Source organism: Microcaecilia unicolor, chromosome 3, assembly GCF_901765095.1.
Source record: "Microcaecilia unicolor chromosome 3, aMicUni1.1, whole genome shotgun sequence".
Taxonomy (NCBI): Eukaryota; Metazoa; Chordata; class Amphibia; order Gymnophiona; family Siphonopidae; genus Microcaecilia; species Microcaecilia unicolor.
In genome coordinates this window covers 182,971,491-183,115,669 of record NC_044033.1, presented here as the reverse complement: position 1 = coordinate 183,115,669, position 144,179 = coordinate 182,971,491, and the positions used below count along the sequence as shown (strand labels likewise).

The following is a 144,179-nucleotide window of genomic DNA, read 5'->3' as shown; positions in this document are numbered from 1 at the left end:
ACGCATATTATTTGTGGCTAATTTAGTTATCTTTGAAGTGTATTGTTGCCAACTTGCGTCTTCAATAAAAATATTCAACTATAAAGATAACACAATGATTAAAAATGTAATTATTGAACTTTAAACACAATCCTAATGCTCGTTTGTTAAATGATAAAATAATATAGCCTTAAAAAAACTGATGGTGTGCCTTGTCATTGTGCCATGAGATGAAAGGTTGAAAATCATTGCTCTAATCAGTAATTCCATGATTATATGGTGATCAAATAGAAGTTTAAGGCATGGCAATTGATTTTGTCTATGTGGGTAATATTCAGTAAATGTTAGAGACCATAGTGGCAATAAGGCAGAGAAGTTATAAGTAATTATCATTGCATAGCTGTGTTTTTTAACTTCATTCTGATTGGCTAATATTATTTCCTGTAATGATTGCTCCTCAGGTTGAACTCACTCCGTAGCCTCAACCTCTTTCAATTCACTCTCTCCCTGCCTCATCCCCCAGGAATGACATCCCCCCAGTGGTGGCTGTCTCTCCCTCTATCTCTTTGTCACTCTTCTATCCTGCTTCACCAGCCTTTAACTCTCCAACAACAGGATCCTGCCAGCAATGTCTTGCTCATCAGGTCCACAGAGCCGCTGTTCCTGCTGGTCCACATGGATCGACACTGCTGCCTCTCTTTTCTTTTTCTGGGTTGCTTAGTTGTTACCGCCCCCTGTACCACCAATTAAAAATTATTATTTTATTTATCAATATTTTCATTTACATTCATGAATAAATGCAAATATGGAAATACAGAAAATCATCTCAATTTACAAATTAAGTAAAAGAAAAAATTTAGAAGAAATTTCAATAATAATCTTAGTCCACAAAATAATGTGTGATCCAAGTACTAGGTAAAAAGCAAGGTAAATTTCAATTTATAAATCATAAGGGTAGAAGGAATTCTAGAAAACACAGCCGAGTAGCATAGTTGCAATTCAGGTTAAGATCAACTTATTCTTTAGCAATAATAAATTCCAATAATTTCCCAGGTTCAAAGAAAGCATAGTTTGTGGAATTTAAAGAGACAATACATCTACAAGGAAATTTAAGGAGGAAAACTCCTCCTAACTTAAGAATTCTTGGTTTTAATGTCAAGAATTCTTTTCTTCTTTTTTGAGTGTCCCTTGATAAGTCCGGAAAAATCTGTACTTTAGATCCTAGGAAAATCAATTAAAAATTATTTGTAGGATAGGAATTTTGTACTAATTCTGGATTGTGCAGTTGTGCAGAATCTCCCCAGGAGTAATATTATATGAACTACAGAAAGGGACAGTGATAATTAAAACACTGCATGTGCAAAATACTCCGTTTTCTTGTCACACTGGTTTTCTTAAGTTGAATCTGATGCAAGCTGTAGCCCATAAAACGTTTGAGGCACAACGCTTATCCTTCTCCTTGTATCCTCTTTGCCCCTTGCACCTTTTCCTTTCTTGCACTTTGATCATCTCCTACTACTAATCATTTCTATAGCGCTACTAGATGTGCGCAGCGCTGTACACATTATATGCAGGTACTTTGTCTGTCCCTCGTGGGCTCACAATCTAAGTTTTGCCTGCATTAAGAATTAGACTACTCCTCCACTCCGTCCTGGGTCTTATCTAAAAGATGTGGCAACCAGGCAGATTGCGGACTGTGTTCATCTGATTGAGGCTTGGATCAAGTCACATTAGTTAAATACAGAAAAAAAAACAGATTTTTGTTGATAGTTTAAGCATCAGACATTTGGAATTATAACATTTTAAAACTGAGCAATCCAAATTTTACTTTCAAGACTAGTTTAAAAGTTTTTGGAGTTATTTTCTCTAGTATTATTATTTGTTACATTTGTATCCTGCATTTTCCCACTTATTTGTAGGCTCAATGTGGCTTACATAGTACCGGAGAGGCTTTTTTTACATACTTTGGTGTGAACAAATACAATGTGATGTTGTGGTAAGATAAAGTTCATGTGGCACAGCCACATTAGAAATCGTAAAGCGGAAGAGTTGTGTTATGTCCATTATGTAGTTACGTAGGTACGGACGGGGAGAGGGATCTTGGGGTGATAGTATCTGAGGATTTGAAGGCGACGAAAACAGTGTGACAAGGCGGTGGCCGTAGCTAGAAGGTTGTTAGGCTGTATAGAGAGAGGTGTGACCAGCAGAAGAAAGGGAGTGTTGATGCCCCTGTATAAATGGTTGGTGAGGCCCCACTTAGAGTATTGTGTTTAGTTTTGGAGGCCGTATCTTGCTAAGAATGTAAAAAGAATTGAAGTGGTGCAAAGAAAAGCTACGAGAATGGTAAGGGATTTGCGTTACAAGACGTATGAGGAGAGACTTGCTGACCTGAACATGTATACCCTGGAGGAAAGGAGAAACAGGGGTGATATGATACAGACGGTCAAATATTTGAAAGGTATTAATCCACAAACGAACCTTTTCTGGAGATGCGAAGGTGGTAGAACAAGAGGACATGAAATGAGATTGAAGGGGGACAGACTCAAGAAAAATGTCAGGAAGTATTTTTTCACAGAGAGAGTAGTGGATGCTTGGAACGCCCTCCCACGGGAGGTGGTGGAAATTAAAACGGTAACGGAATTCAAACATACGTGGGATAAACATAAAGGAATCCTGTTCAGAAGGAATGGATCCTAAGGAGCTTAGCCGAGATTGGGTGGCAGAGCTGGTGGCGGGAGGCGGGGATGGTGCTGGGCAGATTTATACGGTCTGTGCCAGAGCTGGTGGTGGGAGGCGGGACTGGTGGTAGGGAGGCGGGGATAGTGCTGGGCAGACTTATACGGTCTGTGCCAGAACCGGTGGTGGGAGGTGGGGCTGGTGGTTGGGAGGCGGGGATAGTGCTGAGCAGACTTATACGGTCTGTGCCCTGAAAAGGACAGGTACAAATCAAGGTAAGGTATACACAAAAAGTAGCACATATGAGTTTATCTTGTTGGCCAGACTGGATGGACCATGTAGGTCTTTTTCTGCCGTCATCTACTATGTTACTATGTGCTTTAGTTTAGTTGTGTTGCTGAGATCAGGCATTTAAGTTGAATCGATAGGGTATGCCTTTTTAAACAGGTTGGTTTTTAGTGATTTCCGGAAGTTTAGGTGGTCGTATGTCGTTTTCAAGGCTTTTGGTAATGCATTCCACAGTTGAGTGCTTATGTAGAAAAAAACTGGATGCCTAGGTAGATTTGTATTTAAGTCCTTTACAGCTTTGGTAGTGTAGATTTAGATATGTTCGTGTTAATTCGGATGTGTTTCTGGTTGGTAAGTCAATTAAGTCTGTCATGTATCCAGGGGCTTTGCCGTAGATAATTTTGTGAACCAGGTTGCAGAATTTGAAGGCAATGCGTTCTTTGATTGGGAGCCAGTGTAATTTTTCGCAGAGGGGTTTTGCACTTTCAAATGCGTTTTTCCAAATATAAGCCTAGCTGCTGTGTTTTGAGCGGTCTGAAGTTTCTTTAAGGTTTGTTCTTTGCATCCTGCATTGATTCCATTGCAGTAATCTATGTGGCTTATTACCATTGATTGTATCAGGTTATGAAATGTTTCCCTCGGGAAGTATTGTTTCATGCGTTTGAGTTTCCACATTGAGTGGAACATTTTCTTTGTTGTGGATTTCACTTGGCTCTCCAGTGTTAAGTTGCGGTCCATTATAACACCAAGGATTTTCAGGCTGTCTGAGATGGGGAGGGTGTAATCTGAGGTGAAGATACTTGTGGGGTTGTCCGCGCTGTGTTGGGATGAGAGGATGAGACAATGTGTTTTTTCTTTATTGAGTTTTAGTTGAAATGTATTTGCCCATGAGTCCATGATGTTCAAGCTGAGCTTGATTTCATTGGTGATTTCTGTCAGTTTAGTTTTGTAAGGAATGGATATTATGACATCATCTGCATAGATGAAAGGGTTAAGGCCTTGGTTGGATAAGGACTTGGCTAGTGGGGTCATCATTAGGTTGAAGAGAGTTGGTGATAGTGATCCTTGTGATACTCCGCAGTCTGCTTTCCACGGTGATATGTTTGAGTTTGATTTTACTTGATATGTTCTTGTGGTTAGGAAACCCTTGATCCAGCTGAGTATGTTTCCACCAATCCCGAACTTATCTAGCAGTCTTATTAATATATTGTGGTTTACCATGTCGAATGCACTCGACATATCGAATTGGAGGAGGAGGATGTTTTTGCCTATTGCTATTTCTTGCTTGAATTTGGCTAGGAGAGTGAGTAGTACTGTTTCAGTGCTATGGAGGGGGCGAAATCCTGACTGTGATTCGTGTAATATTGAGAATTTGCTTATATAATCTGTAATTTGTTTGGTTACCATTCTTTCCATCAGTTTGACTACCAACGGGATAGACGCTACTGGACGGTAGTTAGTGATTTCATTTGTTTTTTTTCTTGGTATCTTTAGGTATCGGGGTGAGTAGGATATTGCCATTTTCCTGAGGGAAGAGACCTTGTTGGAGCATGTAATTTAGGTGGGATGTGAGGTCTGCAATGATACGGTCAGCGGCAGATTTCATTAGGTAACTGGAACAGGTATCTAGTTTACAGTGAGTGGTGGAGAACCTGCTGATCGCCTGGGTAACTGTTTCGACGGTCAGGAGGGCAAAGTTTGACCAGGTTCGGTCAGCTCCAGAGGTTGGCTCCAACTCATTGAGGAAGTTTTCAATGTCAATGTTGTCCTGAGGTAGCGAGTTGCGTAGGTTTATGATTTTTTTAAGTTGTCTCCAGAAATACAGATTCATTTATTTATTTATAACATTTGTATCCCACATTTTCCCACCTATTTGCAGGCTCAATGTGGCTTACATAGTTCCGTAAATGTTAGATGTTAGAAAGAAGGCTTTTCTATTGTTAAGGAAGTTAAGAAAGATTCGAAGTTTTTTGGAACCATCAGCTTTTAAATTAGTGGTTCAAAGTTTAATTTTAGGACAGTTGGACTACTGTAATTTATCTGGCTTGAGCGAAATTTCTGTTGCACAAGTTGCAGATTATACAGAACACAGCTGCTTGAATGATATTTTCTGCACATAAAGGGGAGAGGGTTACACCTCTACTGGTAAACCTGCATTAGTTACCAGTGGAGGCAGGAATTCAGTTTAAGCTGTGTAATGATTCTTAATATTCTATATTGAAATGCGCCCCCTTATAGGTACACCTAATTTGTTTTCCAATTTTGCGCAGAGCTTTGTTACTGCAGCATCCGAGTCCAAAGGGTATTCATCTCAAATCCATATTTTCATCAAATTTTTCATTTTTAGCTGCAAAGACTTAGAACGTGTTACCAATAGAGGTTAGAATCACAACAAACTATTGTTTATATACGAAACTTCTGATAGCGGTACTGTTTTGAGAAATTTTTGGTGAGCTAAGGTAACTACTGATTTTCTTGAATTATGGAGGTGGAGACAAGGACTGTCTGAATTTAAGAAAGAATGGGACAGGAACATGGGATCTCTCAGGGAAAGGAGATAGTGATTTGCTGGAGATGGGAATACTGGATGGGTCATTTGGCTCTTATCTGCCATCATGTTTCTAAGAATTGTTCTTATAATTCTTCTGGGAATTATCCGGAATCTTTATTTATTTTTTAAATCTTTTTATTAGCAAGTAGTACAAAATAGAGCTTAATCAGAAAGTCATCAATACAGAGAGAAAAATGAGCAAGGCAATAAAACACAAAAACTGTTATAAAAACTATTACAGCAAATCTCTGTTTACCGACCCACCTGTTTTTTAAATCTTACTAAAGAAACAGAAGACTCCCAGCAACCGGCTCCCTCCCTACCCCCCCCCCCCCCCATCTATTTCCCCTGTCCAGGAGATATGAAACAGAGACATGAGGCACAGCAGGTAGCCGCTTCTGGCAATGCTTCCACAAGCCACCATGCTCCTGAGAAGCCCTAACGGCCAGAGCAGAGACTCTCCAGCCCTCGCAATCAGCCATCTGCGGCATACTGGCATACCAGTGCTCTAAAGATGGGGCAAGTTGGCCAGCCCAATGCTGAAGGATTACTTTGTTGGCCAGTATCAGAGCTAGCAAGATGAACAAAAATGGTTGGAAAGACCCTGACTCTGTAAATCAGTGTCTGATCCCATTAGCAGAACCACTGATAAGAGTCAGCCAGAATGTCTTTCAGGACAGCAATGGCACTAGGCCAGAATTTCTGGAGCAATGAACATTCTAAAAAGTGGTGCACCTGATGATATTAAGGTTATATTTGAAAATAATGCCCCCCCACCATTCATAGAGAGGAATATTAGAGGTTAAATGACAGTATAGTAAATAAGATGGAAAATTACCAAATGCAGTCTTTACCGGATGCAGGAAATTTTTTTTTTTAAACATAATTTTTATTGATGACCATATCAACGTTAATTACAAACCACAAATCAGTGTTATCCAACAAATTATATACAAACATGTCATTATACCAGGATACGGTTTGTCATCATAGGTTTTCTATTTTCTCCCCCCTCCTCCCCCCTTACTGACACTCATTGTCACAATAAGCCTGATAAGTCGTCCAAGATAGAACAGTAACAGTGTACATACATAGTTCCACAACTTTTCCTTTTGACTTTCACCATTCCATCTACACACCATCCCGTCCAGTTCCCTCTTTCCTCCTCCTCTAAACCCTCCCCTACCCTCTACCCCCCCCTCCCTCCCTGTGGGCTTAAATGCAGGAAACATTTATTAGACATAAACAAGTTTGGAAGAGAACAGGGAAGTGAATGTGATGCATGCAGATGTCTGAGCAAACAGATGATGCATGGAATAATGTATGATAGTTCTGCATTACTATAAATCAGGGGTGTAGCTACTATGGGGCCACAGGGACCTGGGCCCCCATAGATTTGGCCCTGGACCCCCCTGCCGACGAGCCTCTCAACCCACCTCCCGCCGCCAACCGCTACCTTTGCTGGCGGGGGACCCCAACCCCTGCCAGCCAAAGTCTTCTTCCTTCGTTTTGTTTCTGAGTCTGACGTCCTGCACGTACAACGTGCAGGACGTCAGACTCACAGAAACAGAACAAAGCCCTGCAGATCGCAAGGCTTCGTTCTGTTTCTTTGAGTCTGACGTCCTGCTCTGGACCTCCCTCCCGCCGAAGTCTGGCTATGCCCCTGCTATAAATGTTAGATTTTTACTGGAAACACTAGAAGTTTTGGAAAGTACCATGAACCCCTAGTCAATGATTTTTCAAAGTTTGTGTCCCATGATTTGTGATGTACCCAGTTGATCTATAACTTAATGCATTCTTAATAAAAGAGCAGAGGACCTGAGGGATTTTGAGACAGTTCTGGGTGGCCTCACTGCCATTATGAGAGACCCTCTGTTTTCTCTCCAAAAGGCCTTTGATCTATATATTTTTTTATTGGTAGGATGTGTGTGGATTTCTTTCCTTTGGCCTCCTAGAGATTGAAGTAAAGAGCCCGGCCCAGTACACATTTATCACACACATCAGACTCCCAAAGTCCCATGGCTTTACCCTTGCTTCTGCATTATACAAAATTTTAAACTGTATCTCATGTAGGCCTACATTAGGGGTAACCCAGAAGGCCAAACTAAAGCATCGGGACAGCTCTGGAATAGAATCTTTCTGCTCCCAAGCGTGCACTCCACTCCGCTGCCAACTGTGTGAAAGAAGGGGAAGGTCTATGCTCTCTTCCCAATTTGTACCACATGGAGAGTTTGTTCTGGTTGCCAGCCTGTTTCCAACAGTGGTGCTGTGCCCTCATGGTATATGTACAACAGTGGCAATTTGTGTTTTGTTGTATACATTTGGTGGCAGCACTGTGAGCCTGGAGGTGTGCGCTCAGTGGCTATGGGATACATCTTGCTTCTCAGCAGCAATGTGTGACTGGGTGATATGTGACTGGGTCACAAGAAGCAGAGTGGAGGACCACCACCACAACCACAGGGCTTATATAAGGCATTATGTAGTAAGTATTATTATTGTAAACTGCTCAAATGTCCTGCTCTGGTGAGAAAGATGCAGGATGATACCTGTAAGATGAACTATGAAGAGTAGAAAATGTTGCCAGGAGTGTCCACAATGGCCAGCCCACAAGACATCCCAAACTGGCTGCTGGCTCAGAGGTTCTGGAAAATTACATTCTTCTTGCAAAATTCCTTCCTAACTCAAAATAACTTTCAGTTGCCTATTTTTTAAAAGTATGATCTATGAGGTTACTCCTTGATACATTTATTTATTTAAGTTTTGTACACACATTTTTCAGTAGTAGCTCAAGGTTAATTACTTTCAGGTATACTGGGCATTTCTGTGTTTCGGGGGGGGGGGGGGGGGGGCTTCACAATCTAATTTTGTACCCGAGCCAAGATCACAAGGAGAAGCAGTAGGATTTGAACCAGCCACCTCTGGAGGTTAAAACTGATGTGCTAACCACTAGGCCACTCCTCATCTCAAAACATAGTAATGTAGTAAATGATGGCAGACAGATACCGAAATGACCTAGATGGACCCCTCCAAGATGTTTAGGCACAGATATATTGTAGTTTGCCTGCTTACTTTGGTGAGGAAAAGGGTAAGGAAGTTAACACAGCAGCAGGGACAGAAGGATCAATTCGGCATTAACACCAGCAACATTTGGGGAAGCATAACCCCATGCTCACCCTCTGTGCATTTTTGGAAACACAGTATAATCATTTTACTGTTTTAGGATGAACCATTTTTCCATGCAAGTTGTCCCAGTGCTTTGTTACCATCCTCTTGCCATTAAGGGATCCTTTGTGTTTATCCCACGCCCTTTTGACTTGTGTTACCAATTTTGTCTCCACCACTTCCTTCGGGAGTTAATTTCATGCATCCGTTACACTTTCCATGAGAAAAAAAATATTTCCTGATGTTGTTTCTGTTTGCCTCCTCAAAGTTTCATATCATGACTTCATTTTGCTGCTTCCTTTCAATCGGAAAATGTGAATTTGGGCATGAATACATTTCAGGTATTTGAGGACAGAATAAAGAGCAAAAAAATAAATTAATAAAATCATATTTCCCCCTGTCTTTTTTCTGTTCTAGAGTACAGATGTTTAGGCCTGGATATGTTCTAGCTGTAGGCCTGCAACCAGCGAGTTTAAGTGTAATAGATATTGTATCCCACAAATCCAATGTCCTCAGCAATATTCCTTTTATGCAAATTGTTGGAAAAAGTGATTAGTACTCAACTTTTGGATTTCACAGAGTTTAGTAGAAGACTGAATGTTTATCAGTTTGTTTTTCAGCCTGGACATAGTACAGTGATGGTGCTGGTGACAGTGACGGGATGATATTCTTTGACCAAAGGATAGGGGAAACGTGTAATTTGCTAATGTTAGATCTGTCTAGTTCTTTTGATACAGTTGATCAGGCCATTTTATACAACAGATATCATTCATAGGGTGTGGCAGGGGCTGTCCTAATTCTTGAGTGACAGATCCCTGAGGGTGAGCTCACATTTACTTTGTAGGAGTTCCCTCCCATCACTAGTACTTTTAAGATCTATATGGGTCCATTGGGCGAGTTGATTCATTGTCTTGGAGTGGAGTAGGCCTAATGGCTTGAGCACCAGGCCAAGAACCAGGGGTGCCTGGTTCAACACCTGCTGCAGCTCCTTCTGATCTTGGCCAAGTCACTTAACCCTCCATTGGCTCAGTTACAAACTTAAAGGGCACTTCCATAAGGTGCGACTAAATAAAGGTGTCATTTACACGCCCCAGTTTATTGAATAGGCATACTTATGCATATGAATGGTGTCATTGATTGGTATTTACATGTGTGACTGCTAGGTGCTACTCTATAAAGTATGCACCGAAAGCACTTATAGGCAGATGATCAAAAGCAAACGCCGGCGCTAGAGGCTGTTAGCGCCATACTAGCGCCGACATTTGCTACTGCCCCATGATCAGAGCCCTCGAGCGTGTGAAACAACGCGCTCAAGGGCTCACAGCGCAAGTAGCATGCAAATGCATGCTAAACAGGACTCTTAGCGCAAGTAGCCTGCAAATGCATGCTAATCAGTGCTTAACGCATTCATCCCCAATGATCAGCGTCCAGCACGCCAAATATTGGGTTGCTGACCGCGACAAACCCTACGCCAGCTCCGAGCTGGCGTTAGGATTTGCAGATCATTGGGGAGGAATGGTGAGCCCTGGTAGGCCCCCATTCCCCCCTACAGCAAACCTGCCAGCGAGGGCAGTTGAGGATGTCCACAATTTGGATGTTTCTGTGACGGGGCAGTTGAGGACGTCCAAATTTTGGACATTTCGGCAATGGGCAGTTAAGGATGTCCAAAATTTGATGTTTCTATGAGAAAGACGTCTTTCTCATAGAAACATCCAATTTTGGATGTCCTTAACTGCCCATTGCAGAAACGTACAAATTTTGGACATCATCAACTGCCCCATCACTATACCTCCGACACCCCCTTGAAATTTGGCCGTCCCTGCAACAGGGCAGTTGAGGACGTCCATCTTCCAATTTAAAGATGGGCGTCCTTCTCGTTTCATCGGTCTCCAGACCAGACCTGTCACACAAGTGCGGGAGGATTGTGCTGAGCGCATGCTCAGGCACAATTCTCCCGCACTGCTACCCCATAATAGGAGATAATTGCGCTGCTTAAATTTGCATGCATTATCTCTGATCATAGGTCTAATAGTGCCCCGTGCTGTTTTTAGAGCGCTGTTTGGAACAGCGCGGGACTTTTGATCATCTGCCTGTTAGCGCAATGAGCGGGTCATGGGTGTGTCTCCAAGATACATGCATAACTTATAGAATACTATAAATTACACCAGAGACAGCCAGACCTTGATTGGGGAGGGGCCTGAGCCCAAAGTGTGTGTGTGTGGGGGTCCATTTTGTCCTGCCTCCTCACTGCTTTCCACCCCCACTGCAACCTCACATGTCTGGTCTGGTAGGGGTCTTGTCCTCTTGCCCTACCCTTTTGATGGCCCTGCCCAGAATTTCCAGTATATCTCTAGAGCAGTGATATTCAACCTTTTTCATCTCGCTGAACACTTACATAGCGTAAAAAATTGTCAAGGCACACCAGCGGAATTTAACCCATACCTGCCTATTCCCACTAAGATCCATTCTATCCCCACCCATCCCCGCCAGTAATCTCCTTTATCCCCCCCCCCATATCTTCAGAAGTAGTTATTTCATTTAATGATGCTACTGAACTACATTAGACTGTGGCAGAGACCCATTTACAAAGTATGTATTCTTCCCAATTGCTGCATCAGCCCAGGCAGAGAGCAAGTGCGCCTGCACTGAATTATAGGAGGAGGCGGTACTTGGCTATCTTGGAGGACTCTCAGGGTAAGTAGTTGGTCACAGAGGCTCATTCACTCCCATGGAAACCCCACAGACCTGCAGGGGATTCCCAGAAACCCCATTCCTATGCAGCAGCTCTATGTCATTGTGACACACCAATGTGCTGCAGCACACTGGTTGAAAAACGCTGCTCTAGAGACCTAGCAATTTGTAAAGAATCCCAGCTTCATGAGTTTTGGCCCAGTGTTCCAGGTATGGTAGTGAGACTCTGGAGTAACATAAGTCACTTATCTTCTGCAAAGTAGAGAAGAAGGACTAGGCTAAATAGAACACAAGCAAGACAACTCAAAATAGACTGTGTGCAGCTGAGTAACAATACTGCGGGTTGGCAAGCCCTAACGCTGGAGGACATAGATATTGTCACTATTACAGAGATATAGTTCAGCAAGTTCCATGAATGGGATACAGCCATACCAAACTATAATCTGCTTTGAAGTAATACAGATGGCTGAAAAAGAGGAGTAATGACTTATGTCAAGAATGATATCAATATGACTGAAATGAAGGGTGTGGGGAGAGAAAGAAGCACTGTGGACTGTATTGGATAGAGAAGATGGCATTTACATCCACATGTGTTTATTTATTTATTTTCATATATGTATCCCGCCTTAATCCAAAGCGGGAAACAAAACGTACATAAAATCTTATAAAAACAACTAGACAGATCACAAACACAGATTTCTTCATCACTGTTTTTTCCCCACCACCTTCACCAGCTGAATGTGGTGCAGGATTTAGTGTACTCAGATTTCAGCAAGACATAAGAGGAGGCTTCCAAACACAGGTCTGGGAGTGGGTCCCTGGGTAGCCAACTGGATTAAACATAGGTTGACTAATAGACGACAGAGAGTATATTTATGTTTATTATCATTTGTTTAATATCGCTTTTTTTTCAACAAAAATAAAAGCGATGTACAAATACAAAAAATATATAGCCAGAAGGGAATTCCATATAAAATATAGGAAAGCAAAAACAATCACACAAGAACTGTCCATAAAAAATAGAGACAGTCCATATTCAAATAACTAACTCTTGATCGTCTCCATATCATAAGGCACAGTCAGAATGGACAGATGTCCCCGACACCACAGGCCACAGGTCAATTAAAAGCTAAAGAAAACAAATAGGTTTTCAACCCTGTTTTAAAATTAGAAAATTAAGTTTCTGAATGGAGAGTAAGAGAAAGACTGTTCCAGAGGAAAGGGGCCATAAATTAGAAAGTACTCTTTCTTGCAGATTCCCAATAGCCCTGAGACGGGTTTGGAAGAACGAGACTATGACCATTTATTGAATGGAGAAAATGTAGTGGGTATAAGGAATTGTCAGTTTGGTGAGATAATCAGGAAGACAAGTATGTAAAAGTTTGTGAGTTAAAGAAAGAATTTTAAAAACTAGATTTTGTATTCTACTAGAAGCTAATGAAGATTCTGGAGGAGAGGGGTAATGGGGTCACTGCTTTTTTGCAGAACATAGGACTTGAGCTGCCATGTTCTAAAGAGTTTGGAATCTTTTAAATTCAATTTTAGAAATGCCTGCAAATGCTACATTACAATAATCCAGGTGACAGCTGATAAAAAGCATGGAATAAAGAAAGCAAAGTGGCAAAATCTAAATAACTTCAAACTGCCCTAATCCTTTGAAATGCCAAAAAAAAAAACCCTGCTCTCAGCTTGAGAGAAAAATTTCAATTTGGAATCAATAATAAATTTGCTTAATCCTCCAACTGAGGGAACACCATGCTGTTATCTACCAATAAATATCAATATTAATAAATGACATCTCAATTCCCCAGGGAAAAGTCACCAAGAACTTTTTAACAAACCCAGAATGGGGCAAAGCTATAAAACCGGAAACAAAAAGCAGCGGGAAAAATCTTTCTAAACACACCCTACAGGAGAAAAACTCCACTGATCAAACCCCCCCCCCCCCCCCTCCAAAAAGAAACCCCAAAACAAAACAAAACATGGTACCAATTTCACCAAACACACTAGCATGGTGTGCACTCAAATTGGCAATTTTTCATACTGGTAACTTTTCATATACATCTGTTCCAAATCGCTATGCATAGAAAAAAAAATCAAATGTTTCCTTCGACTATTCGGCCCGAACCCTCAAACAGGAAACTGAGCCAGCCCTTTTCTTCAAGATGGCTTTTTGACAATGGGGGAAGGGTCAGTGGTTTTGGGCCATGCAGCTTGAAGACTAGCTGCTGTGTGTAGCTCCTTATCTCATTGGCCTAACTAGGGGGCAGATACTCAATACTCTGGTGCTATTCAGTACAGCACTGGAAAAATACCACAACAGCGCTGCACCACAGCTCCCTAATGCAAATTTAGGTGCGATGTCAGTGCTGAGCATTAGGGAGCTGTTTCAAATTCTGCAGAAGTGGGCATGCGCTCAAGAGCTGTGCATTAGCTCTTCAGCACATGCCCAGGTACAATTCAGAGAAAAGCCCTGACCTATCAAACCTGGAGGACTGGTGGTCCCCAGACACCCCACGAAAACAAAACCATGGTAGTCCAGTGAGACCCTGGCCATGCCCCCCCATCCCGAAGACTAGCACTGGTAGCCTAGCGGTGTCCCCCCCAACCTCCTATCTTGACAGAGGAGGAATGGAGTCCTAGTCCCTCCTGCTGGGCACGCCATCAAAATGGCAGTGCCCTGCCCTGCCTGGTACATCCTGGGTGGGGCTTAACTACCAGCAGGAGGAGGGACTAGGACTCCATCCCTCCTCCTTCATCAAGTTAGGAGGGGGTGGGGGGCCACCGCTAGTCTACAGAATGGGTGGGGAGGTCCACTGTGGACCACCAGGGTTTAGTGTTTGGGTTGAGGGGGTCTGGGGTCTACCAGACCATAAGGGCTTAGGTTTGACAGGTCAGGGATCGCTAGTTCTCCCTGCTCAGCACAACCCTAAAGCCAGCTCTGAGCTGGCATAGGGTTTGCTGCAAGAGGAGCGCTCTTGTTTGTTGCGCTGCCCACTGAGCATTGGGGAGGAATAGGCGATGACCTATTTAGCATGTATTTGCATGCTCATTGCAATCCGAGCTAGCGAGCTCATTATTTCACATGCTCACCAGCTCTGAGCATTCAGTGGTAGCAAATGTGGACGCCGCTAGTCCAGCGCTAATGGCCTCTAGCACCCACATTTGCTTCTGAGTATCGGAGCCTATGTTTGCTTTCCTCTTTCTGACTGTGCTGTCCGTTTCTTATTAAACAATGGCATTCTCTCCTTTTAATTTGTTTTGTAAACTGCTTTGTTTGTAAGCCAAAAGGCAATATAGCAAGTATCAATGGAGCTGCAGTTCTTCTATTGTGACACACCTGACAGTGTTCATATATGTGACACACCGAACACTAAAATTCACAGCTGAGGAGGAGGAAGTGACGTCACCTTGGAAGATGGCAGCTTGATCTGTTAGCTCTGGGGCGACCTGCAGTAAAACACATGCAGCTGCTTTTTTCAGTACCCCTAAACTGACAATTTTATGTTTGCTGACTCAAATTGATTGGTGGCGACTTAATGTCTACTCGGACAGCCAGCTAAGACATTAACGGGAGCACTTCCGAAGCAGGGAGTGCAGCACGTAAGAAAAAAGGCAGCAGGTGAAGTTGCACAGCTCAGTCCCATGGCGCCTCAGGAGATCGAGCTCACTTTCTTTCTTGCCGAAATGTGTGCCTGGCTTCAAGAACTGAAGTTGGAACTTACCTCAGTGCGATCAGAGCTACAAGATACACTGGAGGAGCTTAAAAAGGATGTGGGCGATATCGGCACACATGTGGAGAAGAGGTCCAGCTTGAGGTGCAGGGTGAAGATTTACTGTAGAGCATCTGCGAGTACGAGTGCATCAGCTGGAGCAACAACAGGAAATGGCTGCACTTAAGATGGAAGATTTAGAGAACTGTTCCCGCCATTGTAATATCTGCTTCTGTGGAGTGCCTGAGATGGTGGTGGATGTGTGCATGTTAGAGGTGGTAGGCCTGATCCTAATCTGCATACAGAGGGGGACAACTTGACTTTGCCACCCCTGTCTAGAGGGGTGCACATTGGTAGCAGGCTTCTTGGGGGTAACTGATTGCTCAGCTCTCTCCACCTGAAGGTGTTGACTGAGTATCCAAAAGAAAAAAACACCCATGTGAAAGCATAGACTGAGTGTTCAAAACAAAAAACTCTCTATCATCATCTACCTGAAGGGCTGGACTGAGCAGCCAAAACAAAAAGCTGGCTCACAACTACTGATCCTCACCCTCAAGAACTGGAAAGTGGTGGTAATAATTCCAATCAAAGGTCCAACAACAATCAAATCTCCTGAGACTGCCACCCAGTAACCCACCAAACACAGCACTCCAATCAATGAAAAAAATAATATCCTTCTAACCTACCACTTGGCTGACAAGGTCCTGACTTGATCCCTCCCTTGAGGTTAGGGTGAATTCCCACAATTCCTCAGTATCTACCTATGTATATTATATGCAAATTCAGGTTATTTTAATCAGCTCCTGGGCACCTATCTCTCATACCTAAGTATCAGGGAATTATATCAATATCTCACAGAAGGGTTAGTCTCTCCTCCCCTCCCCCCATCACTTCCCACATAGCTTCCCTGCTGCTACTTCCTCATGCTCAGGGGTCTAAACGCCTCACCTCAAATGTATGGTGCTGTGAAACTAACTCAGGTACATGTAGTGACTCTATATAGCTTTGTTTAAGCCTAGTTCCTGGGCTGGAGGGTCTCTTTGCTTCATGACAGGACATACCCTCATCCTTTCTTCTTTAAAGGACCATTGGCTCTTCTTCATAGGCTATACGCATATATCCATACTCTTCTGCAAACCTGGTCTTTTCTCTTTCTTGTTGCTGTTTATTAAAGTTCTGGGTCTGGGAGAGTGATTATTCTCCATGTCTGCTAGGGCTTCCAGAGCCATCCACTCCCATCTTCCTGGTCCAGCCCTGATCTCCTGGGGCTGGTAAAGACATGACTCCTAATCCCACAAAGGAGCAGTCTACCTGAAGGCATTCTCTTTAGAAGTGCTTCTCTTCCCCACAAGCAAAACATAATTCCTGCTAAGGAGCAATTCATCTCAGTGCAGTCTCTCTGGAAGTGCCTCTCTTTCCCACAAGCAAAACATCTATAACCAGGCTGGGTTCCCTTGCGGGAATGGCGACCAATGCTCCCCTGCTTTACTCTTCCCAAACTCCCAGGTAAAGTACCCCCCTGATCCTTTTTGGAATCTCCCCCTTCATCCCTACATCTTTCCCTGCTAGGAGCATTGGGGTTCTCTTTAGGGCAGGCCCTTCCTTCCTCTCACTCAACCCCTCTTCCGCCTCCATGTACCTCTCTACCGGTATGGTCGCCTCCTGTATTGAACCCAGTTTTTGTCTGGTAACTCAGGATTTTATAGAAGAGGGTAAAATGGTGAGAAATTGCTCCAAAATTATGTCCTTAACCAGGTCTTAAGGGTTTTTTTCTAGTTCCAACCATCGGTAGGCCAAGCCTAATAATCATTTTACCACAGTCCGGGGTCGATCCCCTTTCTGAAAATGCTGGGCTCTAAATATCCTATGATATCCTGCCGCAGTGAGGCCCAACCTCTCCTCTATGGCTGCTTTGACTTCTTTATAGTCCAAGGCCTGGGTGTCATCTAAGGCCCTACAGGCAGCTTGTTAAATAGGGTGTCAAAATGACCGCCCATTGGTCCAAAGGCCACTTTGCAGCTGTGGCAACCCGCACAAAAGTAATCAAGATTGTTCCGTGTCATCCCCTGGTCTCACTTTAGTAAGGGATAACTCCCTAGGCCAGTCCACCTGACAGAACCCACCCGTTGGTTCTCTTGGTTCTGTAGTCTAGATGCCAGGTTGTGCAGTTCCAAAGCTTGCATCTCTAGTAATTGCAACAATGGTCACTGCTGTTGAGCCAGCTGCTTGAGGGCCTTAGACAACCGGAGGTCCATTGCCTCTTGCTGGGCCTTTGCTCCACAACCCATTTCATGAAGGCTTCTGATGCCATCTTCCTGCAAAAAATTTTGAAAAGAAACAACTAAAGCTCCAGTAGTACCTCTCCTTAAGTGCTAGGCCTTCACCCGACCTCCACCCAAGCTCTCTGTAGAACCCTTACTTTATGTCCTCAACCTGCATCCTGAGATACTCTTACCAGCGGTAAAGGAGTCTGCGCATTGCAAGGGCCCTTGGGCTATCCAGCACTGCATGTGGTCGTATCGATCCTACTTCTAACACCACTTGTTCAGTTCTGTCCACCCAAAAGCGTGGACTAAGTATCCAAAAGAAAGCACCATCCACCTGAAGGAACAGACTGAGTAGCCCAAATGAACCCAGCCCTTAGAAACCAAAGTGTGGATTTTAACCAAGGTAATACCTATAACTATAACCAGAGCTCTATCCATAAGTAGCTCTCTAGAAGCTACCACTAAGTAATCCACCCACAAGCAACCCACCAACATATTCTTACACGCAGACTGATTTGTGGTTGTTGGAGCACGGGGGCTGTCCCTTGGTGGCTACAATTTCGATAGAACCTCGGGTCTGGTCTGATCATGCGGCAGTGGCCTTTAAATTAGTTCTCCTGGGAGTGAAAGGCCAGCGCTATTGGCGTCTACAGGAACAGTTGCTTTTGGAGCCTGCTCTTTTACAGGAATTAGCAGCCAAGTTCCGGGAATATTTCGTATTCAATGCTAATGGGAATGTGGGAGCTGTTCCTATTTGGGAAGGTTTTAAGTCTTTTGCACGGGGTGTTTGTATTTCCCTTGTAGCTCACCGACTTAAGGTGCAGCGAGCCAAACAGGTCAATGTACGCCAACGATTATGTAAGCTCGAGGCTGTCCATAGAGCTTGCTCATTGCAAGCTACATTGTCGCATGAGTTAGCAGAGTGCCGGCAGGAACTACAGGATTTAGAACTAGCAGATATTGCCTGCCTTCTTCAGCAGACTTGGCAAGAGTTTTTTGAAGGGGGTAATAAGGCGGGCCGCCTGCTGGCTCACCAATTGCAGAAACGACAATCTAAAAACTTGATTGTCCACCTCAGTGATTCCAGGGGACAGGTGGTACAGGGTGCAGAATCTTTGGGACAGGTTTTTCTCCAGTATTATAAACTATACTCAGTGGGATGTGAGGCAGAGACTGACATTGAGAGTTAGTTGGAATCTATTTCGTGTCCAAAGTTGTCTTTCAGCGTGGCAGATCATTTATCTGCTTCTATTTCGGAAGAGGTGGTGTGTGATGTTATTCTTCGACTCCCTGCTGATAAAGACCCAGGATTAGACGGCTTTACTAATTTGTTTTATAAAAAGTTTGTTCATATCCTGGTGGGCCCTATGACTAAGATGTTTAATGCATTGCTTGCTGAACCATATCTCCTCCTATGCGTAAAGCTGGGGTGACCCTGTTGCTTAAGACCGGGAAGAACCTGGAGGCTTGCACATTGTATCGGCCAATATCCTTGTTGGGTGTACATTACAAGATTTTAGCGATGTGACGCCAATGTTATCTCCCAGATCTGGTGCATCCCAATCAGACTGGGTTCATTGTAGGTCAATACTCAACCTATGCTGAAGACACCTTTCTATAACTGTTTGCTTATCTCTTCTATGTCATCCTTGATCTCATTGTATCACCAAATGTATCTTCTTCCCTGAAATGGCGATGCCATTACAGGTCTTTGTAAGCCACATTGAGCCTGCAAATAGGTGGGGAAATGTGGGATACAAGTGCAATAAAATAAATAAATAAATGTGTGGCGTTTGTTGGATCTTATATGGGTGGCTCAGTGGGGGGCCTCTCCACCTGTTGTGTTGGGGGTGGATGCAGAAAAAGCATTTGATAATGCCTCTTGACCATTCTTGATAGCCAAGCTTCTGTTTTGGCTTTACTGGGCAGTTTTTAGATTGGTTACATCTCATTTATGATACTACTATGGTTTGCCTTAGAGTGAATGGGAATTATATGGATTACTTTTCTATTCACAGAGGTACTAGACAGGGATGTCTTTGTCCCCGCTCATTTTTACATTGACTATGGAACCTCTGGCACAGAAGATCCGTGAGAGTCTGGACATTCGTGGCATTAGGGTTGTTGAGCAGGATCACAAAAGTTTATTATATGCAGATGATATCTTATTTACAATATGGGCAGCTGTCGGGATTCAAGCTTAATGTTGCAAAGTCAGGTATTTTGAATATTAATATGGCCGCTTCCCCGGCTGCTGAATTGAAAGAACAATTCCTTTTTTTCGTGAGCAGCACAGAGTATCAGATATGGGGGTCCATATTCCTGCAGATCTGTCACCTCTATTTTCATTAAACTATCCCCCTCTACTTAGGCAGGTTGTGGCCAATCTAGATCATTGGGAAGGCATACTACCCCTCTCCTCAAGACCCTTCACTGGCTCCCTATCCGTTTTCGCATCCTGTTCAAACTTCTTCTACTAACCTATAAATGTACTCACTCTGCTGCTCCCCAGTATCTCTCCACACTCGTCCTCCCCTACACCCCTTCCCGTGCACTCCGCTCCATGGATAAATCCTTCTTATCTGTTCCCTTCTCCACTACTGCCAACTCCACACTTCGCGCCTTCTGTCTCGCTGCACCCTACGCCTGGAATAAACTTCCTGAGCCCCTACGTCTTGCCCCATCCTTGGCCACCTTTAAATCTAGACTGAAAGCCCACCTCTTTAACATTGCTTTTGACTCGTAACCACTTGTAACCACTCGCCTCCACCTACCCTCCTCTCTTCCTTCACGTCCACATTGATTTGATTTGCTTACTTTATTTATTTTTTGTCTATTAGATTGTAAGCTCTTTGAGCAGGGACTGTCTTTCTTCTATGTTTGTGCAGCACTGCGTATGCCTTGTAGCGCTATAGAAATGCTAAATAGTAGTAGTAGTAGGCATGTGCATTTCCTAGGTGGGCAAGGTAAAGGCAATTAAAATGTCTGTTACCATGCTTCCTTTATTTACCTATCTTCCTCTGCCTACTCCTAAAGCTTTCCTGGTGAAATTACATCGGAAAGCGTCTGCATATATCTAGAAGCGTAAACCCCCACGAGCTTGTACAACTCACGTTATGAGCACTTGAGTGGGTGGCCTTTCCATGTAAGCGCTGGGTACAATTACAGCAGAGCTTGCTAGGTGAGATAGCTTTAAGCTCACTGCCTCTGCCCCAGTTGCATTCTTGTGTAAAGGCTGCACCTTTCGGGGTATCGTGCACATTGGTGCTGTAGATTGATATTCGCTCTGCCCTTTCATTTTTTTTTACAATACTCCTATACACTGTGCCCTGGGGTTTGATCCATCTTCTACTACTATGGTGTACCGTAGATGGGCAAGTAAAGGCATGCGGGTGTTGGGTCAATTTTATATTCAGGGGTCTCTCATTTCCTTTGAAGCTCTGAAAGATGAGTATGAGCTAAGGGTTGTCAAATGCGAGACTTTATGTATAAATGAATTCTGCCAGATTGGGGTAGGGGGGACCAGGCCATTTCAAAAGTATTTCACATTGGGGGGGGGGGGTCAGCAACAGATGGATCTCTCGTCTGTATAAAGCTTTGCTATATAGCCTCACTCCTGATGACCGTTATAAACATAGGTGTAATGTTCTTCTTGGTACACCTGTGGACTTTGCCCAGTGGCAACTTATCTAAACTCTACTTTTAACAGTTTCAATTCCAGCCAACTATGTGGGACGCAGATACAAAATGCTGTTTCAAATGTATTACACTCCCTCATGTCTTAAGATTTTTGACTTGGATTCTGGACACTGCTGGCGTGGATGTTTAGAGGAAGGCCCCTTTGCTCATTTGGTGGTCTTGTCCACGAGAGTGTCTATTGAGCAATGGTCTCTTCTTTGCTTCAGGAGATCCTAGGAGTAGCCTGACCACCCTCAATACATGGATACTTACTTCACGGCAACTCCTGTTCGCTGTCTCCAGAGAAGCATCAGTTGATGGCTTCTATAGTATCTGCAACTTGGTTGTCTGTACCGCTTGGTTGTGTGTGGCTGCAGCTTGGAAACAAGAGTATCCCAGGGCAAGATCACCTGTTGTCTAAGCTGGATTATCTCTGTTTAATGTCCAAGCTGACCACCCTTAAGACAGATCAAATGGGCCACGTCATTGCAGTCTGGAGACCTTACCGCACCTGGCGGAGCTTATCTTAACTGTTTTTTAAATTTTCTGTTTGGCCTGGTCTCTCCAGGGGAGAGGGGGGGTTGGGGGCAACCATTATATTTCCTTATTGATGTCGGCATTCTGTGTTCTTGATATAAAATAAAAAATTTTAAAAACTTCACAGCTGAACAAAACAAATATATATTCAAATTCTGGTGTCATCTCAGTAACAGCCAGAACAGCAACACAAAATCCCTCCACTACCAGCTACTGTGAAGCAACACAAAAACCTGCAAATATGCTACTCAGAAACTAAACAGCAAAAAGAATCTATGAACAGCAGACCTGCAACATTTTTAGTTGGAGCATGAGGCAACAGTTATTATTGAGGGTAGTGGGGAAGCAGAAATAGGGACCAGTTAGAGGGAATTTCAAGACTCTCAAATGGTCTTCCCAGCTTGCAGGCACTGATAGTTGCAAAGCAAACACGGGCTTGCTGTCTACACCAAATTCTTTGTGGCACACCTCCTATCTCCTAAGGATACACTGGTTCAGAACCACTGGAATAGATATAAAGACTATGGATGGGCTGTTGTTTGCAACATGGGAAATATCAACATATCCCATGTTGCTGCATGTTGTTAACAAATGAAAGTAAGCAGAAAAGCTACACTTTTTTTTTTTTTTTGGGGGGGGGGGGGGGGGGGCGTTTTCATGTGTTTTTAATAGTGCACACTTTTTGCAGAGTGTATTCTTTTTCCAAGGTTGTGTATGCATGTACAAACCACTGTGAATGCATGAATAATGAATAGTGCATGCAGGCGTGCACTGCCAGGAAAGACCACTCGCTCTTTGCCGAGACTACATGCTTAATGACATTATTACCACAACATCAAAATAGCCAACCCCCCTCCTCCCAAATAAAACTCAAATTCCTGTATAGGAAACAACACAAATGAAATCACAAAAAGCATACTGCAGCAGGGAGCTGGACATGGGTAGAGACTGGATGGATCTGAACATCTCAAACTGAAACTATTAACTGCTGCATAACAAGACAACTTAGCACCACCTGATGGCTGTTTACTGAACACAGGCTGAAGCTGCATCGCTTAAAACCCCTTTCATGATCACAATGCTGAGGGGTTACTTCACTATGCTGATAACATAAAAATACACATCACCTGCAGTGGAGCACAAGGTGATGATCCTGAAAAGCCACAGAGGCATGTTTACATTGTATGAATGTCTTTATTTTACAATATTTTTTTTTTTTACTTAAAACACCTTGAAGAGTTATTTGAAAACATATTTATGGACAACACAGTATCTGTAAAAAAAAAGGAAATTAAATAAAATGATCATAGGTTTTCTAGTCAGTAAACCAATAATCAGGGTTTTGGTGCGAAACACAGCCCTACTTGCTGTGCAAAAAAAAAAAAAAAAGAAATGGAACAAGGAAAGGACAAGAGAAATGGGATGTTTTTCAGCACCGGAGCTACACTTTTTAACCACACTCAACATGATAGCAGAGGCCTGGGTTACCAACACAACAGCAAGGATGGGTTTCAATTTCTGACACCTCGAGGTACTGTCACCGCCTCTCCCAGTGGGGATTGTGGTTTGGAGTGGTGCATGCACTGAAAGTAGGCTTATACAGCAAAGAACATCTCCAACCCCATAAAAACAGCTAGAGCCTGTGAAACTCTTCTTAATTACCACAGCAGAGCACACACGAGGTTCATGTGACCTTCCAAATTCCGCTGCCTTGTGTACATGTCTACTAGACATGCCTTTCAAGAAACATTAGGACAGTGCAGTTCACTGCCACGCAGATGACCTGCATTGGGCTCCCAGACCAGCTGTTCTGCTCCCTGGCTAAGTCAGGGCTGGGGATTATGTGGAAGCAAGTATTCATATTTATTTACCACCTTTTTGAAGGAATTCACTCAAAGCAGTGTACAGACCCTAGGGTGGGGGGAAAGGGTCTCAATCAATGCTCAACAGCAACACCAAGGGCAATACTCAGGGTGCAAAAGAAGCTGAAATCTATGGCCTAGTGAAAGACCATCAATACAGTGGCTGGGCTACAGGTGAAGGGATTACATTTTTATTTTATTACATTTGTACCCCGCTCTTTCCCACTCATGGCAGGCTCAATGCAGCTTACATGGGGCAATGGAGGGTTAAGTGACTTGCCCAGAGTCACAAGGAGCTGCCTGGTCTGGGAATCAAACTCAGTTCCTCAGGACCAAAGTCCACCACCCTAACCACTAGGCCACTCCTCCACAAGTTGGAGGGGAGGGGGATAAGACACTGGTTAGTTAGAAATGGAAGGTCACGGTATCATAAACCAGTTGTGGATGAGAATGAAGCACAGAACAGGAAAGTAGTGGACCAAGAAAAATGTATGAATATTTGCATGTAGTGGGAACCAGGTACATGCAAATGTATTTAATGCCTAAGCACTGCTGGTATTCTAAACCAGGGACAACACATGGGGGATGCAGAGAGATGAGGGGCCATGTGAGGGAGGGACTCATTGTGGGCCCTTATTTGCATAAGGCAGTACAGGATGAAAAGCAGGCAGAAAAGAGGAGTACAAAAACCACAGTTGCTCAATGGTAGGGCTGGCCCTGAGAAAAAACCCAACTGGCTCTGGAGTCACCAACACAGATTTGGGAATCACTGGCTGATCCAGTCCTGGTTTTACGCTACAGTATGTATGGATGAGAGCTGCAGCTAGAGTAAAACTCAACCTGTGAGTTCTCTAGCTCAATTCTAAATCAAATAGACCTTTTGCCCTCGTCGATTTAATTTTCTTACACTTTCAGCTAAAAAAAAAAAAATTCCTGAGGGAGAAAAAAGAAATCAGGCAGGCAAAACCTTGTGCCAAAAGCACTGTGAGGTTTCTGCCCCATTCTCATGTACCACAGGTTGGAGTAAAAGTCACAAAAGAACTTTGGTACTAGTTGGAGGCCAGATGGACTAAGCCAGGGCTATTCAACTCTGGTCCTTGAGGTCCACTGGCAGGGCAGGTTTTCAGGATATGAACTGCCTCCTTGGTATATAAATTTCTCTCAGGCATATCCATTGTGGATATCCTGGACCTCGAGGACCAGATCTGAGTAGCCCTGGACTGTTTCTCTACCCCTACCTTCCAACACAAAGGGGGTCATTTTATAAAGATTTTTCTAGTTCAAAGCCTGTTTTATATGCAAAAAAGGCAGCTGTATACACATATCGAAGTACAGGTGCTGCATAGAGGCAGTCAAGGGGAGAGCTGCAATATACACATTCTGTAAAACACTCAGGTAAATAGTCTACACCTTTTTAGGGGCACTTGTGCACTACAGGGACTGATTCTGGATACCTATTTTTAGTATTTTATAAAGGTACATAGACGCTTATGTTGCCTTCAATAAACAGGCACCCTGATGTAGGGTTCCCCCCACACCCACATGGGAAAAGTCACTTTAGTACATTTGGTCATTTCCTGCATTAGTCCTGTAGATTCTTCTTCCTTTTAAAAGCTGCACAAACTAGGGACCAAAAGATGCCCTTTTCAGCATTAAGTAAGCAAACCAACTTTCAAGCTCTTGTGCTGAAAGTTTCAATCTGGCTCTGCTGTGGGAAGTACAGGGGCCAGCATAAATCTTAACACCCTTCCCCCCTGACAGAAGAGCTGACCCAAAAACGGAAGCAAAACAGCTCGAAGAGAACAGCAATGAAAATTCACATCCAGCACTTTGCCTTGCAGTGTATTTGAAGCTGTGAAGACAACACTGAAAGTTGCCCAATGTCATCTGTATGTAGAAAGTTTTCTGCAGCTCCAGTGAAAAACATCACAGCTTATGAACGTGGCTGGCTTTTATGACAAGTTTACTGTCTCACTTTCAAACGCCTTCAGGACAGAGCAAGATATTGGACAGAGCAGTAGGATTATAGAAGGACCCTCTTAAGTAGCTAAGCTGATAGTTCCAAACCCCACCCTGTGCATGGACAGTGTTTTTGTAATTATACTTGCGACAAAGGGATTATTACTAAAACAAAACAAAAAAAAGATGGACATATGGAAATTTAAAAAAATTAAATACAAAATATCAAAAAATGTTCATACCCTTTATCTTTCCCTATGTCATAGTTCTGGATTCAACAATAATCCCTTTTAAAGCACATAACTACTGAAACCTGTGTGTGTGGAGGCAGGATTGGAACATGGGGATCCTTGGCTATACACACTGACCAGAGAATGAATGGGACATTTTGAGTTACATGAATATTGCACTGGGGGAAAAAAAAAAAAAAGACACCGAAGAGGGTAACTACACTGAGCTGTTGGTACGTATCATAGTATGTATTATTGCATGAACACTAATTTTATTCACACACTGTTTCCTACTGCTTTTTTTCTATATAGTTCTCTGTGTAACTAGGTTGACCTCTCAAATGCACAATTATGTCACACACTGGAAGAGTACTAGGAATTCAGGGTACAGATGGAAGAGGATAAAAGTCTCCAAAATCACACCACCCCCGTCCCAAAATAAAAAGTGGAGGAGAGAACTGTGATAAGTTGGGTTTTCAAACACACTGATGACACTTTAAAAAAAATTAGGCAGCACCACTCCCCTCTCACAAAACTGAAAAGGAGGTACAAAGGAATACAGAAAAGTTTGTGTTCTCTGCTAAAAACAGACAGTTCCCAGATTGCCGCAAGAAAATACGGCCCTTAATTCCAAGTCCGTGCCAGGCTTCCCCAGATGCTCCCCATTCCTCATAAGTCAAGCTCCAGGTCCTCCAGCTCCTCTTCCAGGGCCTTCCTCCGTCCTAGCTTCTCCAGCTGTTCTTTCGATGGTGTGCTGATCTCCCCACAGTCAATTTTCTGCTGTAGTTCTTCCACTTGACGCAGCTTCTTCCGCAGGTTTTTAATCTTCCTGCTCTTCTCTGAAGTGGAGGAATCAGGCTCTGCCTTTGTTTGGGGGCATAGTGCATTCCCACTGGGCTCCCCACTGCAACTGCCACCTGTGACTGAACTTTTCTCCAGGGCTTTGGTGAGCTGTTCCACCTCATTTTTTTCCTGCTGCTGTTTTCTTTTTTCTTTGCGCTTCAGGTTTCTCTTAGCTGATTTGGACAGTGCAGCCTCACCATCTGCTCGTGAAGTGTCTTTCACTGGGGCAACATGTTCAGGGCTCAGGCCTGGGGGCAGGTCCGGTTTACTTTTGAAAAACTTCACATATTTGTTCTCGTACCTGCATGAATGAAAACCCATCAGCATTTTTGCAGAAATAGACTACCTAGCCTGACTGCCAAGAGGAAAGACTGTGCTTTGGCTTCATTGTTCACTGACCAGTAGCTCCATCCTCATTCTGTCTCAGTGGCACTAGAATAGGGGAGGGGAGGAGAGGAGACGAGACAGCCAGGAAGCCACAGCATCCTCACTTTTTACAAATGAATGAGTGTGGCATCAGCAACAGAAGGTGGTAGCTGGATTGGTGTCACAAATATGGGACATTTTGCCCTCCCTAACTCTCTAATCCTGGGGGGGTTCCTTTTTCCTCCATATCTTCCTTGACTTGGACCTGCAGTTCCAGCTGCAGGTAAGGGACATCCCTGATCTTCAGTGCATATGCTGCTTCCTAGAGTGCAGCTATGCCTTAAAGGCTGAATTCACACATTTACAGCTTGCAAAAGACCAGGGAAAGCAGAACCACCTGAAGCTGGGTTACAAAGGATTCTGTCATGCAGGTACAATCTCCCTTTGGCAGTCTGACTACAGGTTTGGCAAGACAGTGATTTTCTGTTAATTGGGGAGCTGCACCTTTTACAGTCACATCAAACTGTGAAGCCTGCTCCCAACATTGACCATCTCCCCCTTCAACTTCTAGGAAGTGTGTCATGCATTTCTCTCACACCCTAAATACTTGGAAAGCAAAGAGGAGTGGCAGAGAAAACAGGAGAAGAAACTCCCAGTAATCTCACAAACTCCTTGGTGCTGTGGTACATAGGCTGCTGCAAAGTTCACATTCAGCATAATTTATGTAACACACGGAGAAACTGAAAAGCTACTTGAATGGGATGCAAAAAAGCAGGTATCAGATGAACAGCTTTCATAAAATAGCACAGGATTTCGGTAACCAGAATAGTCCCTTTCTGCAAATTACTGTAATCCAAGAAGATCTGGGATTTAGAATAGTTCCCTGATAAAGGCCCTAATTCCATCACTCTCCAGAATAAAAGGGGATACATACACAGGAACTTCTTCCTGGGGAACATATCCCTCTTTCACCTTCCTCTGCTTCCGCCAGGTCCCATCAGGCCGCTGTGTTGCTGCGATGTACTTTCCTGCAATATTACAACCATTCCGCTTTGTAATGGATCTTTTTTTAAGAGAAGTAAAACACAATTTTAAGTCATTCCAGGGATCTTGCACAGCAGGACAGTGGGGACAGGGTGAACGGTGGGGAGGAGGGCATTAGTAGAAAAAAAAAGGGAAAGGAGGAAGGGCCAGCATAACCATTTGGTAGAACAAATAGTTGTCTAGGGTGGCAAAGAGCTGCTGCAATCAAAGCAAAACAGACAAACTCAGAGCCATCCGCACATATTTTTACCAGGAGCGAACATGCAGATTTCTCAAAACAGCCCGTCTATCTAAGTACATAATCCATTTATCTGAATAAATGCCTTTTGGAAACTGACCTCATCATGACTGTTGAATTATCAAAAATTTTAGCGCAGCGCTTAGGGGCCTGAGGGTTAATTGGAGGGGGAGGCTGAGGGCTTGCCAGGCCGAGTGTGTAACACCTTTCACCGGCCCTTGAGGGAGGATCTTGCAAGAAACAGAGTAGGACTGGGGAACTTACGGCCGGCTTCCCCCCTCCCCATGCGCTGAATCTGAGCTCCACTGCAGGAGAAGGCGGCGGCAGCGCCTCCCTCCTCCTCCAGCCCCCCGCACGAAGACCCACCCACAAAGCGCCCGTAGCCAGCTCTCTTTCTCTAACCCCGGCGGCCGCTCACCGGACTCGTCGGTCACATAGGGAGTGGACATCTTCCACGGCGGAGTACTTCCGGCGCGCGCGCGAGCTCCACGCCGGAAGACGGAGAGGAAAGGGCGGGGCCCTGGAGGTGAGGGGTGTGGAGGGCGGGGCTAGAATCTTGCGGTTAACTCTATAGGACGGAGCGAGGTGCTGCCGCCGCGCCCCGCTGGTCCACACAAAGCGGCAGCTTGAGCTGAACACGTGAATAATAAAGTAAGAAGTGTTCATTCACAGAGCCGATCTGTTTGTTTCCTCCAGGCATTCACAGTCCCCAGTTCCATGAGGGAGACAAGTTAGACTACATCCCAAAGCAGTGTGGTAGTTGTAGACCCTGAGTTAACCCACTGAAATCAGTGCAGCTACTATAATGAATCAGGGTGGGGGTTGTTAGAAATCTAGGGCTGACTTAAAAGCGCCTCCTGAAACTAGATGACTTGGAAGTTCTGACCCCACATTCTCTACCTCTGTACTGTTAAGACTCACCGGTTCGGATTTCTTTCCATGACCTCAAACTGAGTGTGGCTGTGTTTTACATGGCATTTAGATAAATTTTGAAGTTACCAGTTTGGTTTACTTAGGGAGTACATAAGTAATGCCATACTGGGAAAAGACCAAGGGTCCATCGAGCCCAGCATCCTGTCCACGACAGCGGCCAATCCAGGCCAAGGGCACCTGGCAAGCTTCCCAAACGTACAAACATTCTATACATGTTATTCCTGGAATTTTCCAAGTCCATTTAGTAGCGGTTTATGGACTTGTCCTTTAGGAAACCATCCAACCCCTTTTTAAACTCTGCTAAGCTAACCGCCTTCACCACTTTCTCCGGCAACGAATTCCAGAGTTTAATTACACGTTGGGTGAAGAAAAATTTTCTCCAATTTGTTTTAAATTTACTACACTGTAGTTTCATCGCATGCCCCCTAGTTCTAGTATTTTTGGAAAGCGTGAACAGAAGCTTCACATCCACCTGTGCCACTCCACTCATTATTTTATATACCTCTATCATGTCTCCCCTCAGCCGTCTCTTCTCCAAGCTGTATAGCCCTAGCCTCCTTAGTCTTTCTTCATAGGGAAGTCGTCCCATCCCCGCTATCATTTTAGTCGCCCTTCGCTGCACCTTTTCCAATTCTACTATATCTTTCTTGAGATGCGGTGACCAGAATTGAACACAATACTCAAGGTGCGGTCGCACCATGGAGCGATACAACGGCATTATAACATCCTCACACCTGTTTTCCATACCTAACCCAACATTCTATTCGCTTTCTTAGCCGCAGCAGCACACTGAGCAGAAGGTTTCAGTGCGTTATCGACGACGACACCCAGATCCCTTTCTTGGTCCGTAACTCCTAACGTGGAACCTTGCATGTCGTAGCTATAATTCGGGTTCTTTTTTCCCACATGCATCACCTTGCACTTGCTCACATTAAACATCATCTGCCATTTAGCCGCCCAGTCTCCCAGTCTCGTAAGGTCCTCTTGTAATTTTTCACAATCCTGCCGCGATTTAATGACTTTGAATAACTTTGTGTCATCAGCAAATTTAATTACCTCGCTAGTTACTCCCATCTCTAAATCATTTATAAATATATTAAAAAGCAGCGGTCCTAGCACGGACCCCTGAGGAACCCCACTAACTACCCTTCTCCATTGTGAATACTGCCCATTTAACCCCACTCTCTGTTTCCTAACCTTCAACCAGTTTTTAATCCACAATAGGACATTTCCTCCTATCCCATGACCCTCCAATTTCCTCTGTAGCCTTTCATGAGGTACCTTGTCAAACGCCTTTTGAAAATCCAGATACACAATATCAACCGACTCCCCTTTGTCCACATGTTTGTTCACTCCTTCATAGAATTGAAGTAAATTGGTCAGGCAAGATTTCCCCACACAAAAGCCATACTATAGGGGTAGGTTAATGCAGTCTCTAGTATTTACTTGAGTTTGATTCAGTCTAATGTAGTTTGGTGTCCCTCACTAGGCAATTAGCAAGGAGATAAGGGTTTTTTTTTTTTAATCACTCGATTTTCTCACTTATGGTGAGTTTTTGCGACTGATTGGTTTTTCTCTTTTTCTCCTTGCTGGAATCAATGATATTAATTGACTCCTAAATTGATAGGATAAATTGTCTTGCATAACTCTGCACAATGTAATCCATAACCAATTTGTAACAAATTGTATTTCCATCATTCATTTCATATTGTAAGCCACACTGAGCCCGCAAAAAGGTGGGAAAATGTGGGATACAAATGCAATAAAATAAATAAATAGAGGTTCTTGATATATCTGTACGTTTCCCCTATTGGGAGATTTGAGGTTCCTGTTTGGTTTAATTTGTTTATATTGGAGAGACACCTCAAACTATCAGTTTAAACTTTCTATGGAGTATAAGGAAAATAAAATCTCTCTCTGGTCTTTCTGTGTATTTACCTGGAAGCTTAACAAATCTGACTGCCACAAGATGTGCTTGTAATTACTGAAGCTTAATTTTGTCCAATCGCTTAATACCTTATATTTTTTTCTCTTATCTGGTATTCTTCATCTCTGACCTCTAAGGTCACCTTCACATAATTCTACTTCTTTGGCATTTTTCCCAATTATCCATCATTTGCCCTTTGCAACCCCAAATCTCCCTGAATATCTTAACACTCATAGTTCCTTCACTGAAAGAGTGTCTCTGTATTACATTCAGAGCCTGTTTGAATCAGAGGCTTTAAAGTTTATGGCCCATTATTTTAGGCCAAGCAAGCCTGTCTGTTAACTTGTCCCTGAAAAGGCCAAGAAAACACAGGCTAGCTGTAGATCATGGAATAAGTTATATATAGAAAGCTGGCTGATCTGCAAAACCAAACAGTTCTATACTATTACTATTAAACATTTCTATAGCGCTACTAGACTTACGCAGCGCTGTACAAATTAACATGTAAAGACAGTCCCTGCTCAACAGAGCTTACAATCTAAATTGGACAGATGAACAGACAGCTAGGGGTGGGGAAATTGCAGTGGTAGGGGTGATAAGTGAGGGTGTTGAGTAAGAGAGTCATGGTTAGGAGTCCATAAACAACACCTATGTGAGAGGTGTGACCTAGTGGTTAGAGCAGGTGACCGGTTCAAATCCCACTGCTGCTCCTTATGATCTTGGGCAAGTCACTTAACCCTCCATTGCCTCAGAAACAAATTGTGAGCCCTCCTGGGACAGAAATACACAGTGTACTTGAATGTAACTCACCTTGAGCTACTACTGAAAAAAGTGTGAGCAAAAATCCAAATAAAGAAGGTCCAAAGGGTGCCATTTTCAAACCTGTTTTATTACAGGCAACACACTCCCACAAGCAGCCCCAGTGACAAGCAGATGCCAACACACACATTTACACCTGCTCTGAATATGGTGCAGATCTGTGCATGTACTCCATACATGTACCTGTGTGATTTAAATAGCATATGTGTTTATCCCAACTCCATCACTTCTCCCAAACTATATCCCTGCACAGATCGCACAAGGTATGCTTGCTCTTTCCATTCAGCTACCTTTTAAGCACTATTTTACAAAAGCCATTTGATCTGTGTAAAACAGGATTCACATGTGTAAAAACCCTTATAAATTTACCCCCAACTTGCACTTCTGCCATTCATATCCCTTTGAAACAGAGCTGTTGGGGGTGTGGATGCAGAAGTGCATGGGGAGTGCATGTCATCTATGGAGCTAAAGAATACCTTTGGAATTTGCTGCATTCCCTGGAGCACACCTTTCCAGACTTGTTAGGACATGATCTGGATTTTTGTTACATTTGTACCCGGTGCTTTCCCACACATAGCAGGTTCAATGCGGCTTACAAATTATATACAGGTATTTATTCGTAACTGGGGCAATGGAGGGTTAAGTGACTTGTCCAGAGTCACAAGGAGCTGCCTGTGCCTACAGTGGGAATTGAACCCAGTTCCCTAGGAATAAAGTCCACCACGCTAACCACTAGGCCACTCCTCCACTCTTTTTTCCAGATCTGAGCTGCAGGTGAGTTACATTCAGGAACACAAGTTATTTCCCTGCCCACACTCTCTCACAATCTAGTTCTACCTGAGGCAGTAGAGGGTGAAGAGTCAGTTGGAGAAGCAGGATGTGATCCCTGGCTTTCATGGTTTGCACTCTGCTTCTCTAACCTCTACTGTAGGGGTGTCCAAACTCAGTCCTGGAGGGCTGCAGTTCAGTTGGATTTTCCCAGTGAATACACATGAGATCTATTTTCATGCACTGCCTCCACTGTATACAAATAGATCTCAGGCATATTCACTGGGGAAATCTTGAAAATCTGACCTGGCAAGGGCCAAGGTTTGGACACATGTGCTCTACTGTCATTGAGAAATACCTTCCATGTCCATCTTCAGCACTTCTGTGCCATGGGTTCTGCTTTGCTGAAATATCCAGCATTTGAAGTTTACTCTGTGATGTCACAGGGTACGGGGAAGGGGTTCTAATTTATTGAAGTCCAGTTAGTAAAACAGTACCTCACATCTCAACAATTAAAATGAACATAAAGCAAAAATCATAATAGTCTACAATCACAAATTTGTATATGCAAATTAGTTCAATTTTTTCCTAACAGTTTTAGTTTTGTTTGTTTCGGTTTTATATAGGAAAAAAACAGACAAGTTAATGAAAAAATAGTGTGACCATCTGAATCAGAGAGAGAGAGTTATGAGAAGAACATAGAGATGAAACAGAAAGAGGGTGTGCCAAGTTCTGGGTATCTATAGAAAGGGTCTCCAGACATCAGTACATGGGCTTGGTGTATTGTATTTTTTTTTGCTCTTGCATGTACCTCTCATACTCTAAATAATCAATCTGCTATGGTCAGTGTGTGACATTTCTTTTGGGGACAATGTCTCCAGCTGAGTTAGTTTTGCATGTGCAGTGGAGGTAATGAACCTCACTGAGAGGCCTGATTAACTTACGCTGGCTGTCCAGATAAGACAGGTAAACATATAATCCTGAAGGTGGTTTTCATTATCTAAAGAAGAAAAAAAAAAAAGGTACCAAGTTTGGGGTAGGGATTTCCACTTTTCACTGCTGCTGCAATGACGAAAAGGAACCAAGTTCCAAAAGGTTTTGGTGTGGCAATTTGCCCTGACCCGAGAGATGATTCTGTGGTACATTTTAGACAAAATAATTTTTCTAATGTACCGAAGGATGAATTTCCAGAAGGGGCTGAGTTTTGGGTAGCTCCATCATACTGTATGTGAGTCAGGGTTCGTGTGTTGTCATTTTGTTGGAAGTTCCTGGGAAATTATTATGTACATGTGATGAAATAAAACCCCATCAGTAAAATACCTGGGAGCTGTTTTCTCAAATGTTTGACAATATTGACACTTTAGCTAGATTCTGTTGTAAAACTTTCCCCTATCGCTCTGTAAAGCTAACTCGTAATTCTCGTTCTTCTATCTGTCTGGGGAAATTTTCACAGCTGAGTTCCCAGCCCAGTTCTACCAGCTGGATATTAAATTTCATGCATAAATCTTCCAACTAATTACGCAGAGCACAAAGTTTATCATTGTTTAAATAATTACCCTACTACTACTACTTATTTCTAAAGCGCCACTAGACATACGCAGCGCTGTGCATTTGAACATGAAGAGACAGTCTGTGCTCGACAGCTTACAATCAAATTAGGACAGACAAACAAGAGATAAGGGAATATTAAAGTGAGAATGATAAAATAAGGGTTATGAACAAGTGAATATTATTAGCATTTCTATAGCGCTACAGACACTCGCAGTGCTGAACACCTGACATAAAGAGACAGTCCCTGCTCAAAAGAGCTTACAATCTAAATAATACAGACAGACAAGACAGTTACGGGTGAGGGAAGTAATGGGTGAGAAGGAAGGAAGAGACAAGGGGAGCGCAATTGAGTATTGGCTAGGAGTTAAAAGCAGCATCAAAAAGGTGGGCTTTTAGCTTAGATTTGAAGACATCCAGAGATGGAGCTTGATGTACCGGCTCAGGAAGTCTATTCCAGGCATATGGTGCAGCAAGATAAAAGGAATGGAGTCAGCAGTGGAGGAGAAGGGTGCAGATAAGAGAGATTTTACCCAGTGAAAGGAGTTCCCGGGGAAGAATGTAGGGAGAGATGAGAGGTACTGAGGAGCTGCAGAGTGAATGCACTCAAGAAAGCAAATAATCCACTTGAGAGACTTACTATGTTTTTTTTTTTACATTCGGGCCCCGCGCTTTCCCACTCATGGCAGGCTCAATGCGGCTTACATGGGGCAATGGAGGGTTAAGTGACTTGCCCAGAGTCACAAGGAGCTGCCTGTGCCTGAAGTGGGAATCAAACTCAGTTCCTCAGGACCAAAGTCCACCACCCTAACCACTAGGCCACTCCTCCATAAGCTTAGGAAAGCAATTTGTTGAATTTCAATTTTTAAATTGGTTTGTTTTGTTTTCAAAATTCTAAACAGGATGGCCCCTGACAGTCTCCTTGCTTTGATCTCCTTTCCTCAAGGGAATAAATCTAGGTTAAACTACTACTACTACAAATCATTTCTACAGGAAAACATTCCTTAGTATTTGTGTCTTTTAAGTTGTTCACTTAAAGCAAATTTTAGATAGCAGTCTTTTTTGTATAAAGGAATTCAAGTTTGGAATGATTTACCTATTTCAATCAAAAAACTTTCATCGTTTCAAAAGTTTTTAACAAAGCATTGATTTCTTGTATTTGAATGTATTCCATTTTTTCTTGCTGTTGTAAACTGCGTTGGGCTCAAATGTGGCCTAAAAGTACCAGTATTAGATCAGATTTGAACTGTTCTAAAAAGTCTCAGTTTTCTTTACCTATGGTAAGTTTTAGAGTCAATTCCTGATAGAAATGTCAAACTGTTTTGAATAGGTGTTAGTAGGAGTGTAGAAATCTGTTTTCTAATATCATCTAATATTTTTAAGGAAAGCGAACAACACATGGTTGAACTCTGTCTTTTATAAAGTCTAATTTATCTTTGGTGTCCAGGGTGATATGTTCAGATTATGATACATTACTGAAGCCCATTCAGTCTTAATCCAGATTTTTTCATCTGCCAAAGTTGGCTATACAAGTAACAGCTTTCAGATGACTGACTTCAGAATATATAGTTAGGGACTCTTAACTCCCTTCTCATTTTTTTTTTACATTAATGTCCAGCATTTTGTTCTTAATGGGTGTGGGATTTTTCATAGGTATTTCAGTGGATAGATCTTGGAATAAATAAGGTAGTCTAGCTAAGCATTCATTTTTATGTTTGCTATCCTCCAAACCACAAGGTTTTCAGGTTGCCCGAATTGATGGTAACTTTTTTAAAAAGGGTACCAGGTTAGGGCCAGTGGGACAGAGGCTCCATCTTCCTCTCCAGCTGCAGTGGGGAGAAGGAAAACAGTTCAGAAAGGTCCCAGGTTGACAATCTGGCATGACCTGGCAGAAAACCACCACTGCCCTGAAGTATAAAGTCATGCTTACTATAGTGTAATTATTTAGATTAATTAGATTCAAAAGTGTTTTCTAAAATTAGTTATATCTGCACCCAGATATTTAGAGAATAAATTTGTTTACAGCATCTAGGTCAGAAAAGACATTTAGGTTCATGTGTACAAAACTGCAGCGGTGTTTGTATAAAAGTATCACTGAACACGGAGTCTTTTACAAAAAATATACAGGAATTTAGCATGATGCATATCAAAAAGAAGCTATTTTACAAAAAAAAAACAGATCATTGGAAAAGAGTGATATCACTTGGGGCTTAGCATGTTCTACTTACACATGTAAGAAGTGAGTTTTGAAAACCTGTATGTCTACAGGGAATTAATTCAGCAGCTGTCCACCAAAACTCCAACTTTTGTAAAGTCAAGGCTGTTTTGAACCTCAAAGAGGTAAGCACACTTCCCTCCTCTGTGTTCTCTTCCCAAACAAGAAGTTAGCTAACAGTTAAGTGTGACTCAAAGCAGGTCGAAATGCCAATGTGTACTGCTGTTCCAGAAAACAACAAGGCAAGCGATCTGCAAAATCCAACGTGGAAAACAAACAGATCAATATAATGTCCAAACACCTTTATTGAAGATACCGTATGTAAGACAAATGCCCGGCATTTGTCTTACATACGGTATCTTCAATAAAGGTGTTTGGACATTATATTGATCTGCTAGTTTGTTTCCCTGCTGTTTCAGAATACAGAATACACTTACCGAAGGTCCGCTCAGAATATCTACAAATATATATTCTAATGTTGCTGCTTATACACGTATGTTGATTTACACGTGTAATGGTTCTTGCATATTCTAAAGTCACCTCCTTAATGTGCCTATTAGTCCAATTAATGGGAATGTTGTCATGATCAGTGTTAATATTTGTGGGTCCAGATTGATACTAACAGCTCCTGTTTTTTTGATAAGTTCCCTCACCCCTATATGAGTCTATTCAGCAGAAGGTCAGGCAGCATGGTCTAAGGGGGAGATAAAATTACAAGGATATCATCCACAAAGAATGAAATGATATGGTCGTCCACCTCTTTCCACTTGCTGCCACCAATATTGGGTATAAATCAGCGCTGGTCAAACTTTCTGTACTGTGACCCCATTATTGAGGCCACAGAAAGCATGTGACCCCTGGAAGTGGGCTGATGATGTCTGTATACAGCCTGCCCAGGTTGCGACCCCAAAGGTGGGTATTTTAAACCTATTTGGGGTCACCATCCACAATTTGGGGATACTAGGATACTATGGAACTAAGTGTTTTGAAAATATGCCTCTTTGAGAATGGTTGCATCAGGGGCGGACTGACCATACAGGTAACCGGGCAGTGCCCGAGGGCTTGTGCCCCCCCCCCCCCCGCAAACTACAGCCCTCCCCCGGTCTCACCTTAAAGGACCCTGCTGGTCTAGTGGCCTCTTCAGGGGCAGGAAAGATCCCCATTCTTTCCTGCCTGCTGCCCTTACTCTGCCCGGCACCACTGTATTTTCAAAATGGCTGCTGAGACTTCCCTGCGGCAGTCTCACGCGACTGCCAAGACCCGCGAAGCTACCGCAGGAAATCTCACCAGCCATTTTGAAAACACAGTGGCAGGCAGAGCAGTGGCAGCGGACAGGAAAAAGTGGGGATCTTTCCTGCCCCCAAAGAGGCCACTAGACCACCAGGGTCCTTCAAGATACGACCAAGGAGGGCGCACCAGTGTGCAGGGGTGGGTGGCGGTGTGTGGATGGGGGGGCACAGATAGTGCCCAGGGGGTCCCAATGACCCTTACTGCCCTGGGGCCCAAAGCACTGTCAGTCCGCCCCGGGCTGCATTATTAAGATAAATAACAGAAGGGTGAATGGGCATTCAGATGTGTGCCCCCGCCCCCAACTCGAGCCAAAGCAAGGTAACCTACTATTGTTAATTCCAATCCAGGCCTTTGAAAGATTATTTGCATTTCTCCGAGGACAAGCAGGCTAGTTGATTCTCACATGTGGATGATGCTAAGCACGGTGCCTGGAGCGGAACGCTGCTAGCTTAATGTAGCTTAAACAGCTCGAAACAGCGCTCCTACTGAGCATGCGCGAGTGCCTTCCTGCTCACCTCGCAAGTGCGTGATCATCTATGCTACTTGGTCTGAATGAAGATGAGTGGGTAATTCTGCAGCTAGCAGTTTGGCCAGAATCCCCATATCTAACCAAACAGATATGGGACAGCAATACAAACGGGAAGCTTCTATTCCCCATCTTGCCAAGGGCTAGATTCTATATATGGTGCTAAAAAAAAAGTCAGTGCTGATAAAAGCGCTATTCTATAAGCTGCACATAAAGTTAGGCGCAGTTTATAGAATAGCGTTTATGCCTAACTTTAGGCGCAGCCATTTACACCAGAGGAAATGTGCAAATTGCAAACCTAAATTAGGCGCCTATCCCTGTTATTCTATAACAATGTGTGTTAATTTTAGGAACACCCTTGTTCTGCCCATGCCCCTCCCATTTCCACACCCCTTTTTTCAGATCACGTGTAAATTGTAGGCGAGGATCTTGCACCTAAATTTACACACATAAGTGCCAATTAAATCTAATTAGTGCCAATAATTGCTTTTTAAAAAGCCAATTATTGGTACTAATTAGCTCGTTCAATTATATTGTACACCCACATTGGGCATGTGTGATGTTTGGCAACTTTTATAAAATTCGTGAGTTAGTGCGGTCTACAATTAATTTTATCACTGTTTTACTTGGATCTCAACCTAATCCCCTGCCTCTATCACTGAACAAGGTGGATAGCTTTTTTTCTATGCCTATTCTAATTCATCTTCTGCAAGCATACTGTTGTGAGTACATTTCTGTAGAAGGTATGGATGAGCTGTCAAGGGAAAACACCAATACAGAAAGAGTGAACATGATGGTAGAAAAATAGCATATGGCCTATCCCATCTGTCCATCCACACCAACTGCTCAGTGCTTTGATCCCTTCTTGTCCTTCAGAGATCCAAATCTCACTCATCAGCAGTGTGTCACACTTATTTGGAAGCTCTTTTCATGCTCACTCTTGAAGTCCCTTCTCTCTCACTCATTAGGGGGCCTCAGTGCCAGTTAGGGTTACCAACGTTTTGACAGAAAAACCCAACACCATGCCCAGCCCATGCCTGTTTCTTGACCTGCCCCAGGCACCACTCCAGGTCCCTTGCCACACCTACTGTTGCACCCTTGCCCCCCCCCCCCCCCCCCCCACAACCAACTGTCTACGCTAGGGTTACCATCTCAGATGAAAACATTACCACATGTTCTATGATTATTTTACAAACTTTACATAACAGAAACAGGCTAGTTCTTTTTATGAATATGGAATTCAGATAAAAACGAAGCATGATATGGCAAGTATATTTTTCAAACTTTTTAGTAATTTACAAACATACCACAGACGAAACTCACTGTTATACCATGACAGGGGAAGTACAAGGTTACTGGTTCTATGAACCACATTTCACACCAGTTAATGCAGAATAAAGAACAGGATCCAGAGAAGATCCAGGGGACCCAGCGGAGATAGAAGATACAGAGAATGTGAACGTTCTGCATACCAAGTCCATATGCTCAATTTAAACAGGCTGCTCAGAAGGCACTGGTGAATGTTAGATATTATTCGGTTTAGAAAGAAGCGGACATGGCTGAAAACTAGACCTAGTAGACCTTACTACACCAAAACAGCACTAACTCCCAGGGCTCAAAAGTAACAACCTTATTTGTGAGACAGCAGCCCTGTAAATTTATTTTATTTATTTTTGTTACATTTGTACCCCGTGCTTTCCCACTCATGGCAGGCTTAATGTGGCTTACATGGGCCAATGGAGGGTTAAGTGACTTGCCCAGAGTCACAAGGAGCTGCCTGTGCCTGAAGTGGGAACTGAACTCAGTTCCCCAGGACCAAAGTCCACCACCCTAACCACTAGGCCACTCCTCCACTGTTGCTACTATTTGCAGATCACCAATGTGGCCGCGCAGGCTTCTGCTTCTGTGAGTCTGACGTCCTGCACGTACGTGCAGGACGTCAGACTCACAGAAACAGAAGCCTGCGCAGCCTTCTACATGGAATGTTGCTAGTGGAATAGCAACATTCCATGTAGATTCTCCAATAGTAGCAACATTCCATGTAGAATCTCCAATAGTATCTATTTTATTTTTGTTACGTTTGTACCCTGCGCTTTCCCACTCATGGCAGGCGCAATGCGGCTTACATGGGGCAATGGAGGGTTAAGTGACTCGCCCAGAGTCACAAGGAGCTGCCTGTGCCTGAAGTGGGAATCGAACTCAGTTCCCCAGGACCAAAGTCCACCACCCTAACCACTAGGCCACTCCTCCAAATAGTACACCAGACCCTAAAACATCAACACCCCAGCTAGTGAGAAAACTGAACAAACAAGGCTGCTGCAAAATCTCCAAACAAACTACATACTAGCAGAATATCACACCTTGGTCTCATAAAAAAAACAGAGACCCTCAACAAATGTGAAACAAAAGACCACAGATCAATAACAGTGATATGAAGGCAAAAAATTTAACAGGAAACCTCAAGAAGTCAGAATATACAGCACATAAATACTAGAGAAATAGAAACTGATACGAGATGCACATTTCCAAAAACTGACATATTCCAAATAAAATACTTTTTTCTACCTTTGTTGTTTGAACATTGCATTTTTCCATTTGTTTTGGTCCCAGTGTCTCTTTTGTGCTTTTCTATATATATATTTTTTTTTACTAAACTGCTTTCTAGGATCTGGTCCATTTGACATTTTTCTTTCTCAATGTCCACCATTTGTCTTCCTTCTGTGCCCCTATTTGTCCTGTCCAGAATCTTCCCGCCTGTGTCCCTATCCCTAGTCTCCTCCCATGTTCAGCATTTGGCCTCTGTGATCCTATCCTCCTGCCCCATGTTCAGCATGTGCCTCATCCTTCACCTGGGTCCAGCATTTTCCCCATGCACTAATGCCACCCCTTTTCCAGCATTGTCCTAAGTCCTACCTTAAAACCCACTTAATCCAAATAGCCTTCTTGCTACTAATTTCCTCCAGCTCTTAACAGGCCAGGACCTGAAACTGCCAGACCAGATGTTCTGTGCTCCCCCCACTTCTCTGACTCCCTCACACTCTCTAGTTTCTTTCCCCCACTTTGAATGAATGATATTGTTCTATCAAAATGTTGGTGTTCTTTTCTCTTCCTTTGACTTTGATTTTATATTTTGTAAACCTCTTTGACCAACTTTGTTGCATTAACAGTATATCAAGTCTCTACATAAACTATAAACTATCCCCATGTCCTATTTCCAGCATTGTCCCTCTGTATCCCTTTCCCTGCACTCTCTCCATGCCCACCATCTCTCCTCTGTTTCCCTGTCCCTCCCCTTTCTCCTGCACACTCCAACCTGGGGCCAGAATATCTCCCTCTCTCTCCCCTGCTCACCCCCTCACAGTCCAGCATCTCTCCTTCCCTCTGTGGATCCAGTATCTCTCCCCCTTTCTAAGCCCACCCAAACCAGTCTCTCTCTCCTCCTGTCTCTAATGCTTCCTGTGCCAGTCACGGAAGTGTACATCAGAGGAGGCAGGCTCGGCGCAGGAAGCAGTAGCAGCACCACAGAGAGCCGAGTCCCGCTCGTCTCCCATGGTAGATTATTAGCGCAAGCCCTGAAGTTCGGGCCCAATGAGCTGCAAGCCGCATCTGGCATCACTTGGCAAATCCTGTAGAGGGGCAGAAGCAGAGAGATGGAAAATATTTCTTTTTTTTCCAAATTTGTACTTTGTTACTAAGTACAAAAATACAGCTTAAATGTAACTCGTTACAAGTAAAACGTATTGCAAAAAAAAAAGTAACCTGTTACAAATAAAAGTACTGCCAATTGTACTTAAGTACTGTAACAAAGTACAAATACTATGTTACTATCCATCTCTGGATAGGAGGTCTCAAGTCTGAGTTCCCAAAGAAAAGGTGAGGGTCTGCGTCTGATGTCTAAGCGAAGAACTGAAGGTAGGAGAAGATGCAATAAAGCCTGCTGAGAGGAAAATAAAAAAATGGATGCAATGACAAATGGTATGTGCACATATCAAAAAACATGTGATGGACAAGAGCAAGTGAAGATCACTACTTTACTCACTGAACACCAATTGTGTCCAATAGCATTGGTTAAAAAAAAGTACACTAAAAAAAGGGGGAAGAAAACTCACATTACACTTGACTCAAACATATGAAAATTCATCCAATTAGCATTGTGGTGGAGTTGAAAAACTATTGAGACATTTCTCTATGTACTAGTTACAATTGGTATGTGCATCTTTTCTCTTTGGATGAATTTTCATATGTTTGAGTCAAGACCATACCAGTTATCATTGCTTCATTTTTGATTTTCACATGGTCTTGTTCAAAGCATGTTCTTTTAGGTGTGTGCTCATAAGTACATAAGTACATAAGTAGTGCCATACTGGGAAAGACCAAAGGTCCATCTAGCCCAGCATCCTGTCACCGACAGTGGCCAATCCAGGTCAAGGGCACCTGGCACGCTCCCCAAACGTAAAAACATTCCAGACAAGTTATACCTAAAAATGCGGAATTTTTCCAAGTCCATTTAATAGCGGTCTATGGACTTGTCCTTTAGGAATCTATCTAACCCCTTTTTAAACTCCGTCAAGCTAACCGCCCGTACCACGTTCTCCGGCAACGAATTCCAGAGTCTAATTACACGTTGGGTGAAGAAACATTTTCTCCGATTCGTTTTAAATTTACCACACTGTAGCTTCAACTCATGCCCTCTAGTCCTAGTATTTTTGGATAGCGTGAACAGTCGCTTCACATCCACCCGATCCATTCCACTCATTATTTTATACACTTCTATCATATCTCCCCTCAGCCGTCTCTTCTCCAAGCTGAAAAGCCCTAGCCTTCTCAGCCTCTCTTCATAGGAAAGTCGTCCCATCCCCACTATCATTTTCGTCGCCCTTTGCTGTACCTTTTCCAATTCTACTATATCTTTTTTGAGATACGGAGACCAGTACTGAACACAATACTCCAGGTGCGGTCGCACCATGGAGCGATACAACGGCATTATAACATCCGCACACCTGGACTCCATACCCTTCCTAATAACACCCAACATTCTATTCGCTTTCCTAGCCGCAGCAGCACACTGAGCAGAAGGTTTCAGCGTATCATCGACGACGACACCCAGATCCCTTTCTTGATCCGTAACTCCTAACGCGGAACCTTGCAAGACGTAGCTATAATATCACACTAATATCATTCTGTATTCATATTCATAACTGCTTAGATTGATGGCTTTTATATTTCATTTACAGTTGTCATGTATACATTATATAGTATGCATGTTTATATATTTTTCATTTACATCCAATGACATAAATGGGGAAATATCAGAAAATACAAACAGCTGAAAAAAAAAAAGAAAATGACTTATAGCCATTTCTGGCTTAAAATAGAAGATAAGCTTTTAAATTTTGTCCACTATTTGAATCAAGATACTAGGCAATAAAATAAAAGGAAAAGGAGAAAAATAACATAGCTATAAACTAAGTTATTGACAGTTGGGTTAATGCAGAGATTTTACAGCCAACATAACAGCGTTCTCAATTAGGGAGGCAAATCCTCGGGCTTAACAGCTTCCTTCATTACAATAAATTCTAACAATTTAGAGGGAGAGAAAAATATATACTTAACTGATTCAAAAGTTACATGGCATTTACAAGGAAACTTTAGCAGAAAAGTTGCACCTAAATTAATAACTCTAGATTTATACAATAGAAATTCCTTTCTCCTTTTCTGTGTGCTCCTTGCCATGTCGGGGAAAATTTGAATTTTCTGACCAAAGAAACAATCGTTTAAATGGTGAAAGTATAGCCTGAAAATATTATTTCTATCTAGTTCAAGAGCGAATGTGCATGTTAATGTTATGTTCACTTTTTTTCTATACAATAAGTACACATTATTATTACTCAGTGGGTTCCAAATCACTTTGCTTGTAGTGTCTGTGTTATAATTTTCATTCTTATATGTAAATGTTTTGAGTCTGATATGATTTTTTTGTAGTATATCCCTGAAGGATCCCTTGATTAGGGAAAAACATGGACCATGTCGGGAGATATTTTAATAAAGATTGTTGTTTTTAATTGGACCTGTTATTTTGTCATCTCTACTTTTTGGTGCGGATCCAAGGATCTTTTGCTGTATCATGTTGTTTGAACATTGTTACATTTGCAGGAAGGGGATGGGTCCCACAGCTCTGTCTGCTTGTAAATGGAGACCGACAGGCAGAATGTTGAGTGCTCTTTTACACATTATGAGTGGATTAATTCACTGAAGGGTCTAAAGCTTGTGGGACCCATGATGGACACACACTGAGACAGCTGGCTCAGAATAAGGGAATTAAGAAATCTACTCCCCACGAGTTTAGGAGAGGAGGAGATTGGTGGCATGGTTGGAATTCAGTGTGGGGTTTGGTTCTGTGTTCATCTTTGGTGAACGGTCTGATGGGGGATAGTTCTCTAGAGGGGAAACCCTGTTACTAGTGGTTGTAGTTGTAGAGCTGGTAATTGTGAACCCCAGTAGGTAGAGTACCCTTAGAAGCTCTCCTGATAAAAACAAGAACAGCAGCCCTTGGGAGCATTGCTCAAGGCACAGAGGCCTTTGGGAGCAGCTCAAGGCAGAAGAAGGAACAGCAGCATCGCTTGGGGCAAGGAGGTATTTGGGAGCAGAGCAGCTCAGGGCAAAAGAGAATGTCCTGAGGGGACGCTATCAGTGCTTAGGGCTGAGAAAAGCAGAGGTAACCCTCTAGTGAGGAAGCCCGGTACTGGTGGTTACAGAGCTCTGTTAAGGGCTGTTAAACCTGAACCCTAGCAAGGAGAAACTCCAGATGCTCCTCTTGAAGAGAGGAGTAGCAAGGGACAAGGCCTCCAGGACATAGTCAGTACAAGGAGCCAAGCAAAGGGAGATGTGGCCAGCACTAGGAGCCCATCAGGGGAGGACAGCTTTGGGGAGGACAGACGGTCCTCAGAGCCCAAAGAAAGCTTCCAGGAAGCTACAGCAGGGATGAACATAGCCAGCCTGGAAGTCTAGCATAGCAGCCACCATCCGAAGAAGTCTCCATTGGAGGATTAAGATGAGAAGGTGGACTTGCAGGATAGAAGAGGAGGACCTAGGCAGCACAGCCCACAAACTGAATTAGCTAAGAAGCTGGGAGGAGCTACAGCTACTTCCTTGGCAAGACTGAAAGGGTTTGAAAGGTGTGAAAGACTATAAATTACTCATTCTAAAGATCTGAGCTATAGACTAATATTATTGGTTTAAATGCAAAAGTACTGAGTTAAGTAGCAAGACTGTTGAAATTTGTTTATGGTAATTGATGTGCTATGAAATTCTCAATTCTTAAAGTTCAATAAAACCTGTTTAATTTATTAGCCAGCCCTGTTCACAGCAGTCTTTTTGCTTTTTCTAGGTGGAAGAAGAGGGTAATCCCACTCACTAACACCTTTCTTCCCCAAGTGGAGACACCAAGCACCAAGGACTGACAGAGACTGTCCTTGAGAGGCTCCAGCTAGATTGGGCACCGGATCCAGGAGTGCCCTTTAAGGGGGCATTACATAAAATTCTGGAGGCACCGCTGGGATTGAAAGATTTTGGGGACAATTTTAAAACTGTGACCAAGACTAGCATGCTGTGTGAGCAAATGGAGTCTAAAGAGGTGGCAATGCTGAGAAACTGGTGTAAGGGGGAGGGAGTGGATCCATGCCGGGCATTCTTACCAGAGTGCCTGCTGGCATGGATTCATCTACTATTGAGCAACGTCTGGAGAAATTTGAAATGGGTCATGAGATGTAACACGTCACTACACGTGGCAAGATTACTTCCTTCTGTTATCAAGTGTCATGGTCACCAGATGGAATTACCTCAGAAGTACCTTGTCACCTGTAGTTAGTGCTCAGTTTTAAAACCCTTACTTATTTTAATAAGGTAGTTTGTAACATGCAAACAACTTTACAAGAGAGCAGATCTTGGTCACAATAAAACAATTTGTTTATTGAGAAAAAATGGTAGCAATAAAATCTGGTTCAAGCATTAAACAACAATTCTGTAACTTTTCCATTATTTTCCATGTAATCCATTACTACTTAAACTTTCTCTTTCAAAATTTTCAACAATATTTCTAACCAATCAAGAGAAGATAAAATGTCACGGTCTGAAGTATCATTTCTACAAGGTTCAAGACTAAAGAAACCAGATAAGTATTAAATGGATTTAGGTAGGTTTAAATTGTTGTGGTCTTTTCTAAGTCTCTTGTTTACATTTAAATTTTAGTGTACATACTATCTCCCGGAATCTATATAGTGCAACTTAAGCTGTGTGTGCAGATACAGTTGTATTCTGTATTTGAGCATGCAACTTTATTAGTTAAGCCAGAGATGATAATTGCCAATTAACAAGCAATTATTGACACCAATTGGCAATTAGAATTTATGTACACTGCTAAGCGTATTCTATAATGTGATGCATGTAAATTCTAAGTCACATATTGAAAAGGGGGCATGGAATGGATGTGTCACAGGCATTTCTGAAATCTATGGGGTCCTTTTACAAAGGTGATTTAGTGTTTTTAGCACACACTAAAAATAAGCGTGCACTAAACGCTAGAGATGCCCATATATTCCTGTGGGCCTCTCTAGAATTTAGCGCATGCTACATGCTCTAAAAACACTAATGCGCCTTTGTAAAAGACCCCCTATGCATGTTGTTATACAATACGCCAGTCCGCATGTAATTTAGGCATCGACATGTACACCAAGTAAAATGTGACATAAATGGCCGTGACTAAATTTAGTCACATTGACTGGTGTTCAGTGTATTCTATAAACCACGCCTAAATTAAGGTGCACTTAATTTAGGCTTTTTTCATTTCTGCGCTGATTTTTTTTAAGCATGATATATAGAATCTAGTCCTATATTTTTATTTTGCTTGATCACTTAACTTGTTTTTCTTTCTTCCAGGCTTCTCTGTCTTGTGTTGGCTAGGTTCGGTGGCATAGCCACAGGTGGGCCGGGGCCCACCCATTTAGGGCTCAGGCCCACCCAACAGTAGCACACATTTAGCGGTAGCTGGTGGGGATCCCAAGCTTGGCCAGCTGAAGACTTACCCCCTGATGATAACAAAAGTGCTACTCTCCACGATACCGGCACCTGAGCATGCTCATTTTTCAGCACATGCCTGCTGCAGCCTGCCAAGGTGGAAAGAAGCGTTTTCCCGTCAGTTGAGATATTATTTTGGTGGTAGATGGGGGGGGGGGGGGGGGGGGGGAGAACACTTGGTGCCCACCCACTTCTTGCCTAGGCCCACCCAAAATATGCTGTCTGGCTACGCCCCTGGCTAGCTTAACTGAACACCGGACTGGATCTTCTCTTCAGATAAGTCTTCTCCTCGTCTTCTGGCTGCAAACTTACTCCTTAACTTAAACAACTCAAAGAAGTGAAACCTTGTCTAGCTATTCCTGCATCTCTGATAATCACAGTTTTGTTTTGATCTCTGTTTTAGTTGTTATATCAAACTTTCTTTCCTGCTCAATGACTATCCTTGTCTAGCATAAGGAAAAGAAATGATAATTGAGTTCCCTAATTAACCCTCCTAATTCAGTTTCATATTTAATCACTCACACTCTCCAAACTCGACTGTCTATTCTCCTCACACATCAGTTTCACCAATTAATAATCAGTTTTCTAAAACCTCTGCAGGTATACGGTAGTTCACATGTCCTTTAGATTGTAAGCTGTTTGAGCAAGGACTATCCTTCTATGTTAAATTGTACAGCGCTGCGTAACCCTAGTAGCGCTTTAGAAATGTTAAGTAGTAGTAGTAGTAAATAGAATAACTGTGCTGTGGTCCCTTTAGTACCTCAACACCAACAGTGTCAGAGTTCATAGTACCAAGTTTTCAAGCAGCAGCAGTGTACATAAGCCACCTCATCCCGCAGCTCATAAGCTGGGACCGCAGAATGGTCAGCAATCTTTCTGTAAGGATCCTTCACTGCTTAAACTTTTTTTTTTTTGCTAGTCTATTCCTTTAAAAATATTTCTTTACAAATACTCTGAGGTCAGGGTTCTCTCAGTTTATCACCTGTCCCTGTTCTTCCCCAGTAAGGACCTTCTGTGTGACAGAAATCCCCCAGAGGATTTTTAAGTAGATAACTTTTAAAACAACATTTTCTCTTGAATGTGGATCTTATCAGAACTTTGTTCTCTTACACACACTCGCTTGAGACTGAGAATCTGCTAAGTCACTGCGGGGCTGTCCACAGTCACACGCAGCTCTGGCTGATCTTCTCTGGCATTTCACACACATTCACACCAGTTCCTCATCAACCTCTGGTACAATTACAATTAAATTTTTTAATTAATTTTTTAAAGCTTGACGGGAGACCTCAAGGGGTACACATCCACTCAGGGACCCTTTTACAAACTGGTGGTAGGGTTACCGCATGTGTAGCAGGTGCCAAATTGACACTACCACCCGGGAGCGCACCCACCCTGCGGTAATGTTGAAATTGGCGCACGCCGTTTCCTGCAGTAGAAAATATTTTTCTATTTTCTACAGTGAGGGCATTCCCGGCGGTAATCGGCAGTGCAGCCACATTGGCGCGAGCTGTATGAGTACTGCGTGTGAGCCCTTACCATTAGGTCAATGGGTGGCAGTAAGGGCTCAGGCAATAAATAGCCACATGGTACCTTTAATTCTAGGTAAACCAAACAACTCAATATAATGCCCAACTGTCTCTCTGGTATAAAATAATACAGTAAAATACAAAACAAACCAGAGTACTATCTCACAGACAAATATGGGATTACTGACCTCAAATAGTATAAGCCAAATATAAGAAGAAATAAAATATTTGTAAGTGAAGGAGAAGTTCTCAGAGTGTTAACTCAGCCAAGCGAAACAGTAGACATAGATAAATACTACTTCTAAGGGTGGACAAGTTTCTCGATCATTGGATGTCTCCAAAAGTTTTTTTGAATATAATGTGAGCAAACAAAACCAGTGCTCGCAAATTTAACATGGCACAAGGCCGTTTCAGTGGGGAGCCCTTACTGCCACTTGTTGAGATGGCTGTAGGGGCTCCCGCTCTAACCCGTCGGTAACTGGGCAACGCCGATTACCACCGGTTAAGTTCTGGTGCTACAAAAATCTAAAATGTCCTCTGCAATGATCTTACTGCCCTTTACCTATGAAATACTGGGTATCCTGAAGGGGCTACTCAGAAGTCCGATATACTTACATTATAATGGGACACACTTCGAAGATTAGATAGGCACCTAACTTATTTTTGAACAGAAGTGGACTTCTGTCTGCTATTGCAAGGCAGTAGTAATCAGTATATATTCAATGCCCCATATTCAAAGAGAAGGAATGGTTATTTAAGGGAATTTTGAGTGAGATAAACATGCATGTGCCACTGCTGAAAATCCATATTTAACATTAAATGGACTTTTTATTTCTCTGTTTTAAGGCTGCAGAGTGTGAGAGCCAGGAAAGGGGTTTTTTTTTGGTCAAAATTAGTTGAAAAAAAAGACTGTGTTTGTGTGAGAAACATCTGAGCTTTGTTTGAGTGTTCGTCTGGGAGTGTGTAGAGGACTTTAGACAGTTTTTGGAAGTTCTTTTGAAAACAGACTTGAGTTTGAGAGGACAGCCTGAAAGGTAGGCGGTGGCTAAAGAGGGCTGTTGTAGCATAGTCTTACCTCTGAGCCTAATTTGAAGCTAATTTCAAGAGGTTTTGAGATCTTCTAGAAACTGTTTGGAAGTTGTGGGCTTGAGGAGCCTAGTTGTGTGGGGATTGTTCTCGAGGGAGGAGACCCAACTTTATTGAGCTAGTGCGAGCTGGGTGGATCCCTGAAGAAATCCTGAACATAGGAGCACAGGTGTTCATGGAAAGGGGGCAGTTATAGTGCGTGCAGCTAGGAAGCCTGGGTGTGAGCTTCAAACTGCAGTTCTTTAATAGAACCACAACAATGTTGGCAGGGATGGACTCACATTGATCTGGGCCCTCGGGCAATAAGGGTCATGGGCCCCTAACCACCAATCAAAAGTGATTAATGTAGACGGAAGCTAGGGGAGAATGGGACCCCTACTGCTGTGGGCCCTCAGGCAGTGCCCTATTGTTCCAGTGGTCAGTCCGCCCCTGAATATTGGTATATTTGTCTTGCAGGGGTTGAAAGTTCCAGCACTACCACACATGGGGGTGGGGGTGCTTGGGATTTTAGTTAGGGAATCTCTACTTATATTTTGTTTTGAGAATTAGTTAGCTTCATCTAGGTTCCAGAAAAGAAGAAATAGAACACTGAATTTGCACCACAGAGGAAGAGAGGGTTTTTCAAATTGATTTTTAGAAGTAGGAAGTAGGTGGCAACTTACCTGCAGGTGAAATCTTGGTCTGGTTCCTGCTGGTCCTTCCAGAGTCCTGATCCGGTAGGAGGCGGGTACCCATTGCAAGCAAGCGGTGAGCCAGCAAAGAAGAAAAAGGTTTTCTTTATTCAATTGTGGTTCCACCTACTATTTCTTTTTGGGACATTTGTTTTTCTTGCAGTACTGAATACTCACGCTGTAATTATGGGGCACTTACCTGTTTTCCTCTGGGGTAACAAGACTTTTCCCTTGGGTTGAGCTACAGGGTGGAGAGTGGATGGACAATTTCACACAAAGCAAAGGGTTTTGAAAGTTTTTAACTGTGACTTATCTGATTGGGTGAACATTGCAAAGCATTGTTGTCAGCATACTCCCAAAGTATTTCATGGCACTTCAGCAAAATCGACAACTGTGAAAGTTAACATATTATCCTTCTTGTTTATGGCATGGATAGGCAGCCTGGGTAGGTCATATGGAGGGGCATAATCAAAAGGGGTGCCCAAGTTTTCCTGAGGACGTCCTCGCAGGACATTCTGGCGAAGGGGTGGGGAAACCCGTATTATCAAAACAGGATGGGCGTCTTTAGTTTTAATATGGTTGGGGACGCCCAAATCGCGAAATTTAGGTCGACCTTAGAGATGGTCGTCCCTGATTTTCAGCGATAATGGAATTCTCCGAGGACAAGCAGGCTGATTGTTCTCACTGATGGGTGACGTCCACGGCAGCCCCTCCAATCGGAACACTTTCTAGCAAAGTCCTTTGCTAGTCCTCGCGCGCCGATGCGCACTGCGCATGCGCGGCCGTCTTCCCGCCCGAACCAGCTCGTCCCGGCCAGTCTTCTTTTGTCCGCGCTCGGTACGGTCGTATTTCGCCGTTCGCGCCCCGAAAGTTGACCTCGCGCGTCGTTTATCGACTTCGTTCTAGAAAAAAAAAAGGTGTCGGAAGGAGACCTTTATGGTTTTCTCCCTTCCCGTACTTCTAGTTTTGCCCCGGTAAGTTTTCTTTCGTTGTCGGGGTAGGCCCTATTTAGGCCTCGGTTCGAAGTTTTCTTCCCCCTATTTTTGTGGTGCCATTTTCGCCATTTCGAGTTTTGATCTCGCCGGCGCGATTTTTCCGCCCATGACATCGAAGTCTTCCAGCAGCTTCAAGAAGTGCACCCAGTGCGCCCGGGTAATCTCGCTCACTGACAGGCACGCGTCGTGTCTTCAGTGTTTGGGGGCTGGGCACCGCCCGCAGGCCTGTAGTCTGTGTTCTCTTTTGCAAAAGCGGACTCAGGTAGCGAGATTAGCCCAGTGGAACGTTTTGTTCTTGGGCTCTTCGTCGGCATCGGCACCGGGAGTATCGACTGCTTCGACGTCGTCGGCGCCAGGACCTTCATCCTCGCCCCCGATTGCATCGAGTGCATCGAGGCATCGGCCCTCTGCATCGGGGCGACATCGGAGGGCTGCGTCGGCGTCGGTGGCATCGAGACCTCCTCGTCTGCTGATGTCGTCGGACGGTGGTGCTTCGTCTGGAGTGCAGGTGAGGGCTGTCCATTCCCCTGCTGGTGGCGGTGAGCCTTCGGGTGGGTCTCCCCCTACCCTGAGGGCTCCTGCGGTACAGCCCCCCCCGAGACCGACCTCCTTCGGCCTCGGCCCCGAGGAAGAGACGGCTGGATTCTACGTCCTCCTCGTCGGTGCCGGGAAGCTCCGGTGACATGCTTCGTCCCAAAAAATCGAAGAAGCATCGTCACCGGTCCCCTTCCCGTGTCGGCACCGAGAGCTCTGGGTCGCCGAGGGAGTCGGCACCCAGTAGGCATCGGCACCGAGAGGACCGCTCGCCCTCTGTTCAAGATGTGTCGGTGCGCTCCCCTTTGGACAGCCCGGAACAGCCTCCACGCCCGGAACAGGTTCTGACATCGACTCCTGCATCGGCTTCCATGTCTTTTTCCACAGCCGCTCTGCATGAGAGCCTCCGGGCCGTTCTCCCAGAGATCCTGGGAGAGCTGTTGCGCCCTACCCCTCCGGTACCGGGGGTGCTTGCGCCACCGGTACCGTCAAGCGAGGCGCCGGCTGGCCCATTGTCCGGGGTGAGGTCTCCAACGTCGGTGCCGCTTGCGGTAGCCTCCCAGGAAGGCTCCCCGACTACGTCGGCGGAGGGAGCTTCGCCGGTGCGGGCGAGGGAGTTTACCTCTCGACGCTCCCACCGTGGCCGTGGTTCCACGGAGTCGAGCCGGGCACGGTTGCAGACACAGGTCCGTGAACTTGTGTCTGACACCGATGGTGAGGCCTCGTGGGAAGAGGAAGAGGACATCAGATATTTCTCTGACGAGAAGTCTGAGGGTCTTCCTTCTGATCCCACTCCCTCTCCTGAAAGGCAGCTTTCTCCTCCTGAGAGCCTGTCTTTCGCTTCTTTTGTCCGGGAGATGTCTACGGCCATCCCCTTCCCGGTGGTTGTGGAGGACGAGCCCAGGGCTGAAATGTTTGAGCTCCTGGACTATCCTTCTCCACCTAAGGAAGAGTCTACAGTACCCATGCATCATGTCCTCAAAAAGACATTGCTGGCGAACTGGACCAAGCCTCTAAGTAATCCCCACATTCCCAAGAAGATCGAGTCCCAGTACCGGATCCATGGGGACCCAGAGCTGATGCGCACTCAGTTGCCTCATGACTCTGGAGTTGTGGATTTGGCCCTAAAGAAGGCCAAGAGTTCTAGGGAGCATGCTTCGGTGCCCCCGGGCAAGGACTCTAGAACCTTGGACTCCTTTGGGAGGAAGGCCTACCATTCTTCTATGCTCGTGGCCAAGATTCAGTCCTACCAGCTCTACACGAGCATACACATGCGGAACAATGTGCGGCAGTTGGCGGGCTTGGTGGACAAGCTCCCCCCTGAGCAAGCCAAGCCATTTCAGGAGGTGGTCAGGCAGCTGAAGGCGTGCAGAAAATTCCTGGCCAGAGGGGTGTACGACACCTTTGATGTTGCATCCAGGGCCGCTGCTCAAGGTGTGGTGATGCGCAGACTCTCATGGCTGCGTGCCTCCGACCTGGAGAATAGAATCCAGCAGCGGATTGCGGACTCGCCTTGCCGTGCGGATAATATTTTTGGAGAGAAAGTCGAGCAGGTGGTAGAGCAGCTCCACCAGCGGGACACCGCTTTCGACAAGTTCTCCCGCCGGCAGCCTTCAGCCTCTACCTCTACAGGTAGAAGATTTTTTTGGGGAAGGAAGACTGTTCCCTACTCTTCTGGCAAGCGTAGGTACAATCCTCCTTCTCGACAGCCTGCGGCCCAGGCTAAGCCCCAGCGCGCTCGCTCTCGTCAGCAGCGTGCGACTCAGCAAGGCCCCTCGGCTCCTCAGCAAAAGCAAGGGACGAGCTTTTGACTGGCTCCAGCAGAGCATAGCCGACATCCAAGTGTCAGTGCCGGGCGACCTGCCAGTCGGAGGGAGGTTGAAAGCTTTTCACCAAAGGTGGCCTCTCATAACCTCCGATCAGTGGGTTCTCCAAATAGTCCGGCAAGGATACACCCTCAATTTGGCCTCAAAACCTCCAAATTGTCCACCGGGAGCTCAGTCTTACAGCTTCCAGCACAAGCAGGTACTTGCAGAGGAACTCTCCGCCCTTCTCAGCGCCAATGCGGTCGAGCCCGTGCCATCCGGGCAAGAAGGGCTGGGATTCTATTCCAGGTACTTCCTTGTGGAAAAGAAAACAGGGGGGATGCGTCCCATCCTAGACCTAAGGGACCTGAACAAATATCTGGTCAAAGAAAAGTTCAGGATGCTTTCCCTGGGCACCCTTCTCCCCATGATTCAGGAAAACGATTGGCTATGCTCTCTGGACTTGAAGGACGCCTACACACACATCCCGATACTGCCAGCTCACAGACAGTATCTGCGATTTCAGCTGGGCACACGTCACTTCCAGTACTGTGTGCTACCCTTTGGGCTCGCCTCTGCGCCCAGAGTGTTCACGAAGTGCTTGGCTGTAGTAGCAGCGGCACTTCGCAGACTGGGGGTACACGTGTTCCCATATCTCGACGATTGGCTGGTGAAGAACACATCCGAGGCAGGAGCCCTGCAGTCCATGCAGATGACTATTCGCCTCCTGGAGCTACTGGGGTTTGTGATAAATTATCCAAAGTCCCATCTTCTCCCAGTGCAGAAACTCGAATTCATAGGAGCTCTGCTGGATTCTCGGACGGCTCGCGCCTATCTCCCAGAGACGAGAGCCAACATCTTGTTGTCCCTCATCTCGCGGGTGCGAGCGTCCCAGCAGATCACAGCTCGGCAGATGTTGAGATTGCTGGGCCACATGGCCTCCACAGTTCATGTGACTCCCATGGCCCGCCTTCACATGAGATCTGCTCAATGGACCCTAGCTTCCCAGTGGTTTCAGGCTGCTGGGATCTAGAAGACGTGATCCACCTGTCCACGAGTTTTCTCAAATCCCTGTATTGGTGGACGATTTGGTCCAATTTGACTCTGGGACGTCCTTTCCAAATTCCTCAGCCACAAAAAGTGCTGACCACGGATGCGTCTCTCCTGGGGTGGGGAGCTCACGTCGATGGGCTTCACACCCAAGGAAGCTGGTCCCTCCAGGAACGCGATCTGCAGATCAATCTTCTGGAGTTACGAGCGATCTAGAACGCTCTGAAGGTTTTCAGAGATCGGCTGTCCCACCAAATTATCCAAATTCAGACAGACAACCAGGTTGCCATGTATTACATCAACAAGCAGGGGGGCACCGGATCTCGCCCCCTGTGTCAGGAAGCCGTCAGCATGTGGCTCTGGGCTCGCCGTCACGGCATGGTGCTCCAAGCCACATATCTGGCAGGCGTAAACAACAGTCTGGCCGACAGGTTGAGCAGGATTATGCAACCTCGCGAGTGGTCGCTCAATTCCCGTGTAGTGCGTCAGATCTTCCAGGTGTGGGGCACCCCCTTGGTAGATCTCTTCGCATCTCGAGCCAACCACAAAGTCCCTCAGTTCTGTTCCAGGCTTCAGGCCCACGGCAGACTGGCATCGGATGCCTTCCTCCTGGACTGGGGGGAGGGTCTGCTGTATGCTTATCCTCCCATACCTCTGGTGGGGAAGACTTTGTTGAAACTCAAGCAAGACCAAGGCACCATGATTCTGATTGCTCCTTTTTGGCCGCGTCAGATCTGGTTCCCTCTTCTTCTGGAGTTGTCCTCCGAAGAACCGTGGAGATTGGAGTGTTTTCTGACCCTCATCACACAGGACGAAGGGGCGCTTCTGCATCCCAACCTCCGGTCCCTGGCTCTCACGGCCTGGATGTTGAGAGTGTAGACTTTGCCTCTTTGGGTCTGTCAGAGGGTGTCTCCCGCATCTTGCTTGCTTCCAGGAAAGATTCCACTAAGAGGAGTTACTTCTTTCTATGGAGAAGGTTTGCCGTCTGGTATGACAGCAAGGCCCTAGATCCTCGCTCTTGTCCTACACAGACCCTGCTTGAATACCTTCTGCACTTGTCTGAGTCTGGTCTCAAGACCAACTCTGTAAGGGTTCACCTTAGTGCAATCAGTGCATACCATTACCGAGTGGAAGGTAAGCCGATCTCAGGACAGCCTTTAGTTGTTCGCTTCATGAGAGGTTTGCTTTTGTCAAAGCCCCCTGTCAAGCCTCCTACAGTGTCATGGGTTCTCAATGTCGTTCTCACCCAGCTGATGAAACCTCCTTTTGAGCCACTGAATTCCTGCCATCTAAAGTACTTGACCTGGAAGGTCATTTTCTTGGTGGCAGTTACTTCAGCTCATAGAGTCAGTGAGCTTCAGGCCCTGGTAGCCCAGGCCCCCTACACCAAATTTCATCATAACAGAGTAGTCCTCCGCACTCACCCTAAGTTCTTGCCAAAGGTTGTGTCGGAGTTCCATCTGAACCAGTCAATTGTCTTGCCAACATTCTTTCCCCGTCCTCATTCCTGCCCTGCTGAACGTCAGCTGCACACATTGGACTGCAAAAGAGCATTGGCCTTCTATCTGGAGCGGACACAGCCCAACAGACAGTCCGCCCAATTGTTTGTTTCTTTTGATCCCAACAGGAGGGGAGTGGCTGTGGGAAAACGCACCATATCCAATTGGCTAGCAGATTGCATTTCCTTCACTTACGCCCAGGCTGGGCTGGCTCTGGAGGGTCATGTCACGGCTCATAATGTTAGAGCCATGGCAGCGTCGGTAGCCCACTTGAAGTCAGCCACTATTGAATAGATTTCCAAAGCTGCGACATGGTCATCTGTCCACACATTCACATCTCATTACTGCCTGCAGCAGGATACCCGACGCGACAGTCGGTTCGGGCAGTCAGTGCTTCAGAATCTGTTCGGGGTTTAGAATCCAACTCCACCCCCCTAGGCCCATGTTTGTTCTGTTCCAGGCTGCATTCTCAGTTAGTTGGTAAATTTTTTAGGCCAATCTCAGTTATGTCCTCGCCGTTGCGAGGCCCAATTGACCATGGTTGTTGTTTTGAGTGAGCCTGGGGGCTAGGGATACCCCATCAGTGAGAACAAGCAGCCTGCTTGTCCTCGGAGAAAGCGAATGCTACATACCTGTAGAAGGTATTCTCCGAGGACAGCAGGCTGATTGTTCTCACAAACCCGCCCGCCTCCCCTTTGGAGTTGTGTCTTCCCTTCTCTTTGTCTTGCTACATATGAGACTGGCCGGCACGAGCCAGTTCGGGCGGGAAGACGGCCGCGCATGCGCGGTGCGCTTTGGCGCGCGAGGACTAGCAAAGGACTTTGCTAGAAAGTGTTCCGATTGGAGGGGCTGCCGTGGACGTCACCCATCAGTGAGAACAATCAGCCTGCTGTCCTCGGAGAATACCTTCTACAGGTATGTAGCATTCGCTACCGAGGACACCCATCTCAGAAATGACCAAATCCACACCATTTGGTGGTGGGAGGAGCCAACATTCGTAGTGCACTTGTCCCCCTGACATGCCAGGACACCAACCGGGCACCCTAGGGGGCACTGCAGTGGACTTCATAAATTGCTCCCAGGTGCGTAGCTCCACAAACCCCTCCAAAACCCACTACCCACAACTGTACAACACTACCATAGCCCTAAGGGGTGAAGGGGGGCACCTACATGTGGGTACAGTGGGTTTCTGGTGGGTTTTGAAGTGCTCACATTTACCACCACAAGTGTAACAGGTAGAGGGGGGATGGGTCTGCCTGCACCCACTAAAACTGCTCCAGGGACCTGCATACTGCTGTCAGGGAGCTGGGTATGACAGAGGCTGGCAAAAAATATTTTAAAAGTTTTTTTAGGGTGGGAGGGGGTTAGTGACCACTGGGAGAGTAAGGGGAGGTCATCCCTGATTCCCTCCGGTGGTCATCTGGTCAGTTCAGGCACCTTTTTGAGGCTTGGTCGTAAGAAAAAATGGACCAAGTAAAGTTCAGGCTTTCCAAAAATACTAGGACTAGGGGGCATGCGATGAAACTACAGTGTAGTAAATTTAAAACAAATCGGAGAAAATTTTTCTTCACCCAACGTGTAATTAAACTCTGGAATTCATTGCCGGAGAAAGTGGTGAAGGCGGTTAGCTTAGCAGAGTTTAAAAAGGGGTTGGACAGTTTCCTAAAGGACAAGTCCATAAACCGCTACTAAACGGACTTGGAAAACTCCAAAATTCCAGGAATAACATGTATAGAATGTTTGTACGTTTGGGAAGCTTGCCAGGTGCCCTTGGCCTGGATTGGCCGCTGTCGTGGACAGGATGCTGGGCTTGATGGACCCTTGGTCTTTTCCCAGTATGGCATTACTTATGTACTTATGCTTGTCAGGGATGCCCTTCTTTTTTCCATTATCGGTCGAGGACGCTCATGTGTTAGGCATGCCCCAGTTCCGCCTTCGCTATGCTTCTGACATGCCCCCGTGAACTTTGGTCATCCCCATGACGGAAAGCAGTTGAGGATGCCCAAAATTGGCTTTTGATTGTGCTGATTTGGGCGACCCTGGGAGGTACTTGTGACCTGGATTGGAAGCAGGATACTGGGCTAAATGGACCACTGGTCTGACCCAGTATGACTATTCTTATGTTCTTATGCGACAAAGAAGAGTGTCTGGTACCCAGCGTAAAGAGAGAAGTGTTACAAGAAAAGTTGAAGCCAAGTTAAGTAACATATGGATTAAAGACTGAGACACTAGAGACATAAAAGTGAAAGAAAACAAAGAATATTATGAGAGAGAAAGACAGGGACACAAAGTTAGAAAAAAAAAAACCTTAAAACTATACTTACTTGGTCCTTGATTCCTTGGTAGCTTCCAAAAAACCCTGAAAAAATTAGGCACAAAGCATCAAATTCAGGAGGAAGATTTATGTTAAGAAAGTATACTAAATAATTGATCTACTAGTAGCGCTTTAGAAATGTTAAATAGTAGTAGTAGTAGTAGTAAAATAATACTTATCTGATACTTTGTAACTGTATAAAAGCTGTGGCTGAAGTTGTTGGTGAAAAAGTTACATAGTAACCTAGTAGATGACGGCAGAAAAAGACCTGCACGGTCCATCCAGTCTGCCCAACAAGATAACTCATATTTGCTGCTTTTTGTGTATACCCTACTTTGATTTGTACCTGTGCTCTTCAGGGCACAGACCGTATAAGTCTGCCCAGCACTATCCCCGCCTCCCGCCACCGGCTCTGGCACAAACCATATAAGTCTGCCCAGCACTATCCTCACCTCCCAACCACCAGCCCTGCCTCCCAACCACTGGCTCTGGCACAGACCGTACAAGTCTGTCCAGCACTATCCCCGCCTCCCAACCACCAGTCCCGCTGCCCACCACCAGCTCTGGCACAGACCGTATAAGTCTGCCCAGCACTATCCCTGCCTCCCAACCACCAGCCCCGCCTCCCGATCTTGACTAAGCTCCTGAGGATCCATTCCTTCGGCACAGGATTCCTTTATGCTTATCCCACGCATGTTTGAATTCCGTTACCGTTTTCATTTCCACCACCTCCCGCGGGAGGGCATTCCAAGCATCCACTATTCTCTCCGTGAAAAAATACTTCCTGACATTTTTCTTGAGTCTGCCCCCCTTCAATCTCATTTCATGTCCTCTCGTTCTACCATCTTCCCATCTCCGGAAAAGGTTCGTTTGCGGATTAATACCTTTCAAATATTTGAACATCTGTATCATATCACCCCTGTTTCTCCTTTCCTCCAGAGTATACATGTTTAGTTCAGCAAGTCTCTCCTCATACGTCTTGTAACTCAAATCCCATACCATTCTCGTAGCTTTTCTTTGCACCGCTTCAATTCTTTTTACATCTTTAACAAGATACGGCCTCCAAAACTGAACACAATACTCCAGGTGGGGCCTCACCAACGACTTATACAGGGGCATCAACACCCCCTTTCTTCTGCTGGTCACACCTCTCTCTATACAGCCTAACAACCTTCTAGCTATGGCCACCGCCTTGTCACACTGTTTCGTCGCCTTCAAATCCTCAGATACTATCACCCCAAGATCCCTCTCTCCGCCCGTACATATCAGACTCTCCCCGCCTAACACATACGTCTCCCGTGGATTTCTAATCCCTAAGTGCATCACTTTGCATTTCTTGGCATTGAATTTTAATTTAATAAATATAACAGAAACCTTCAAAACAATTTTAAACAAAAATTATCACTCTCATTATTCATATATATATAATTATTTTTAAAATAAAATCCAATAAATTATAGAAAAAAATTTTTATGTTGTGCTCAGTTTTTGGTGTATTGCTGTGGACTGATAATCCAGGCTTAGCAGGAACACCACCCTTACATCATAGCACATCCCACCTCCATCCTAATAGTATTGTTCAATAGATGGGCAAAGTCCAAAAGAATATAATAAACTTGATGTTCAAAAAATATATAAATAGCAATTACTTAACTTAAGTAGAGATGTGCAGAAAAAAATCTTCTTCCTGCCAAGTTCTTGTCCACTGCAATGCTTTTTTCAAAAAAATCCCTCTGTGCAAGATGTAAGACCATAAAGGTCACAGTTCAGCAGTTTCAATTCCCTTACATGGGCCATGTTTCGCCAGACTAATGGCGTCTTCAGGGGAACTGATCTGAAATGCAGGTTAAAGATTTTATAAAACCTAGCATTTTACCATATCTAAAATAAGTGCAAAACAATCTCACAAAACTTAAAACTTAGAGTGTATTCCATTATAGTGAAAAATTCAAAATGTAACTCACTGTTCAGCAATACCAGGGAGGAGCCCCACTCTGTCCGGTTCACAAACCTACTCGAGAACGCCCACACATGCGCAGTATAAATGTTATATATATATGAATAATGAGAGTGATAATTTTTGTTTAAAATTGTTTTGAAGGTTTCTGATATATTTATTAATTTAAAAATTTGAAACCGTTTTTCTAAGAACACCCAGAATTACGTTTGGTATTGAATTTTAATTGCCAAACCTTAGACCATTCTTCTAGCTTCCTCAGATCCTTTTTCATGTTTTCCACTCCCTCCCGGGTGTCCACTCTGTTACAGATCTTAGTATCATCCGCAAATAGGCAAACTTTACCTTCTAACCCTTCGGCAATGTCACTCACAAATATATTGAACAGAATCGGCCCCAGCACCGATCCCTGAGGCACTCCACTACTCACCTTTCCTTCCTCCGAGCGAATTCCATTCACCACCACCCTCTGGCGTCTGTCCGTCAACCAGTTCCTAATCCAGTTCACCACTTCAGTTCCTATCTTCAGCCCCTTCAGTTTATTTAAGAGCCTCCTGTGGGGAACCATGTCAAAAGCTTTGCTGAAATCTAAGTAGATTACGTCCATAGCTAGTTCCTGATTCAATTCTCCTGTCACCCAATCAAAGAACTCAATGAGATTCGTTTGGCACGATTTCCCTTTGGTAAAACCATGTTGTCTCGGATCTTGCAACTTATTGGCTTCCAGGAAATTCACTATCCTTTCCTTCAGCATCCCTTCCATTACTTTTCCAATAACTGAAGTGAGGCTTACCGACCTGTAGTTTCCAGCTTCTTCCCTATCACCACTTTTGTGAAGAGGGACCACCTCCGCCGTTCTCCAATCCCTCGGAACCTTTCCCGTCTGCAAGGATATATTAAACAAATCTTTAAGAGGACCCGCCAAAACCTCTCTGAGCTCCCTCAATATCCTGGGGTGGATCCCGTCCGGTCCCATGGCTTTGTCCACCTTTAGCTTTTCAAGTTGTTGATACACACTTTCTTCTGTGAACGGTGCTCTATCCACTTCATTCTCAATTGTATTATTTCCAGTCCATCGCGGTCCTTCTCCAGGATTTTCCTCTGTGAAAACAGAACAAAAGTATCTCTTTAGCAAATTTGCCTTTTCTTCATCATTTTCCACATAGCAGTTCGCAGTATCTTTTAGTCTCACAATTCCCTTTTTAGTCATTCTCCTTTCACTAATATACCTGAAGAAATTTTTGTCACCCCTCCTTACATTTCTAGCCATTTGTTCTTCCGCTTGCGCTTTTGCCAGTCGTATCTCTCTCTTGGCTTCTTTCATTTTCATCCGGTATTCCTCCATGTGTTCCTTTTCTTGAGTTTTTCTGTATTTCTGGAATGCCAACTCTTTAGCCTTTATTTTCTCAACCACTTGCTTGGAGAACCATATCGGTTTCCTTTTTCTCTTGCTTTTATTTACTTTCCTTACATAAAGGTTCGTGGCCCTATTTATAGCTTCTTTCAGCCTGGACCACTGTCCTTCCACTTCTCGTATTTCCTCCCAGCCCATCATCTCCTTCCTCAGGTATTCCCCCATTTTACTAAAGTCAGCACGCTTGAAATCCAGGACTTTGAGTTTTGAGTGGCTGCTCTCCACTTTAGCTGTTATATCAAACCAAACTGTTTGATGGTCACTGCTGCCCAGGTGGGCACCCACTCGGATATTTGACACGCTATCCCCATTTGTGAGCACCAGATCCAGTGTCGCTCCCTCCCTCATGGGTTCCATCACCATCTGTCTGAGCAAAACACTTTGGAAAGCATCCACGATCCCTCTACTTCTTTCCGATTCCGCAGACGGAACCTTCCAATCTACATCCAGCAGATTGAAATCTCCCAGCAACAGCACCTCTCTCTTGCTTCCCAACTTTTGAATATCTGCGATCAGGTCTTTATCTAATTCCTCCAATTGTGTCGGAGGTCTGTAGACAACACCCATGTGGACAGAGGTTCTATCATCTCTTTTTAAGGTGATCCATATCGCTTCTTCCTTTCTCCAGGTCCCTGTCATTTCAGTCGCAGTTATATCATTCCTCACATACAGAGCTACTCCGCCACCTTTACGACCCTCTCTATCCTTCCTAAATAGATTATAGCCTGGTATGTTTGCATCCCATTCATGGGAACCATTTAGCCATGTCTCTGTGATTGCAACAACATCCAAGTCTGCCTCCAACATCAGGGCCTGAAGGTCATGACCTTTATTGCTTAGACTGCGAGCATTTGTGGTCATCGCTTTCCATCTACATTTCCTGGTATGCGTTTCAACATTAGTGATTTGGGGGTTTCTTTTCTCTTTGGGTACCTTCATATCTTTTTGTTCCACTTTTATTATTTTTTCTTTGGCTTCCGTTCTGTTTTCAAGAACATCACAGTGCTGTAATGGAAATAAAAGAATATGTGAGTTGTTCTCTTTCCTGAAAGTAGAATGATCAAAGGTTTTGACATTTAGTGGAATAAAAATTAGAAGTTCTTTACATCTTAATATTAGCGTAATAATAAATATTTTTTAATGTTAAATTCTCTGCTTTGTGTGAACTGATTGTGGAAACCACCATGACATATTGTTTTCCTTTAGTGTAATACCTCCCTCGACCACCAGGAGGATTACACTTACACTATAACAGGACCTACTTCCTAGATTACAGATAGGCGCTTAACTTATTTTTGAACATAAGTGGACTTCCTTTTGCTATTGGAAGGCAGTAGTAATTTTTTTTTTTTTTTTACATTTGTACCCCGCACTTTCCCACTCATGGCAGGCTCAATGCAGCTTACATGGGGCAATGGAGGGTTAAGTGACTTGCCCAGAGTCACAAGGAGAGTAATCAGTATTCCATGCCCCTTATTCAGAGAGCAGGAATGTTTAGAGTTAAGGAGATTTTCAGTGTGATAAATATGATTTTCAGCAGTGGCACATGCATATTTAACTTTAAATGGATTTTTTTTTCTGTTTTAAGCTGTACTTGGTATTCCTGTGTTCAGAGCTGAATCCTTAAATTATCTGGTCAGTGGCTAAATTTTGCCACTGAACTGATTGCTTGAACACCACCATCACCCCATCCCATCCCTCTCTTTTTTTTTTTAATATATAACTTTGACCAGTCAGCAACTTAATTAGCCATTTATGCATTCATCTGCCACAGACGAATATCCAAAGTTATGAAATCAGCAGCACCACCAGCCACATAACAGCTGTTAAATGACAACCTGTGGAGATCTGTCAAGAATAAAATGGATATAAAGAGGGTCAATTGATAAAGTTTATCTGTAAATAAACTGCAAATAGGTGGGAAAATGTGGGATACAAATGCTACAAATAAATAAATAAATATGTCTTATATACAGAAAAGGGCTCTTCTAAAACCCTGTACAGTATACATGTTTAAAAAAGTAGATGTATGGAAAAACTGCACCTACATTCATGTGGTCTGCAGATAGGTGAAACCGAGGTGGAGTGGCAATGTGCATGCATATTTTAGAGTATATTATTTATTTAGATTTTGCTCACACCTTTTTCAGTAGAGCTCAAGGTGCCTCTGCACCAATCAGGGCTGTTCCTCTGGGTGTTTTTCATGCCCTTAACATCTGAGGACTCTTCCTTGGCTCCATTGCTAACCAATCAAGGCACACTTTAACCTGGATATTTCTGTGTCCCAGGAGGGCTCATAATCTAAGTTTGTACCTAAGGCAATGGAGGGTTAAGTGACTTGCCCAAGATCACCAGGAGCAGCAGTGGGATTTGAACTGTCCACCTCTGGATTACAAGACTGGTGCTCTAACCACTAGGCCACTCCTCCACTCAACAGCATTCCATGTAGAATCTCAAATAGTAGCAACGTTCAATGTTCCACTGCACTAAGCACTAGGCTACTCCTCCACTAGCAACATTCCATGTAGAAGCCTGCTCTTGCAGATCAGCAATGTGGCCGCGCAGGCTTCTGTTTCTGTGAGTCTGATGTGCAGGACGTCTAATGAGTGAGAGAAGGGGTTCAATGAGTCTGACATACTACTAATAAGCAAGGTTTGGCACCTCTCTGGTTATTTTGCAAAATGGAATTATTGGTATTCAGTTACTTTGCAGCGCTGGTTGGGTGGTTTTGATTTGATAGGAATTATTGGTTTGATTTTCCAGCCTGTGCACTCTGTTTACACGTCCCTGGCCCTAATATATTTAAGGATAAGCCCACCTTCTTGCACATCTGGCTTTGGCCCAATTCACTCCACACATGGAGCCAGGGCCATAGCAAGCAATGTGCAGCTGGTGAGGCCACACAAGGGAGGTGGGGGCACCAAAATTGTGCCCTGTCCATTGGCTTCCTTTCCTTGGCCACAATACACTGGTACACAGTAGGTAGGGCAGGAGTATTTAGGGGTGTGCCACACAGGACATGTGTCCAGCTTGGGATGGTCCTGCATGGAGCCCGAGAGCTTACATTTATATACCTTATGGAAGGGGCTGGACTTGTTGGTAAAGTTTATATGCTTTTTTTTGTGGGGTGCACACCTGCCTGTTCCTGCAGTGGTGACCATTCTGCTGAATCATGCACTTCAGGCATATGGAGGCAGCATACCATCACCACCCTTGCCTCTGCTCTCTGTTTCCCTCTGCGAAACAACCATGACCACCACCACAGTCATGGGAACCCCTGGGAACTGTATCCAGGATCAAGCAAAAGGATATCAATGAAGGATTCCATAGCAAGCAGCGTTCACAAGCACTATAAGGCCTGAGTCCAACCATTAGTATTCCCAAGCCACCCACACCTAGGCCCCATGAATCTTTTTCCTATCCTTCTTAACCTTCATTCCCTTATGATGCCTTCCAGGAGCCTATAGATCTTAGGAACCTCAGGTGGGACATATTGTCATAGTGTGGAGGTGAGGTCATACCATGCCCTGGGACCGAGATGGGGAATGGTGAGAAATTGAAATCCTTTTGTCTGAACTCATTGGAACAGCCAGATCCCATTGACTTATCATCACTACCATTTTCCGTTTATCTACTACTACTACTACTTAACATTTCTAGAGCGCTACTAGGGTTATGCAGCGCTGTACAAATTAACAAATAAGGACAGTCCCTGCTCAGAAGAGCTTACAATCTAAAGGACGAAATGTCAAATTGGGGTAGTTTAGATTTCCTGAGAAAAGGTGTAGTGATTAGGTGCTGAAGGCGACATTGAAGAGGTGGGCTTTGAGCAATGATTTGAAGATGGGTAGGGAGGGGGCCCGGCGTATGGGCTCAGGGAGTTTGTTCCAAGCATGGGGTGAAGCGAGGCAGAAAGGGCGAAGTCTAGAGTTGGCGGTGGTGGAGAAGGGTACTGAAAGGAGGGATTTGTCAAGAGAGCGGAGGTTACAGGTGGGGACATAAGGGGAGATGAGAGTAGAGAGATGAGGGGCTGCAGATCGAGTGCATTTGTAGGTGAGTAGGAGAAGCTTGAACTGTATGCGGTATCTGATCGGAAGCCAGTGAAGTGACTTGAGGAGAGGGGTGATATGAGTATATCGGTTGAGGCGGAAGATAAGACGTGCGGCCGAGTTCTAGATGGACTGAAGGGGGGATAGATGGCTAAGTGGGAGGCTGGTGAGGAGTAGGTTGCAGTAGTCAAGGCGAGAGGTAATGAGAGAGTGGATGAGAGTTCGAGTGGTGTGCTCGGAGAAGAGGGGACGAATTTTGCTAATGTTATAGAGGAAGAAGCGACAGGTCTTGGCTATCTGCTGGATATGCGCAGAGAAGGAGAGGGAGGAGTCGAAGATGACACCAAGGTTGCGGGCAGATGAGACAGGGACGATGAGGGTGTTATCAATTGAGATAGAGAGTGAAGGGAGAGGAGAAGTGGGTTTGGGTGGGAACACAATAAGTTCCGTCTTGGCCACGTTTAGTTTCATGTGACGGTTGGACATCCAGGCAGCAATGTTGGATAGGCAGGCCAGTACTTTGGCCTGGGTTTCCGCAGTGATTTCTGGTGTGGAGAGATAAAGCTGGGTGTCGTCAGCATAAAGATGATAGTGGAAACCATGAGAAGAGATTAAGGAGCCTAAGGAAGACTCAGCTTGCATGTCTGCTGCCTTCCTTCCCACTCTCTGCCCTTTTCCACATTTTCTCTTTCATCCCTTCTGCCCACAAGCCTCCTCCACCTTCCAATCCCAGCCCTTGTGTCCAGCTCATCCTCCTTACCCTGGCAGGGTTGCTGCTCAATCTCCTGGTGCCTCCTGCCCATGTTGAGACAATGACCTGCCCACCTTTCCTTCCTTGCTCTGTTCCAGCCAGTGTTGAAGAGGGGGAATCCCCTAACCTGCTCTTGGGTATCTTGCAGCTCCCCAACAGCATGGGCTGGGAAATGAGGAGGTGAACAGGTCAAACCCCAGCTGCGGCTGACCTGTGCAACTACTACTACTACTTAACATTTCTAGAGCGCTACTAGGGTTACGCAGCGCTGTACAAATTAATAACTAAGGACGGTCCCTGCTCAGAAGAGCTTACAATCTAAAGGACGAAATGTCAAGTTGGGGTAGTCTCGATTTCCTGAGTAGAGGTGTTGTGATTAGGTGCCGAAAGCAACATTGCACATCTGCCTTCACCTCTGGGACGCACTAGGGCTGCTTGAGTTACACCATCAGGAAGGGCATGGCACATCTCCCTGAGCAATGATAGCAGGCGTGGGATGGGGCCCCCACTCTGCCCCCACACAGGACAGCCAGTGAGTTTGGCTCCCAGTTGGGGAGGGAGAGAACTACTGTACCCAGAATCAGAGCCCAGGGAAATTGTCCCCAGTTAGATGGCTGCACTGGCAACCATTCCCCCATGAAGGTGTCTGCAATAAGCCATGAGCATCAGCCACAGGACGAGTTGCACCTGGGCTGCCAGAAGCCATAATCCCTGCAAGGCTGGTGTGCTCTGTGCCCTGCTCCCATCATGAGAACCCCTGGGAGGCCGGTGAGAGATGCTCTACCATCAGCCACAGCTTTCTCTTAGAATGGCTAGTACTTTCCTCCATGGCCAAAGGTAGAGGTAACAGGAGTAATAATTGGTGCACAGCTCGGCACCTCAGAACTGCAATGTCCCATGGCCAGCCCCGTGCTGCATGCCCAATATTTGAGGACAGTGCCCCGGACTAGGATGTGGCAGACCGCATAAGAAGACTGCTGCAGGGAGATCAATTAAGACCCATGGGAGCATGGAGAGTGTGGTAAATGAGGCACCAGGATGGGCCTCTGAGGGAGACAGATAAGGAAGGAGGAGCCTGGGAAAGTAGACTGGGGCACCCGAGGCCTGGGGGAAGAAGCCATGTAGTGAGGCTTGGGCCTCTATGGTGGTCTTTTACCTGGAATGCCATGGGTCACAGGAGCAGGGATAAAAGAGGCCAGGCACCCTCCCTATCCAATGGTCTGCTTTCTTCCTTCTTTGATCCACCCCAAGCCCTTCCCCACTTCTCAGGTTATGCTGCCTCTCCATTCACTGGAGGGGGTAACGTTTTCCATTCCTCCCCCTCAGAGGGGCAGTGGTACTAGGTAGCCCTCTCCTTCTTAGGCACTCTGGCCCAGGGGCTCTCCTAAAACTGACATGCTGTTAATTCTGAGCCTGTTGCTGGGATATGTGCTGTAGGATCAGCCTTTTGGGGAGCTGGAGACTGGGAGAGGTGTCCTGCACCAGTCAGAGCTGGAATCAGGGACAAGATATTGCTAGGGATACTGGAGTCAAGGACAATCCCTGCAATCATGAATGTTTTACCTGAAAGCCTGTTCTGTTTCTGTTGTCACAGAAACAATGTTTGCATTGATTTAACATGCAAACATGAGGGAGAAATTTCTTAATGAAGGAGTTTGCAGAGTGACTTGCACAGGGGAAGGGGAAAATCTAGGGGAAAGATGGATCTGACATGAGATCTTTATCGCCTGTAAGTGAGAAATCAGACAAGGTTAATGTGGGACGCCATGGCCTTTCCTAAGCTCTCTCAGGATGTGACAAATCCATCTAATCATTTATCAAGAACAGCTTGAAGAGATGAAAAGGTTTTTGTACCACAGGAAAAATCGGCATAATACAGAGGAAGAAACTGAAAGATAAACACTCTTTCCCTTCGCTCTCGGAACATGCCAGACAGGCACTTCCCGGCTATAAAGAAACAAAACAAAACAAAACAACAGTTAAGTGATACTGCAGACCACATCCACCCCCAGACTGCATCTGCCCCATACAGACCTCCAGCCGTCATAAGTCTGTCTAGTATACGCAACACATGACACTTAAAACTGCCAACTCATCACACGCAAACACACATATAAACACAAGCGTGAGATGCAAATTCTGTGGTCATCAGATCCAAAGGAGACCTCAGATAAGAAAATACAATTCTAAGAAGAAAGGTTACACTAATTTATCCCATGGGTAAGGAGTTGAGGAAGAATTAGATGCTGAAAAACTCAAGAGCTTGTCCCACCACGGTGAAATCAGGGTGCTGCTGTGCTGCTCATCATCATACTGAACGCGGCAGAATGGCACTGCCCAGCTTCATCTAAACTTCCTGAAGTGAACACTTGGGGAAGAGAGAAAACCAAGGAGAAAGGACGGATAAATGGCACAGAAATGTGCAAGTGCAATGAAAACTAAGTACCTTTAAATAAACAAAAAAAGAGAATAAGACCAAATGCAGGAAGAACACCTCCAAAAAGAGGCAATTTGGTCTTTATTCATTCATTTAAGTATTTATATACTGCTTAGACCCAAGTGGTTTATAGGTTCATTTGCAGGTACTGGGTCTGTCCCTAGTAGACTCACAGTCTTAAGTGGTACATTGTACTGCTGTTGTACCTGGGGCAATGGAGGGTTAAGTGACTTGCCCAGGGTCACAGGGAGCTGTGGAGAGAATTGATCCTGGTTCCCCATGATCTCAACCCACTGCTGACCAACAGGCAGCAGTAGGAATTGAACCCGCCAGATCCACAACCCACTGCACTAGCCTCCTACAATTTGACATGTCAAGTGTCTTTGATATGGTTGACCACAGAATTCTATTACACATACTTGAATATTTTGGCATCGGAGGCAATGTCCTAAACTGGTTCAAGGGATTCCTAACCTTGCGCTCATATCAAGTCACATCAAATTCAACTACGTCTGCTGCATGGACACCTGAATGTGGAGTACCGCAGGGATCCCCCCTCTCACCAACTATTTTCAACCTAATGATGATTCCCTTGGCAAAACTTCTATCAAATCATAACCTTCACCCTTACATATACGCAGATGATGTAACGATATATATTCCTTTCAAACAAGACATTAACGAAATCTCCAACGAAATCAACCAGAGTCTACACATCATGAATACCTGGGCAGATGCATTCCGATTGAAACTGAATGCAGAAAAAATTCAATGCCTCATACTTACCTCCCAATACAACAAGAATAAATTTACTGCTATTAACACACCTAAACTACAACTGCCAATCTCCGAAACTTTAAAAATCCTAGGAGTCACAACCGACCGCCACCTAACACTTGAGACTCACGCAAACAACACAACCAAAAAGATGTTCTACTCAATGTGGAAACTGAAAAGAATAAGACCATTCTTTCCAAGATCCGTCTTCCGCAGCCTAGTGCAATCACTCGTACTCAGTCATCTGGACTACTGTAACTCATTATACGCAGGCTGCAAAGAACAAATACTGAGGAAACTTCAAACAGCCCAGAATACAGCAGCCAGACTCATCTTCGGAAAACCAAAATACGAAAGTGCAAAACCCTTATGTGAGAAGCTGCACTGGCTCCCACTCAAGGAATGTATCACCTTTAAAGTATGCACCTTAGTCCACAAACCTGCTTATAATCGAATGAGAAAAACGCCCAAGTTCCGACCTAAATCCGGAGATGGACGTTTATCTCACAAAAACGAATAACACGGTATAATCGAAAGCCGAACTTGGACGTTTTCAACTGCACTCCATCGCGGAAGCGTACAAAGTTGACGGGGGCGTGTTGGAGGCGTGGTGAAGGCGGGACTGGGGCATGGTTATCACCCGAACAGAGATGGGCGCCTTTCACTGATAATGGAAAAAAGTATGCGTTTGTAGCTAGAATTTAGGGCACTTTTCCTGGACACTGTTTTTTCTCGAATAAGGCCCCAAAAAGTGCCCTAAATGACCAGATTACCACCAGAGGGAATCGGGGATGACCTCCCCTGACTCCCCCAGTGGTCACTAACCCCCTCCCACCACAAAAAATGATGTTTCACAACTTTTTATTTTCACCCTCAAATGTCATATCCACCTCCCTGGCAGCAGTATGCAGGTCCCTGGAGCAGTTGTTAGGGGGTGCAGTGGACTTCAGGCAGGTGGACCCAGGCCCATCCCCCCCACCTGTTACAATTGTGCTGCTTAATGCTTAGTCGTCCAACCCCCCCAAACCCACTGTACCCACATGTAGGTGCCCCCCTTCACCCCTTAGGGCTATAGTAATGGTGTAGACTTGTGGGCAGTGGGTTTTGAGGGGGATTTGGGGGACTCAACACACAAGGGAAGGGTGCTATGCACCTGGGAGCTCTTTTACCTTTTTTTTTGTTTTTGTAAAAGTGCCCCCTAGGGTGCCCGGTTGGTGTCCTGGCATGTGAGGGGGACCAGTGCACTACGAATCCTGGCCCCTCCCACGAACAAATGCCTTGGATTTATTCATTTTTGAGCTGGGCGCTTTCATTTTCCATTATCGCTGAAAAGCAAAAACGCCCAGCTCACAAATTGTCGAATAAAACATGGACGTCTATTTTTTTTGAAAATATGGTTCGGTCCGCCCCTTCACGGACCTGTTCTCGGAGATAAACGCCCATGGAGATAGACGTTTTCGTTCGATTATGCCCCTCAAAGTCATCCACGGTGAAGCCCATGCATACATGTCTGATTTAATAGACCTACCACCCAGAAACGCTAAAAGATCATCCTGAACTTTCCTCAATCTCCACTTCCCTAACTGCAAAGGCATAAAATACAAAGTACTGCATGCATTAACCTTCTCTTATATGAGCACGCAACTCTGGAACACACTACCACGCAACCTGAAAATGATCTACGAACTAACCGACTTCCTCAAACGATTAAAGACTTATCTCTTTGAGAAAATTTATTGCAAGGATCAAAACACATGAAGTCCACACACACTAACAGAAATGCATCAGTACACTTTCTTCTAAATTCTCTTACCCCGAATACTCCACCCACATATAAAATTGCTATACCTTAAGGTTTTCGTGCTATTGTTCTATCGCCCTATCTTTTCCCCATTGTAACATTCCATAGTTTCTACGCTCCAAATGTTGTTTTGACTTGACTTTGTCTTCCCATAACTCCTCATAATGTAACCCATAATTGTACTGTAACACATTGTATTTCCATCATTCACAATGTATTGTAAGCCACACTGAGCCCGCAAATAGGTGGGAAAATGTGGGATACAAATGCAATAAAATAAAATAAATAAAAATTAGGCCACTCCTCCACTTCTAGGTGTGCTCTTTGTCATTGTATGCAGCCTGGAAATTTCCTCCTGCTCTGTTAGGTTTCCAGCTTCCTCAGAACTGGCTTCTACTGACCTATTACAACACCATGAGCCTTCATTCAGAATTACCTGGGGCTTTCCCCAATTTTTTTTTTGTAACGTTATTTTTATTTTGTTTTTCTAGTTGTTTACACATTATAACTATATGCAAAAGTTTCTCTTATTACAATCTTGCACTTCAATAAAAAATATTAGTGTCAAACAATAAACTGCACCTGCATTATTCTGTTATCACTTTAAACCAACAATATTTGTCATTCTTGCATTTGCTTTGCATGATTTTATGATGTCATATAGGTCCACATTATCTAACAAAAAAAAAAAAAAAAGAGAGAGAGAGAATTATCCCTTTTGTCCAAACCTATGTAGAGAAACTCACATTTTGGCTTTGGCTTTGGTTCCTGGTGTTCAGGGTGATTATTGGGATCATTTTCAAAAGAGAAGGACGCCCATCTTTCGACATAAATCAGAAGACAGGCGTCCTTCTCACAGGGTCGTCCAAATCGGTATAATCGAAAGCCAATTTTGGACGTGCCCAACTGCTTTACGTCGCAGGGATGGCCAAAGTTCAAGGGGGCGTATCGGAGGCGTAGCAAAGGCGGGACTTCGGTGTGCCCAACACTAGGACATCCTCGACCCTTAATCGAAAGAAACAAGGACGTCCCTGACGAACACTTGGATGACTTTACCTGGTCGTGTTTTTCTTATGACCAAGGCACAAAAAGGTGCCCGAAATGACCAGATGACCACCGGAGAGAATCGGGGATGACCTCCCCTTACTCCCCCAGTGGTTACTAACCCCCTTCCACCCTCAAAAAACATCTTTAAAAATATTGATTGCCAGCCTCAGATGTCAACGGAGCAGTTTTAGTGGGTACAGTGCACTTCAGGTAGGCAGACCCAGCCCCCCCCCCCACCTGTTACATTTGTGGAGGAAACAGCGAGCCCTCCAAAACCCACCAGAAACCCACTGTATCCACATCTAGGTGCCCCCCTTCACCCCTTGAGGCTATGGTAGTGGTGTACAATTGTGGGTAGTGGGTTTGGGGGGGATTGGGGGGGCTCAGCACACAAGGTAAGGGAGCTATGTTCCTGGGAGCAATTTATGAAGTCCACTGCAGTGCCCCCTAGGGTGCCCGGTTGGTGTCCTGGCATGTCAGGGGGACCAATGCACTACAAATGCTGGCTCCTCCAACAACCAAATGGCTTGCATTTGGTCGTTTCTGAGATGGACGTCCTTGGTTTCCAATTATCACTGAAAATCAGAAACGACCAAGTCTAGGGACGACCATCTCTAAGGACGACCAAATTTCAGGATTTGGGCATCCCTGACTGTATTATCGAAACAAAAGATGGACGTCCATCTTGTTTTGAAAATACGGGGACGTTTTGCGAGGACATCCAAATTGAAACAAGGACGTCCCTTTCGATTATGCCCCTCCATGTGTACCAGGGGATCTCTGTGAGGGCATGTTGGCTGTGCACAGTTGGGTGCTGTAGGTATATTTGCACAGTGTCAGGCATGTTATATTCATGTGTGCTTTGTTCTTGAGGCTATTAAACAGGCTGGATCTCTTCTCTATCCCTTTCCCCTCTCTCCTCCCCTTCATTATGGGGTCCTTTTATCAAGCTGCAGTAAAAAGGGCCCTGCAGTAGCGGCAGGGACCATTTTTCCTGTGCGCCAGGGCCCTTTTTCCCTCAGTGGGTAAAAATCCCCTAAAAGAAAAAAGGCCATGCGGTAACATTACTCTTACCGTGTGGCCATGCAGTGGGGAGCACTTATCACCATCCGTTGAGTGGGTGGCTCCCGCTTTATCCAGTGGTAAGTAGGCAGCATGAGACACTGCCCAATTACTTCCGGGTTAACGGCATGATAAAAATTTATTGCGTTGGAAATGGTGCACGCTTGAGGTGGAACTTCCGCCGGATGCTGCTTTGGGCCGGCGGTAGTTCCAGGTTGCCAAGTGGCAACACTTTAGTAAAAGGGCCCCCTTTTTTTCCTCTTGTTCTAGTGACAGGGATTTCTATATTCTTTTGAATTTAGTTTCTTTGTCTTTCATTTTCGCTGCCTTCCATTCCAGCTCCAGGATTTGCCGTTCTTTTCTTTCCATCTGATGATCGTTGGGGCATTAGCTTTTCTCCACATTGCGGCAATCACCATCCTTACTGGCTTCTGGTTCTGCTCTTGGACAGCATGACCTCTTAAGTGTAGAGCTCTCTCTTTTCTACCCAGATTATCGTCACAGCAAATCACCTTGTCATTCCAGCTGGTATTCTTTTTCAATGTTATTTTTTATAATGAAGTCTACGAAATCTGAAAATCAATTTAATTTGGCCTCCGGTCTTAAATGCCACAATTCTGACTTACTTTCTCCTGACAAACCTGGCGGAAGCTTCTGGGAACACCGAGGACATGGTAATATCTGAACTTAAATCTATTAAAGACATTCTTTACTCACATATGTAATTATCCTGTAACATATGTAATTATCCTGAGAAAGAAGATTGAGAAAATACATGCTAAATGTGCAGTTCCTCAATTATAGAGAAACATAGAAAAATGTAGGCAGATAATGACCATATGGGCCTATCCAGTCTACCCATCCATGCCATCTACTCTCCCTATCCACTCCCTTAGAGATCCTAAGTACTTGTCCCAAAACTACCTAATCAATCCACACACCAGTCCACCTTTTACCCTGCCTAACACCTTCCTTCTCTCTTCCCTCACCTAATCTTTGTACATTACTAATTGTATCTGATATCATGGAATGATTATGTCATAACCAAACTCTGTAAGCCACATTGAGCCTGCAAATAGGTGGGGAAATGTGGGATACAAATGCAATAAAAAAATAAAGTTCTCTTAAATTCAGATACAGTTTTCATCTTCACCACTTTCACCAGGAGGCTGTTCCACAAATTCACCCTTTCCGTGAAGTATTTCCTTAGGTTATTTCTGAGTCTATCCCCTTCACCTTCATCATATGCTACCTCATTCCAAATTTAAAGAGACTCACCTCCTGTGTATTTATATCTTGTAGATCTTTGTCTCCATCAAATCTCCCTTCTCCCGCCTTTACATAATGAGTGTCGTGTCTCTGATGTTTCTCTTTGGTTGGTGAGCTCTCGAGTCTCCCCGAGCCCCACAAGGCCCCAGGGAACAGCCGAGCACCCCGAATCTTCACCCGCGGCGACCGCCGTTCACCGAGGGTTGAGCCCTCAGCTGCAGGCGGCCAGCAGGACTGCTGGAACCGCGGGGTGACGGCTGGCCTGGCTGGAAGTCAGCACACAGTCTTTAGGGAAGGACTAGTAGAGGCGGCTTATGGCTCTAAGAAGAACCTCAGGCTCCAGAGGCCCTAGCAGGACGGCTAGCTGAAGGAAACACAGTCTTCACAGGAGGTGGCTAGCAGGACGGCTAGCTGAACACTAGGAACAAACACAGTCTTCACAGGAGGTGGCTTCTGACAAACGAAACGGAAGCACTGGACCCCTTCCGTGTCTTCGTTTAAATCCCCCGCTCGTCCCTCCGATGGTAACAGCTGGAGCCAATCCTCTTCGCCCAGGCAGGCAGAGGGACCCGGATTGGTCCTCCCGTCCGGCGGGCGGAGTCTTTTGTGGATGCGCCAATCCGGCGCGAGTGGGCGGAGCTACCTCGCTGGTCCTGCTCCAGCGAGGAGGACGAAGACGCCGGCGCCGCCATCTTGGCCGGCGGATCTCCTTCTCCGAGGCCGGCGCTTGCTCCTCTGGATCGCCGGCCTCGGAGCAGCTGGCGGCAGCGCCGATCCCCTCGGCAGCCTCTCCCTGCCGTCCCGGATCCCACGGGCGCTCCTGGTTCCCGCTCCTGCCCGCGGACCGCCAGGTAGGGGCCCGGAACGGGACAATGAGATCTTTAAATCTGTCCCCATACACTTTATGATGAAGAACACCGACCATTTTAGTAGCCGCCCTCTGGACTGAATCCATTCTGTTTATATTTATTTATTTGTTACATTTGTACCCCACATTTTCCCACCTATTTGCAGGCTCAATGTGGCTTACATAGTACCATCAAAGGCGCTCGCCAAGTCGGTTAATAACAAATACAGTACAAATACAAGGTTATATAGTGATCGAGTGAGGTAGTTGTGAAGGGTCGAAAGGAATGAAGATTGTATGTTGTCCAGTACGATCATTGGTCATGCTGTGTTACTTGGTGTAGGGGTTTATTTTGGATCGTTGGGGTAGGCCTTTTTGAAGAGGTTGGTATTTAGTGATTTCCTGAAGTTCAGGTGGTCATGGATTGTTTTCACAACTTGTGGGAGTCCATTCCATAGTTGTTTGCTTATGTAGGAGAAGCCGGATGCGTACGTTGTTTTGTATTTTAGTCCTTTACAGTTTGGGTAATATAGGTTTACGTATGATTGTGATGATCTGATTCTGTTTCTTATTGGTAGGCCTATCATGTATCATGTCTCTTTGAAGTTGCAGTCTCCAGAATTGTACACAATATTCTTAATGAGGTCTCACCAGAGTCTTATAAAGGGGCATCATTACCTCCTTTTTCCTACTGGCCATTCCTCTCCCTATGCACCCAAGCATCCTTCTAGCTTTTGCTGTTACCTTTTCTACCTGTTTGGCCACCTTAAGATCATCACATACGATCACACCCAAGTTCTGCTCCTCTTTTGTGCACAAAAGTTCTTCACCCCTAAACTGTACCGTTCCCTCGGGTTTTTGCAGCCCAAACGCATGGCCCTGCATTTTTTAGCATTAAATCTTAAATCTTAGCTGCTAAGTTCCAGACCATTCCTTTAGTTTTGCTAAGTCCTTCCTTATGTTATCCACACCATCAGGGGTATCTACCCTATTGCAGATTTGCGTATCATCCACAAAGAGGCAAAACTTACTACACAGCTCTTCAGCAATATCACTTATAAAAAGGTTAAAAAGAACCAGCCTTAGAGAAATGCGCAACGAAAGTGGAAGCTATGTTGCCTCTAATCAAATCCAATGCTGACGCCATTAAAGGCTTAAGAGAGGATTTTTAAGATTTTAGTGAACAGATCCCACAGAAATCATATAAGGATCTTGGGCCTTCCAGAAGGAGTAGAGAGGTGTGTTAGCCGTGTTAGTCCACTCTTAAAGGTTATCAATAGAAATCAAACAAAATAAAACATGGAAAAGAAAATAAGATGATACCTTTTTTATTGGACATAACTTAATACATTTCTTGATTAGCTTTCGAAGGTTGCCCTTCTTCCTCAGATCGGATATAAGCAAATGTGCTAGCTGACAGTGTATATAAGTGAAAACATTCAAGCATTACTATGACAGTCTGACAGGGGAGGGGTGGGTAGGAGGTATGCATGGGGACATCAAAGCATATCATTGATATTCTAACAGGATGGGTGTGGATAGGTGAGGGCAACCTTCGAAAGCTAATCAAGAAATGTATTAAGTTATGTCCAATAAAAAAGGTATCATCTTATTTTCTTTTCCATGTTTTATTTTGTTTGATTTCTATTGATAACCTAGACGGAGTAGAAAATCAAAATATGATATCTTTTTTTGACAGGTTGATTACTGAATTCTTGAATATTGATTTCACACCAGCTCTTGAGTAGAGTGTGGTAGCCATGTTAGTCCACTTTTAAAGGTAATCAACAGAAGTAAAACAAAACAGAGAAAAGAAAATAAGATAATACCTTTTTTATTGGTCTAATATAATACATTTTTGGATTAGCTTTCGAAGGTAACCCTTCTTCAGGTCAGAAATAAGCAAATGTTGATAAATAACAGTATATATAAGTGAAACATCAAAGCCCTTGAAATTGAAAGGGCCCATCAGTCACCATCCAGCAGTGGCGTTTCGAGGGGCGCTGACACCCGGGGCGGATCGCCGATGCACCCTGCCCCCCCAGGTGCAGCGCGACCCCCCCCCCGGCAAAGGGACACCCCCCCACCCCGGCAAAAGAACCTTCCCCCCGGGTGCACACCGCTGGGGGGGTGCCGCGCGCCGGTCATCATCGTTCGTTTCCATGCTTCCTCTGCCCCGGAACAGGTTACTTCCTGTTCCGGGGCAGAGGGAGCATGGAAACGAACGACGCTGACCGGTGCGTGGCACCCCCCCAGCGGCATGCACCCGGGGCGGACTGCCCCCTCCGCCCCCTCCGCCCCCACTGCCCCCCCCCCTTGGTACGCCACTGCCATCCGGCCAATTACAGTAGCTAATGTGTCACACCCCAGACCTGTGGTGGCACAAATCCTATCCTCATGGCTGCAAACGATAAGCCTTCTTTATTGTATCAAGGCAAGAAAGTACTTATTCTACCATAAGTACATGTGACATGTACATAAGTATTGCCACACTGGGACAGACCAAAGATCCATCAAGCCCAGCATCCTGTTTCCAACAGTGGCCAATCCAGGTCACAAATACCTGGCAAGATCCCAAAAAAGCTAATTACATTTTTTGCTGCTTATCCCAGAAATAAGCAGTGGATTTTCCCCAAGTCCATTTTAATAATGGTCTATGGACTTTTCCTTTAGGAAGCCGTCCAAACTTTTTTTAAACTAGGCTATGCTAACCACCTTTACCACATTCTCTAGCAACAAATTCCAGAGTTTAATTACACGTTGAGTGAAGAAAACTTTTCTCTGATTCGTTTTAAATTTACTACTTTGTAGCTTCATTGCATGCCCCCTAAGTCATAGTATTTTTGGAAAGGGTAAACAAACGATTCACGTCTACCCGTTTCACTCCACTCATTAATTTATAGACCTCTATCATATCTCCCCTCAGCCGTCTTTTCTCCAAGCTGAAGAGCCCTAGCCGTTTCAGCCTTTCCTCATAGGGAAGTCATCCCATCCCCTTTATCATTTTCGTCGCCCTTCTCCGTACCTTTTCTAATTCCACTATAACTTTTTTGAGATGCGGCGACCAGAATTGAACACAATATTCGAGATGCGGTTGCACCATGGACCGATACAAAGACAAAAACCACCAATATGAAAAGGAAAGCATTTCTAACTCTCAGACAAGATTTCAAAGATTTGGGAGCCCGTTTCGGATTAATGTACCCTGCAAGAGTGAAAATTATATATAATAACCATATCATCACTTATAAAGAGCCTGAAGGTCTTCGTGAATGGATAATTGTGGTGCCACATCCTTCTGAACCACGGCTCTCTTAGCGACCAATTGTCACCTTCTCCTCTCTCCCTTTCCCTCCCCAGTTATTTCTCTTTCCCTCTTACAACTTTGAATACTGTATTCTGAATTATTGCTTGCGCCACATTGAGCCTGCCCATGGGTGGGAATATTGTGGGATATAAATGCCATAAATAAATAAATAAATAAATAAAAAGAATTGAAAAGAAAATGGGATGAGTACCCATATATTGAAGGGGCCCTGTCTCCTCCTGGACCGCCGTTTCCAGCCGTTGGCCTTCACCTGCATTACTGTCCTGCTGGCGGGATCAGCTTGCCGGTCAGCTGTTTTTGACGAAGATTGTGAGTGGCCGGATGTAGAGATCTGATTACCTACCTTAATATGTCTCAGCGAGTCAAGACCTAATTTTGGACTCCTTAATTTCTATTCTTTTTGCTTTCTTCTCTCTGCCTACTTATTTGGTTAAATATTGTATTACCACTGGTCTGGCGATCGCCTTTCCAGTCTACTTTAAGCCACTTTGAGCCCGCATCCTGTGGGAAAAGGTGGGGTAAAAATGCACTAAATAAATATATTGATATTATGGCTAAGTGTTTCTGCATAATGGGATCTCCTATTCTCACCTTGTATATATGAATGAGTCTTGAACTTGTTTTCACAGTAATTTAACTCTGAAGTTCTTGGTAACTATATGATATTTAACTACATAATAAATACATTAGGGCCCTTTTACTAAGCCACAGTAGTGGACTAGCATGTGGGAATGGACACCGCAGGGCAGTGGTAGATGCAGACACGTAGAAAATAGTTATTAGCATGTGGCGATTCCTGCGCTAATACCTAACACATAAATGGGCAGAGATGGGAGGAGAAATGGGTATGTTGTAGGCTTGATTAAACATAAACTTCCTCCCAGTTCCAGGGCTCTCCCTCTCAGTTCCAGAGCCCTCCCAGTTCCAGGGTCTCCCCCCCTCCCTCCCTCCCACCCTGTTCCAGGGTCGTCGTCTCTCCCTTCCTCCCTCCCTCCCTTCGAGTTCCAGGCCCCCTCCCTACAAATTTTAAAAGTCATCTATCTTACCTCGTCAGGGTTAGGGCGGCAGCAGCAGTAAAAAGCATGCTCTCAGCTCGTCCTGCCCTTGCAGAAACAGGAAATGAGGGCGGGACCAGAGCTGAGAGAGAGAGAAGGGAAAACGGAACTAAGCGCCGAGCCTGCATGCTTTTTACTGCTGCTGCCGCCCTAACCCCGACGAGGTAAGATAGATGACTTTTAAAATTTGTAGGGAGGGGGCCTGGAACTCGAAGGGAGGGAGGGAGGAAGGGAGAGACGACGACCCTGGAACAGGGTGGGAGGGAGGGAGGGGGGAGACCCTGGAACTGGGAGGGCTCTGGAACTGAGAGGGAGGGCCCTGGAACTGGGAGGAAGGGAGGGAGGGGGGACCTGGAACTGGGAGGGACCCTGGAACTGGGAGGGAGGGGGGAGGGAAAGGAGAGAGAGAGAAGGGAGGGAGGGGGCCTGGAACTCGAAGGGAGGGAGGAAGGTGGGCCTGGAACTCAGAGGGAGGTAGAGGGGGGACGATGGAGGAGGGACGGGGGATGGAGGGGGAGGGGGAATGCACCACCTGTAAATAAAAAAAAAATTCAGCACCCCCAATCATTTTGAAAAGTTGGCTCCTATGCCTACACACACCTTTCAGCCAATAAAGGGTTAGCACAATTCTATAACGTGTAGAAGGATGGTGTGGTTGTCATTAGTGTTTGTCTTTAGTGGCAGTGACACTGAAAGTGAGAGTGATGAAAAGGCAAGGCCTGCACCCGCTCAGCAGGCTTGGACACTGCCACATGAACAAGCTGAGGTGGTGCAGGCGGGTCCACCACAGCAGGAACAGGAGCAGCAGCCCACGTGCAGAGGCTGCACCATCCTCGGAGACCAGAAGTACGGTCATGGTGTCCACACATTTTCCATACTCGTACCCATCTTGCAAGGACAACCCGAGGATCAGCAAGTCTCCCTGTACTGGCTGAGCTCAGCAACTATTATGGCCTTATACAAAGAACTGAGGGCAGATCTTGACCCTCTCACAAACAGGTCCCTTGTTATACCTGGGCTTGTGAAACTGCTGAGCACACTATACCTTTTTGCCTCCGGGTGCTTCCAACCATCTATAGCCACAGTTGGGGGGACAGGATTATCCTCTGCTTCCAGATACCTCCACCAGGTACTGTGTGCCATGATGAGCCAGGAAAGGAATTACATATTTCTTTTTATGAAAGGCAACCGTGGGCAGCTCTGAGGGACCAGTTTCACAACATCCGTAGGCTACCACATGTGATGGGTGAAACATTGCATAAATGTGGCACTCATCCCACCCAGCAACAGGGAACACATATATCGGAACTGAAAGTATTTCCATCTCTGAATGTGCAGGTGGCTTATGATGCCAACATGCAAATTCTGAATGCGGGAGCCATTTTTCAGGGTCTTCCCAAGACCCCTACATCCTGTGTCACACTCGCCTTTTCCGCTCATGGATGGCTGCTGGGTATGTATTGTGCAAAGTTTTACTGTTCATAACTAGCCTATTTCTGTGATATGTACTCAGTTTGTGTGATCTAGCACTGATACTGCTCATCCAGCCTTTCACATTTAAGTTAGGTGAGTGGGTCTCTTGTCCTTATGTACATACAGCAGAGAACTGAACATATCCATTTTCAGACTACTGATTTCTAAACTCCACATCCTGGGGCATTATGGGATCTGCAGCACTGATTTCACTGGGCAGGATCAGCCACTATAAATCCCACACTTCTTTGGGATGTAAGTGCCAAACCTGGAGTGGCCAAAAAGTGCCCTGCCTGAAACTGCCTAACTTGGGAATTCTCATACTCCACAGAAGTGCATTCACTGGAGATTAGGAGACAGTTCAGGATTTCAGAACTCCACGTCCTGTGGCATTATGGGAATTTCTGCACTGGGTCAGGGTCAGGATTAGGGAGAACACATTCTCTCATGCTTAGTGATGTCAACGTTTAAAACTGGCCAGCAGAAGAATCAGTGATTCACTGGGATGGTCCTACCCTGCTATCTAGGGTACAGTTCCATTACTGACATGCCAAGTGTATTTGCAAGGGGGGGGGGGGGGGGCAGAATACTGTAAGTTACACAAGTCCTTGCTGCATTTGGGTGCTGGCTCTTATGCCAGCTCTGTGGCTGGTCTAGGTACAGGTGTCTAAATGTTTGGTGCATTGATACTGAATTACACTTAGCATTCTATAATGGAACCTAGGCATCCAAATGAAGAACACAGTTATAGAATTGCCCCCTTAAGAATCCTCCAATTAGGCACCTGGATAGATCACAGTAGGAGCCTATTCTTTGAAGAAAGGTAGGTATTTACATAGAGCTGGTGTAAGTAGCAACATCTAAGTGTGGCAGGAAAGCATGTAACTTATAGCATTAAGTGTGTATCTTGCAGTGTGTAAGATTTTTTGGCGGCAGCTGAAAAAGCAAACAGGATGCTAGGAATTATTAGGAAAGGGATGGTGAATAAGACCAAAAATATTATAATGCCTCTTTATCGCTCCATGATGCGACATCACCTTGAGTATTGCGTTCAATTCTGGTCACCGTATTTCAAAAAAGATATAGCGGGTTTAGAAAAGGTTCAAAGAAGAGAGATCAAAATGATAAAGGGGGTGGAACTCTTCCTGTATGAGGACGGGCTAAAGAGGTTAGGGCTCTTCAGCTTGGAAAAGAGACAGATGATTGAGGTCTACAAAATCCTGGGTGGTATAGAATGAGTAGAAGTAAATCCATTTTTTACTCGTTCCAAAAGTACAAAGACTAGGAGACACTCACTCTCAAGGAAATTACAAGGAAATACTTTTGAAACAAATAGGGAACTATTGTTTCACTCAGTGAATAATTAAGCTCTGGAACTCTTTGCTGGAGGATGTAGTAACAGCACTTAGCATATCTGGGTTTAAAAATGGTTTGGACAATTTCCTGGAGGAAAAGTCCATAGTTTGCTATTGAGACAGACATGGGAAGCAAGTGCTTGCCCTGAGATTTGTAGTATGGAGTGTTGCCACAATTTGGGTTTCTGCCAGGTACTTGTGACCTGGCTTGGCCACTGTTTGGAAAACAGGATACTGAGCTAGATGGACCATTGGTCTGACCCAGTATGACTACTCTTACGGCTGCAAACTCATTTGGTCAGTCCTGATTTGGAAATCCACACAACAAATCGCTGTGGGATTAGCGATGGATTCTCCTTCACATTTGAACAACTGCTTCCTGTATTATCATGTAGGAGAATGTGGGGTATAGAAATGCAGAACTGTTCCACATTGGGCAGCCTGGAACTGCCTAACTTTTGATGTGTCAAATGAAGTAGCATCTGTGACATCTTTGTTGTCTAGGTACTTTTGTGGGAACTTGCTCACCTAAAATGTGGTTGTTGGAGCCAGTCTTCATAATAGTAGTTCACACAATATTCAAAGATGTCCATGGAGCTGGTTTTTAGTCTGAAAACATTTTGTATGTATGTGTGGGTGGGTGGAGAAGTGTTGTACTGATTAGAGACTAGAACCACACCTCCAGGGATGCTTGGTTAAAATCCATTGCCGCTCCATGTAATCCTGGGCAATGCATGAAATCCTCCATTCTGTCTCTTACTTACAGTGATTGTGTGCGCTCCCAAGAATGGGAGATACGATACAGAGCTGCCAAGTTATCAATTCCAGGAGAGAGAATTTTTGGCCAGTCCTGGATTTCTGCCAACCTCATCCTGGTGCATTATGGGACCTGCAGCACTGATTTCAATGGGTAGAATCATGGACTACAAATACCACACTGCTTTGGGATGTAAGTCTGAAACCAGGACCAGCCAAAATGTCTCCCTCCTGGAATGGGTAACTTGGCAGCTCTGGAGATATGTAGCATAGGTACATAGGTGCCCGGTATAAGAGGCTTGGAGAAGCTAAGCCTCCCCCCTGCTGCAGCAGAATGGATCAGCTGCTCTGAGGGGATTAAATTGTTGATTTACCTCCATCCTCACAGCAGAAGCTGCAGTGAAAGCCCTCTAGCAGTTGTAGAAATTGGTTTATGGTTTGTTTACCTTACTGCTGGGAAAGCTGGGGGGGGGGGGGGGGGGGGGTTGGCTATAGGTGTCCTGGGTTGCCAGGGAGATATTTAAGGAGGATGACTTCCTGACCTGCACTGAGGACAGATAGCAGCAGAACAGATACTGGGCCAGCATGATCAGAAAAAGTCACCAGACAACAAAGGTAGAAAAGATCATTTTATTTTCATTATAGTGTTTGGAATATGTCCACTTTGAGAATCAGGTGCTCAATATTAAAAGTTTATATTTATTTATTTACTTATTTATGGCATTTTATCCCACATTAAACATGAATTAGGGTGTTTTGTGGCTCTACATGAGAATTGTGATGATATGATCCCTTGTTTCATATTGTTGACGGTCTGCATTTTCTGTATGGGTGGTATATTGGTGTATTAGGTCTGCCTAGTGTAATATTTATGGTACAGTAAGGTTCTGAGTATGTTTTTGGACAAAGTTGTGCATAGTGTTTTGCAGTTGAGTGATTGTGGTTAGAATATGCTTTGAGCAACCACTTTATTCTTTGACATACGATACATATCTAATATCTAAATTTAATGAAAGGTATTAATTGTGACTTTTTATTTATTTATTTTTTCTGCGTGTTATCAGACAATTATGGATTTAAGCTCCACCCCTGGCCCCACCCCTAATCCGCCCCCTTTAGTCTCCCCAATCAGTTGGGCCACCGACCGCCTATGTTGATGTAAATCATCTTTCTATATCACAGGAAAAGGAATGTGCAGAACCCCAACACCATGTTATGTGTTATATTTCACTGGGGAAGTATCAGGGCCAAGTTAGTTACCACTTTCCTTAACTTCATCACCTATATAATAGGGAAAGGGGAAGGGACTTGACATGTAAACTGCTTTGATTGTAACCCAGTGGCATAGCTACCTGGGGCCACTAAAAGGAGTGTGCAGGATGTGAGGGGAAGACAGAGCAGGGCAGGCAACGCAGCTGGACAAAGCTTCAGCTGGCAGGGGTTGCGGATCCTCGCCGGCCAAGGTATTTGCTGCGGCAGTGAGTGGGGAGCGGCAGGGAGGTGAGCAGCAGCATGGCAGCTGACCAAAATATGCCTCCCCCACCTCGGGCTCTGGCCCCCTCCCACTATGAGGTCTGGCTACACCTCTGTTGTAACCACAGAAAGGCAGTATATAATATATAGATACTTATTTTGTACCTGGGCAATGGAGGGTTAAGTGACTTGCCTCCATTGCCTCATGTAAGCCGAATTGAGCCTGCCATGAGTGGGAAAGCGCGGGGTACAAATGTAACAAAAAAAAAATAATAAGGAGCTGCAGTGGGTATTGAACCCAGTTCCTCAAGCCCCTGCACTAACAACTAAGCTACACCTCCAAGGGTGCATGTCATTTCAGCTAGGGGGTGCCATTCCTTGCTGTTATGATGTTTTAAGACTGTTTGTGCTCTTGAACAGCAACTAGGGAAGTGCTGTTTTCTAGGCAGCAGTTAGAATCGGTTTATAGCCTGGAACACATTTAGCAAAGGCTTCTGAGGATAGAATGAGTTGTCCTGACCTATATATAGTCCTTGTCTCTTTAACCACGTGACTCCACTTGTCTCTACAGCAGAAGTAGTAATCACTGATAGGAGCCCCTTCCACTTGTGGTGTCGGGTGTAATGCAGTTCTTTGCTTAGTCACTGTTCACTGTCTTTATGTACAACTAGTAAAAAAAGGCCCGTTTCTCACACAAATGAAACGGGCGCTAGCAAGGTTATCATGTAATGGCGATTATGTTTTTAAGGGAACCGTTAGGAGGTGAGTTGTGGTGTGAGTTCCGCACTTGCCCGCTTCCTGCCACCCTGCTGGTTACGATGGAGTTTGAGCGGCGCAGGAGTCTGGACGTCAATGGCCAGTTGTGGCACGAGTTCCTGCCTCGCGGCCATTCTGAGTTTGACATGGCGCTCATTAACAAGTACTGCGTACGGGCTCTGAGTTCCATGCCCCCCTCTCTCTCCTCCCCTCCGAGTTCCAGGCCCCCCTCTCCTTCCCTCCGAGTTCCATGCCCCCTCCCTCCCTCCCTCTCCTCCTCTCTCCTCCAAGTTCCAGGCCCCCCTCTCCTCCGAGTTCCAGGCCCCCCGCCTCCCTCCCTCTCTCTTTCTCCCTCTCCTCCGAGTGGCAGCCCGACCTGCGCTGCCTGCCCTCTTCTCCCAGTCCTCCGCCTGCCCCTTGCCTTCCTGCGTGCCACCCAGAATTTAAAAGTTCTTACCTCGGGGTCCAGCGGCAGCAGTGAAAGGTGAGAAGGCTTGGCACCAGCCTGCCTTCCCTTCTCTCTCAGCTCTGCCTCTGGTCCCGCCCTTGTGGAAACAGGAAATGAGGGTGGGACCAGAGGCAGAGCTGAGAGAGAAGGGAAGGCAGGCTGAAGGGCCGAGCCTGCTCGCCTTTCACTGCTGCCGCTGGACCCCGAGGTAAGAACTTTTAAATTCTGGGCGGCACGCAGGAAGGAGAGGAGCAGGCAAAAGACTGAGAGAAGAGGGCGGGCAGCGCAGGTCGGGCTGACTGGGAACTTCTGTTCCGGGACTTCAGGCGGGTGAAATATTGGGGGTGATCGAGCACCCACAGCACCCACAGAGTCGGCGCCTATGCCTCCATGTCCAGCAATTCTTCCCTCCTCTCCCCTCCATGTCCAGCAATTCTCCTCTGCCCTGCCCTGCCCTCCCCTTCCCTTCCTCCCTCCCTCCCTCACGAGTCTCTCCTCCCCTCGATTTGTAGCTGAACGTTCTCTGGCTGGCTGGCGCTGGCTTCCCTTCCCTCTCAGTGTTCCACCCTCTGATGTCATTACGTTTTGACGCGAGGGCGGGGCAATGAGTGGTTATGGATGTTACGAACCCAGACATCCAGACGTAGAATGTTGGAGGTGCAAATTGTTATATAGGATATCTAATGAGTATATTTTTATACTATTTCATGATAGTTCTAGTGTTAGGTTTCAATTTACTGTTTTCAAGTTTACCTCACGTATGTATTTATGTTTGTTCTTGGTTATTTTACTATTGTTACGCTGTTAACAAAATTGTAAGTTTTATGTTAAACTGTACCTGCTGTACACCACCTTGGGTGAATCTCTTCATAAAGGCGGTTAATAAATCCCAATAAATAAATATCTTGATTAATAGTCTGTGGCAAGCTGCATTCTGCTTTGTGGTATGTGATCCCCAGATTAAAGCATATCTACCCTCTCAACTGTTTGACACTTCTAGTGACATGGATGGAACGTGGGGTTGAGTTTAAAGGGGATTTGCTGGAAAGTGAACATGAAGTAGAAGGTTGGTGTACAAACACAAGGGAGTAGCCTCAGTTCAAGGGGTCATGTAATTGTTTGTATATACCTGCCTTCTCTCTACCACGTAAGAGTGCTATCCAGTGGCATAGCTACGTGGGGCCACGGGGGCCTGGCCCCCCAATTTCTTCAGGGCCCCTGGACGTGAGGGGAACAGAGAGCAGGGCAGGCAATGCGGCAGCACCAGAGACCGGCGCTGGATAAAGGCTTCAGCTGGCAGGGGTTGGGGACCCTCATCAACCAAGGTATTTGAGGCGGCGGTGAGTGGCAGGGGCCAGCGAGGCTGCAACGGAGGCGGGTGGTGAGGTGGCAGGGGAGCCTCTATGGTGTCATCAGTAGCTGAACCTCCGGGGAGATCGTCTTGGAAAGGCCCTGCTGCAGTCTCTGGGACTTCTATGGCAGGAGCTGGTGCTTAAGGATCCGGTAAAAGATCTTCACATTCTACTCAGCAGGAGCAAGGATCTAGGCAAAAGAAAAAGGGGAAGGGAAGGAGGCATAGGGCAGTGGCATTCCTAGGGTGGCTGACACCCGGGGCAGAGCGCCGATGCCCCCCCGGGTGCAGCGCGACCCCCCCCCCCCCCCGGCGAAACGACGGACCCCCCCCGGGTGCATCTTTACCTGCTGGGGGGGGGGTGCCGCGCGTCTGTCGGCAACGCTCGTTCCCTGCTCCCTCTGCCCCGGAACGGGTTACTTCCTGTTCCGGGGCAGAGGGAGCAGGGAACGAGCATTGCCGACAGATGCGTGGCACCCTCCCAGCGGCGAAACGATGGACACGACCTCGCCCCGGCGAAACCACACCCCCCGGGTGCATCTTTACCTGCTGGGGGGTGCCGTGCGTCTGTCGACTTCGCTCGTTCCCTGCTCCCTCTGCCCCGGAACAGGAAGTAACCCGTTCCGGGGCAGAGGGAGCAGGGAATGAGTGTTGCCAACAGATGCGCGGCACTCCCCCAGCGGCGTGCACCCGGGGCGGACAACCCCCACCGCCCCCCCTTTGGTACGCCACTGGCCTAGGGGCTCTTCCTTTTCTTCATCTTCTTCTACTTCTTCTTCCTTCTCTTCGTCTTCCCCTTCTGTGGTCTTGCCTAAGCCTTCTGGGTTGGCACAAGCCGGGGGGGGGGGGGGGGGGAATCAGACTAGGGGCCTGCCCACCTTGGTGGCCCTCTCTGAATTGTGGGAGCAGGTTCCACACCCTTTGTGTAGGAAGATTAGGAAGAGGGAGTATATTGATTTGTTCCAGCTATTGGAGGGATGGGTGCATATGAAGGGAAAGAAGAAGTCCAAGAAGCAAGAAGAGGCTGCGAAGGAACAGAGGGTGGCTAAGAACATAGTTAACTGGATGCGATTCTTCATGCATGTGACTAGTGTGTGGGAGCACAAGGACCCCGGACAATAAGGCCTTTTGATGGCTTACATGGACACAGTGCTGGATGCCTTCCAGGAGTATGGTGGGTGGTCATGGTAAAAATAACAATGAGGCGTTTCGAGACAAGATGGAGGAGAACCTCCACATGTCATGGGGAATGCAGGATATTAACCTATGGTTAATACATACGGTTCCTCAGTCTTCCTCGGTGAGTGCAACTGGGGTGGGTAAACTGGGAGTGGCATCACTGGAGGCACTGCATTCCTTTCATCCCTCTGGATCTGGCAGGGGAGCCTCAGGGTCTGGGTCTGCCTCCACCTCAGAGGTCTGTTGGTGGTTCAGTAGGTTGTTTTGCCCCTTTCAGGACTGTAAGTTGAAGCAAGCCTGTGCATTTTGTGGTCAGGGACACTCATAAGAACATAAGAATAGCCATACTGGGTCAGACCAATGGTCCATCTAGCCCTGTATCCTGTTTCCAACAGTGGGCAATCCAGGCCACAAATACCTGGTAGAAACCCAAATAGTAGCAACATTCCATGCTACCAATCCTGGGTCAAGCAGTGGCTTCCCCCATGTTCATCTCAATAACAGACTGTAGCCACAACGAATTAACAGTTGATTGTCAACTTCCCCAGTAGAGGCATTGATATACACAGAGAAGTGAGTTACACTCAACACAAAGGTATCCTCAAAATATGTGGAAGGTCTCCATTTGGAGGTTTTGGTAACAATCACAGTGAGGTACATATGGGGGGGGGGGGGGAGAGAAGCAATTATGTCATCATATCTATGGACCCTAGCTATTGAACAGTACGTGTACTTCACTATCTCAAACACTATGCCATAATTCAGATCTTCATCCAAAGAGCATCACCCCACCTGATTACACAGGCTGTTGCTGTGAAACATGTTACAACAAACATACAGAATGTAGCTGTCCACCATTTTCAATGGATATACAAAAACTCATAGGCAAAACTGACACAGCTGGTAACCATACCTTTCCATGTAGGTCAATACGAGTGTACAGTTTGCCATAGAAAATTGTACATTTCCATAATAGTTGGCCTCCTGAATCGTGTGGAGTTCTCTGAGATGTAGAGAATGTGGTTCCTTCAGTGTGAACAATCATTATACAGCTGGGTCATTAGTGTCCTAGACGTTATCTCACAGATGTCAACCTTGAATGTGGTAGCTTACCCTCACACTGAGCAGCTTATCACAGTGGCTTGGTGTCTTTGAGAAGCTGCTCCACAGACCTGTCAATGGTGTAGCAGGGGTGGGATCTACAGAGTACCTCAGCTCTGGTTTTCCCATCTGCTACAGCCATTTGGGGCCTTCAAAGGACAGGCTGCTACTAATAGCTAGGAGACATCACTGCCCTGTCAGTGGCCCTTCCCTCCCCATACAGCAGTATGGACATATTGGCATGTTTCACTAGCCCAACCTTAGGCACAATGTCTGACAAGTAGCTTGGGACCTGCAACAAATAATGCATAAAAGTCCTCTATGTGAGACACCAACCCTTCTAAGGCATGATGGGAGTCCATTCGATCATCTGCTTTTTTCTTTCTTGCACCTGCCCTTTGGAACTCGCTTCCTCAATATTTAAGATTAGAAGACTCTTATACATTTGTTTGATCTTCTTTAAAAACCCATTTTTTAATGGACTAATGTTTCTTATCAGGTGAATTTCTGCAAGGTGGGGGGTTACTTGCTTTTAATATAATTGTCTTAGATTTTAAGAAGAGGTATGATTAGATGTTGTTTTGATTGGTCTTGAATGAATGTGCTTTCCTATCTTTTTATGGCATTCCTATTTTAGGTTTGTTTAATGTTTTGCTTATAAATTGTAAACTATTTTGCGTGCAAGAGAAACAGTATAGCAAAATGAAATAAACAATAAATGATCACTCACACAGCAATTCATATATTGAAGTGTGGATTCATTAGCATCATCTTGACGAATAGGACACGTCTTTATCCCCATACCGCAGGGCACACTATATACATATATTGTCATTGTGAAAGAAGGTACCTCACGTCACCAGCCACAAGGTTTCTTGATGTTGAACATACAGGCTAGATGTAAGGGTACTAAATAGGTAACTGAACACAAAAGTCCCAAGGGAAAATAACATTCATTTAAATCTTCTTTATAAAAACTAATTGCAATGTGTTTTTTTCCTGATTTTTGCTTACCTATATAGGTGCATTATTTATAAAATTTTTGTTTCCCTGTTTTATTTTGGTAGACCATTGAACAATTTTCAATTTGATATTACCAGGTAAGTATTATTTAAGTATGTAGCCTTCACCGTTCCATTGTTTTAGCACTCTGTGATTTCCATTTTAGAACTCCTGTGCACTTTTTTTTTTACATATGCACATCATTGATAGTATATAATTGTCTTGTTTCTCTAACCACTGGTTATTTTTATGTGCTAACATTATTTTCTGTTTACTATGTTCTAAAGTGATTATGATTTATTTAGATTTTGCTCACACCTTTTTCAGTAGTAGCTCAAGGTGAGTTACATTCAGGTACACTGGATATTTCTCTGTCCCAGGAGGGCTTACAATTTAAGTTTGCACCTGAGGCAATGGAGGGTTAAGTGACTTGCCCAAGATCACAAGGAGCAGCGGTGGGATTTGAACCGGCCACCTCTGGATTGCAAGACCGGTGCTCTAACCACTAAGCCACTCCTCATGATGTTCACGTTATATATTTTACTTATTAATTTACCTTTCAAGTACATTTATTTTTTATTTCTCACAATTAGTTTAGTCCATAAAATAGATATTTATGAGTTCTTTTTATCTATGTATCATTATATATTTTGTATTTATATTGACATTTGTATTGGTTATATTTGTTTTTACTGTACATTCCTGAAGCAGGCACATTTGTGCCGAAACGCAGTGCCATGTCGAGTCTTTAGTATTGATTATGAGCACATTTTTATGCACTTTTTTCATACATCATAGCAATAAATTGTATCTGTTGATCCCATTCTGTGTCCAGCCTTCCTTCTCTTCCCACTTTCTGGAGTGTAGATGTGAAGGTAAACATGGAGGACACAGTAGGATGAAGTCATCCCCATGTGACAATGCAACAGTATGGAAATCCAAACACTACCATACTAGATTTTGCTACTTACATATTACCAAAAGTGCTGCTGGCAATTCTGGGGAGCTTTCTCTGAGGCACACATAGATGTTATCACCACCATAGGCACCGACTCTGTGGGTGCTGTGGGTGCTCAAGCACCCCCAATAATTTGGGGCAGTGGCGTAAAGTGCCTATGTTTAGGCACTACTGGCTGCCCTTCTGCTCGCTGCACTGCTGTCCCCCCTCCCTTCCCTGAACCACTGTCCTTCAATTTTCCGGGCCTCCGGCAGCGTCAGTGAAGTAAACGCACTGCCTTCAGCAGCCTGAATGCTTTCCTTCTGCTACAATTTCCTGTCACACATAGGCAGGACGCTGCAACAGAGGGAGAGCTTCCGGGGCCGCCAAAGGCAGTGTGCTTACCTCACTGATGCTGCTGGCGGCCTGGAAAATTGAAGAAGGGCAGCGGTACAGGGAGCCAGAACAGGCGACATTAAAAAGCTGAAGCCAATTAGGCCAGACCCTCGACCATTCTTTTTTTTTTTTTAAATAATTTCAAACATTAATACAAGATAACCTTGCACAAGTAATACAGAGATAATGTAGCTTACTGGACAAAAGAACATCTCATTTAAAGAAAAATATATCCCTATTCTTAGACCACAAATAAAAACTGAGGGGGGAGTCAATTAAAGTTGAGGAGAACATTCAGCATATTTGTTCACATTAGAAATTAGGACCTGGACCAAACCACGGGTAGTTAAAACTACAACTCTACCCTAAACCCCAAAAGTCATTTGGCAATCTTCTTTAGGTCAACAAAGCTTTTCAATTGTTCCGGTTCATAGAAAATATACTTATTGTCCAAATACCTTATCAGGCATTTACACGGGTAAACCAGCAAAAAACTGGCTCCCAATGCCTTGACTTCTTCTCTCAGTAAAAGAAACTTTCTCCGTTTATCCTGGGTTGACCTCGTAACATCTGGATAAATCCAGATTCGTGCCCCTAGAAATACTTTTTGAGCATTTTTAAAATACAATTTCATAACTGAATTTAAGTCTTGCTCAGAGACAAAGGAAACCAACAAAGTGGAGCGAATATGAATTTCACTTAATGATTTCTCAATAAATAATGTCAAATCTTGCAATCCAGCAGCTTGTAAATCTTGGTCTTCTGATTTTCTCTTTTCCTCCTCTTTTTTTTTTTTGCGGTATTGGGAGATAGTATATTTTGTTAATTGGAGGAATAAGATCAGAGGAGTAATTGAGAACTTCAGACAAGTATTTTTTAAACAGTTCCAAAGCACTCAGTTCTACCATTTTTGGGAAATGTAATACTCTCAAATTGAGCCGCCTGTTAAAATTTTCAATCTGGTCTATTTTTTTTATGTAGAATTATCTTATCTTTAATCAGGCACTCAGTGGTATTTTTTTTAAAGAGGTAATTTCTTGTTGAAAGAGAGCATTTTGATTACTAGTATCTTGCTTTATCTTTTCAAATGAATCATTCAAAAGATGCACCTTAGTTACCAATGAAGCTGTGTCAAAGGCAGCTTTAGTATTTGTTCTATGCAAACTTTGTAGCATTGTCCATATACCTTCCAGGGTTACCTCTGCGTGAGCTACCAGCTCATGATGGTTACCTTCTCCAGGCTTTCCGGGTGACGCACCAACCGCTGAAAGTTCTTCGGCGCCATCTTCAGACGCTTCCGAAAGTTCTGCCTCACCTCGGAAGCTCGCTGGACATGGAGGTGGGTTGAGTTCTGGTGAGGAAAGAGTAGTATCTGGCCCCAGGGGAGACGTCGCTCCTCCACACGCTCCCATAGCAGGGCTCCTCGTCTCCTTCTCCCGTGGCGTGCTCGTTGTGAATGTCGAGGGTCAATTGGACAGCTTGAGTGGCTCCTGCGCGGATGGTAAGCCTTTAACCACCCCTTTCCTTTTTGTATGCGGCATAAGTTACGAGTAGAAATTATTTTTAAGAGTAAAAGGAAAAGTCCAAGGAGCCTCGATGAACGCTAACGAGCAGCGTCCGCCATCTTGGAACGCCCCCCCCTCGACCATTTTTTTAACGTTCGGAGATCCCTTCCCATCATTTCTACTCCCGCCAGGGTATCCACTCTATTGGCTATTTTCATGTGACCCGCAAAAAGGCACACCTTTCCTTCCAACACTTCAGCAATATCTCCCACAAATATATTAAACAGAATAGGCCCCAGCACCAACCCCTGAGGAACTCCACTGCTCGCCTTCCTTTCCTCCGAGCGGATTCCATTTACCACCACCCTCTGCCACCAGTTTCTTATCCAGTTCACCACTTTCGGTTCTAAGTTCAACCCTTTCAGCTTATTAATCAGCCCAGTATTGTCTGTATACTTTATTTATTTATTTATTTTTATTCAAAATATTTATAGTGTGCTGCCCCAAGGGCATTATTGTGTATATTTAATAGGAATATTATTTGTATAGACAGCACTGTTTACTAGGACTTCCCCTCTCCTCATCTGCAGTTGCAGTGTCCTGTGATTGGCTCCTTCTGAGCTTGTTTCTATTGGCTGTTAGCTCTGAGCTAAGGCCAGCCCTTTTTCTTTGCCCCTGCTGGCTGGGTATGAGAGGCTCTGAGCTCTTATCCTATCACGGTAGCAGCTGATGAAAACGGAATGCAAAGCTATTATAATGAGCTAATTACTATTATAATGTGCATGCAAAGCCATGCACAGCCGTTCTCCAACCCGATGCATAGAAGCAGTCCCTACCTTTATTGTCAAAAATTTTAACGGGTGGTCAGGAGCTGCCGGTATGATAGCTGAAACAGTGGAGTCAGGGCTAATATTGAGGGCTTTGCTCTTGAAGTGACAGGCATAATCGTGAGTGACTGTTTCTCCTCACAAGGGAGATCTTGCACCTCTATCAGGAAATCAGTATCTCTTGTAAACACATCTATTAACATTAGCAGTTGCACTGGCCAGTGCGATCTCTCTCTCGCTCTCCTTCCTCCGCCTCCTCCCCCCACCCCAGAGGCTCTGGGGAAAGCAGAGGGAATGATCCCCCTTGCCCCATGCAGAAGTGTGCATTTTAGACGGGGAGGGGTGGGGGCATCAGCAGCAGCCCAGATGGAAACAGGAAGAAGCAAAGAAAACCATGTACAGGCGCTGGTGAAACACAGTGGAGGGAAGAATCACAGCCTTGAGGGAGAACTTTTTTTTTTTTTTTTTTTTTTTTTATTCTGCCCTGGATACCTACAGCAGGGATCACAGGTTGATCAGAACAGTGTGCAGAGTGAAAGAACTGCTTCTAATTAGGGGAGAAGGCCAAGGGAGTGTCAGATTTCTAAACAGCCTGTGGAAATCCAAGCCAAGCTCAACAGAAAAATCTGCTCCTTCCCTCTGGTGTTGTAGCCAGACTGTTCCTGCTGCAGGTGGCTGAAGGTAAGATCCAGCAGACAAAAAAAAAAAAAAAAGCTACAAACTTTTCTTTCATACATGCAGCTTGTCTGCGTGTGTGAAAGATATCTGAAGCCTACGCAGCGCAGCCACATTTAGCGATGGGCTGCTCTGCGCACGCTCAGCTGGCCGACTAGCTTCCCCCATATCACATGCAGATGAGCTGGGTCGCAAAAGCAATGGGGCAGCTCATTTGCATGTGATTCTCTATGGGAATCCCTCTGTATTTCCAAATTGGTAATGTTTACAGAGTGATTCTTAAGGGGGACCTTTGTGCATCTGGGCATCAGTCTGTGCCTTTCATGCCATGTGCTAGCAGCTTTTCTGAGAGCTGACCTTTCTTGGTTTCACTGTGGTTCCATCAAGGTTTTTTACTTCTCTCTCCTCTCTCTCTCTAACACCCCCCCCCCCCCCCCCGGGTACTTGCTTCCTGGAAGATCTTTTCCCCAAGGTTTTCCTAGCTCTCTCACAGAAACCTCTCTCCTTTAGGCTCTTTCCTTAGAGCAAGTCCCTTCCCAAGTCTCTAGAGGCTTCTCCATTAGGTTGCAGTAAAAGGCATTTTCACTTTGTTTCTCCCTGTTTGAGTTTACAGCTTTTGGAGTAGTTGAGACCTTGTATAATTCCCTTAGGGCTTGAGTCTGGGTGAATGGGATATTTTTTGACCTCATCTATATTACTTGAGGGACCCGCCAGGGCTGGCCCTTCTCCTCTCTGTTCATTTTAAACTTAGACCCTCTTATTTAAGAAATTCTGAATAACCCTAAGATTAAGGGAATTCTCATTAGTTCTTATACTTTCAAAAGTTGCTGCATTCGCAGCTGATCTATTAGTCCGTTTGATAAACCCAGGAAGTTCTTTAAAGACACTAATGGAATGTTTTAGAGAGTATGAGGATTTCTATGGATTTAAATTGAACCTGTGGAAGTCTGAGGCTCTTCCTTCCCTTAAGCTGCAGTGGCCCTGGTTGGTCCCTTCTCATTGCGTTAGGCGAATGGGTCATTTGTTTACATGGGGATCCTCTTTTGGACGGCTATATGAACTTAACTTTCATTATCCAATCAAGGACTCAATCCTTACATCTGTGCTGATGATGTCACGATATATATCCCGTTCAGAAATGATTTAACAAAAATCACAAAGAAAATCAATCACAGCTTCCAAATAATGAATTAATGGGCCGATGCATTCCAACTAAAGCTTAATGCTGATAAGACTTAATGCCTTATCCTTTCATCGCAATATAACAAGGTCAATTATGCTAATATTAACACTCCAAACCACGTTCTTCCTGTCTCGGATACCTTGAAACTCCTGGGAGTCACAATTGATCGAAATCTTACCCTAGAAAGCCACGCAAAAAATGTAACAAAGAAAATGTTCCATGCAATGTGGAAACTTAAAAGAGTTAAACCTTTCTTCCCAAGGGAGGTTTTTCGCAACCTGGTGCAGTCAATGGTGTTAAGCCATTTGGACTATTGCAATTCCATTTATGCCGGATGTAAAGCACAAATCATTAAGAGACTTCAGACAGCCCAAAATACTGCAGCCAGACTCATATTTGGAAAGGCGAAATATGAAAGTGCCAAACCCCCAGTGGCGTAGGAAGGGTGGGGGCGGTGGGGCGGTCCGCCCCGGGTGCATGCCGCTGGGGGGGTGTCGTCTCCATTGGTTCCTTGCTCCCTCTGCCCCGGAACAGGTTACTTCTTGTTCCGGGGCAGAGAGAGCAAGGAACCAATGGAGCCTACGCAGCTCCCAGCGACGTGGGCTCGGGGGCGGATCGGCCCTCCCCTCGCTGCCAAAGTAAGGTACAATGCGCTCCGGGGGGAGGGTGCGCGCCGGAGGAGGGGGCGCGCACTGAGGGGGGGCGCCGCGCTGCACCCATCCCGGGTGCCAGCCGCCCCCGCTACGGCACTGCAAACCCCTCATAGAAAAATTACACTGGCTACCATTAAAAGATTGAATTATATTCAAAATCTGTACCCTGGTCCACAAAATTATTCATGGTGAGGCCCCGACATATATGTTTGACCTCATCGATTTACCAGTAAGGAGTACAAAAAGTTTGTCACGTACTTTCTTGAATCTCCATTATCCCAATTGCAGAGGACTTAAATTTAAATCAATATATGAATCTAGTGTCTCCTACATTTGTACGCAACATTGGAATGCACTGCCGAATGCCATAAAAACAACACACGATTTGGCAGCCTTCCAGAAACTATTAAAGACTAATCTGTTCAGAGAGACTTATCAAAAGGACCCTTCTTGAAAAACAGGACATCAGAACTGTACCAGAATTAGTTAACATTGAATTATTCTTATTTTGGTTACTTTATCACATTGTCATTATTGAACGCTTTTCACTACCCTTGATTTCAGCACCTGAAATGTATTGATTACCGATTTTATTCTAATTTACTGTGTTCTCTATATACTCTGATTGGAACATTCTTCTGTATTTCTTATTCCAGAAATGGCGATCGCCACTATGGTATTTGTAAGCCACATTGAGCCTGCAAAGAGGTGGGAAAATGTGGGATATAAATGCAGAAAATAAATAAACAAATAGGCTAATGACACAAACTAGGATTCAGTTGAGAACTTGGTGGGATCTTCCTCTCTCTCTTTCGGGCAGAATAGCATTAATCTAAATGGTTATATGCTATGCAAACTCTTCCTATAGCATTGGTAGGATGGAATTTGGCATCTCTGAGGAAGAAATTTGGGCGCTTTTGTTGGGGGGGGGGGGGGGAAGCCTAGGCTATGCTATGCTATGGCTTTATGGTTGGCAACTGGACAAATGGAGGCCTGGGTATCCCTGATTTCAGACTTTATAATTGGGCATGCTTGTTGAGACAGGATTATACCCCCTACCATATGGAGCGGGAATATTTTGGATCTCTACATCTTAATTTAATGCTCCACACGGCTTCAGCGTATTTGCCTCCTCGGGTCAAGTGTAGTTTCTTCTTTATATCGATCCTAGGCCAAGACCTCCGCAATTTTCTCTTACTACCTATCTGTGGAAACTTGCATTTTAGTCCAGGTCAAGATGACATTGAGGCATATTTTCAAAGCACTTTGGGAGGCTAAGTTCCATAGGTTTCTATGGAACTTTGGGAGGCTAAGTGCTTTGAAAATGAGCCCGTTAGTATTTTTGAAATGGGACCTTGCAGGACTACGACTATTGGAACATTGTGTGCAGGAAAATGAGAAGCTTTGTTCATTGGGGCTGCTGAGGCAGAGACTGGGAGACTATCCAGGAGATCACTATGCAACTGGGCAATTATTTTGCTTCTCTCAGGCCTCAGTTGTTATCGACTGGTTTTGTCGCCAACCTGGGAGCTCTGTTTAATACCCAGAATACTGATTCTCCTCCTATTTCCATCATGAACAAGACCCTCAGGACACTGGGACCCCCTAAAATTTATGATAACCTCTGTCAGCAGTGGATGACAGAATTAAACAGGGCAGGGGGCACTGGTGATTTTTCTATTATAGTCAAACGGATCCCACAAATGCTGAATATAGAGAGTGTTGGTATAGAGTTCCTCACACAGCGTGCTTTTCTCCTTACCGAATATCTAAAATAGGGAGTCCTGATCTTTCTCGTTGTATTAAATGCGGGTATCCCATGGGGGATTTGGCGTTGTCCTTTAATTTGTTCCTGTTGGGCCACCATTTCTCTTCTATAACTGGTCAGGTGATTGCTTTTCACCCATGGATGAATAGGGCATTAGCTGTACAGGGAAGAGTGGAGGAGTGGCCTAGTGGTTAGCGTGGTGGACTTTGGTCTTGGGGAACTGGGTTCAATACCCACTGCAGGCACAGGCAGCTCCTTGTGACTCTGGGCAAGTCACTGAACTCTCCATTGCCCCAGGTACAAATAAGTACCTATATATAATATGTAAGTAACATTGAGCCTGCCATGAGTGGGAAAGCACAGCATACAAATGTAATAAAAAAAAAAAAAAAGAGGCATCAGGCTCCTACTCCAAAAGTCTCAGGTAATAGCATTAAAATGTGTCCTTTGACACTGGCTGCAAACTGAATCACCTTAATTTTGGGCGTAGAGGAGTGGGCTGCAGGCTGCATGACCTATGTATCTTGGAGTCCCCAGGAGTGAGGGGTACTCCTAAACATAGACAAAGTTTTCTATTGGATTGGGAGCCATATCTTTGTTCCCTTTCTCCAAGAGCACAAAGTTTACTTGTAAATATTCTTGGCGGACCTTCCAGACAGTTGTAACCTTTGGTCTGGGTTTGGATCTGTACCTTATGAGTTATTGCTGTTTGGTTGGGTTGGGGTGGGGGGTGAGGTTGGAATTAGGAAGCTGGGGTGGGGGGGGGGGGGAGTTAGAGGTAGATGGGGGATTCTGTTTATCCTGAATAATGGAGGGAGCTATAAGAGTTCAGGCTCTCTCTCCAGCTTCCTGAGTCTTGAGGGAGGTTGGTGAAGGGGAGATGGTGGGTTGGGGTTTGGGGTTTCATGAAACCACTGTACCTTTATTGCCTTTCCCTTCTATTCTCTGTCTGACCACATTGTACTTTGCTTGCTGAAAGAGGATTTCTGTTGCTGGTTGAGGGGGGAGGGGGACGACGACACTGTGTTAGTGGGTGAAAGAAGGGGGGTTATTTTATAAAATTACTGAATGAAGGCAAAGTCTGTTCTTGTTTTCTCATGTAACTTTACACATTTTGTTTAATGTTCAGTTTTTATATTGGCTGTGGTTACTATGCTTGTCATCAATAAAAATTGTTGAAACATAAATTGGCTGAAGCAGATTGCACAGACCTTGAAGGGTCACACAAATGCAGACTTGTAGAAATTGCTATTGGTGCATGACCACTGAGGGCCTTAAAGATCAATAGTAAACTTTATATTGAATTATGAATTCAACTGGTAACTAATGCAATTTTACCAGAATTGGAGAAATACGATCATATTTGGATAAACCAAAGAGAACACGAGCTATAAATTTGCCATCTTCCACTGAATGCATAACTCACTCTGAAAACTGGCTTCTTATTTTTCTTAGGGAATAAAATTAGGAAATCAGAACTACAAGTCCCTGCGTGCAGTGGGGTAAACCAAAGGCTGGATCTACCTAGTCATGGGAATCTGGAGCCACTTGCCAACTCTATACAACCCCAGTACTTTGCCACCGCATGGACACCAGGGCAGTGGTTCCTCCTCAGAGCGTATTTCCGCCTTCCTTTTTTCTTTGAAGCTGCTCTGATCAGCTCCCAGAGCATTAAAAAAAAAAAAACCACAATAACAACAACAAGATGACAAACCAGAAACAGATAAGATTCAGAGATGCTGACTGAGAAGAGAGAGGAAAATTCACATGAGGTCATTCAGTGGAGTTTAAAATGACAACAAGCCTTCCCTTCCTGCCACTGACCCATTCCCTCTCTGCAAACATGTACTGAGTCAGGATGGTTGAAATGTCCCAGCAGTGACTCAAGGCTGTGAGCTGCAGGAAAGGGACAGCCCCCACGAGAAAAGGACTTTACTGACTGCTGGGCCCTGCAGACCAGGCGGAAGGATCCCAGGATGCTTTCACTTTCTAATAGGTTGTTCTTACCTGACCTTCTGCAATTCTTCTGACTGCAGTGCAGCAATAGCTGGGATGTGAAGTGTCATCCGTTCTTGGTCACTGTTTCTCTTTGCACGCTATCTCACTCTTCTAAAAAAAAAAAAAAAAAGTTTAACTTTAAATTGTAAGGTTAATAAGTTGATATACTGTAGTGCTCTTCATAATAAATATATCAAAGCAGTTTACATATTATAAATAAACATTAAAACAATAAATAAAATTATAACACAGGAGTAGCCTAATGGTTATAGCAGCATATGGTGAACCACCAGGATCAGCGTTTGGATCTTACTGACACTCCTTGGGAGTGTCAGTAAGTGGAGGAGTGGTCTAGTGGTTAGAGTACCAACCTTGACATCCACAGGTGGTGGGTTCAAATCCCACTGTTGCTCCTTGTAATCTTGGGCTAGTTATTTAATCCTCCATTGCCTCAGGTACAAAATTAGAGCATAAGCCCAACAGGGAAATATCCAGTGTAACTCACCTTCAGCTGCTCAAATAAATAAACCTCAAGTACAAACCATATCCTTACACAGGTCATTCCCACATGCTGGGGTTAAAAGGCCAATTTTTCTTTTTCTTTTTTTTTAAATCTTTATTTATTAGTTTTTAACAAACATACTATTCTGTTATGAGTGTTAATACACAAAAAGAAAAAATTATTCAAAGAATAGAAATACAGCTTATTCCACAGTTTCCACATACTATCATCCACAACATTGCTCAAGGAAAATGATCCAAGGAAAAAAATATTCTTACTTACAATTAAGCAATCTTAAAACAATAAATCAAAAGAAGCGTCTATCTCAGGTGGTTGCCTCTAGCCTGCTCTTACAGTGTTGCATATGAGACTAAACTTGTAAAATGGCCAATTTTTCTTATTAACCCATTAGTGCCGAATGTTCCCATATGTAGGAACAAATATGGGAACATTGGGCACTGATGGGTTAATGGCCACGTGCTAATTTTCCCATTAGTACGTGAGCTCCTATGGCCACCTATTTGTAGGCGGTAGGGACTCACGCACTAAGCCTGCGCTAATTGGTTAACAAGTAGCAATTCCCACTCTCAGTCCCCAGACTCACCCCAGCCCTAAAAAATTAATTAAATTAAAATTTTAAGGCCTGAGTAGCATGCGCACATCCTAAAATTACTAGGGGATGCCTAAGCGCACTCTGTGGTAAGCCATTTTTTGCTGCGGTAAGCTTACCAAAGCTTTGTAAAAGGACCCCTCTGGGGACAGGAAAATATCTACTGTACCTGAATATAACTCACCTTGAACTACCAGTGGAAAGACGTGCACTAAATACTAAAATAAATAATATTAAAAATACAAAGACAAAGCAGGATAAGAGAAAAATAGAACAGTTGTAAACATATGTGTCACAATGGGGTGGCACTCATGGCTGGTACCATCCCAGTATCAGGCAAGCAATTTTCTTCTCATTTTCAGTGTGACCACACTGATGCTTCCTCCTCCCAACAAGCAGTTCAATGAGAAGTTTAAACCGCACATGCTCAGTAGCGTGCATGGTTCAAACATTGCATTGAATCACGCCAAATCTCACTGCAAACTAGATATATGCCCAAACAACCTGATGACATCTGCTCCTCAACAATTCATAAACGACATAACGAAACACCTGAATTACATGCTACAAAATGGACTCTTCCCGAAGGAAAAAGGAAACATTTTACTCACCCCCATACCCAAAGACGCAAAGAAAAGTGCTGGTGAACTAACTAACTACAGACCAGTAGCATCCATTCCCTTAATAACCAAATTAACGGAAGGGTTGGTGACCAAACAACTTACAAACTATTTAGATAAATTTTCAATACTTCACGATTCCCAGTCAGGATTTTGGTCTAACCACAGTACCGAAACAGTATTAGTAACTCTCATGACTAAATTCAAACAAACGATTGCATCTGGTAAGAACATATTACTTTTACAATTTGACATGTCAAGCGCTTTCGACATGATTGACCACGGAATTTTATTACACATCCTTGAATACTTCGGAATCGGAGGCAACATCCTCAATTGGTTCAAGGGATTCCTAACCACAAGATCATACCAAGTGACATCTAACTCGACTATAACAGCCGCATGGGTACCTGAATGCGGAGTACCACAAGGATCCCCCCTCTCGCCAACTCTATTCAACTTAATGATGATACCCTTGGCCAAATTACTATCAATCACAACCTAATCCATACACTTATGCAGACGACGTAACAATCTACATCCCATTCAAACAAGACCTAAAAGAAATTTCCAATGACATCAACCAAAGTCTCCATATCATGCATTCTTGGGTGGACGCATTTTGGCTGAAACTCAATGCAGAAAAAACCCAGTGCCTAATACTCACCTCTCAACACAACAAGAAAGAATTCACTGCCATTAACACACCAACTCTAAACCTTCCTATTTCAGAAACCCTAAACATCTTGAAGTCACCATTGATTGACACCTAACACTAGAGAACCACGCGAAAAACACAACCAAGAAGATGTTCCACTCAATGTGGAAATTAAAAAGAATAAGACCTTTCTTCCCAAGGAGTGTTTTCCGCAACCTGGTACAATCAATGGTGCTCAGTCATTTAGACTATTGTAATGCATTATATGCCGGCTGCAAAGAACAAATAATCAAGAAACTCCAAACAGCCCAGAACACTGCAGCTTTAAGGAACACATCACGTTCAAAATATGCTCACTGGTTCACAAAATTATCCATGGAGATGCACCAGCTTACATGTCAGACCTGATAGACCTGCCACCTAGGAAAGCCAAAAGATCATCCCGCACATTCCTTGATCTGCACTTCCCCAACTGCAAAGGAATGAAATACAAACTAATGCATGCGTCAAACTTCACCTACCTGAGCACACAGTTATGGAACGCTTGAAATTGATCTATGAAAGAACAAAGTTCCACATATTACTGAAGACCCATCTCTTTAATAAAGTGTACCACAAAGATCAACCAATGTGAATATGCACAACTCGCCCATCTATATTCAGAACTGTTTCATAATATCTGCTTGTATACTATTACTTTGTTTTACTATCATCATGCTGACCAAGATCCTTCTGCAATACTAAATGTTTATTTTCTAACATTCTTCCATTACTCGTGATGTATCGTAAGCCACTTTGAGCCTGCAAAGAGGTGGGAAAAGGTGGGCTACAAATGCAATGAATAAATAAATGTGGGAGGAGAAAGCATATGCACGTACTGTTAGCAGGCAGAATTATTGCTCCATCTTTATTCGGGCCTTAGCACTACACACGTAAAGGATGGATGGAGTAAGTGCTTGAGGAGGGGGATTTAAGGATGGGATGTGTGCCCGGGGGGGGGGGGGGGATTTGGGGAGGGGGTGAGTGCTTGGGGAAAGGAGTTTGGGGGTTGGAGAGAGTCCTTAGGGAGAGAGGGTTTGGTCATGGGGTGATTGAGGAGGAGGCTTCAGGGATGGGGTGAGTGGTTGAGGAGGTGGGTTTAAGGGTGACATTTTGAGATGATTGCTGTACTTTTTGAATTTTGATTTTTGAGAAAAACATCCTAAAATAAATCCATTCTGATTTTAAAAGTTTTTTTTGTGACAAATATTGAATGAAATGAAATGAAAGAAAAATATTGGAGGAGTAGTGGACAAACAAAACAAGGATATGGTCCCCACAATGATGAAACATGGACAAAAAATGAGGAACAACAACAGATGAATGTCACATTAACCAGTCTTTATTTAAAAATATAGGGCCCGTTTTACTAATCATGCGCGCCCAACATGCACCAAAATGAACTTACCGCCCAACTACTGCGTCGCTCTTGCCGTATTTCATTGTTGGTCACATAACGGACGCGCGCCAAGTGACATCTGACGCATGTTAGTCGTTACCTTCAGATTCCTTACTGCTAGGTCTATGGCTGGCGGTAAGGTCAGACACTCAAAATGGATGCGCGGCAATTTTGATTTTGCCGCACGTCCATTTTCGGGGAGAAAAAAGGCATTTTTGGTACGTGCACTGAAAAATATTTCAATGCGCGCTCGAAATCCGTGCCTACACTAACGCAAGCCACTTTTTAGTGCGGCTTAGTAAAAGGACCCCTCAGCCTACGAAAACAGCTCAACATACAACTTGAAATCGATCCGTGGCATAGCCATGTTTCGACACCAAGCCTGAGTCAGGAGTCAACAGTACTGTGAAAAAAGAACGTCCAACACAGGGAATAAGCACGTGTAAAATAATTTATAATATGCTGGAATAACATATACAAATGTCACATGCAATGTGAGCTGGTGTTAAAAAATGCCAAAGCCATGAAATTCCAAAGCGATCCAAAAAACGAAATAGAAAAAATCAATCTGTGTATAACTATAATTACATATAAAATTGCTATGAATTTCTCAGGATTACATCATTTTATTATTTTTGATTGTTTTTTTTTTCTTTTCTTTTTGAGTTGGTTTTGCTGAAACATTGTTCAGATTGTTACCTGCTATCGCGATGAGAGATCAGCCAACCTTCCCAATTGCAGTGGTTGTTGGGAGAGGCCATTATGACTTTGATTGTTTGTCTTATAAAATTACATCCAGTACAATGTAGGCATGATTTGACTGTGTTTCCCCAATTGCTGTGGCAGGTGATGATATCAAATCGGCACCAGTGCGGGTAATTGAGTATGAGTCTCCTGTATTGTAATGCTCCATCAGTACACAATAAGCACTAAATTTTGTACGATACTATTTCAGAGCATAAACTGAATATTTATGGTATAGCTGAAATGTGACAATACTGATGCCAATCTATCTATTTTGAATGCATTTTGTCCCCAAGGGTATAGTTATATCTACCAGCCATATTTAGGAAGTCATGGTGGTGGGGTTTTAAACCGAATATTCTTGCTATAAGGTATTACAAACATTTGATAAGGAACGTGAAGGTTTATTGATGCATTGGCAACATTTTGCTTTAATGTTTATTTATCAACTCTCATCTGAAGATGCTGTTGATTTATAACTTTTGCTAGAATGGGTCACCACTGATCTCCTGGAAGCTGATTTGATGGTCCTGCTTGGTGATTTTAATGTCTGGTTTGCTTCTGTGAATTCAGATCAGCTGAAATGTTTTTATCTGCTTTGTCACAATTAGGTTTACATAGTTGATTGTAGTACCCATAGTACAGGTCAACTTTAGATCAATTTGGGTTTGTTTGTTTTTTGTTGATTACCAACACTTTAATAGGTACCTGGATTATAGACTTCCATCCCCCTGATACTCAGCTGGCAGCGGTCAGCATTTTTTAAAATGCTGACCACTGCCAGCTGGATTACCCCCAATATTCAGCGCTAGGCCATGTCCAGGCACCGGTACTGAATATTGGGGGCTAAATATCATGGGGATATTTATTAACCACCTTTATGCAGAGATTCACCCAAGACGGTGTACAGCAGGTACAGTTTAACATCAAACTTACAATTTTGTTAACAGCGTAACAATAGTAAAATGTACAAGTATAAACATCAATACAATAAATGAGGTAAACTTGAAAACAGTGAATTGAAACCTAATAATAAGACTACCAGGAAACAGGGTCAAAAATATACACATTTAACAGCTCTGAAATTCAAATAACAGAGACATAATGCAATGTCAGCATAATACTAATAAAACACCTAATAAACACACATTAAAACATTCAAATAACATTGCTATAATACTAATGCTTTTCTGCAATACAGCTTACCATATAGCTAAGGGGCCAAGTGCAGATATATAGATGGGGACAAGAAATTAAGCGCTATAAACAGCGTGCCTAATTATAGCATGGAATTCCAAAGGGGTGTGGCCAAGGGAGGAGCATGGGTGGGTCGAGGGCATGCCCAGCATTTAGTCACAGTTTTATAGAAAGCAGACAGAAACAAAAAAAGGCAAAGATCTGCCACAGAAATAGCAAATCAAAAGAAAAAAAGCAGATCAAAAAAGACAAAAAAATAGAACAGGAGGGTAACAGAAGAAGTGGTTTATTACAAGTTACTCGATGTGGCCAAGTTTCGCCCTCAGGCTGCGTCAGGGGTAAAAAAACTAATAGAGGTAAAAAGCAAAGTGAACCCCTAAAAGTAGTCATACAACCACCTTACATAAGTGCTTCCCAAGCTTACTCAGCAAACTTCACAATGCTGGTGGCCAGAACTGGTGGCTGCTATGGACTGTTTCTGCTGTCTTCCATGTTCCAGACTTCAGAGAGTCCGGTCCAGATTTTCCAGGTTGCCAGACTTGCTCTGCTGGTTTGTCCTTGAACAGCAACCTTACTTGGCTGGTGATTGCTGCAGCTGAGTGTCAGCTGCTGATGGGCTTATTAACTTCTGTGAGCCTTGCTTGCTTTGCCTTGGTATCAAAGGTCTTCCATGAGTTCCTGTTGGTTTGTTCGAGTTCCTGCTCTGAAAGTTTCCTGTGTGTTGACCCTGCCTGTTCCTGGACATCTCTTGATTTCTGCCTGCCTAAAGACTCTGGTTAGTTTATGGATTAGCCTTGTTTGCCGCCTGCCTAGAGACTTTGCCTGGACCTGATTACTGCTTTTGTTAGCCACTTGTCTAGAGACTTTGGCTGGACCTGATTACTGCTTTTGGTAGCCACCTGCCTAGAGACTTTGCCTGGATATGATTGTTTGCTGCCTACTATTAAAGTCTCTTCTAGTTATCCTGTGGTTCCTGCCTGTTATGTGGAACCTTGCTTTTTGCTTGGGTGATTTGCCTGCTGCTGCTGCTCCTCGGCAGTGGTCCAAGGGCTCACAAACCTAGTTGCTGCGTTGAGAACGTGACAATTGTACACTATTATTGAATACACTCAATCTACGGGTAAATTAGGCGCAGGTATTTAGGCCTGGTTTTAGGTGTCCTAAATGGGTGTGCCGAAATTTTAGGTGCAAGAACTGCGAGTGAACATATTTTATAGAATCACGCTAACTGCGTGGTTTTTCAGTGCTGATTTTTAAGGCGCCAGTTATAGAATTTGTCCCGCTGTCTATATTTCTTTAGAAAAGGGAAATGGACTTGATATACTGCCTTTCTGAGGTTTTTGCAACTACATTCAAAGTGATTTACATATATTCAGGTACTTATTTTGTACCAGGGGCAATGGAGGGTTAAGTGACTTGCCCAGAGTCACAAGGAGCTGCATTGGAATTGAACTCAGCTCCCCAGGATCAAAGTCCACTGCACTAACCACTAGGCTACTCCAAAGCCTTGAAAACTTATCTTTTTAGGAAATTTCTAACTATTCAAATTGTTTATCATGATGTAATACAGTATTTTAACATTTTTAATTTGAACTATATGGTATATTTGTTACTTCCTAGTAATGGCTAGTTAATCTTTTTGGTAAGCCGCTTTAAACTGAATAGGTATTAGCGGAATATAGATTCAGTATTAGTAATCATCATACCGAGATAGACCTTTTGGATAGAAATTTTTAAAATCAACTGGATCCATAAAAGTTAAATAGGCGTTCTCCAACATAACTAGACACCTACAAAATGTTAGGAAAAAACCCCAAGGCTAAAGCCAAGAAAACCTTCCTCCTCAGCTGAGTAGATCTAGTTACTTCAGAAAAAATATTAATCTACTGCTCTTAGGGAAATACAATTTCAAAATAAATCTCTTCTGAAACTCAGTTTGGAAAGTCACCAACGTAGCATACGTTTCTTTATTGTCCTGAGAGGACTCAAAAAACTGAGATATGTCTAAACTAGGTGAAGAAACAGCCTCTAAAGCTGCTTTCTCCTCTTGAACTTGCCTGGCTCCTCTGGAAATACAGTATAAATTATCCAGGGCTGGTTTTCGACATGATGGGGCACAGGGCAGAAATTAAGGAGGTGATCCCTGATCCACCTCCCGCCTCCTGATCTTCCCATCTGCATTTCTACTACGCAGTCCGGGCATCTCTTCCCCTTCTCCCCACCACAGTCCATCTCCATCCCTTCCCCTGACCTTGCAGTCTTCTTTAGAATTTGTATTTCCTTTCTCAAAGGGGCCCCAGAGCAGCCATTCTCACAAGCTGCCTCCAGCTGTCCCGAAGCTTTCCCTCTCTGCTGCAATCTTCGCCCAGACGAAAACAGGAAATTGCATTGGAGGGCGGTGCATGGCATCAGAGAGGGAACGCTTCGGGACAGCCGCAGGCAGCTTGTTAGAATGGCTGCCACACCGGGTCCCCTCTGAGAAGGGAAATACATTTTTAAACAAGATCAGGAAGGGAGGAGAAGATGAACTGTGGTGGGGAGAAGGTAAGAGATGCCTAGACAGTGGGGCCCACTGGAGCTGTGGGGCTCAGGGCAGCTGCCCTGTTTGCCCCCCACCCCCAATGCTGGCCCTGAACTTATCCATAGCTAGCCTATGGATAACAATACTTATTTCAAATATTTTCCAATAGAAATCAAACAAATAAAACATGGAAAAGAAAATAAGATGATACCTTTTTATTGGACATAACTTAATACATTTCTTGATTAGTTCGAAGGTTGCCCTTCTTCCTCAGATCGGAAATAAGCAAATGTGCTAGCTGACAGTGTATATAAGTGAAAACATTCAAGCATTACTATGACAGTCTGACAGGGTGGGAGGATGGGGGGGTTGGAGGTATGCATGGGACATCAAGCATATCATTGATATTCTAACAGGATGGTGTGGATAATTGAGGGTGGGGTGATCAACAGAGAAATACAGCTTTATGGTTTATAATGGGCTAGGAACCCCAGATCCTTGTTAAGTCCTTTCTGTTGGGTGTTAAAATATTCAATCATTCTGACTTCAAAGGTCTTACATTCTTGTATGGTTTTAAAGTTACCTTTCAGGATTCTCACTGTGAAGTCACTGGTACAGTGTCCTGGTCCTGTATAATGTTGACCAACAGGCGTGGGAACCCTACTGGCACCAGTATTGTTCATGTGATGTCTATGTAAATTGAATCTTGTCTTAAGCATCTGGCCTGTTTCTCCAATATAGCATCCTTCGTTACATTTTTTACACTGAATGATATATACCACATTGGAAGATGAGCAAGTGAAAGATCCCTTTATGTTGAATATCTTTCCTTTGTGGATAACTGTGGGGTCCTGTGAAATATTTTGGCATAGTTTGCAACTGGATAAATTACAGGGACGTGTGCCCTTCTGTTCCTTTTCAGTCTGTGATGGAAGTTTACTTCTGATTAGCTTGTGTTTTAAGTTGGGTGGCTGTCGGAAGGCCAGTACTGTGGGGATGGGAATATCTCTTTCAGTAATTCATCCTCCTGGAGTATAGGTTGTAGATCTCTTATGATTTTCCTCAGTTTTTTCCAGCTCGGATTGTATGTCACTACAAGGGGAATTCTGTCTGTGGATTTTTTTTCTCCTTGTACTGTAGCAGATTTCCCTGGGTGTTTTGAGGGAGGAGGCAATATTCTTGGAGATTATTTTGGGGTTGTAGCCTTTCTGTTTGAAGGATGCAGTCAGGCTTTTAAGGTGTCTGTCTCTGTCCCCTGGGTCAGAGCAGATACGGTGGTATCTTGTGGCTTGGCTGTAAATGATGGATCTTTTTGTATGTGAAGGATGGAAGCTGGAGTTGTGGAGGTAGCTGCATCTGTTGTGGGTTTCTTGATATAATACGTCGGCAAACCCTGCCCAAAACGTCATAAACCTCGCCTCTGTCACCATTAGCCCCACCCCCTGCCGGCCGAAAAACCGCCCAAAAAACCGCAACCCGCCGCGGGCAAAAGTTTCCCACGGCGGGTTGCGGAAAACCGCCCATCTGGCAACCCTGCTGGAGAGGCAGTTGAGCCTGACAACAACAAAGTAATAGCCAATCAGGTGTAGAGGGCGGGGACTAGGGTTTCCAGGTGATGTCAGACCCTGGCTTGCATCTGATTGGACCTGAACTTCTGGTCCTAGTTCAGCTGTTTTTGGGACCGGAAGTTTGGGCTCAATCAGCTGCAAGCTGCGTCTGATACTGTATGGAAAGCCTGTAGAGGAGGAGAAGCAGAGAGAGGGGAAATACTTTTTTAAAAAAATACTCTTCAAATTTATACTTTGTTACTAAGTACAAAAGTACAGCTAAAATGTAACTCGTTACAAGTAAAAAGTACTGCAAAAAAAGTAAAAGTACTGCCAATTGTACATAAGTACTGTAATGAAGTATAAGTACTTTGTTACTACCCATCCCTAGTAGCCTGTGTGTGTGATCCACAGCAGAAGCATTCATTCCTAGCAACCTGTGCATAGGTACTGATACTCTGCTTACCACCCCTCCCCCACTCCTAGGGACACAATAAACTATTGACAAGAGAAAAAAAAATAAAAGCCTACTCTTTTGAAGCTCACATATTTATTTGAGATTAGTTGTACTGATCATGAGTGTTGGTTATTTTCATCAGTCACCTCAGAACTGGGGATTCCAGCTGGTTCCAAGGTATCAGGGAGAGGCTAGCCTGTCTTGGTGTTCCCCCCCCCCCCCCCCCCCCCCCCCCATTGCTTCTAGGGACTTTGTGGTTTTTATTTTTCTTAGAGAAAGTTGAACTATAACCCATGGATATCCTGTGGCAAAACTAGGGTTGAATCAGTCACGGGATAGTGCAGGGCAGAATAGAGCCGGGCTGGACAGGGCACCTATGTAATGCTCGTCTCTATGACTGTTAGCCTCTCACAGTAAGGGATGATCATCAGACTCTTCCCGGCATTGCTATCACATTCAATCTATCCATAGTCTTTCCTCCTCAGTGCCATGGATTATTTTTACCCACTGGAGTAATGTATCTTCAAATGATACTAACAAAATGTATTTATTTCATTTATTTGTTGGGATTTATTAACCGCCTTTATGAAGAGATTCACCCAAGGCGGTGTGGTGAAGTTAGACTAGCATACAACAGAGAGGGTCAAAGTACACAGCAAAACAATCCAAAAAAAGAAGAACAAAGGGCTCTCAAGAAACGGTACAAGTGTGCTTTATTTCTGACCTGACACAGTCCGTGTTTCGACCTCAAACAACACCTGCAGGACAGCACACGAGCAATGCTCAGTGTATTGTCAATCCGCTCTGGGAGCGGAGAAACACCAACTTGATGAGGTACAAACCGCCAATAGAGAGGTTGTAGTAAAAGCTGAAGTAGCCCAGGTACACTTAAATTTAAAAAAATAAAATAAGGCAGAGATAAGTTATTGCAAATTTCCTCCACCCCCTGCTTGGAAGGTTGTGAACACAAATAAAAAAAAAAATCTGCTTTAAATCATCTGTATATGGATGCCACAAGTCTGAAGCATGTCTGGGATGGAGAGTGAGCTTGTTCTGCACTAATCAGTTAGCACAGCTACATTGCCACGTACTAACTGATTAGCACAGATTTAGCGTGTGAGTCCCTACTGCCTTCGGAATAGGTGGCGGTAGGAGCTTATGTGCTACTGTGAACATTGGCACGTGGGAATGATCCACGTAAGGGCATGCTAAGGCCACTTTTAACCACCACTATTTGGTAAAAAGGCCCCCTAGTTTTTTTAAGTTGCTTGTCAACCAGACTGTAAAGAAATTCAGAATGTGTCTGCTGAAATGAGTGTTTACTTTCAACATCTGAGCAAAAGATAACTTAAATGTACAATAAATTACAATAAATTGCTTTTGACTTGTAACCACTCGCCTCCACTTACCCTCCTCTCCTCTTTCCTCTACACATTAATTGATTTGCTTGCTTTATTTTTTGTCTATTAGATTGTAAGCTCTTTGAGCAGGGACTGTCTTTCTTCTATGTTTGTGCAGCGCTGCGTACGCTTTGTAGCGCTATAGAAATGCTAAATAGTAGTAGTAGTAGTAAAGCATAAAGGGCTCCTTTCACAAAGCTGCTTTACCAATTAGTGGCATGCTGAGTGCGAAGAAGCCCCAGGGAATAGAATGGGCTTCTTTCATTATTAGCTCTTATATTCCACATTGTCCAAACAAAGGTCAGTTCGATGTGGCTCACATTTGATATAACAATGTAAAAACTCTCGTTTTACATAACAGTAAAAACAGGTCTATTAACATTCAGTTACTGACATGGTGAATCATGAAAATGTATAACACAAGAATATATACATATTCCTGCAAATTCTATGTAGTGTGACTAGAGTTGTGAGCGCAAATCTGGGCATATTCTGATTTGCATACGCAACTCAATTGGTTTACAAGCCAATCAGCGCCGATAATTGGATACTAATAAGCAATGATTGGCACTAATTAGAATTTACACACACTAGTCTCTAACCCCAGGATTCCATATAGTGCGCTTAGATTTAGGTGCCAAAATCAGCGAAGATTCTATAACACTGCAAGTAACTTAATTGGCTTAACAAGCTAATGAGTGCTGCTATCAGCACTTAACAAGCAATAATGAGCACTAATTGACTCTGATTAGAATTTAGGTGCACAACTCCCTAAGGGTATTCTGTAATGATGTGCGCTGAACTTCTAACGCATGCAGGCAAAAAGGGGTGTGGTTATGGGCGGGGAAATGGGCGTTTGCTGAGCGTTCTGCAATTTAGGCACCTAGTTATAGAATGCAGCCCAAAATGCCTAAATCTGTGCGCTGGAATTTACTCCATGTTTTAGTTGGTGTAAATGAATGCACACAGATTTAGGTGTGGAAATATCAACTAAGCATATTCTAAAACACTGCAGCCAGACTCATATTTGGCAAAACTAAATTCGAAAGTACCACACCCTTAAGAGAAAAATTACATTGGCTCCCACAAGGAACGTATTGTGTTCAAGGTCTGCTGCTTGATTCATAAAATTATCTATGAAGATGCCCCCCCCCCCCGGTCTACATGTTAGATCTTATTGACCTACCACCCAGGAATATTAAAAGGTCTTCACGCACATTCCTAAATCTTCCCTTCCCTAGCTACAAAGGACTAAAATATAAGTTAACATTCATCCAGTTTTTCTTATATAGGAACACAGCTTTGGAATGCATTACCACTTGATGTGAAAAAAATAAGTGACCTTATCAATTTTCGGAAATCACTGAAGACCTATCTCTTCAATAGAACATATCATAACGACCCACCACTGGAACTCTAGTACACTACTGTTTTAATTGTTATTTCATTACGGGAGATTTCAAGTACCAAAATGCACAACAAGGGAAATGACAGAAGCTACCGACACAAATAACCAAAACATACAACTTCTCCCCAAAAACCTCTAATGTGCTGTGGCACTCAGAAAACACTTCAGAAGTACACAAAAAGGAGAAAAAAAGCCTCGTTGAAAAACACCCACTTGAACTGACAGGGGTTTACTTATCTAATCATTGGCTAGAAAAAAAAAGCTCCTTCTACAGTACAGTCTTGAATATTTGACCTTTGGTAATCCAACTATTTGGCATACCTGACAGATCCCCCTGGTGATGTCATCACATTTATTTCTATTAAAAATCCTATTTTAGTACAATTTTTAAAAATCGGGAACTCTGTGCCTTTCTTTATGCATTGTTTGAGGGGTTTATGCAGTGTTTTCCGTATTACCCGACTTTTCACTTATCCGACACGGGTCGATCCTGCTTAGGTCAGATCATCGAGAATGTACTGTATTAAAAAAAAACAACCTTAAAAATCATAAATCTCAATTTCCAGTGCAGGAAAAGCTTGTATATCCATAATCCATCAATTCCTAGCAGGGTCGCCGAGAGGGGGAGGCAGGGGGGCAAAATTCCCCAGACCTGGGCCACCAAGTAGGGCCCAGTGCCAGAGTCTCTCGCCCTCCCCTGCTCCCAGGCCGCTGGCGCCGCAGTCCCGTCTCCACCTGCCTACCCTCAGCTCCCTTCTGTCTGTCGTCTGACCCCCCTGCATTAAAAAAAATCTCTAAAGCAGCAGCGCAGCACCTTCTCTGCGAAAGCGGCAGATCGCCTCGGGCAGACCTTCCCTCACTGTGTCCCGCCCTCCTCTGATGTAACTTCCTATTTCCGCGAGGACACAGTGAGGGAAGGCCCGCCTGAGGCGATCTGCCGCTTTTGCACAGAAAGCGCTGGGCTGCTGCTTTAGAGATTTTTTTTTTTAATTTAAATGAAGGGAATGACAGGCAGAAGGGAGCAGAGGGGTAGGTAGGTGGAGACTGGGAACTGCGGCACCGGCGGCCTGGGAGTAGGAGAAGGAGGCGACAGAAGTAGCGATTGAGGGGTGGGGGGCAATCCTTGGGGGGGCAGATATGCTGGAGGGGTGCGGCCCTCCTGGAGGGGGGCCCGACCATCCAGGGGGGTGCTGGCCTTGCCCGAGCTCGGCTTAGTCTCTCGGCAACCCTGATTCCTGGCACACATTACCTGACAGTCACAGAGAGTCCACAGTCTCATCATCAAAACAACATTCAGTACCGATTCACATGCTAATCTGAATGAAAAGAGGAATCTTCCAAAACCAGATTTTCCAGGTTCCCTATGGGGGACTCCATTTCACAACACTGCTGCCTTGTGGAAATCCTTCCAACTCCCAAAACAATCTGAGGAGATTTGGACCACATTTCAATTACCTCAGTACTGATTTGGTAAATGTCTCATCTGGACATGCCAGGAAGATAAAGTTTCTAAATGCCATAAATGACTTCATGGAGCAGCTAGTCCCAGAATCAACAAGAGAGAAAACTACTTCAGAATTTGTCCTTCCTGTTAAGCAGGACCTGATGCAAGAGATAATAATGCTGGAGCCACTAGGCAATAGTGATCACAATTCAATCAAATCTGGCATTACTAGTACTCCACAGATACTGGGGAGAAATCATCTCAAGAAATTACGTTGCAAATTAGCTATCCACCGCATAAGAACAAGTTCACCATTTTAAGTTAAGTTTAAAGTCTAATTCCTAAATGATTGAAAAGCGCAAAAATATAAAATAGACTATTGAGTAATAAATAAGCAATTAGTGGTAGGTAGGAATGGACTCTGGTGCAATGATGGGTGGATGGTGATATTACAGATCAGATGATTTGGGTAAAATGTAATGCACCAAATATTGAGCACAATTCACAAAATTAACATTATAATTGGTAATAGTCAACTTTTGCTTAATTTTGGTTACAAATACTATTTAAGGTTTCTTTAGAAGTGTGGATGACTAGAAAAAAGACATTTATTTATTTATTTATTTCTTACATTTATACCCCACATTTTCCCACCTATTTGAAGGCTCAATGTGGCTTACAAAGTAACGTAATGGCAATTGCCATTATGGTTGATAACAAATACAAGGTTGTGTTATAATCAAAGGTAGAAGTGTTTCAGGCGTCGTGGGGTCGAGGATAATAAATTGTCCAGTACGATCGTAGATTATCTTGTGTTGCTGGGTGTGGGGATTTATGTTGGATCAGTGGGATAAGCTTTTTTGAACAGGTGGGTTTTCAATGCTTTCCTGAAGTTTAGGTGGTCATGTATTGTTTTCACTGCATGCGGGAGTCCATTCCATATTTGTGCGCATATGTAGGAGAAGTTGGATGCGAGAGTTGTTTTGTATTTTAGCCCTTTACAGTTTGGGTAGTGTAGATTTAAGTATGATCGTGCTGATCCGAGTCTGTTTCTAGTTGGTAGATCAATGAGGTCTGTCATGTATCCTGGGACTATGCCGTAGATGATTTTGTGGACTAAAGTACAGATTTTGAAGATGATCCGTTCTTTGATTGGGAACCAATGCAGCTTTTCTTGAAGGGGTTTAGCGCTGTGGAATCGTGTTTTACCATATATCATCTGGCTGCTGTGTTTTGGGCTATTTGGAGTTTTTTGGTGAGTTCTTTGCATCCCGCGTATATTCCGTTGCAGTAGTCTGCATGGCTTAGGACCATTGATTGTACTAGTTTGCGAAAGGTGTCCCTCGGGAAGAAAGGTTTTATTCGTTTGAGTTTCCACATTGAGAAGAACATTTTCTGTATTACCATTTTTACTTGGCTCTTGAGAGTGATGTTGCGGTCGATAGTTACTCCGAGTATTTTTATGCTATCTAAGATAGGGAGTGTGTGTCCTGGAGTGTTTAAGGTTGTGGGTTTGAAGTTATTATGTTGAGAAGAGACTCAGGATAAGGCAATGTGTTTTTTCAGTGTTTAGTTTCAGTTGGAAATGTAATGTTAAAATGGAGATGATAGGGGCCCTTTTACTAAGCTGCGGTAGAATTTCAAGTTACTGAGGCTTAACGCAGGACTTTACCCTGTAGCAGCTGCAAATTTAGGGGCCCTTTTACTAAGCCGTGGCAAAACGTGGTCTACAGCAGTGTGAGCGCTTCTTTTGGGCACGCACCAGGCCAGTTTTTACCGCGTCCTGGAAAAAAAGCCTTTTTTAAAGGGGCCAGAAAATGGACGTGCGGCAAAATAAAAACCAGTGCGTGTCCATTTTCGGCCCGAGACCTTACCACCACACATTGACTTAGCAGTAAGGTGTCACGCCCTAGCCGGGCGGTAGGCATGCAGTGCACGCCCACTGCCGTTTACCTCTGGGTAAGCGCTACACGGTAGAAAATAGAAAATATTTTCTACTGCATGTTTTCAGCACGCACCAAGTTCAGAATTACCACCAGGAGCATGCGCGGTAATGCCAGTCTGGTGCGCGCTGGATACGCATAGGCCCTTACACGCCTTTGTAAAAGGGCCCCGAAATGCAGCAACTATGGGGGAGAGGGAGTGCCCAACATGGCCTATACAGGTCCCATGTAAAACTGCCTATTAAAGTGTATGTTTATATTTATGTTAATTAAAATTTGCTATATCTTCCCTTTCTGAACAAACAGGTCACAGCGGTTTACAAAACAGCTAAAAAATAAAAAGACACAGAAAAAAGAATTCCATTATGACAGGAAAGACAACAACCAGTATGTACAATTAAATAACAACAGTTGAATGCTAGTCAAGAGAAAATCACTGCTGAGATGTTCCAAAGCAACAGAGAAATAATAGGATTTGAGTGTAGTAATAGGCATGCAATGTGCACTTAGCAAGAGGCAATCAGGGGCATTTTCGAAAGAGAAGGGCGCCCATCTTCCTACACAAATTGGAAGATAGGCGTCCTTTTCTCAGGGTCGCTCAAATCGGCATAATTGAAAGCCGATTTTGGGTGCCCTCAACTGCAGTCCGTCGCAGGGACGACTAAAGTTCACCGGGGCATGTCAGATGCGTAGTGAAGGCGGGACTGGGGCGTGCTTAAGAGATGGGCGTCCTCGGCTGATAATGGAAAAAGAAGGGCGTCCTTGACAAGCATTTGGCCGACTTTACTTGGTCCATTTTTTTTCACGACCAAGCCTCAAAAGGTGCCCAAACTGACCAGATGACCACCGGAGGTAATCGGGGATGACCTCCTCTTACTCCCTCAGTGGTCACCAAACCCCTCCCACCCTAAAAAAAAATTTTTTTGCCAGCCTGTATGCCAGCCTCAAATGTCATACCCAGCTCCATGACAGCACTATGCAGGTCCCTGGAGCAGTTTTAGTGGGTGCAGTGCACTTCAGGCAGGCAGACCCAGGCCCATCCCCCCTACACTTGTGCTGGTAAATGTGAGCCCTTCAAAACCCACCCGATACAAGAGTTTATCTTGTTGGGCAGACTGGATGGACCGTACAGGTCTTTATCTGCCGTCATTTACTATGTTACTATGTATGTTGCTATGTGCAGGCTCAATGGGCCAGCTGGATCACATTAAAAAATAGGTGCCATCACCGACAGATATTCGTTTGGGGGAGTGGCTGCTCCCCTGGCGACCCACCTAGCTATGCCACTGATTCTAATATTTTAAATTAAGTTTTCCTCTAGGAACTTGTCTGACCTTCTGTTGAGTTTCACTGTTAGTTACACTCTAAGCTGAACAGGTGTCCTCTAACTGCATTGCTCTCAGTGGGGTGGGGGGGGGTGCTTCAATATTGTGTTTTGAATCGCTAGAGATAGGTAGGTTCCTTGGAGTCCTGCAGAGCTTGCCTATCCCTCACTATTGAAAATGTGATAGTGAAACAGCGCCACCCACTGGCAGGACTGTAGGTGGAGGACTCCCGCTCAGCTTAGAGGGAACTGTGGTTAGTTGCCTTGAGCACATTCTCTTGGACTAGATTTCATAGTTTAACTATATACTGCAGGAAAAACTACTTTTTAGAATTTGTTTTCAATCTGCTGGTCATTCGCTTCATGGCATGTCTTCTTGATTTAGTGTTGTTTGAATGGTTAAAAACTGTTCCACCCTACTCATGATTTTGTACATTTTTATCGAATTTCTGCTTACATAAGTATTGCCATACCTTGTATTTGTTCTTACCGGAACTGGCGAACGCCATTACGGTACTATGTAAGCCACATTGAGCCTGCAAATAGGTGGGGAAATGTGGGATACAAATGCTATAAGTAAATAAATAAATAAATAAATAAATAAATACTGGGACAGACCAAAGGTCCATCAAGTCCAGCATCCTGTTTCCAGCAGTGGCCAATCCAGATCACAAATACCTGGCAAGATCCCAAAAAAGTACAAAACATTTTATACTGCTTATCCCAGAAATAGTGGATTTTCCCCAAGTCCATTTAATAATGGTCTATGGACTTTTCCTTTAGGAAGCTATCCTTTTTTAAACTCCGCTAAGCTAACCGCCTTTACCACATTCTCTGGCAACGAATTCCAGAGTTTAATTACACGTTGAGTGAAGAAATATTTTCTCCGATTCGTTTTAAATTTACTACATTGTAGCTTCAACACATGCCCCCTAGTCCTAGTATTTTTGGAAAGCGTGAACAGACACTTCACATCTACCCGTTCAAATCCACTCATTATTTTATAGACCTGTATCATATCTCCCCTCAGCCGCCTTTTCTCCAAGCTGAAGAGCCCTAGCCGCTTTAGCCTTTCCTCATAGGGAAGTCGTCCCATCCCCTTTATCATTTTCATTGCCCTTCTCTGCACCTTTTCTAATTCCACTACATCTTTTTTGAGATACGGCGACCAGAATTGAACACAATATTCAAGGTGCGGTCGCACCATGGAGCAATACAAAGGCATTATAACATCCTCATTTTTGTTTTCCATTCCTTTCCTAATAATACCTGACATTCTATTTGCTTTCTTAGCCGCAGCAGCACACTGAGCAGAAGGTTTCAACGTATCATCAACGACGACACCTAGATCCCTTTCTTGGTCCATGACTCCTAACATGGAACCTTGCATGACGTAGCTATAATTCGGGTTCCTTTTTCCCACATGCATCACTTTGCACTTGCTCAAATTAAACGTCATCAGCCATTTAGATGCCCAGTCTCCCAGTCTCATAAAGTCCTCTTGTAATTTTTCACAATCCTCCAGCGATTTAACGACTTTGAATAACTTTGTGTCATCAGCAAATTTAATTACCTCACTAGTTACTCCCATCTCCAGGTCATTTATAAATATGTTAAAAAGCAGCGGTACCAGCACAGACCCCTGGGGAACCCCACTAACTACCCTTCTCCATTGAGAATAATGACCATTTAACTCTACTCTCTGTTTTCTACCTTTTAACCAGTTTTTAATCCACAATAGAACACTACTTCCTATCCCATGACTCTCCAATTTCCTCTGGAGTCTTTCATGAGGTACTTTGTCAAACGCCTTCTGAAAATCCAGATACACAATACCAACCGGCTCACCTTTATCCACATGTTCGTTCACCCCTTCAAAGAAATGTAGTAGATTGGTGAGGCAAGATTTCCCATCACTAAATCCATGTTGACTTTGTCTCATTAATCCATGCTTTTGAATATGCTCTGTAATTTTGTTCTTAATAATAGTCTCTACCATTTTGCCCGGCACCAACGTCAGACTCACCAGTCTATAATTTCCCGGATCTCCTCTGGAACCTTTTTAAAAAATTGGAGTTACATTGGCCACCCTGCAGTCTTCTGGTACCACACTCGATTTTAAGGATAAATTACATATTTCTAACAATAGCTCTGCAAGCTCATTTTTCAGTTCTATCAGTACTCTGGGATGAATACCATCCAGTCCAGGAGATTTGCTACTTTTCAGTTTGTAGAACTGCCCCATTACATCCTCCAGGTTTACAGAGAATTCATTAAGTTTCTCCAACTCGTCAGCTTTGAATACCATTTCCGGCACCGGTATCACTCCCAAACCTTCCTCGGTGAAGACCGAAGCAAAGAATTCATTTAATCTCTCCGCTACAGCTTCGTCTTCCCTGATTGCCCCTTTTACTCCTCGGTCATCTAGTGGTCCAACCGATTCTTTTGCCGGCTTCCTGCTTTTAATATACCTAAAAAAATTTTACTATGTGTTTTTGCCTCCAATGCAATCTTTTTTTCAAAGTCCCTCTTAGCCTTCCTTATCAGCGCTTTGCATTTGACTTGGCATTCCTTATGCCGTTTCTTATTATTTTCAGTCAGTTCCTTCTTCCATTTTGTGAAGGATTTTCTTTTAGCTCTAATAGCTTCCTTCATAACCATGCTGGCTGTCGTTTGGTCTTCCGTCCTCCTTTTTTAATACATGGAATATATTTGGCCTGGGCTTCCAGGATGGTGTTTTTGAACAGCATCCACGCCTGATGTAAATTTTTGACCCTCGCAGTCGCTCCTCTAAGTTTTCTTTTCACCGTTCTTCTCATTTTATCATAGTCTCCTTTTTTAAAGTTAAACGCTAACATATTTGATTCCCTATGTATACTTACTTCAAAGGTAATATCAAATCCGATCATATTATGATCACTGTTATCAAGTGGCCCCAGCACCATTACCTCCCGCACCAGATCATGTGCTCCTCTAAGGACTAGGTCTAGAATTTTTCCTTCTCTCGTCGACTCCTGTACCAGCTGCTCCATAAAGCTGTCCTTGATTTCATCAAGGAATTTTACCTCCCTAGCGTGTCCCGATGTTACATTTACCCAGTCAATATCAGGGTAATTGAAATCACCCATTATTATTGTGTTGCCCAGTTTGTTTGCATCCCTAATTTCCTTTAACATTTCTGCATCCGTCTGTTCATCCTGGCCAGGATTATACTGATTTGGACGTCTCTGTCCAAGTGCCGATTTATGTCGCTTTTTGGACGTCCATCTCTTTCGAAAATGAGTCTCATAGTCTCTCTTTCTCATTTCAACTAATTACTTAGGGGTCCTTTTACAAAGGCATGCTAGCGTTTTAGTGCTTGCTAAAAATAAGCATGTGCTAAATGATAGAGATACCCATATGGATGACTCTAGCATTTAGCACATGCTAAAAATGCTACAGTGCCTTTGTAAAAGGACCCCTTAGTACTTGGTTGGTTTTTTTTTTATATATATTCTTGCATGAGGAATGGGATTCAGAAGCATGAGCTGTGTTCCCCCTACCTATCATGTCATTGGACACTGACCATCAGATGATCTCATGAGCATCAACATAAAACTATAATTTCTTTTTATAAAGGAATTTTTTTTATTAAAAATGCTTTATTGGTAGAAAGAAGGGACTAGTAGCCCTCATACAAAATAATCCAACCCAAGCCCTGAATATTTCAGTGTGGGGACATAAAAAGGATTCCTAGTACAAAGCTTTCATCCTGAGATTAAAATGTTAATTACTCGCACCCCAAAGAAAATGTACAAAAGCCGTAAAGTCCCTTCTCCTCCTTCTCCCCCCAAAAAAAACCACAGTTCTGACATCAGATCAAAAGAGAAAACAAGTCTGACCAAAACCTTCAGGTCAGAAAAAAAAATTAATGAGAAAAGCAGGCCAAAGTAGTCACTAGGGACACACACGATTTACAAAGAAATGTGACCATCTCTAGGAAAAGGTGACTAAGGAGGTCTTTTGCAAAGGCGCACTAGCGTTTTCAGTGCATGCTAAAATAGTAGATCCAAAGTGTTGAGAAAGACCAAATTTTCATATCATGGGTCCATAAGCAGTCTGCAAAGGTTACATGTTTGAACCCTGTAGCTTTCCTTTTCACAAAAAAGGATGGGGTTTGGGCTGCATTAAAAATTGCAGTTTCCTTTTACTAAGGTGTGCTGAAAAATGGGCTGCGATAATGTAATCACCTGTTTTAGGCATGTGCAGAATCATTTTTCAGGGCATTTGTAAACAAATGCCTTTTTAAAATTTTTGCCAAAAATGGACGTGCGGCGAAATGAAAATTGGCACGCGTCCATTTTGGGTCTGAGACCTTACCGCCAGCCATTGACCTAGCGGTAAAGTCTCACGCAGCAACCGGGTGGTAATGAACTACGTGTGTCAAATGCCGCTTGGCGTGTGTCTGAAAATTATTTTTCGGACGCACGTATCGAACACGCACCAAAAATTAAATTAACGCAAGGCACACATTGGACATGCATAGATGCTTACGTGGCTTAGTTAAAGGGCCCCTGCGCTAACAGAATTCATTCAACCCTCTTTTTTTGTTTTGTTTCTGGAGATTTGAGTACCTTTTCCCAGAGGTGGTCGCGAATGTGCTTAAAATAATGAAGCTTCTTTAGAGAACTTTTATTTATTTGATTTTTACAGAGCCCACTGATAATCATTTCACTGTCTGGCACACCCTGCCATACAAACTCCTGTTTTTTTTTCCTGAGGTATTTGGACTTAGGGAAAAAAGATGGGAAAAATAATGTGTTTCTCTCTATTTTATAATTCATCCACTTTTGCTCCTCTATTCTTTCCAAATTCTTGTCTTGTTTAGCTCTCCCTTCCCTCTCCCTAAGATGCACTTAATTCAGAGATTTCTGGCCCTGGAGATCTGATAATACAAGGACCATACACAACCTTTGGGCTTAGGTAGATTCGATACCATAAGAACATAAGTATCACCATAGTCTGGGACGGACCAAAGGTCCATCAAGCCCAGCATCCTGTTTCCAACAGTGGCCAATCCAGGTTACAAGTACCTGGCAAGATCCCAAAACAGTACAATACTTTTTATGCTGCTTATCCTAGAAATAAGCAGTGGATTTTCACCATTTTAATAATGGCTTATCTTTTAGGAAGCTAGCCAAACCTTTTTTAACTCCTGCTAAGCTAACTGCTTTTACTACATTATCAGGCAACAAATTACAGAGCTTAATTACACATTGCATGAAGAAATATTTTCTCCGATTGATTTTAAATTTACTACTTTGTAGCTTCATTGTGTTTCCCCTAGTCCTAGTATTTTTGGAAATAGTAAACAAGTGATTCAGGTCTCCCCGTTCCACTCCACTCATTATTTTATACACCTCTATCATATCTCCCCTCAGCCATCTTTTCTCCAAGCTGAAGATCCCTAGCTGCTTCAGCCTTTCCTTATAGGGAAGTTGTCCCATCCCCTTTATCATTTTTGTAACCCTTCTCTGTACCTTTTCTAATTCTACTATATCTTTTTTGAGATGCGGTGACCAGAATTGCACACAATATTCAAGGTGCTGTCCCACCATGGAGCAATACAAGGGCATTATAACATCCTCATTTTTATTTTCCATTCCTTTCCTAATAATACCTCACATTCTATTTGCTTTCTTAGCCGCTGCGGCACACTGAGCAGAGGTCCCAGAATCTAGCTAACTAGTATATTTTCCTTATGTTGAAAACCACTGATCAGTTTGCAACCTGGAGTGTCATATAATAACCCTTCTGCTGTCCTGTGTTTTCTCTCCTTGTCCAGTATACACACAGCTATTGGTGGGAATAGTAGGTACCAACATGTTAACATGATTGGGGTGCTATAAACAATAGAAATTACCCTTCCTGGACACAATACTGGGGGTGCTCAACAGTACCCACTGAGCTAGCTCCCAAGGGATATTTCCCCACTGACTTCATGGTGGGCACATAGCCTGGAGACAGCACAAAGCCAAATGCCAAAGAAAGTTTAAAATGCACTAATGTTTATCTTGCCAACCACTGTAAAACACAGCATCATACAACTTGTAAATGTAATTGAATCAATGTAATCTCTGCTAAATGTAAGCCACATTGAACCGAAACTCATTTTTGGATAATTGTGGGATGCAAGTATGAATAAATAAATATAAATAAACAAATAGACGACAGAAAACTTCGGAAAAAAATTCGGAGAAGTCAGAAACTGATGGAATTGATAACATTTCTAGCGAGTGCTTTCCACTTACACACCGATCATCGTTAAGAGTCATATGTCACCTACACAAAAGTTGTGAAACAGCAGCTTAGAATTAACTCGAGGGTTTCAGAGACTTTCGAGGACCGGAAGAGGATGAGTACAGCCTTGACAGCTGAAACTAGAGAAGCAACAACATTGTTCCTGAAAAGCAACGTGGGACGAGCCGAGATGACAGACGACAATGATTTTGGAGAGGACCAGCTAAAATGCAAAACACCCGTGCCCACCTGGGATCCCAAGGGGAATGCCCGGGGCCAGACTGACTCACCACTGTGGATAAGTACAGCCTGAATCCAATCCAGACCTCATACCAGCCCTCATCGCCCTAAACAAGCACAAGACAACTGGAGGAGACATTTGCTATTCTGTAGGAGAGGAGAAGGGAAGACATGGAGGCAGGTGGTCTGTCTGGGAAAGTCATCTTTCTGCTGATCGCATTATGTGTACCGGGGAGCACGGCCAGGGCCACTGGTCGACAAGTGCCAGGTAGCTGGGACGGCTGCAAAAACGCGTCCCGGAGCTTGAACCAGCTGGCCATGCAGTTGTACAACCATTCTTACGTAAGTTCTTGCCTTTTCTTTTCTGCATTTAACTTGATTACTCTTTGTTTTACAAACAGGAAAGTGGTGTGTGTTGGTAAGGAGAGGGAATAGAAATCAGAGCAAGACAGACAACTACCAAGTTCATTTGGCGTTTCCAGTAGTTAGATGTTTAGAAACATCTGGAATTTGACTCCCCCCCAACCCATTGAATTGTAGGGCTCGCAGTCTCCTTTTTCTTAAAGCAATCAGAGCTAGACATCATATATGAGGGTCTGGAAGCTGGCTGTGCACTGTTACTGACCTGAAGCTTTTGGCTACTGAGTGGGTAGCCTACTTCCACTTAAAGACCAGGACAGTGGCAACCAGACTCCGCTGCTATCACGTGGGAAAAAATGGCAAATGCCATGGGCTGCGGACGCTGAGAGTTAGAAAGAAAGATCGATTTTTCTGCCTAGGCAAATCCCGCAGTTTTGAATGACAGAAGCCAGAAGCGCCAGAGGCTCGCTCAGGATTCCTATTGGCTGGGGAGAGTTCCGTTTACTCTGATTGGCTATGAGAGTTCTGTAGGGCGTGGAAGAATGCAGGTGCCGTCCAGTGGCTGTGCAGCGTTGCTTAGCTCACCAGCTCAGCTGTCTGTCACAGACAGTGCCAGACAGAAGGAAGAGTGGTGTGTAGAGGAGCCACATTGCAAGCTACTATCGCCCAGTCTGGCCAGCTCAATTCTCTCTTTGGCTGGCAGGCCGTAGGGGTCCCTGTAAACTGCTTCATCCAGTCGACTCTACTGGCTGTTTTGCTCCCCCCCGTCCTAAGTTTTGGCGCCCCAGGCGCCTGCTTTCCATGATCCATTGTGGTTTTTCTTAAAGGAAAGCCATGCGCAGTGTCCTATGTTCTTATGCGAGGCTTAGCCTTCGAAGAATCAGGGACACTAGAAAGTCGTGTCAATTAAACCTGCTTGGTTGAAACTGTCAACAGTGCGGAAGAGGAACTGAAATTAGAAAGCAGCAGGTAAATATGCAATAGAGGTCAGGGGGGCAGCTGTGCCTGTATTACAAAATTTGGAGAGGGGGATGCGGGGTGTTGCCCAACACGGGTGGGAGGGCTCTACTTTGGCCCCTGCTCTTTCCTTCTCATAAGTATCATCATTAAAAGTCCCAAGTGCGAGATGTGGGAGTGAGAGAGATCAGATCGACGAGAGAACAGGAAAAGGATGACGTTCATGGCCAGATAAGAGGGGCGCTCGATCCAAAGAGGAAGAAGTTGCTGTGACTTCACACTCTTTCACCCTTGTCCTTTCCTCCCTGTTTTGGAGTTTCCTTCTCGTCTAGTCTTTTCAAGGAGTTTGCAGAAGGGCTTAGATGCATATGGGCCGTGGCTGGGGAAAGTTCAGGAACAACGATAAAGCGCATCATAACGAGAAGAGTCCGGTTTTGCCCGATTCGCTCCCGGGACCCGGTATTAATCCAATCTGTAGGACACGGGATGTGACTTTTGGGCTGTTAGTTAAGGGGAAGCGACTCCGATCCTTGAGAGAAAGATACAAGGAAGTCTGGATTAGTAACCACACCTGTACACCTTTGCTGCAGGTACAGAGCTGCCAAGTTACCCAGTTCCAGAAGGGAGACTGTGGCCAGTACTGGTTTTGAATTTATATCTGAAAGCAGTGTGGGATCTATTTGTAATTCCTGATTCTGCCTGTTGAAATCAATGCAGTAGGTCCCGCAATGATGCATCAGGATGGGGTTGGCTGAAATCCAGGACTGGCTTAAAATTTCCCTCCTGGAACTGGGTAACTTGGAAGCTGTGGAGGTAGGAGAGAGGGGAGCAGCTGACACCCTCTCCTTCCCGCACTGATCTGCCGGGTGTGGGGTAGGTCGGTGGGATATTCAGGTAGCTTTTACCGATAGGATAGGACAGTTTCACCGGGGAGGTGTTGCCCAAAGTAACCGTAATTAAAATAGAAAGTGTAAAGAGTTAAAGTAGACATAAAGTCTCGCCTGCACCTTACTTGCTGACCCGTTTCGGCATATCTAAGTGTACGAAAAGGGCAGCCACTATTCTTTGCCCGAAATAGGTACATTTCTAGCTTGGTAGCCAGGTACAACATAGTGTATTGCTGCCGCTTCTACTTCATTCCCCCTCCCCTCCCCCACGGACCCCCATCTTGTCCAGAGTTTTTACTGCTCATTCTGTTTTGGAGAAATGTGGCCCTGATATCTTTTTGTATTGTGCTCAGTTTTTATTTTCACAGTTTTGAATACATACAGAACTTTGGAGTTGCCAGATCAGTGTTTGCTGTATTGTGAGGGCCTGTCTTTGTTTTGCAATGTAACTGAGATAAGAGATTCCAGTAGTTTATGGAAGGGAGGGGGGGGGGATACACACCAGAAAAAGGAGTTAGGGGTGGAGAGAAATGACAGAGAGATCAATGCCAGATGAGAAGGAATCACCTTCTGTGTCTGAATTAAGATCATCTCATTTGCAAGGCAATATAAATGGTTAAACTAAAAATGGACATAATTGTATTATTATTATTTTGTAAATCATTTATGATGTACAGAGAGGACAATTCCTAGATTCTGGCCCGTGTTCTTACTCGGGTCACATTTCTGGTCTGGCTGGTGGCAGGGTAAAGAGTTATGGAGTCACAATCAACAGAGGAAAGTGGAGTCTGTGTAACACCCAATCAAACAAAACAATTATACTCCACTATGATTTAAAACATCAGAATGATTCTTTTTTCATATCAAGAAAGAAGAAGCCTCAGGATATGCTACAGATACTCTGTTTGTATCTCTTATATCAATCATAGGCTAAAAACCTTCTTTATGTGTCTTAAAAAATATCAAAGGTGGCATTTTTTTGACACATAAAGGTTTTTAGCCTATGATTGAAAGATACTCTGTATCTGTAGCATATCCTGAGGCCTTTTCCCTTCTTGATATGAAAAAGAGTCACTGTTTTAAGTCCACATTTCTAGACATGGTTATAGTGGAGTATAATTATGTTTAATTTAGTGGTACAATCAATGGCTTATGTATTATTACATCTAGGTACTTTCTCTGTCCCTAGTGCGTTCACGATCCACATTTTTATGCCTGGGGCAATGGAGAGGGGGGGTTGTTGAGTGACTTGACCAGTGTCACAAGGAGCTGCAGTGGGGATTGAACCCAGTTCCCCAAGATCTCCACCCACTGCACTAACATGTGGCTGCTGTTCCTCCTCATTCCTCCAGATTTAGACCAGGATATCCCATGCCCCATCCTCTTTCCCCCATTTCCAACTCCTTTCCCACATTCTCATCCCCTTGCCGGTCCTTCATCTCTGACCCTTCATCCTGCATTTTCAAGATTTTGCCTCCATGCCTAACCCCGCTCTGAGCCCCACCCAAGAAAATCTAACCCCCTGCCTCCAAATTACCCAGTCATGAAGGGGGCGATTATATAAGTGGGCATCTCCATGTGGTGAGAGCCTGTTCTGTAACAGCATCTGGATGTCCCGATTCTGCTATAGAATACAAGCATAAGCTGATATCAGCGCACCTTATATATTTACAATCTGGCTTAATCACGGCCATGTAAATGTGGCAGGAACCCCCCCCCCCCCTCCTAAAGTCGCTTTGATACCACATACATACACAGGGGCTGGGGGTTTTATACACTCAGACGCACAAGTAATAAGTAACTGTAAGCACTCTTGCCTTGATGCTCGGAAGTCTTGCTGTAAGCCAACAGTGCAGAAAATCAGCTCGCCAGAGAACGTGAAGGCGGTTAGCTTAGCAGAGTTTAAAAAGGGGCTAGACGGTTTCCTAAAGGACAAGTCCATAAACCACTACTAAATGGACTTGGGAAAAATCCACAATTCCAGGAATAACATGTATAGAATGTTTGTACGTTTGGGAAGTTTGCCAGGTGCCCTTGGCCTGGATTGGCCACTGTCGTGGACAGGATGCTGGGCTTGATGAACCTTTGGTCTTTTCCCAGTGTGGCAGTACTGCATACCTTTTATGAGGTATGCAGGAAGCATGTTCAGACAAAGCAGTCAGAGAATGCTTAAAGGCACAGATCTCTCATTGGTCTTATATAGCTTTCTTTGGCATCTGACTATACAACATCCCTGTGCAAGTCTCTGAATACCACAAACTGTTAATCATGTGCAGAACATCTGCTTTCTATTACCCCCCTACCTTCTATCCCACAGACTTTCTGGAGCCTGCCTCTGGCTAATGTGGGCCCCATCATGTCCCAGGAGATTTTAGTGTTGAAACAGCTAGCTCTGCATGTTTTTTTTGAAGCATTCCACTCCAATTTTTTTATGCTTTTATTCAACATTTTTATGCTTTTATTCAACATCCTCCCTTTGAGGACTGATATTCCAGGCCTCAACACATCTGTTTCAGCTCCAGTCTGTTTTCTTACCTCCTTTCTAAATCTCCTCCCCCCTTGTTTGTGGCATTCAGTTTCTGCACGCTTTTTTCAATATTTTTGGCTGACATATTAAAGTTCTATTTATTCTGAATTTCAGTTATCATTGTTATTTTAAAAGCATCCTGGCACATCTTTGCAAACATGCTAATACATGTTGCATTAAACAGATTCAATTGTACTAGGGTACAAAATTTATATCTCTTGAGGTATATAATTTATAGGACAGTGAGCTTCATTAAAGGGAAGTGCACTGTCATTCATTCTTACTTTTCATTAGCTGATGTGGCATTAAAAATTACACAAATTAAAAGCATAACATTCATTGAATCAGTTGTTATAACATTTTGCGTGTAAGTGCACTTTATCGGGGGAATGTGTTCAGTTGTCATACTATTAATCAGACACCAACATGATGTCTGTGGGTACTTGTCCATAAGCAAGGCTTGCTTATAAATAGTCTCATTTGTCCAATGAAGGTTTTCATCATCTCTTACACAGGTATTATTGGGATAACAGACATGATTTTATCATTGTAGTCCCATATATCATAGTTGGCAAGGACAAGGATGATGTCAGTCAGTGGGCACATATGATACAATCAGTCAAATTCAACATTTTGGCCGCTGCAACAAGTCTATTATCATATGTGTTCATTGTCCATTAACAAACAACAACATCCCAATACCATCATGTTTAGGGACATGATGTTTGTTTATTCTTTGTCCATTTCAATATTATTAGTTCGTCGAATATCTGATAAGTGTATCCAAGAAGTATGACCTTCCAGACGGGCAGAGGTCTGAGTAAGGGCCGTGATAGCAAAAGGCCCTACATACACAGGATCCTTCCATGTTTTATGTGTAAAGTTCTTTCGTAGCACTAGGTCACCTACTTTAAAAGCACAAACATCATTAGTAGTTCCTGCCTGTGATACTACATTTGTTCGGATCATATCACTTGTCAGGTTCAACATAGGTTGTAGCTTTTGCCAGTACTGAGCTGTGCTATCAGTACTTGCTGTCTGCATCGGGAAGAAATGACGTCCTGTCTGAATTTGGAATGGGGTCAATTTAGTACACCCATTAGGTTGGGCCCTTATAACCATCAAAGCTAATGGTAACAAATCAAGCCAGGTATATGATTTTCCCACCATTTCTTTATTGAGAGATTTTAATAAGACGCACAACCTGTTGAATCAGGTTATCAATTTTTAAAGTCCAAAATCTTTGCTCAAATTGTTGCCTCATTGTTTCCTTATTCCAATGCATGGTTGCATGCCACTCAGCCAATACCTTAATCGCCTGGCTCATTGGCATGCAAGGTAATCCTTCTTCTGCATTAACCATTCACTTCCCAATTTCATACATCCTCTCTTCAACCATTTTTCACTTTCCTGTCCCTCTGGCTGCCACATTTCAATCTTATCTACATTCGTAAGTGGCCCTTCCTGTGTCTGTCTAGTATTATACAAAATCTTTTCACTTTGCTTAACCACCTCCGTTGCTGCTGCATCAGCCATTGCATTACCTAGTGCTTCAAAGGTTGGCTTTTCAGTGTGGGCCGGGGTCCACACAACTGCAGTTTTTCTACCTTCACGTTCCCTTCTTGCCAAAATTTCAAACAGCAATTTCCAATATGTGTAATGTTGTAAATTTTTACCTGCACTGGTTATCATCCCCCTACGCTGCCATTTTAATATATGATACTGTAGTGAACTTGCAACGTAACCACTATCAGTATATATAGTGACATTTTGAGTCATATCAGTGTGTTGTAAGGCCGTAATAACGGCTAAAAGTTCAGCATGCTGTGCAGTCTGGTTAGGAGGGGTTTTATATTGTACTTGCATTATCTTTCTTAGATTCTCATCTACCTGCACGCAGGCAAAGCCTGCAACAGTCCTTTCACAAGCTCCATCTGTAAACCATATTAATCCATCAGATAAGGGTTCAAAAGTAAGACAGTGAAATGTAGGGATTTCTATAGTATCAATCTCACCCTCTTGATCGACAGGAAAAAGCAGATCTATCTTATTTCTCTGTTCTTTAGTTAATGGTATTATTCTTATATCTTGTCCTAAAAGTACTGCTTGATATTTTCCAAATCTAGTGTCTGTCAATGCTGTTTGGCTAGGGCTCAACAGCGTTTTAATCGTGTGGTTGGTATGTATTACAATAGGAACAAAAGGCATTTGTGCTCTCCATTTACCTACGGCAGCCACTATAGCTGTCAGTAACTTTGGTATTTCTTTCATTCCCTTTTCCACATGATTAAAAGAGCCTGACAAAAAAGCTACTGGTGCATTTACTTCATTATTTTGATTAATCATAGCTGCCCAACTATTTCCCATGTCTTTTACCCACAAATGCACAGGTGATTGGATATCTATTACTGCTAACGGTCCTGGGGATAACAAATCCCTCACAATCTTAGCCAATATTATCTTATCCTGCTCTTCCAATGAGTGTATTCTTTGGTGTAGCTGCGGGCAGTTTCAAATGTTTATACAGTCTCATTACTTTTTGTGTATAATTTGGTATCCATTGTCTGCAGTAATTTAACATTCCCAAAACAGCACGTAACTGGGTAACTGTTTGCGGTACCGGAGTCTCATTTAAAATAGATATAACCTCCGGTATAATTACCTTATGTTCTGCTGAAACATTTTGTCCTAAAAAGGTGACAGTAGACTGAGCTATAACACATTTTTCCCTGTTACATTTATATCCTAACTCTCCTAATAACAAAAATAATTTTGTAGTCCAATCTAGGCATTCTGCTTCAGTCTCAGCAGACAGTAGAATATCATCTACATAGACAAACAATGACACCGTGTCAGGCAATTGACTCCTGAAATCCTTTAAATCCATCATCAGTTGTTTTGAGAATACCGATGGACTATCAGTAAAGCCTTGAGGCATCCTAGTCCACCTGTATGCCTCATTCTGTACTATAAATGACGTCAAATCCCTAGACTCTGGATGAAGAGGTATTGAAAAGAATGCATTAGACAAGTCAATAACAGTGTTATATGCATATATATTCTGGGTATGCAAAAGAGTAGCAGGATTTGCACAAATCGGAAATTGATTTTTTGTAACCTCATTTAGCTCTCTTAAATCATGTACTATCCTTACATTGTTTTCCCCTTTTGGGACAGGAAACAATGGGGTATTGTACGGGGATACTGAAGGTTCAATAATACCACATTTCAATAATTTATCAATGTGTTCCAAGGTTTTGGATACTAATTTAGGTCGTATGGGGTAAGGGTCTTGCTTCGGCCCCTTTGCCCCTTCTATTAATTCTATCTTATGGGGTTTTGCATTTATGGCTAGTCCATATGGTGAATCACTTGTACTCCAAATATGTTGTGGTAATTCTTCCATAACCCTTACTTTATTTTCATTATTCAACTGTTGAACCATGGTGAGCAAACTTGGTATTTCTTTATTTCCAAAATCTAAACACAATCCTAATTGAGACAATAAGTCTCTACCACACAAATTTACTGGGCAATCAGGTGCCACTAAGAAGGGTACCACAGCCTCCCTTGAACCGTGCGGTTGGCATTCCAAGCGCACCAGAGTGGGTTCTGTTAGCCTTTTTCTTTGTTCTATCCCCGTAAATCCCACTGTTGTTCTATACTGATTTGAAAGCTTAACTCCCAGTGGTTTTGCACACAACACAGAGGTACTCGCCCCTGTATCTATCAAAAATCTCACAGGAGTTCCATATTTGCCAATTGTCAATGTAATAAAGGGTTCCCTTGTGTCTAATCTGAAAATCATTCCCTCCTCCTGACACTGGTCTGCTTCCAGTCAATAGCATTGGTCTGTCTGCCAAGTTGGAAAAGCATTTACAGTGCCTTGTCTCTGTACTGCAGCCCCTGGTCCCTGTGATTGCATCGCCGGCTGCTGTAAGGCAGTCTGCGGGGCACTCACAGGCATCCCTACTACTACTTGTGGCATCAATCCTTGCTGCGTCTGCATTTGTACTTGGGGCATTCCTGCATTCTGATAACATTCTGAGGCATAGTGACCAAATTGCTGACAAATCATATTGTTCAGATGTTATTAAAGATTTTAAATCACCTCTTCTATTAAACCTACACACAGAACTAGCTAGTGACTAATTCAAACCAGATGATCTCTTAACACTGCAGGAATCTCACTTAAAAAAGAGTCAAACAAAGTTAAATTGCAAAGACATTCCACATAGAGAACTAGAAACAGAATAACACATATTTTAAAATAAACAGAGATCACCTTATAAGACAAAATCAAACTTATTTAAATCTAATCTAAAACAATCTTTTAAAAGGAACAAAACAAATTTCAGTTCTTCCTGACCTTTTTAACCTTTAACAGCCAAACACCGAGAAATCAAAAACAGATGACATTCCTCAACCTTCAGGCTGAACAAAAGGTTGCTTTTCCCGCTCTTGCTGTATTTTTTCAAACGATCCATACTGAGACCAGCTCAAAAAAGAATCTTTTGCATCATACCATTTCTCATGAATTTTTTCAATCTGTTTTTTTTCTAATGGGAATAATTCTATGACATGCTGCAAAGGGGAGCATTTTTTTGAACTATCTAAATCTAAATACATAGCATATACAGGAGGCTTTTCTTTCTTATCTGCCCCTTTCCCTTTCATTTTATTCTGACTATTACAATTTCTCCTATAGAGCCACAACCTACAAAAATATACTACTGCACCTAAACAAAGAAAATATACAAAACAGAAAACTACAAAACTAAACAAATATATAAGGCCACAGTGTAAGCTTACTCACGCGTCTTCTTATTTCTCTTTTAGCAAGCCCAGGAGTTATCACCTGTATGTCCACGTCAGTAGTTTGATCAATCCCACATCAGTGGAGCACAGAAATCAGGCGTAAACAACGCTTGCTCTCTCAAAATCCTGTAAAAAACTTCGTTAACAACACACACTTAATTTGTTCTTCGTCTCGCCTTCTCTTTTCCGTTTGCGGCCTACTCCTGGCTGGCTCGCCACTTTGAAGAGAAGACTAGACGATTTAATATAAAAAGTTTATTTACAATTGTACTGCATACCTTTTATGAGGTATGCAGGAAGCATGTTCAGACAAAGCAGTCAGAGAATGCTTAAAGGCACAGATCTCTCATTGGTCTTATATAGCTTTCTTTGGCATCTGACTATACAACATCCCTGTGCAAGTCTCTGAATACCACAAACTGTTAATCATGTGCAGAACATCTGCTTTCTATTACCCCCCTACCTTCTATCCCACAGACTTTCTGGAGCCTGCCTCTGGCTAATGTGGGCCCCATCATGTCCCAGGAGATTTTAGTGTTGAAACAGCTAGCTCTGCATGTTTTTTTTGAAGCATTCCACTCCAATTTTTTTATGCTTTTATTCAACATTTTTATGCTTTTATTCAACATTACTTATGTACTTATGTAAAGGAAATGATGTGCACACGATTAAAGCGAAAGCAAGGATGGGAGATGTGCTTGGCACATGCGCAGAAGAGTTTTGTGGTAAGCCCAGCTTCTCTGCACATGTGCCAGGCAACCCCAACTGTGAAGCACACATTGGCGTCTATTTTCTGCGCCTTTAAATATAAACGTTTCAATTTTTTTTTAATCTTAGAAGGCTTATTTTTAAAGGCAGGAAACAGGCACCAGTGTGTGCTTTCACTGTCAGGTTTTTCTCGGACTCGTGCACATTGGTTTCTCACTACTGGCGCTTTGGGGCTTGCACGGGCTTCCTTTTGCTTTGAAATGAAAGAAAAACCGGCAGATTTTAAAGAAAGAATCATGAGAAATCCTCTCTTCAAGCGCCCTAACGCCTGCTCTCAGCTGGCGTTATTTTTACAACGGTAAGGGCGGCTTTGTTTTGTATGCTGTTCTCTGAGCATTGGGAAGGAATAAGAAATGACCTCATTGGCATCCATTTGACTACATTAGCATGCTATTTGCTCTAATCTTTGGCATGCTTATTGTTTCCCACGTTAGAGCCTCGGAGCCATAATGCGGGCCATAGCAGGGGCGTAGCCAGACAACAGATTTTGGGTGGGCCTGGGGAAGAAGGGGGTGGGCACCAATTGTTCTCCTCCCCCTCCCCCCCACCACCCAAAAAATATCTCAGCTGGTGGGAAAACGCTTCTTTCCACCTTGGCAGTCTGCAGCAGGCATGCGCTGAAAACTGAACATACGCAGGTGCCGGTATCATGGAGAGTAGCGTTTTCGTTACCATCTGGAGGAAGTCTTCAGCTGGCCGAGCTTGGGATCCCACTGTTGGGTGGGCCTGAGCCCTAAGTGCAGGCCCACCTGTGGCTACGCCACTGGGCCATAGTCCAGCACTGATGGCATCTAGTGCCCATGTTTCCTTCTAAGCAATGGGGCCATTTTTTGTAAAGTCGTATTTTTTATTTATTTTTTATTTTTTTTGTTATATTTGTACCCTGCGCTTTCCCACTCATGGCAGGCTCAATGCGGCTTACATGGGGCAATGGAGGGTTAAGTGACTTGCCCAGAGTCACAAGGAGCTGCCTGTGCCTGAAGTGGGAATCGAACTCAGTTCCTCAGTTCCCCAGGACCAAAGTCCACCACCCTAACCACTAGGCCACTCCTCCACTGTTGCTACTATTTGCAGATCACCAATGTGGCCGCGCAGGCTTCTACATGGAATGTTGCTAGTGGAATAGCAACATTCCATGTAGAATCTCCAATAGTATCTATTTTATTTTTGTTACATTTGTACCCCGCGCTTTCCCACTCATGGCAGGCTCAATGCGGCTTACATGGGGCAATGGAGGGTTAAGTGACTTGCCCAGAGTCACAAGGAGCTGCCTGTGCCTGAAGTGGGAATCAAACTCAGTTCCTCAGTTCCCCAGGACCAAAGTCCACCACCCTAACCACTAGGCCACTCCTCCACTGTTGCTACTATTTGCAGATCACCAATGTGGCCGCGCAGGCTTCTACATGGAATGTTGCTAGTGGAATAGCAACATTCCATGTAGAATCTCCAATAGTATCTATTTTATTTTTGTTACATTTGTACCCCGCGCTTTCCCACTCATGGCAGGCTCAATGCGGCTTACATGGGGCAATGGAGGGTTAAGTGACTTGCCCAGAGTCACAAGGAGCTGCCTGTGCCTGAAGTGGGAATCAAACTCAGTTCCTCAGTTCCCCAGGACCAAAGTCCACCACCCTAACCACTAGGCCACTCCTCCACTGTTGCTACTATTTGCAGATCACCAATGTGGCCGCGCAGGCTTCTACATGGAATGTTGCTAGTGGAATAGCAACATTCCATGTAGAATCTCCAATAGTATCTATTTTATTTTTGTTACATTTGTACCCCGCGCTTTCCCACTCATGGCAGGCTCAATGCGGCTTACATGGGGCAATGGAGGGTTAAGTGACTTGCCCAGAGTCACAAGGAGCTGCCTGTGCCTGAAGTGGGAATCGAACTCAGTTCCTCAGTTCCCCAGGACCAAAGTCCACCACCCTAACCACTAGGCCACTCCTCCTCTAGCCTCTATTTACCACCATTAACAGCATTATTGCACTTTATCCACCACAAATCCCACTGCATAAAACGGACTTTGTAGCAAATAAAGCACATCATCATTTTCATATGCAATGAGTTAGTAAATGGGGGCCACTGCGTGATTTTTAATATGGAAATCTAGGCAAATGTGCCACAAATAAAATTTCCAAAATTTCACTGTGGAATTTTCTATTATCAGAGAATCAGCTGCCACGAGAAACTATAAATGTTTAAAATAAATAAATACCTGTAACCAAAGTCTAAACAAAAATAAAAGAAGGTGTAAACAAGGAATCCCCAAATGAAAAGGTCGTCTTAGGGCAGTCAGTAGAGCGGCTTGACAAATGGACATTTTTGTATCTGTATTCTGAGACTTGGAAAAGGCTGTATAAGCTTGAAGGGGTGAGTATGTTGGGAGAGGGGATCCCAGTCCCCCACCCCATTCTCCTGTGGCAGCTTGACGGTAAATTCTGTGGCAAGGCCTAAAAGATTCTGCAGCATTTTTACATAAATTGACATTGACTTCACATTTTTTACTATGTACAAAAAGACGCTTTTTACTACCCGTGTCCGCATCCTGCCATACACAAGTCCACTTTCCCGCTATGAACTAGGTCATGCCAGCTGATCCTGTAAGATCTGAGCAATTCATACCGTGAACGTGAACCCATTCAACAGGAGATGACGTGGATAGGAAGTCCCCCTGTCAACCAGGCAGGAACCAGTCATAAGGATGGGAGGAGCGGAGGAAGGATGAGGGCCCTGGATCAAAAGAAGGGGAGGGGAGGGAGAGAGTTTCTGGACACCTGACCCTTCTTGGAAGACCACAATCAAAACAGGGAAAGGAAAGTAGTGTACCCTGATTCCTGCCTAACCCAGTGGGAGAAGAGTGAGGTGCCAGCCTATAACCACCAGCATTAGGAGAACTAGATGGTGGGCAACCTGGCAGAAGCAGTGGGGAGAAGCGATGGAGAGTCATCCTGTAGCCTGCGCTGTTGAGATAAAGGTTGAGTGTACGTCCCAAACTAGGACTACCAGGCGTCCCAGGGCAATATTAGATCATCAGGGCATTTTCTACAGTTCTGCTCCTGGGCTAAATTCGGTGGCAGTTTCTGTGGCACTGATTACATGCTGAATTAATTGCATAAGAAGACCTGGTTATATAGGAACCTGGCACCACTGCCCCCTTTGCCCCTCAGCACAGTTACCCATGAGTGCTTGAGAGAGCACACTTTATACTTCTATGCTGCTGGGCAGCGCAGCTTCCAAGATTATCTTTACAGAATTGGGCTGTGAATTATAGAAGAGGACTCAAATACAAATCAACCTATGCATCCAGCTTCTCCTACATAACCACTCAACTATGGAACGCACTACCAAACGCCATGAAAACAACACAAGCCCTATTAAACTTCCGAAAGTCACTAAAAACTTACCTATTCAAAAGGCATACCCGAATGATCCAACTTAAGTTCCTGAGTCTGCAACACGACGACTCTAATACTCGAAATGGACATAACTCTTCCTTCTTTCTTATTCCATAATGTGTCTGTCACACACGACTTCTACTATGATATCGCTATGCATTTGTCATACCGGAACTGGCGATCGCCAGCACGGTACTATGTAAGCCTCTTTGAGCCTGCAAATAGGTGGGAAAAAGTGGGCAAATAAATAAATAATGAATAAGAGGGGGGGGGGGGTAGGATAGATTTGGACACATTCACTACTTCTCTTACCTCTGCTTGTTTTCTTGGCACAGATCTTCATTCCTGAGCCAGAGAATCCTGACCGTAAAGATCACATCTTTCCCAGAGTCCGCTGCAACCACAGCTGTGACCCCTGCAGTCTGAAGAAGGGCAGCGAGGTAGGTACAGACTTTCCCATCTCTGCCCACCCTGCTTCTGCTGACACCACACTGGCTGAATATCGGTGGGGGGGGGGGGGGGGTTGCATTTACCTGTTCCACTTTATAGACCTCTATCATATCACCACCTAATCTCAGCGAGGGCATCTGTGAGCTCTTTCCTACTGCCGGAAAGAGCTATCTGCCTCTCTCGGCCTTTTAATCACCCTTTATGTGCCCCCCCCTCTCTGCAGAACTGCCTCCAGAAGATCGTGGAAGTCCTGCACTGGTATCGAAGCTTGTTTCAGTGGATGACTAAAGAAACCAAAGAAAGGGATGTATTCCAACATATCGATCCTGAGGATGAGGACATCATGAACAGGATCGTCAGCATCACGAAGACGATTATTAATACCATGGAGACCCTTCAGAAGAACCTGAAGGTAAGCGTACTGGAGAAAGGCCACTTCAAGAGAGCAAACAGCTCTTAACATCTCCCCACTCTAAAACTAGAGAGTTGATGAAACTGTCAGTAATGCGGAAGAAAAGCAGAAATTAGAAAGTATCAGGTACATATGCAATAGAGATTGGGGGGGGGGGGGGGAACAGGGAGTAGCTGTGCATGTATTACAAGGTATGGAGAGGGGGATGCGGGGTGTTGCGAAGAGGAGTGGGAGGGCTCTACTTTGGCCCCTGCTCTTTCCTTCTCGTAAGTACCATCATTAAAAGTCCCAAAGTGAGAGATGTGGGGGTGAGACAGATCAGATTGACCTTAAAAAGTACGAGGGAACAGGAAAAGGATGACGTTCACGGTCGGATAAGAGGGGCGCTCGATCCAAAGAGGAAGAAGTTGCTGTGACTTTACGCTCTCTCATCCCTTTGTCCTTTCCTCCCTGTTTTGGAGTTTCCTTCTTGTCTAATCTTTTCAAGGAGTTTGCATAAGGGTTTCAATGCATATGTCCCATGGCTGGGGCAGTGACGGTCCCAGGTCGGCTGCCACCCGGGGCGGATCGCCGATGCGCATCCCCCACCCCCGGGTGCATTTTTAGCTGCTGGGAGCATCCACGCGGCTCTCAGCTCTGCTGGCTTCCTGCTCCCTCTGCCCCGGAAGTAACCTGTTCCGGGGCAGAGGGAGCAGGGAACCAGTGGAGCCGACAGGCGTGCGGCTGCTCTCTGCACCCCCCCCCAGCAGCGTGCACCCAGCTTGGTACGCCGCTGGGCTGGGGAAAGTTCAGGAACAAACGATAAAGGGCATCATAGTGTGGAGAGTCCGGTTTTACCCAAGTCCAGTTCACTCCCGGGGGCCTGGTATTAATCCAATCTATAGGACATGTGGCCCTGGGAGCCTCTTCTATAATTCACAGCCCAATTCTGTAAAGATAATCTTGGAAGCTGCGCTGCCCAGCAGCATAGAAGTATAAAGTGTTCTCTCTCAAGCACTCATGGGTAACTGTGCTGAGGGGCAAACGGGGCAGTGGTGCCAGATTCCTATATAACCAGGTCTTCTTACGCAATTTATTTAAATTTAACTGACACGTTTTCAATGGTAGTTCAAAGCAAGAGCCCAAAAAGGGGAGAGGGCAAATCAAACCTTTCACAGTGAATGCAAAAGAACAAAAAGGATGGAAAAAAACTCTTTATTCTTCAATGGTTGTTCAGAAACATTACACTGGCACAAATAGTCCTGACTGAAATGATCCAGAACCAACATGGGCCATGTTTCAGCACAAGGCCTTCCTCAGAGAAAAGAGATATTCCTGCATAAAGCTGATGTCACCGAGATAGTACGGAAGCTGGGCTTGGGGATGTCTCTGAGAGCTCAGCAGTGGCGTACCAAGGTGGGGGCGGTCCGCCCCGGGTGCACGCCGCTGGGGGGGTGCCGCGTGTCTGTCGACTTCACTCGTTCCCTGCTCCCTCTGCCCTGGAATGAGTTACTTCCTGTTCCGGGGCAGAGGGAGCAGGGAACGAGTGAAGTCGACAGGCGTGCAGCACCCCCCCCCCCCACAGCAGGTAAAGATGCACCCAGGGGGGGGGTCGTTTCGCCAGGAAAAGGTTCCGTTGTTTTGCCACTGGGGGGGGGGGGGGTGCCGCGCGTCTGTTGGCAACGCTCGTTCCCTGCTCCCTCTGCCCCGGAACAGGAAGTAACCCGTTCCGGGGCAGAGGGAGCAGGGAACGAGTGTTGCCGACAGACGCGCGGCACCCCTCCAGCTGGTAAAGATGCACCCGGGGGGGGGGTGTCCGTCATTTCGCCGGGGGGTCGCGCTGCACCCGGGGGGGGGGGGCGCATCGGTGATCCGCCCCAGGTGTCAGCGACCCTAGGAACGCCACTGGAGCTCAGGCTTCAGTAGTACAGGGTCAGGGTTTGGAGGCAGTTTCTGAGAGAGCATGGGGGTTCAGCAGTACAGGGACTGGACTGAGAGATGTCTCCAAGTCCAGTCAGGTGGTGGTAAGGGCTCCCGCGTTAACCCAACAGTAACCAGGTAGTGTGCGGCACTGTCCAATTACCACTGGGTAACCCCCCTGTGGAGATATTTTTTAAAATATTTCTGCTAACACCGGAAATGCTACGAATTGGTGGGGGGGTGGAAATACCCCCTGGTACCCGCGTTGGGCTGGTGGTAGGTCTAGTTCGGTGTGCGGTACGCCCGCGGTGGGCTTACCACCGCTTATTAAAAAGGTCCCTAAGAGAGCTGAGGATTCAGCAGTACAGGTGGAAGTGGAACATGTGGAGGAGAGAACTGTCCATTCAATGCAGCCTCCTCCATGGAGAGACACTTAATTTAAGCCCAGGCCCACTCTAAAACTTGCTGCAGTGTATAATGTTTTTGCGAGCAGAGGAACAGTAGGGGTGTAAATCCCAGACTGTAAGCTCTGACGAGCAGGGACTGTCTCTTCATGTTCAAGTGTACAGCGCTACGATCGTCTAGTAGCGCTATAGAAATAAGTAGTAGTAGAATCTTCTAGACATGAAGATTCAAGAAAAGAGCAGATGGAGTAGGTATGAAATGGTCCTAGGATACAAGATTTTATGAACAGGCCTGTGTAATTTGTGATTATCTTTGCTTACATTTCAGATGCATGGTTTTACCAGCAGTGGCAGTGTCTTCCAGCCTCCGCCAGTTGAGAACTGGCAATGGGGGTATATGCTGGAGAAAGCTGCCTGGAACCTGTCATCCTTCTCCTCCATTGTGGCCCGAGTCTTTACCCCAGGAGACCCCCGCCACCATGACTCTGGGACGGCTCAAAATGGCTTGCCATGCTCTCAGTAAGGGCAGTGAGCAACTGTGAAATCCTACCCCAACCGCCATCAGCTAATCTGAGTACAAGGAACCATGCCATTTCTTCTCTGTATTTTAACACTTTATTTCTCTAAAATGTGGCATAACTGCCATTCAAGTGGCAGCATTGCAACATAGCTTAGTAAGTGGGGGGAGGTAAATTCTGGCACCTTTCACAATTTATTTATGGATTTTAAACCTTATACAAGATCATATTTTTATATACTGTTAGTATCAGTTTTACTGTCCAAATGTTTGAGCCTAAATTATATTATTATTATTATTATTATTATTTACATATTTATATGAAGTTTATTTAACACTGTATTTTATATTATTTAATGTATTATGAAGTTATATGTACTGTGAGAAATTATATTTATTTTTGTAATCTGGTATTTATTGGAACCTTCTCCCGGCAATGGCCCAGCAGGTTCTGAAGGCACAGGGAGGAATCCTCCAGGAGCTGGAGATGTTTGCTGTACTGTTCATGCTTTGGTTTCTTGTAGTGTTGAATAAAAGCATCTCAGCTGACAAAAGCATGTTGGTCTTTTTCATTAAACTTGTGCATCAGCCTGTCCATCCATGTAACCTTGCAGGCTTTTGTAAATCATTTTAAAGACAGAGGGAGGAACTGGGTCCTTTCTCTTCTGATGTTCCATCTGCCTCATTGATCTGATGGTGTTTCTTGGCGCCCGCCTGCTCCTTCAAATCCCAGAATGCTCTGGGGCAAATATTAAAGAACCAGGACATGAGCCAGGGCCTCAAAGAGCTGGTCCGCTAACAACCTTTCTTTGCCCCCCCCCCCCCCCCCCCGCTTGCCATTACAAGTTGTAGGATGCCAAAATCATTCATTTAATTTAACATTTAATCCATACCATGCCCTTTAAAAAGGGATCTAGGTAGCCATACAAAACAGAAAAAGAACAACAGGTAATGATAAAATGCAAAGAACCTAAAAAATACAATATATATCCCAAAAATGGTTTAAAAAATACACAGTAACAGTGTAACTAATCCTAAAGCAGAACTGCCAGGTTACTCAGTTCCAGGAAGGAGACTGCTTGACCAGTCCAAGGTTTGAACTTATATCCCAGAGCAGTGTGGGATTTGTAGGCCTTGATTCTACCCACTGAAATC

At 44.3% G+C, this 144,179-nt stretch overlaps 2 protein-coding genes across 2 annotated transcripts; one reads left to right on the top strand and one right to left on the bottom strand.

Moving 5' to 3' along the window:
- Positions 1–24,699: 24,699 nt before the first annotated feature.
- On the bottom strand, positions 24,700–28,580 carry PYM1 (PYM homolog 1, exon junction complex associated factor). Its single transcript, XM_030196708.1, has 3 exons — positions 28,503–28,580; positions 27,737–27,830; positions 24,700–26,737 (listed from the first exon to the last, which is right to left on the bottom strand). The coding sequence occupies exons 1-3, from the start codon at positions 28,531–28,533 to the stop codon at positions 26,263–26,265; spliced, it is 600 nt and encodes a 199-aa protein (XP_030052568.1). The 5' UTR covers positions 28,534–28,580; the 3' UTR covers positions 24,700–26,262.
- A 52,522-nt stretch (positions 28,581–81,102) lies between these two features.
- Positions 81,103–143,293, top strand: LOC115464305. Its single transcript, XM_030194695.1, has 4 exons — positions 81,103–81,585; positions 139,678–139,782; positions 140,016–140,204; positions 142,836–143,293. The coding sequence occupies exons 1-4, from the start codon at positions 81,103–81,105 to the stop codon at positions 143,028–143,030; spliced, it is 972 nt and encodes a 323-aa protein (XP_030050555.1). The 3' UTR covers positions 143,031–143,293.
- The last annotated feature ends 886 nt before the right edge of the window (positions 143,294–144,179 follow it).

Excerpts from the sequence above, each read along its gene's own strand:
- PYM1 (XM_030196708.1), bottom strand. The coding sequence starts at position 28,533 with ATGTCCACTCCCTATGTGACCGACGAGTCCG. Across the intron at positions 27,831-28,502 it reads CTATGTGACCGACGAGTCCG|GAAAGTACATCGCAGCAACA; the intron begins GTGAGCGGCCGC and ends GTAATATTGCAG. Across the intron at positions 26,738-27,736 it reads CCCCAGGAAGAAGTTCCTGT|GTACGAGAACAAATATGTGA; the intron begins GTATGTATCCCC and ends TCATTCATGCAG.
- LOC115464305 (XM_030194695.1), top strand. The coding sequence starts at position 81,103 with ATGGTGTGGTTGTCATTAGTGTTTGTCTTTAGTGGCAGTGACACTGAA. Across the intron at positions 81,586-139,677 it reads CTTCCAGATACCTCCACCAG|ATCTTCATTCCTGAGCCAGA; the intron begins GTACTGTGTGCC and ends TTCTTGGCACAG. Across the intron at positions 139,783-140,015 it reads GTCTGAAGAAGGGCAGCGAG|AACTGCCTCCAGAAGATCGT; the intron begins GTAGGTACAGAC and ends CCCTCTCTGCAG.